The 144,179-nt window shown below is 42.2% G+C and overlaps 1 protein-coding gene across 2 annotated transcripts; it reads right to left on the reverse strand.

The window, feature by feature from the left end:
- Positions 1–13,254: 13,254 nt before the first annotated feature.
- On the reverse strand, positions 13,255–118,367 carry LOC134601042 (store-operated calcium entry regulator STIMATE-like). 2 transcript variants are annotated; one of them, XM_063445457.1, is made up of 8 exons: positions 118,151–118,366; positions 86,965–87,013; positions 81,734–81,829; positions 77,442–77,563; positions 29,179–29,291; positions 17,680–17,763; positions 16,785–16,910; positions 13,255–13,889 (listed from the first exon to the last, which is right to left on the reverse strand). In XM_063445457.1, the coding sequence occupies exons 1-8, from the start codon at positions 118,299–118,301 to the stop codon at positions 13,851–13,853; spliced, it is 780 nt and encodes a 259-aa protein (XP_063301527.1). In that variant the 5' UTR covers positions 118,302–118,366; the 3' UTR covers positions 13,255–13,850. The 2 variants fall into 2 exon arrangements, with proteins under 2 accessions (XP_063301527.1, XP_063301526.1); XM_063445456.1 differs by lacking the exon at positions 13,255–13,889 and having other exon boundaries at positions 16,296–16,910; positions 118,151–118,367.
- Positions 118,368–144,179: the final 25,812 nt, after the last annotated feature.

Here is a 144,179-nt window from a genome sequence, read left to right on the forward strand (position 1 = left end):
ATGGCCTATTTACAAAGGTTTCATTATAGAATTGTGGAAAAAATGCTGAAAAATATATAACATTTGACATTTATATTGGGTTGGGCACATACTAGAAAAGAAAATAACCCCAGCAGTAAAATAATTTGGTACTCACAAGCTGGAGGAGGAGGGTAGGAACAATACAAGTTGATCCAAGTTAGAATAAGGGCCAGAAGTAGAATTGTGGTTAAGTGGGTGTTTGTTCAGCATAATTTTGTGTAGTAGGTACCAATTAGTGTATTGAATATTGGAAAGTGTTATGAATAGTTTGTTTTATTGAGAGATCTAGAGAATTAATAAACGGTTGTCAGGTCTTACAAAAAAAAAATAAAAATATTGGGTAACCAGTCTTTATGATGAATTATTATGAAGTGTCTCCAGCTAATCCATTTGAAAAGTGTATTGTAATTTGGAACAAACTAAGGCAGTTACCTTTGGATTACTTTGAATCCAATGATGCACAATAGTTTTCCTTGCAACCACTACTAAGGATTCATTAGGAACTTACTGGTAGGGTGTCTGGGTAGATTGAAAATTCTGACAAGATGGGAAAGGAGATGTGCAAGGTTGTTGAGACAAAGGCTTTGTTGCAGGAATGCAAGGAAAAGAAGCACATAAGAGACTTAACACGGGTTCTCAATGAGCAAACAGTTTATTTTTTGTAGCTGGATACCAGTGTCATCAGCACAGACACATATCTGCAAAAAAGGGCTGAGAGCTCTCACTGTTAGCAGGTTAAAAGTGTTTATATATGACCGATGACGCAGCTAATACACAACAGAGATATGCAAGGGTTACTTCCATATTGTGGCAATTAATAACCAATTAGCAAGCGTTTAACTATTACTTTATTAATTTCCTACTTTACTACGAATGAACATTCTTAGCAATCCTGTATAGGTGTCCTGGCCCTGATCATGTACAGCTCTTGTCTTAAATATATGGCATATGGCTCTGAGACATTTCCGAGATAGTCTACCACAGCTTGAAGGGACTTCCAAAACCACTGAACATACTCACAAGGTCAGAAATGGTAGAATAGGCCTGCCCCCTCTGATCACATTTCAAACAATCAGAAGTGGACCTCCACTTACATTTGTGTTGTTTATCCAAGGCTAGGTAAACATGATGGAATCATGGCATCTCTTGATATGTTGAGGCTATTAATAGCTTTAAAGTAATGGACCATGTAGAACTTACAATGTTGAAAGATATTTTTAAAAAGATGGTTAACAGTATCACTTAAGCGAATATTTTTGAGAAGAATTGGTGGAATGCTTCACTATTCTAGTCTAATATACAAGTTGCGCATATGTAATGGCCAGCTACATTACAGATTGTAAAATCATTGAGCTTTATATTGAATTGTTTTGTGTAATGGGCCATTACCAATCAGTGTCTCCATCTTAACAGTAACCATAAAGACCATAGATGGACATCGGGCTCCATGTATCTGGTAATCTACTTACAGGTTGTAGTTGTGGAAATATTATATAATATTGAACAATACCACTCATAAAATGAAGATGAAGAAGCAGGTTGTGAACAAAGGCTTATTTGGTAAAAAAAAAAAAAAAAAAAAAACACCCAATGTAAATATTTCAGGTAAATATTAACCCTTGTCAAGGCTAGAACAAAAGTTGTTTTCTTCAATAAATAGTTGCCTGGTGCACAAAATATTACCTAAAAAGCTTATTAAAGGACCAGAAAAATACTAACATTTATTCATCATATATATGTTTTTTGTTTTCATTCTATTATTCTCTGTGACAGATTTGCCAGTAGGCCACTGCCTACAGGCACATGTCTACTAGGATTCTCCCACTGACTACCCAATGGAACAAATCATTTATGCAGTGGTTTATTGCATGGCATCTGAGACTGAGCCTCAGTGGACAGTGGAAGTGATGATACACTCAGGTAGAATAATAGGGGATGTTTCTTGTTCCTGTCTAGATAAGGCCAACAATTCTCTGTTGCCAATATCATAATTACGCTCAGCAGGAGACAACTTTCTAGAGAAGTACCCACATGGATGCAAAGGGGTATCCTGACTCTCCCTATGAGTGAGAACCGCCCCTACCCTAGTTTCAGAGGCATCAACCTCTAGTATGAAGGGTTTGCTGGTGTTGGGATGTATCAATATGTCAGCAGAAGCAAACCTTTGTTTGAGGATTTTAAAAGCTTCCCTAGCCTCTTTAAGCCATATCATACTGCTAGCCCCCCTTGCGTGTTATATTGGTGAGGGGGGCTATCACAGAAGAGAATCCTTTGATAAATCTCCTGTAATAATTGGCAAACCCAATAAACCTTTGAATGGCTTTTAGTCCATTGGGCAATGGCCAAGGTATAACAGCCTCTAGTTTATGAGGGTCCATCTGAAAACCAGAGGCAGAAATGTTATACCCTAAAAACTGTACTTCAGTCTGATCAAAGATCATCCAGATAGACTAGGACAAATGAATAAATATAGTCCCTGAGTACATCATTAATAAAGTCCTGGAACACGGCCAGAGCATTGCACAATACAAAGGGTATCATAAGGTACTCATGGTGCCCACTTCTAGTGTTAAAAGCCGTTTTTCACTCATGATTTTCCTTGATCCTTACCAAATTGTACGCCCTCCTGAGGTCAAGTTTGGTAAAGACTTTAGCACCCTGGAGTCTGTCAAACAACTCGTAAATGAGGGGAATGGGATAGGCATTTTTAATGGTGATTTTGTTTAATGCCCTGTAGTCAATGCATGGACGCAATTCACCATCTTTTTTACATACAAAAAAGAACCCTGCACTAGCAGGCGAGGATGATTTATGTATGTGGCCTTTACTTAGGGAGTCTTTGATGTACTCTTTCATTATTCTACTCTCCTGTGGAGATAAGACATATACTGCTCCCTTGGATGGCATAGCGCCGGGTAGCAGATTTATGGATCAGTCATATGATCTGTGAGAAGGTAGAATAATGCTCTGACTCTTACTGAATACCTCCTTAACCTCCCAGTATTGTATGGGAACTTCGGAGGCCTGAGGCGTAGTAGTAGGTAATGTAATGATGCCAACTCTTTTGGTAATGTGCAACATACATCTCTCAGTACAGTCCTTGCCCCATTCCAATATTTCTCCTTTTGCCCAGTCAAAAAGAGGATTGTGTTTAATAAGCCAAGGGAAGCCTAATATGATGGGGCAAGAAGGATAAGTAATTATTTGGAATGTTATGTCTTCCTTGTGTAAGGCACCAATGGAAATGTTAATGGGTAAGGTTTCGTAGGTAACTTAGGGTTGAGAGAGAGGTCTCCCATAAATAGCCTCAACGACCAGAGGTGATAATCTCTCCTTGATAGGTATAGCATTTTTTCTTTACAAAATGTACATCAATGAAGTTTCCTGCTGCACCTGCGTCCATCAGGGCTTTGCATGAAAAGTTCTTCCTGTTACATTTGACTGTAATATCAAGGAGGAATCTATTTTTGTTATTCCCAGAGGACATATCCATCACACCTAAGACCCTTAAGGTTCTTAGGTGCAGAAGTTTTCCAGAAGTATGGAACAAGCACTCCTTGTATCTCCTCTTCTACCGCAGTATAGGCATAGACCCTCTTTTCTCCTATATTGTCTTTCTGCCTCTGACAGTCTAGTGACCCCTAACGGTATAGGTTTGGGTTCGGACTGTACAGGGAGGTCAGGAACAATAGGTCGGGAAAAACGAGGTGCTAATGATATAGCCATGCATCTGGTTCTATTTCTGGTAGTTTCTCTGGTCCTAAGTCTATATCAATTTGCATGACAAATGTGATAAACTAATTTAATTTTTTAAGTAGATCTTTGGTTGCAGTCTCATCCAGAATTGCTTCGGATTATCCTTTTTAAAATGCAGATTAACCCACTATTAGTCCAGTCTACCTCAGAAGCCAAAGCGCGAAATTCTATGGCATAATCTGAGAAAGACCGGTTCCCTTGTCTGATATGCATTAGGGCAGAGGAGGCGTCATCCTCCCTGTCTAATGGTTTGAAACGTCGTCATCACCGTGGGCGGATGTGGGGCTATAATTTGGCGTGGAGTCCATCAACATGTTGCCGGAGTCAGGTACCCAGGCGCATGGTCGCTGAGCGCAGATACCGCAAGTTAAGGATGAATATGTTACAGAATTGGCTTATAGTCCCATTGTGGTGGTGGGAGAGGTGGGGAGACATTAATATTATGCACATTGCCTATGACATTATGGAATAGGAGGTACTATACCACCAAGTTTATCTTTATTAAAATTGGTACAGGGTACCCTTGTTTAGTTTATTAATTAGTTCCATACACAATCAATTAATAGTGCAGATTTCTCCTCAGAAATGTTTGAATGTGCATCAATAAGTGCCAGCTTTTAGGCAAATTGATTAATTATCTGTTTGAGAAGTATCCAAATTCGTTACTTTATATGGCAATAGGAACAGGCAGAGATTTGATCTGGGCTAGATGGCTGCATTGTGTGTGCTTTCTCTATTTAACCTGTGAAAATGAACCTTATTTAACCTCTGAATTGCATTTCTAGAGAAAATTTGTGCATTTAAAAAACTTTTCAAATCAAGGGTGTATTGGGACCTCAGTAAATATTACTGCTGGACATTATTTTAAAACCTAAGCTGTTGACATAGATTACCTAAAACATAGTATACAAATGCAGAAGACAAATTAAATGGAAGCAAAAACATTTTTGTATCGGCTCAAACTATATTGTACAACATTTATATCCATGATCACTTTAAAGGGACACTATAGTCACCAGAACAGCTACAGCTTATTGCATTTGTTCTGGTGAGTAGAATCATTCCTTTCAGGCTTTTTGCTGTAAACACAGTGTTTTCAGAGAAAATGCAGTGTGTATAGCTTTGTGATAACTCCACTGGCCACTGCTCGGATGGCTTCTAGAGGTGCTTCCTGGGGCAGTGCTGCACATTGTACAGTACTGCCATTAAGTGTCTCCACCCTCTGCATGCAGACACTGAACTTTCCTCATAGAAATGCATTGATTCAATCATTTCTATGAGGAGATGCGGATTGTCCAGGGCGGTGTTTGGCTTGTGCTGGCTCTGCCCCTGATCTGCCTCCTTGACAGTCTCAGCCAGCCCTATGGGAAAGCATTGTTATTGGCTCACAGAATCACTTCTGATGATGGCAGCAAACAACAGGCAGTTCAGGGGCAGAGCCTACAGACTGGAATACAAGTAGGATTTTACAACATTTAGGAGTAAAGGTTTGTGTTCCTGAACCTTTGGTGCTCTTTTAATCCCGCTTTATGGAAACTATTATAGAATAGAGTATGTGATGAACACAAGCAGGACATATATGACCCTATTTAACACTATTAACAAGTAATTGTTTACCTTCCCTTGTAAATTAAGAGTTGGTGAGAACAAAAATAAAAAGTAAAACTGTCATAAAAGGAAACTATCAGCTTGTGATTAAGAAACGTAGGAGAAAGTTAAAAAAAAGAAAACAGTGAGCATTGCTATGTTTACAAAAGTCAAGGTTTATTTTCCCATGAAGTAAAACACGTCCATGTCTACTGCAAGACAGAACAGAAACACAGAAGTTAAACAAATGAATGTTACCCAAATTTCTGCCAACAAGCTCAGTGATGCAAGGTGAATGATCTAAACCAATTTATCTTCATTGCTTTCTTCTTTTATTAAATTCTTCATAAAGGTCAGCAAATGGGAGAACAGATGATTAACAAAGTAAAAAACTAAACAAAACAAAAAACAACTAAAAACTAAAACATAAAATAAACATTGAAAACTTATTAAATGGGTTATTTCCTAGAAGTTAAGTAGAGAAAATATAAGAAAGAAAAAACAAGGGTACTTTTGATACAAAGGGCTTAATATTGAGAAACATTCTAGTAGTTTTCCGTGTGATTGTTCATTATTCAGCAACTGTTTTTAACTTCCTAAATATGCTCTGTTTTACTATAGTAAAGAGGAGAAATATGTCAAAAGGGCCTGCACTGCCATAAGGCGGATCAGGTGGCTATCTTAAGGTGCACCAGCCTAGGAGGTGCAACGTCAGGATAACCGGCAGGAGGGGATCTTCCAGTTTGCAGTTTTCTGTGAGACCGGGTAGAAGATACAGAAGATCTCTGCCACAGACCACCCAACATTTACACAACTTGGAGGCAAGAGACCCACAAAGGAATTAGGGGGTTGAAGGGGATGGAGGGGGGGGAGGAGAAAGTCACATACAAAGGGACTGGGGGGGAGAGGGAGGTGAAATTGACACATAAATGAGCTGAGTGCCTGCAAATTACACACAAATGGAGTAGGTGGGAGAAAGACAAATAAAGGGGTTGCAGGGAGAAAGCCTCACACAAAGGGTCCATGGGAGTAATATCCACAAAGGGGCTGGGAGGGGAATACAAGACACACAGAAGGGAGTTGAAAGAGACACAGAAAGGGGTGTAAGACACACAAAAGGGCAAATGGGGAGTGTAAGACACATAAAGGGGATTAGATACACTAAATGTGGTTAAGACATTCAAAAGAGGGGATAAGAAACACAAAAGGTACTACAGGTGGCAACATATTCAAAAGGGATACATAGGTAAAGATGCATTTTTTTGTGGGGGTGGGTGGCAAAGTGCATCTTTGCCTGTGTAGTTAAAAACCTTTGCTCTGGCCCTGCATGTGGAACAAATGCAAAATAATAAAGCATTCTATTATTTTTCAAATAGATTGAGGACATGTTTACAACTTTTTTTTGCAAATAGTTGCCGTAGTCAGACACAGTTAACAACAAATACAAAAAGAGAAGTCCTGCGCTTAGTCCCATTACTACTGGGCCAGCTGCAATGACTACAACACACATCAGCCCCATGTGTTCCCTATTAAGGGTTAATAAGTATAGGGGTGTATATAAAAAATACCCCTTTCTGTCTCATTAGAGATATCTTTGCCAGAAGCTCAAGGAAGCGGGCTGAAGGGTCAGTGTTAGGACCCGCTTAGGGGGGTCTGCCTTGACGTTGGCAGGCGGGCATTCCCTCCAATGGCCATTGGAGCAACTAAATGACCTCCATTTGTCTAAATATACATAGGGATTAAGGAGAATGCGCAAGTAACATTTTCTTTTCTTTTCTACAGTTAACAACAGCTGGTAGCACCTATAAATTACCACCAGTTTTCTGACATTCAGATAATTTTTGTAACCTATCGCCAATAACAGCTGCCGCTACAGGAAGCAACCACTTGCTTATTAGTAGCTTTTTGGTAAAGCTCAGAAACATTCACCATAGCATATGCACCTCCGTCTGTTCTAAATACACATACACATTCACTGACAGACACACACAGTCACTAACAGACACGCATACACTATCACTAACAAACAGACACACACACACTAAGTCAGTAACAGACACACACTCACAGACATGCATACACACTCACAAACAGACATGCATACACACTGACACTCACTGACACACACACACAAAATATTTTTTTTTAAACTTTTTTATTCAATCCCCCCAGCCTCCCTACATTTGGGAGTGCTTGGGTGGATTCTCGCTTTCCCTGGGGTCCAGTTGGGCTGCTGGGTGGGCTTCCGGTCACTGCAGTCGGCGAGGGGGCACGGATCCTCTTGTTCAGCTCCCTCACCCGCCACGTAGTGATGCCGGGGCCGGAGTGGCCTCATATTCCGGGTCCGGCATCACTGCGGTGCATGCAAGGGAGATGAACAGGAGGATCCGTGCTCTCTCGCCACCCATCAAGTGCCGCCGCTGCCAGCCTCCGTGGCCCTGAGGTGGCCAGCTGGCCAGCTCCTTGGGCCCCCTAGGACAAGAGGCTGGCAAGGTATTTGCCAGGGCAACTGGGGGGCTGCTTTTTTTGACGGCCCCCAGAAAGTGCCGACCAAGGCAAATGCCTTGTCAGCCTCACGGTAAATACACCCCTGGTGGCTACAAGTAAAAGGTTAGAAACGGCTGGTCTGTAAAATGTAGCAACTGTGCTGGAACCAGTCTTTTTGTTTCAATAGGATTGCATAGAGATTCATCAATCAATCTCTTTACACATGAACAGAGGCTGGGATAAAGTTTTTGTGGTTAGCGGTAGCCAGTAGTGGGTAGCATCAGGGTTGGAAGCCAGTCACTTAGCAGTGGTTAGTGGCTTCCATAAAAAAAATAACATAAGCCATTAGTCGCTTCTTTTAGCATGTTTGTGGCTTTTAGTAGTGCTAGTTGGTAACTCACTTGTTACTGGTTTTCTTGTTTTGCAGATGGGAACCAGCCACCGCTTACTAACAATAGCATGTTAATGAGTAGCAATTGTTTTTTAAAAAGCAGCGGTACAGTTGTTAGTGAGCACAAAATGTTATTCCAACCAAAAACCAGTACCTTTATAAACCACTGTTTTTGGGAACACTTACTGTGCAGGTGTGCCTACCCAAAAATGTATCTCTGTTTGGGCGCTGATGCTGAGCTCTTCCCCCATCGCTCCCCGATCTTCCTTTGTGTATATCTGTTAGTCATGTCCAATGCACTTGTCCAGCATTCCTAGGGATGTGGAAAACATAAGAAAGAAGAAGCAGGTAAACATGAAACTAAATTATAATTACCTGCTTTTTTTCAGCCTTCAGAATGAGTTAAATGTCTTAACGACCATGTGAAGTTCTATGCGGTTATGCAGTGCAGGATTTTGATGGCTTAGACCTGTGTGTCCAACTCGTCTAGTTATAAATACATGTATGTTAGTCCATCCATTGTACAGCACTGTGAAATGTGTTGGCACTTAATAAAAAAATAATAATCTTATGCTTTTAGTTGTGTGACCCTCCACAAGTTTGAAGCGCCTAGTCTTCTGCACACTATAGGTAGTGAGCCGGGTTGCTCTGACAGTGTGGAAATTAGTTATCTTTGTACTAAAATGTGTGCCATCCACCTCTGCATCTGGTTTGAGATATTGTGGTTTATAGTCTCGGTTTCCAACATTATAGAGAAGTAATTCGATCATTTGTTCTTGTTTTTTTACAAAAAAAAAAGTTAAATTTTAAATTACAAAGTTCTAGGGAGCATTTAAATGAAGCTAGAAATAAAACATGTCTTATGGAAAACGTATTTTGTAGATTGTATTCTTTCATATAAAGAACATGCCAAACACCATTACACCACACTGCACTGGTTAGTATGTCAGTAGCGCACTGGTGCCCGTTATACCTTTTTATAACGGTTTGACTTTTTACCTGGGGTCCACTGACTTATTTTTCCAGCTCCGCTACTGATGACAGAGCGCAAGAAGGTTAATCAACCATTAGCTGAGCTCAGTTTAAGGAACAGAAAGGCAACCAATGTGGTCAATATTTTATTTATTTAAATTGGTTAATTTTGACAATAGGCGTTATATCCCTCACTAATCCACCGGGGCGCCCCATAATATCGGGTTTGGGCTCATTGATATCACCCATATCCAAATGGGTAGATTTTCATTTGCAGAGATATGTACCACACTTGCCCTCATACTTAAAGGACACAGGACATGTGCTCACGATTGTCAAGGATATTGAATGGCGAGAACACTACTGCTGGCTGACCATTGATGTGGCAGCACTCTATTCGAACATCGACCACACCTTGGGTTTAGAAGCCATTTCATCATATCTAAGATCTGACCCTCTACTTCCAACCAACCAGTCTCACTATATCGTCAGGTTTACCGAGTTTATGTTAACTCACAATTATTTTGAATTTGATGATACGTTTTTTGTGCAAACCAGGGGTACCGCGATGGGGGCGAGTTTTGCTCCATCCTATGCCAACTTATTTATGGGTCACTGGGAACAGTCGATGATACTCAGTGATCTGTATTGGATGGAGCGACTCGCCCTCTATCGTAGGTTTATTGACGATATTCTTATTGTCTGGAGGGGTGAGTGGAATGAGGTGGAAGAGTTCATGTCTTATATTAACAACAACCGCTGGGGTCTTTCCTTTACATATAAGAAACATAAGTCTACTATAGATTTTTTGGACTTATCCCTCACGGGGTCTGAAGGGCGGATCACCACCAAAACATACCTGAAAAATGTAGACGTGAATGGTTATCTGCATGCCAATAGTGGCCATCATCCAACATGGATCCAAAATATTCCCATGGGGCAGTTTACCAGAATCAAGCGAAATTGCACACTAAGGTCGGATTATGAGAGAGAGTCGCTGAAGCTTTGCCAGCGATTTATAGAAAAATCCTATCCACCAAATAAGATTTTGAAGGCATATATGAGAGGACTTAGTTCCAATCAGATATTGGAGCCTGGGTCTCAAGGTCCGAGTCCTTCTGAACATGGAAGTCATACGAATGAGCATTATATCATTCTGGATTTACTTGAACATACTCAAGTCCCTAAGTTAAAAAGAGCAAAATATAATATCAGCACCAAAGAGGTTGGAAAAAGTTCCACACCAATATTCTCCACCACGTTCAATAAAGGCTTTGACGAGATCATTAATATTTTTTATACATACTGGCCCATTTTAACCAAAGACCCATGGTTATCATTCTGTATCTCGGAAACCCCAAAGGTTACTTTTAGAAAGGCCCCAAATTTAAAGAACATTCTGGCACCCTCTAAATTACATCACTCCAACGAAAAGAGCAAAGAAATAACAACCCACAAAGAGGGGATACCGAACAAAGGTTGTGGTCGCAATATATGTCTTACATGCAACTTTATCTGCGTTCAGAGCTCCACCTTTAGTCCATTCAATAACTCCGATGTTACTTTTCCAATTCTATCAGAAATCACTTGTAACACCTCATTTGTAGTGTATCTAATAACCTGCCCGTGTGGGCGGCAATATGTGGGTCAAACCACAAGACCCCTCAAATGTAGATTCCGGGAGCATAGAACAGCCATCATCCGCAATGATACCAGGTCTGCAGTAGCCCGTCATTTTTCAATTTTTCATGACAAAAACCCATCGGGAATACAGCTTATGGGGATAGCCCAGATCCCCCCTTACCAAGATGAGGCAAGGAGAAGAAGAGAACTGATTAAGTCAGAGTCAGTCTGGATCTTTAAGCTTAATACCATGACACCTAATGGTTTAAATGAAGAACTGGAACTCTTCTGATTTGTTCAGTTTTTCAAAGTTCTCTTTTGCCTTAAGGGGTATCTGTAGTGATATCTGGTTGAGGGTGGTGTGGTATGTTGAGTTCTGTTCGGGGCCTGTTATATCCCCATCTATCGCTTCATTATATAGATAGGTTTTTACCACTGATAGTGACTGTTCAACACTATTTGGTTCATTATTGATTTTATTTTGTTGTAATATGAGGATCAGGCATACTACTCTGCTTGATCTACACCTATATTTAGGTCTAGAATATTCAATAATTTCCCTATCTATAATGCCCAAGTGTATTATCCTTAGATTATATATATCTTTTTAATAATATTTTCTTTAGTTTGAATTTATTATCCATTAATACTATATCTGCCCCTTTAAATAGGGATGTGTCTGATTATTAAGTTTCTCTCGCGCCTCAAGGGGGATCTATATTGGTATCGGGTGGAGGGTGGTGTGGTCTGTGGAGTTCTGTTTGGGGCCTTTTACAGTTCCATCGATTGTTTCATTATATAGATATGTCTTTTGTCACTGATAGTTACAGTTTAAAATTACTTGGTTCATTATTTATTTTATTTTTTATACTATGACGATTAGGCATATCATTTTGCCTGATCTACATTTATATCCATGTCTAGAAGGTTTAATCATTCCCCTATCTACTATGCTTAAGTGTACCATTCTTAGACTATATATATTTTTTAAACAAAATTGTTTCCGTCTGAAATTATAATCTGTAAAAACTAAATCTGCCCCTTTAAATAGGGATGTGTCCGATTATTTGTGCAATGGGTATATATATATATTGTGTAGGGTTTTGCCCATTATTTTGTAGATTTATTTTTATTATTTATTTTTTTATATATATTTTCTAGTCTAACTGTTATTTAATATCAATTTATGTTTGAGTAATGTGTATGTTCATTTCCCATTCATATTTATTAATAGTACTTTGTGTTATCAAGTTCAATTGATTTAGAATTAATTGTTTGAGTGTAAGGGGTGGGTGTTTTCCTCCCTCACCTGTTTAATTACTCCAGCATCTTGGAGGTATTTAAATCAAATTATCTTGCAGCTATCCAGTCTTGAGAAAGTCCCGTGGGCGGGACGAAACGCGTAGACGTGACTGCATGTGTGGCTGGTTCCACCGGATCCTTTTCGGCTGCCTTTATTTGTTTTATTTATTTTTTAATTAATCATTTATTTTTTGTATATATTTTTCATTTTTGTTTCTCTTTGATTATCTGTTCTCTGTTTATTCATTTTCTCCTTACCACCCACTATTTTGGTTAAGGGAAGTGAGGGTCACTATACCTCCGGACACAGTGAAGCCGGGGACTGACGGCTATACATTCAAGGCTGCTCCACTTCTACTATACCGCGGTCTTTTGAGAAGACACCGACCGCGGTGTATATATATATATATATATATATAGTCATATTGTGAGTGACTCACCAGGTGCCTGTGTGAGTGGTCTGCTACAACGTTCACCGCGGTCTTTTTCGAAGATCCCGACCGCGGTGCATATCATCGTTCCTCGACGGACCCCTTTTGAAGTGGGTCGGATGCCGGCGGCATAGAATCCTCTTCAATACCCTTCCTCTTTTCTGGAGTTTTTTTTCCTCTATTACCTCGGTGGGGGGCCCACACCGAGGCAGGTACTTTTTATTATTGTTTATGCATTATAGTTTTATTTTTTATATATAGGTGTTTGTTTTTTTGGCAGCTGCTTTTGATACCGTATGTGATAATTCGTACTCTCTATACAGAGTTAGGTGACAGATTAGTATCTATATTACACTTTGTATTGTGTTACATATTCTATAAAGAAAGTTGATTGATACATTGTTCACCAAAGTGGATCCGTGCACACATTGTGACTTTTTACCTATTCAATGTTTTGTCTGATTTTTTAAAATAAATATATCTATTTATTGTATAAGTGTTAAATCACAGTAAATACAATAGTCATTTTTTTGACATATTCATTCTTGAGCGCACATACTTCTTTATACTTTTTTGAGCTACCACTCAATTTTAGACGCTTGTGTATGTATGTAGCTGCCAGTCCCAAATATTTGTTATTTAATACACCTGATATCTATCTTTTCTACAATAGGCGTTATAAACCTGCTTTGACTTGCATAATATTAATACATAAACATGTTTATATTAATCAAGTTATACGTGTGGTACTTTATTCGAGAAAAGACAAAACAAAAAACTTTCAATCACATCTGTATATTTTAAGGTGTTCCAAAATATAATAATTATTGGCAATGTTTTTACATTTTCATATTACTCTTTAGGCTTTTTTTCATATTGACCTCTTAACTCGGGCCACATTTTCAGTATCTTTGTATATAAAATAAAGTAAAAACAAGACATGGTAAAAAAAAAATATATATCAGTCTTGGTTCCTGAAGTGTAGCCTGATGTATAAATTGAAGTCCAAGTACTGCGGCTTGCTGTATGATGTTGCTTCATAGGCCCAACACTTTCCAAAAGACATTTAGAAGTTTTGCTTATGTTTATGTGATATCATTAATACACACAGTTTAAGACTGGCTGTGTTACACAACCTCATTATAAGTAATGATTGATACTATATGAAGCCATTCGTTGTTTAAAATGTCTTATTGCAGCAACAGGAAGCAATTTGTGTTGTGACCTCAGGATCCTTTGACATCAGCTATGCAGCTCTGTGTTTTCCTGATGAGATCACTTTAATAATGAACACGGTTACACCCTGGGCCAAGTAAAGCCTAAAATGGAAGAACAAATCATATTTAAAGAACCAGTGAGAATCATCTTCTTTAGATAAACTGCATAGACAAGGAGCCCTCTTCTTTATATATCAGAATATTACACATCTTACATTACAATTAGAGACATCATTACACATATGCTTGGATATTGCATGTAATAAAAGGTAACATTGTATTATGCACATGAAAATAAAAATTAAAGCGGAGGATAGGTGGTGGTGGTCTTAAATGCAGTACCTCTAAAATCTATTGCACACTGATATCATAAAGTACAGATGGATAAGGGCTTTTCAAATGGAAAGATACAGTACTAGTATCATTGTAACAATTGGACATTTTGTTTATTACCATGGAAACAATCTGCAAAACTTAATTCAAATCAGGAACTCTGAAACCACAAGAGGACCATTGTTTTATCAATGGAATAAGCAAAGCAACTTAACCAGAAAGGGAAAAAAAAAATAGCCAATTGCATAAGGTCAATTAGATCCTGATGATGAGGTCCAGTTTTCTGCAATGTGTTATGTATTCTGCCCCTGGGAACACAACTGAAAACATAGACAGATCAATGGGAACTCGGTTTGCAGTTCCTATTTTAAATGATATAAATGCATAATGACGACCACAATACATTTCTGGCACAATTTCAGAGAGGATACAAACATGACTAACCAGTAATATACAGTATCCAACAGGTATTTTTAAGGTGTTGTTGAAGGACAATGCATATTCATTATCTGCGGTTATTGTCCAACCACGATGGTGGCAGGTCAAATTTGTATTTATCGATACTCCTTAGACTGCAAGGTACTCCTAACCATTCAAAGTATTACAGAAGTAAAACCTTTGTGCTGTACCATCATATCCAAGAGATAATGCACCTGATGAAACATGGGTACACTGCAATTTTCCTAAGGCCTAGGATTTGAAATCAGTGCATGCTCATTAAGTCTCAGCTGCCGGCTGATGTTGGTGGAGGAGCAAAGGTGGACCCCTAGCCAGCGCAGAGGGAAATCAGCGCTAGGACAAGGTAAGTGACAGAAGGCATTAGTGATTGATGTGGGAAGGAAAATACATTTCCTGACAGTAAGCCATTGATATGGGCCCACAAACTCCATAGCTTAAATATGGTGAGTATCTGATGTGTGTGTGTCTGAGTGTGGGTGGAGATTTTATAAGAGAAAAATTACGTTTTAAAAATTGCGTGTGTGCATATATCAGTTTGTTATTTCCCTGGCTATCAACATCCGTTGTGCTTTTTCTTTGCAAACGTTATGAGCATTTACAGTTCTTATTCATGACTAGTGCTAGTTCTCATGAAGTTAGAATAAGTGGATTAGTATTGATGAAACTCCTTTAGATCAGAGGTGTGCTTGAGAAAGCAAACTGACAAAGTTTACAGTAAGTTTATAAACATTTTATTACATAATTGACTAACAGTTCTTGCTTTATTTTAGTTTGTATATGTCATAACCCCCTCACCTCCATACAGTGTGGCCGCATCCGATCGCTGCGGTCACGCTGTTAAAATAATAAATTACTTACCTGAATGAATCACCATCGTAGAGCGATCCCCGACCGGTGCGGCGCTATAATGAACACCGGCCACTGCGGTCCCACGAAGCAATATAGCCCCGCCTCTATGTCCTCAACAAAGATGGTGCGGACGTGCAAACGATGCGCACGCACGTTTTGAGGTCAAAGGATATTAACTAATCATAACCTTAGGAGGGTTATTTAAACTCAAAATAGCATTTGGTCAGTGCCCTGTCATGGTTTCCACTAGTTGGTTGTCAGAGAGTGCGTTCTGGTTCTAGTTCTTTTTGGTATTTGACTTTGGCTTGTATTTTGACTTTCCCTTATTTCTGGTATCCTTGACCTTTGGCTTGTTTCCTCGTTGTGTGTCTTTCTGTGTCCCTGACCTTGGCTAGTATTTTGACCATTCTTTATTACGTATTTATTAGTATGGCCAAGGTCCGGTATACGTTGTCCTTGTTCATTGTGTGTTACATAGTTCCGTGTGTTGGGTCATATAGTAATCGTGACAGTATATTTATGTAAAAATATTTGCTCTAAAAAGGTACATTAGAAGTGTGTAAAACAGGAGCCCTGGGCACTACAGGACATAATCATGTAAGCAGGTGCCTACTTTACCCAATAGGAAATCCAGCCATGCTGGTGCTCACAGATGCTTGCAATAAAGCCCTTCTCTCTCTCAATTTTCAGAGTTATCTGTAGCAAAGTGTTAAAGAGGCAGCTGTCCAGAAGGGCACTGACACTAAGCATTATAATTATTTATATTATTCCCTATTCAATATTGTAATTGGATGTTCAAGTTGGAAAAAAACACACTCATGAATGACTCACCAAGAAACAGATTGACCAGGAACAAACGTGGATAGAGTTATCTGCCTGTGCAAGATGTTGGGGGTGGAAACAAGTAAGACTGCACAGATAATTAACCATGCACCATGAACCATTTATTGCAGCAAAAAATATTGTCTATTGCCAGAATCGCTGAAATTATTGAACTGAGAAAAAAAAAAAACTATCAAAACTGCATTTAGTAAAGCAACATATTGCCAACCACTGAACATGCCATACAAATGTATAGGATGAGGAACTTTACCACTAGATCAGAGGTAGGCAACCTTCGGTATTCCTGATGTCGTGGACTACATCTCTCCAGACGCTTTGCCAGCATTATGGCTACAAGAGCATTATGGGAGATGTAGGAAAAATCTGGAGGGCTTAAGGTTGCCTAACACCGCACTAGACCATAGACATAACAGTCGTCCTATCGGGGGCTGAGCTTTGGAGATCCAAGCACAATATGTACAATATGCACAATTTAAAGTCAAGGTATATGCCCCAATCAGATTGTAATCTTACCTGTGCCTCTTCATCCGTTGGAGCTAGAGATGGCTCAGTAAACACGCTATTCTCCAGAGATTCATCAATTTCCACTCTTTTGTACTTTTTCATTATTAAGCTGTCCACAACCCAAAACATTATAGCCTATAAGTAAAACACAGTTATGATCATCACGTTAAACTTAATACTCCAGTTGGCACACAGCAGTATTAAACTATTTTAATAGTAATTTCATATTATGAAACCCTAAAACATCAATAAAATCTCTGAACAAGTAACAGTATATTTATATATAGATAGAGAGACATCCAGAATAACTTCTTTGGTTGCATGTGGCAGCTTTTCCCCATTAAGCACAGGCTTGCCAAAGACCATGGACAAGTAACAAGAACCTACAATGCTTTGGCAGCATTCCAATGAATACCTGTGGGATGTTGATAGGATATTCAGTCCTGGGTGGGTGTGGAACATATGCACACTCGCAGCCAGAGTGAGAATGAGTGGGCAGAACAATACTACACAATAATGGCTCAATATTCTATTCATGTGAAAACTCCATTATTGTATTGATTAGCTCCAGAGTAATACTTTCTTGTTAATTTGAGTTAAGTAGGATGATGTTTTGCTCTGCCCAGTCAGGTATTTTTTTTTCTTCTTACTTACTCTGTTCTCAGGGCCAAGAGACGGCAAAATGTAACAGATTGTTTGCAAGGGAGTTTGATTCATTCTAAGCATAGTAAACAGAACTATGATTTAACCCAATAAAACCCAGAGATTAATGGTAATTCGAAGTATATTCTAAAAATGGCATGATAGAGCTTTTATAGCAGTTGTGAGGACACTTTGTTAATGTACTGTTAGCACTGGAATCTAAATAAGGCCTTTAATTGGCGTCATCATGAGTCAGACTTACATTGACTATAAAAGGCACCACCAACATCACCAGGACGAGCTCCAACTGAGGATTTGGAATGTAGTTTAATATGATTTCCTGAAGCTGTACAGAAGCGGCAAAAAGAAGAAAGACATTGTACAAACAATCTTGTCAATGTAGACATTTCCCAGTCCATGGTACATAGGAGAGTTATTGTAATCCCCGTATAACAATACTATAATATGTTTTACAGCAAGGATAACACACATACATAGTAATATAATAGATTTTGCTGGAAAATGAACTGTAAAGTGAGACTAATGACCAGCAGGTACATTAACACATTGCATTTCCTTGCCTTAATAAAAAAATAAAAAAACATTCTTTAAGGTTTTTTCTTCCATACTTACAACAGGCTTATTCACAAAAGTTACAATTGCTGGGTTTTCAAAGTTAATTTAAAATGCAAAAGCAAAATAGCCAAATTAAAAACAGAAGTGACTTTTTAAATTAATGTTGCCTTCCCAGAATTTCTCACTATAGTAAATAACCCTGCTTGTAAATTCAGCACCCAAAAGGACTTGATAAAGAAGAGAAAACACTTTTATAGCAAATACCTCGAAATGTTTAAAATCTGTACGCATGAGTAGAACAAACACCACAAACGCCTTACCTTACTTGATGTGTGCAACATTTAACTACTCATTGTTAATTGATCATACCAATTAAAGGACAAATATGCACAACTACAAAATAAGAGAAAACAACAACATAAGTACACATTATTATTATTATTGGTTATTATTTATATAGCGCTATCTTATTCCGCAGCGCTTTACAATAAGAGGGGAATTTACCAAATGAGACAATAACAAAAAGAAACAGGAACAATAGGTAGCTGAGGACCCTGCTCAAACGAGCTTACAGTCTAAAGGAGGTGGAGTATAAAAAACACAATAGGAAGGGTATTGAGGGAGACAGCAAATAGACATGGTGGGAAATTAGCAGAACTGGAGGTGAGAGTGGAGTGTTGCCCTATAGGAGAGAGCGAGAGGAAGGTTTAAGAGATAGAAGTTACCCTTGGATGCCATAAGAGATGTGTTTTGAGGGACTTCTTAAAGGTTTAAAGACTAGGGGAGAGTCTGACAGGTGTAGGCAGGCTGTCCCAAAGGAAAGGAGACACCTGTGAGAAGTCTTGCAGGCGTGAATTTTCAGTAAGGGTGCGAGCAGCAGACAGGAGAAGGTCACCAGTAGAACGGAGAGACCGAGAGGTGGTTAGGGCTTTATAGGAAAGTGTTAGTATTTTAAATTGACACCTGTAGGGTACAGGAAGCCAGTGTAAAAATTGACAAGGGGTTGAGGTGAGAGGAGTGACAGGAGCGAAAGATCAGCCTGGCAGCAGCATTCATCTCAGATTGTAGGGGGCAGTACGGCTACTGGGGAGACCAATTAGGAGGGAATTACAGAAATTAATGCAAGAAATTACTAGAGCATGAACAAGCTGCTTGGCAGTATCTTGTGTAAGAAAGGGGACAGCAGGGGAGAGGTCAGGGGAGAGGAGGTATATTTGGGTGTTGTCATGGTACAGGTGGTAGGAATCCATTTGAATTTATGCGTTTGCCAAGAGAGACAGTATAGAGAGAGAACAAAAGGGGACCAAGAACTAAACCTTGAGGGACTCCAACTGAGACAGGATAAGGAGAGGAGTTGTCATTGGAAAAAAGAGACACTGAAGGAGTGTTGGGAGAGATAGGAGGAGAACCATGAGAGGGCTGTGTCACAGAGACCAAGAGATTGAAGAGTTAGTAGAAAGAGGCCATGATCAACAGTGTCAAAGGCAGCAGAAGAATTAGTATGGCCTTTGGATTTAGCTGTGATTATGTCATTTGTAATTTTAATAAGAGCAGTCTCAGTAGAGTGGAGCGGGCAAAATCCAGATTGCAGAGGATTGAGGAGGGAGTTGGAATTTAGGAAGTGAGTGATAAGAGTAAAGACAAGTCCTTCTAGTAGTTTTGAGGAAAAAGGAAGCAGGGATATGGGACGATAGTTGGAAGTGGAAGATGGGTTTAGGGATGGACTTTTGAGGATGGGTTCAACAGTAGCATGCTTAAGGGGAGAAGGGACAACACCAGATGAAAGAGACCAGTTTAGGATGTGTGTTAAGGATGGTACAAGACAAGGGGAAAGAGATCTGATAAGGTGGGAAGTTAGTGGATCAAACGGACAGGTGGTGGGATGAGAGGAGAGGAGAAGCAAAGCCACCTCCTGTTCTGTAGCTTGGGAGAAGGTACGGTTGATGTGTGGTTGCGAAAGGGAGGAGCAAAGGGGGAAGAATTCTTTCCTTAACTGTTCAATCTTGTCGGTAAAGTAGCATGCAAGGTTATCTGCCGAAAAGTCAGTTTGAAGGGAGGCTTGAGGTGGCCGAAGGAGAGAGTTGAAGAGACACCTGGGATTGTGTGAGCATGCACTAACAAGAGATGAAAAGTAGGATTGTTTAGCAAGGGTGATGGCTGTGCTATACGAAGACAAAATTAATTTAGAACAAAGGAAGTCTGACAAGGTGCGGGACTTCCTCCAGCAGCGTTCAGTTGAACGGGATCATCTCTGCAGGTGGCGTGTTGACTTAGTGTGCCACAGTTGGAGGTGCGCCCTCCTTGAGGTGCGTGCTTGGAGTGGGGCTGCAGCCTCAAGGCAGAGGTGAGGGTAACGTAATATGAGGAGATAGCCAGAGAGGGACAGTAGAGGGTAGGGATGGATGAGAGTTCAGAATGGATTCCAGTTGATAGCTGCTGGACATCAAGAGAATTCAAATTCCTCCTGAGTTGAGGGGGGTTAGGTTGAGGATATTGGGTATGGGGGCACTCAAGAACAAATGATAGGAGGTGGTGGTCTGATAGCGGAAATGGAGTATTACAGAGATTGGAGACTGAGCATGCATTTGAAAAAATAAGATCTAGGGTATTGCCAGCTACATGTGTGGGAGAATTAGCCCACTGTGATAGGCCAAAGGAGGAGGTAATTGAAATAAGTTTTGAGGCTACCAAGGACAAGGGTGGGTTTATGCTAATGTTGAAATCCTTGAGAATTAGGGATGTGATATTGCTTGAAAGGAAGTAAGGAAGCCAGGCAGCAAAATGGTCAAGGAAGAGACGAGAAGAGCCAGGGGGCCGATAAATAACTGCAATGTTTGCAGATATGGTTTGAATAAGCGAATTGAGTAATTTCAAAGGAGGAGAAAAAGAGGGAAGGGGGTGGGTAGAGGTTTGATGGAGCAATGGGGTGAAAGCAGAAACCCTACACCACCACCTTTATGGTCAGACTGTCTTGGGTTGTGCATAAACTGTAGACCACCATAGGATAATGAGGCAAGGGTAGCTGTGTCAGTCGGAGAGAGACAAGTTTCAGTTCAAGCAAGTAAGTTAAGGAAGCGTGAATAAGTAATGGATGTAAGTAGATTTAGTTATGTTGCACACAGAGCATGCATTCCGGAGGGCAGAATGGAAGGAGGGTTTAAAGGGAGAGTTACATGGGATAGATATAAGATTGGAGAGGTTTCTAAGGTGGACACAAGTTAGGTAGGTAGAGGTGGGACCAGTGTTTGGAGAGACATCACCAGCTGCCAGGAGCAGAAGCATAGAAAGTAAGAGAAGGTGGGAGTAGGATTTAAATGTTTTGGTTGAATGTCTGTATTTTGATGGTTTACAAGGAGTTGTAGGAGAAATGGTGTATAGGTACGAGTATAGTGTATGGGATGAGCAGAGAGAGGAGGGAAGTAAACCAGGAGCAATGAAGATGGTGTCAGTAGGGACAGGTAAGCAGAAAGGTAGAGAGATTTTATTAATGAGAGACATGAGGGTAAGACAGAAAAATAGTAGAGAGAACATAGTTAAGTAGTGTTTTATTATAGATAAGGAAATAATAAGGGCAGCTAGGACCATAGGAGAGCGTGGAATGACTGTTTTAACTGCCTTAAAGAAAATATCCATTGCAATTTCCATAAGTAAATTATACATCTATCACTTAGCAACATCATCATCATCATCATCATCATCATCATCATCACTTGGCTGCCAATAACCTTCAGCTTGTGATGTAATTGAAAACTATGTGAAGAGGAGAGTATTTTGTTGTTAACCTTGTGACATCAGGCTACAGAGCTCAATATTGTAAGATTAACAAGTAAATTACATGATTTTGCTATTTCATGACGAAAAGTCATGATTTTATGAAAGACACGGAGACGAGTATTGCTTAACCCTTTAAGCGTGAGCACCTAAGTAATCGGCACACTAATGGATGTTGGCCTGCTGGGTAGCTGTCAAATCCTTGGTGAGCCGAGGATATGGCCGATCTGTATGAATAAATCGTGCGATATGCCCGACCAGCTTCAAACAGCGAAGTCAGGAATAGGAGGATCGCAGTCACAGGTGCAGAAACGGGATCCAAGTTCCGAGCCAGGCACCAGCCAGTCCAAGTGCTCCAAGCGGTCCTATATGCTCGTCTAGTCCCGGGAGCCCATGCGTCAGCCAGGAGGCGTCGAGTTGCGTCCGAAACCCCTTGGATTTCCCAGGGACTCCCGAAATCCCGATGGGTCCAGGAGGAGGTTTGGCAGAGACAGCAGCAGTTTGGGCACGTCTACCGCCAGTTCCAGGAGTTGTGGGAAGCAGGATTGGGTCCCCCAGAATGGGGTTAGTAGGATCAGGTCGGTCATTTGGTGTCGAACTTGGAGCAGGACCCGAGGTATCATGGCAGACGGAGGAAAGGCGTAAATGAGAGAGCCAGTCCAGTCTTGTAGGAAGGCGTCCACTGCCTCTGCGGTTGGGTCCGGGCGCCAGCTGTAGAACCGGGGTAGTTGGGTATTGAGCCTGGACGTGAAGAGGTCGATGGCAAAAGGACCCCATATGGATAATATAGCGGAGAATACTCCCACATCCAATCTCCAATCGCTGTTGTCCGACAGATAGCGTGAACTCCAGTCTGCGTGAGTGTTGTGGAGCCCAGGGAGGTATTCTGCCTGGACCACTAGGTTCCTGTCCAAGCAATAGGCCCAGAAGTCCTTCGCCAAGCGGGCCAGGATTGCAGACTGAGTGCCACCCATGTGGTTGACATAGCGGACTGCTGAGATGTTGTCCATGCACAGGTGGATGCAAGAGCTGGCAGTCTCGTTCCCAAAACTCCGGATCGCGAATGAACCCGCTAGGAGTTCCAGAGCATTGATGTGGAGGTGGGATTCATCTGCCAACCAGTGACCCCCGATAGTCACCCCGTTGCAATGGGAACCCCAGCCGTGGAGACTGGCATCTGAGTCCACCGTGAACTCTGGTTGGGAGCCGAAGATGGCCTTGCCATTCCAAGCCGAGAGGTTGTGGATCCACCAGGTCAATTAGTCTCGAGTCTCCGAGTCCAGGGAGATCATGTCCGCATAGGACGCCCCCCCCCCCCCGCAAAGATGTGCGATCTTCAGGCGCTGGAGGGCACGATAATGGAGCGGGGCTGGAAACACCGCTTGGATTGATGCTGCCAGAAGGCCAATGATTCATGCCAGGTGGCGTAGAGATAGCTGGGTGCGTGTTAAAGCGCGGCGCAGCTCCTTGCAGATTGTCCGTATCTTGGAGGTAGGGAGGCTCAGTGACTCCACTTCGGAATCCACCGTGAAGCCTAGGAACTCCATGCGATGTGAAGGAGACAGGCATGGTTTTTCCCAGTTGAGGAGAAAACCCAGGTGGGAGAGGAGGTCCATTGTCCATTGGAGATGCTTCCGAAGGACTGAACGATCCTGTGCCATGATGAGGATGTCGTCCAAATAGACGATTAGCCGGACACCCCGACTGCGCAGCCAAGCCATGGCCGGGCGCATTAGTTTCGTGAAGTACCAAGGGGCTGATGACAGTCCGAAGGGGAGGCACGTGAAGCGCCAGGTGTCTCCCTTCCAGAGGAAACGTAACCGGTCCCTGGAAGACTCTGCCACTGGGACCGTCAGGTAGGCATCCTTCAAGTCCACTTTGCCATCCAGTCTCCCTGAAGGAGTAAGTCTCACAGGAGGTGGATGCCCTCCATTTTGAAGTGACGATAGCGCACCAGGGTGTTTAGGGCATGGAGATTGATAACAGGGAGCATTTCTCCGCCTTTCTTTTTGTAGCGGAGGCTTGATATTCCACAGGTTAACTCCACTATAGATCCCAGTGAGGCTCAGGAACAAGTATTATAGATCCATGGAGTAGTGATTCCAGCAGACAAAATAATCCAACAGCACTCCCAATAACTGGACAACACACAGCATTAGAAGCAGAACTGACTTTTAAACCACACAGTCTCCTTATAAAGCATTCTCCCATGCAAGGGAGGGATTCTCATTAATTAGGACAGTATCCGATAGTATAACCGTTACCTCCCACACATCTCCTCCCCTCAGTATGACACTTAATCCCATTACACATACTGTAGTTTCCCCCCAGTTCTGAATGTACCCTAAAACAAGTAGTTACAATAATCCTGAGGGTACCCCCTGGTAGCCCTGATCTGGGTGACTAACATATCCAAAAATCACCCAGATCGGTCCAGTGGTTCGGGAGTTAGGTGGAGGGTATAATTTGACCGACCGCACACTAGGTGGTATCCGAAAAGCGTTCCATAGGTTTTGGCCCTGCGGTCGGTCTTCGTTCGGGAGGTAAAATACACATTAAATACTGCCATCCACGGTTAATCTTGGATTCGTATGAATCCCCTTGTTCGGTACTTTGAAACTACCGAACGGGAGACTGATTAGCCTTCCCGTTCGTGAGTTACGGAGCTATGGAGGTCTCAGCGGTGTTCGGGTGATCGAGTGTCCGATTTGAGTTCCAGACACTCGATGACCAAACACCGCTGAAATGTTCGTGCTTAAGATGGCTGCCGCCACGTGTTCGTATCCCGAACAGCGGCCACCCAGATACCGCACTAAAGTACCAATTAACCTGCGGTTAGAGAAGTGTGAACGATTAATAAGGTACACACTTCTCTCTGAGGTGGTCTATTGGTTGGGTAGTTTACATTCGTATGGAGTACGGATAGAAACTACCGAACAATTATGTGAATCCCACATACATTTTAACCATAGGAACAAAAATAACACACGAATTGCAATAATAGTACAGTCTTTTAGGACAGCCCTGACACCATCTGTTACACTTTTCCACTAGGAAAATATTGCAGATCACCCCTGTGGAGGACACCGGGGCCAGCTCTATCGCCCCTTTTGCATGGAAGGCTGTTAGTTCTGCGTCTATCAAGGCGCGGTCGGTTGTAGAAAGCAAAATAGGGCGAGGCGGGGGTACGTGACATGGATTGTCGACCAGTTCGATGTGAAACCCCCAAACTGTGGTCAGAACCCAGACATCTGAGGTGATGGTTGACCAGGTGTGGAAAAAATAACGGAGTCTGCCCCCTACACACATATTGGAAGAAACATGAGGTAGATGTAAGCTTACCGTAAGGGCGTCTGGAACCGGGGTTCCCTCTGAAGCCTCTGGAGCGCCATGGCCTTCCACGAGAGGGGAAGAAAGGAGACTGCTGTCTCTTCTCCTGGTAGGGTGTTCACCTCGTCCCGATCCACGGGCATGGTAATTGGAGCGGCCGGACAGATGACCCCAGAATCTGCCGGCCCTGGTAGAGACCCGCCCCTGAAACACCCTCTTCATGGAGGATTGGGCTTTATCTAGGGCCGTGAATGCACCCACGAAGCACCCCAGGTCCTCCATAAAAGAGTCCCCAAATAAGAGGCCCTGGTCATCCTTGCCTGCCTCTGTGAGGGCGAGGTTGGCCAGTTTGGGTTCAATTTTGAACAGAATGGCTTTACGCCTTTCAATGGACAGGGAGGCGTTTACACTGCCCGCAATGCAGATAGCCCTCTGCACCCAACCACGGAGTTCCTCCGGGTTAACCTGCCGGTTCTTGGCTCTGGCGATTTCAGCCAGATCAAACAGTTTATCCAAAGGGCCAAATATGTCAAGATGTTTATCTTGGCACAATTTTAGTGCGGAATCTACACCCTTGCAGGGATTCCAACCCATTTTAGAGAGGAATTGGGTCATCTTAGGGTCCACTACAGGGGTCTCACAGACTTTGCTAGGCACCAATGGTCTTGGGCATTGTGCCGTAAGTTTATTACGCGCCGCCTTACTGAGGGGGCGTTGTACCCAGTTTTTAAGGTACCGTGCCACATGGTCCGCCGGGAGCCATTCCGCCAACCTCAGATGATGGAGAGCATCCGGGTCAAACATGGGTTCCCCGGATGGATCCATGAGGGTGGAGCCCGCAGTAGCGGGGGAGTCGCTCCTAGGGCCACTCGCAACCACCGCGGAGTGAGCAGGGCCAAAAGGGCCAGATTTCTGCCCACAAAATTCATAATCAGAGTCATCCACAGACTCAGCGTCAGCCTCCTCACTAGACCAGATTTCTGAGTCGGAGTCGCTCTCTTTTTGTGCTCTAACACATTTCCACTGCCGCGCCCGTTCTGCCTGGCGCAGAAAGGCTCTCTTGCATGACATAGGCATGCTGTCATGAGTGGCTATAGTCACACCAGTCATGTTGGTTCTGGAGGCAGGGAGATTTGAGTGCCTGGATTTGGCAGTAGCCTTTTTGGGTGCCTCCCCTATAGGATCAGTAGCCGGTTGCGCTAAGCGTGTCGGCGTGTCCGAACCTTCTGCGGCCAAAGGGCGTGCAAGTAAGGACTGTGATATGGTCTGGGAGAGGACAGAGGACATGGAGCCCATAGCAGCCACAATAGCGTCAGAGACTGAGCGCTGTAGAGCCAGGGACTTTGTCTCATCAGACAGGGGTATAGGGTCCCCAACAGAAGGAGGATCAGAATTGGAAAATGGGTTATCTAAACCCTGGGGCATGTCCATCTCCCTAGGGGAGGAGGGGCTGGCAGGCACTTTAGATCTGGGCATGGTAGTGCTGTGAGATATCCCCCAACAAAAAACTTAAACAGCAATATAACCAGTATGGGATAAAGCTAAATAGAGCAGAGGAGACTAGCAGGAGTTAATCACCCTAAACTAGTATGACCTAAGAGGGTATAGATAGGGAGCTCACCAGGGTCCAGACCGGCAGATGGGAGAGAACACACACAAAGTCAGAGAGACAGGAAGTCAGGAAATGGCCGCCGGCAATCTCGCGAGATTCGCGGCCAAAATACAGTCAATTCGTCAAGTGAAAACAGCCGAACGTTCGGCTAAAAATAGACTAATTTAATGGGATAAATAGATGAAAGTAATGAATAGGAAACAGGCGAATGCACTAAAAGTTTGAATGAAAATTAGCCGAACGCGGCAAAACAGACGAATGAAGCTAAGTGTAGAAAATACAGGTGAACGGCATGTGTTCATGAAGAATCTACAGAATTGGTTATAATTCTTACACGAAAACAGCCGAACAGGATGGAAAATAAGGCACAAAATGGCGCCAAATAAATGGAGAGAAGGAGAAGATGGAGCCAAAGGGTAGTGAGGAAAGCTATAATGAGATAAGTTAGTAGTCAAAGGAGGTAAGTGAGCATGGATAACACACAGAATAAAGCATAGGGAAGGTCTGGAACCCTGGGCTCAAAGGTAACCAACATAATATATAGTATAAAACAAGCATGTAATAAAACACAGAAACATTCCTTAATAACTGGATAAATGAAAGCAGACAGGAATTATCAACAAAAGGAGTAGTAGAAGTTCAAATAACAATAAATAACTCCTATAAACAACCAGAAATCAATAAGAGAATAGTAGTATGTATGAGAGAAAATTTGTCATGTACTTATCTTTGGTCGGAGGAGCAAAGAAAGAGGAAATGTGTGGGGACGTGCTGACTATTATACTGGGACTTGGTATGGGTGTGGCCTATCACTATGGTTACTATTTTTTCTGTCTTATTCTGTGCTGCTATTGGACAGTAAAGAAAGGGTTAAGCAATATGAGCCTCCGTGTCTTGACATAAAATCATGAGTTAAGCCCAGTTTTAAAGCAGTCCTGTCATGTTTTTTTCCTTTTGTTTTTCTTTCCTTTGACCCCTGTATCTTAATAATTATACTCACCTTTTGCAACCTCCCGCTACTTAGATTATTTTCTCTTACTAGTGCTAGATCTCAGTATCGGAGTACAAACATTTTAATCTCCTCTGTCCATGATATCTGCTGTTTTCCCTTTTGTTGGAATGATTCTACTGATAGATTATTGGTAAATGTGATTGGCAACTGAAATAAAAACTTGCTTAAGCTCTGCCCACTGTCAAGGTTTGTCAACCTTACCAATATACACAAGGAAATGTAGACCCTTCTTTTCCTTATGTATTTTATAACAAAATAGATTGCTAAGAAAAACATATATTTAAAATTTAAAAAAAAAATTGACACATGGAGGAAATAGAGTGAAACTTTTCAAACAGCTGGTCTCAGAGACCCTCTGATTAATAGTGTGGAGTTTTTCCAGTGCACGCGCACTGGCCTCCCAATGATTTCCTATGGGAAAGCATTGGATTGGCTGAGATCGTCGAGACTGAAGATGTCAGCCAAGAAGCGGAGTTTCCCCATAGAGACCAGTGCGCTGCGGTGTAGAATATAAGTAATTCTATCTCTTAAATGCTCACAGCCAAAAACAGGTGTAGCTTTAAAATCCTAAAGTGTTCATTTACAGGAATTTTGTAATTCTCAAAATATTGAATGACAGCTTCAGTAGATATATTCATTGCGCTGTTGAAACTAGCAGCAACTCATGTAGGGTAAAAGCTACACTTAAACCTGAAGACAATGTTCTCCACCGTGACCTTCGGAATTACGTGCAGCTGCCAAACCTCAAATGACACACAACATCCAAAAACGCTAAGTAATTTGCATTCAGGGGACGTGCACATCTTTAGTCACCTCTGTTTCCAGTGGAATAATTCATATTTTTTCTGGTGCAAAGGAGGTTTCTAATGCAAGTAGAAGTAAGTAGTGCAATAAGGAACACACAATGTCAATCTGTTTTCTAGGCCTGTACAAGCATCTGATCATCAGTCTCACTTTATCAAAACTCTTCAGTTGGATTATAAGAAGCAAAGAAAACACACAGTTTAGACTGAAATGTATTTTTCACATACCAAACTACCTTTCCTCCAGGAGTAGGTTAGGATAAACTGTACTTGTCTTCACGTGTAATTGTAGTGTGCTTATATAATGAGAACTTGAAAAATCACAATGGGTGCAATGAGTTGGACCACCAAAGATAACTAAATCATCAGCTTAATGCTAGTTTACATATTCTGACATGCCACCCTGAAGAAGGAATGCATTGCATACATTCTTACTGCTCACAGTGCATAGACACCAGCAATTATACACATCCTTTAGCAGATCAGGACATTAGAAGAAATGTATCCCGCTAAGTAAAAAAATGAATAAATAAAAACCATTTGTGTTTGCTTTAGTTTATATAATTTCTGTAAAATTAATATTAGCCTATTTACATACTTAAAGTAAATTACACTTGAAATATTTTTTTCAAAAACCTACTTTAAATAGATCTTTACCTTTGTCCAACCTGGAACAAGCAGGACAAGGCTTATTACAGTCTTCTCTATGACCATTATTACAAGATAAAGACCACACTGTCCAAGCCAAGCAGATGCCCGAGGGGGGTCCCCTAAAATAGAGAATATTTAGGGTTTACAATATATTCAATTGTATTACTTTTCACAAAGCATAGATGGATGCACAAACAAAATACACAACAAAACAACTTCTATTGAAATACATGTGGAAGAATAATAATAAAAAATAAAAAAAAGTGTTTTAAAATTGGAGCATTCCTTGCTATTAGTGACCCTTTCCGAATTGCCCCATATAGTTTCATCAGTTATATGAGAATTGTTGACCTTTAAAAATATCAGAAACTGAAAAAAAGTTTCCACACCTACTATTTAAGCCTGTATAACTTCCTTGATTAATTATTCACCATTTCTGGTTGACTGAATAAACCATTCAGCTCACATACAAAAAAAAATGACCTATATGCAATCATCTTGGAGGCTACAATTTGAAAACAATTTTAGATGTGTTCAGTGCGATTACTTTCCCATTTGTGGAGTTTTATTTTCCGTTTCAAATCTGCCAAAATCAAAACTTAACAGATATATGCAGATGTGTAATTTATTCTTGCCAAATATAGTTTAGCTTCCTTTGCGTCTTGTTTGCTATCTAGATATTATAGTTGCAATTCTACTATGCATCTTCAATTTTATTCATTGATCTCATTCAAAGGGAGTTAGAGAACTTAAATATATATTTAGAAATTCAACTCCGAGTTAGAATTTACAACAAATGGCGAGAACAACCCTAGGTGTAGCAGGGGGATAGTGGGGCTAAGAATTAAAAACATAAATTCCTGCTCAGGGCTCAAAATCTATACTGGTCTGAGAAGTACAGACTTTGCCAAGCACTATTGTACTGAGATTCAGTATGTATCAAGAAAAATATGGGAAGCACAGTCTTTGAAGCGCAGGAGTGACACTCAATAAAATCTTATGACAAAGTGGGTAAGAGTAACCAACTCTGTAGATAGAATATGTAAAGAATCAGGCACCCACTAGAGTGCCACAAATATTGCCACACCACGAGTCTCAAAACAGAAACTTGGTGGATTATTTGCTGGTTTCATAATTTCTGTGTCTTTCTGGGTTGCTGACCTAAACTAGATTGCAACCATGGTGGCAGTGGCGGAACTACTGCGGTTGCAGGGGTCGCAACTGCGACCAGGCCCATCACTACAGGAGGCCCAGCCGCCCTAGAGACCCCTATGACTGCGGGTCCCGCCGTCTATGTAATGTGGCCCCGGTCCGTGCATTGTAACTGCCGGGGGCCACATTGAAGGGGTCCATGCTGTTACGGCCACCCGATGCTGTATATTTCCAGGAGGCCTAGTCAGCACTTTCACAGCGTGACCGGGCCCCCTCTGATGATGTCAGATGCTGGGAGGAAGTGACTGGGAACTCTGATTCCCATAAGGCTGAGCCACTGGACCCCAGGGAAAGGTATGTGTGTCTGTATGAATCTCTAAATGTGTGTCTGTCTGTATGTGTGTATGTATGTCTATGTCTGCCTGTGTGTCTGTATGTATGTGTGTGTCTGACTGTATTTGTGTGTGTATGTACCTGTTTGCATGTGTGGGGGGAGGAGGGAACATTTGGGAGGGGGGCAGTTGACGTATGGGGGGAGGGTGGAGAGGGGTAAACTTACGGGGGGCCCCAGGGCAGTTTTTGCACCAGTGGCCCATGGTTTCTAGTTACGCCTCTGTTTGATGGCATTCTCATTATGCCCAACCACACTATGAGACCAGTAATATGTTTTGCTTATGATATCACCTTGCAAATGCTTTCTGATAAAGACCCTGTATTTGTGAATTGATTTTTGACTACAATTTGACATTTGATGCAAAATACAATGAATCAGTTAGAAAAAACAAAGTGTCTTACAAAAAACAGGTAAAGTCCATTTTAAAGTAGATTCCATTAAGCATATATAGATCGGACACTGTAGATACCAACGGCTTTGCTTCAATGAAGTAGTTATAATCTCTGCAGTCCACTGGCATCTTCCTTTAAATATTAAACCATTTTAAGGTTTTAATGCTACAAAAAAAGATTCCCCAGTATGACATTCTCTCTGTGTTGCACTTGACTACGGAGGAAGCAGAAGCCTGAGAAGCAATGGGCGGCTGTGATGGTCAGCTGACTGCTTTCAGCCTATCACAGGCACCAATTCCTGGTACTAACTGGTATGGCTATGGAAGATTGTAATCTCTGCCTTGGTCACACTTCTATTGGGGGCAGGCTGTGAGTGGACAGGGACTATCATCAAATGTTAAACTGCACAAAAATGGTCTAACAGTGAAAGGTGGGACAGCACCAGGGTACTGTTGGCACTATAACCAATTCAGTGAGATGTAATGGTTGTAGTTTCTACAGTGTCACTTTAATTAATCTTTAATTCCATAATCTTTATCTGTAAGCCAATGTCAAATTAGTCATCTTGAGAATTACCACTTGTGGGAACACATTTTAGATTTCATGCTCGTTGAGTAGGATCAGAAAGATCAGTATATTAGGGCATCACTCACATTTCATGTAAGCAGTTTAAGCATTATGAAGTGATAATTATACTAAATAGGATAATATTTTCTAACACACTTAACTAAACTAGGAGTGCTGTATTTCTCTAAAAGCTGACACTTTGCCATATATTATATATATATACCCCCCCCCCAAGTCATTTTAAATGTTCTACATATATTAACTATTAAAAATACATTTATTTTTCACCCTCTATGTTACTTCAATATTGAATATAAACTTATAATACGTAGCATCATTCTTGTAATGTTAGTTGAGTGCAACCTTCTCGGTTTCATACACAAATATATTTGTGAGTATTTGCGCATTATGGGATATTTATGGGATATTCCTCATGGATAGAACATTCAGCAAGCGGAGGTGCTCTATGCGTGTGGAGTGGTCCTTTAAGATTTGGAGGTTCCCTTTAAACTTAGATCTTTTCCTATAATGTTACTCAATGATCTAATACTATACACATGTGACACCCACAGTTATGGTGTGTGATGCATTAATTAGAACGTATCAGAAGAAATCAGTCAGAAACAGGACTTTGCTTTTGCAGCCATTATTACATTTTAAGGAAGCATGTGTTATTTAGTTCTTATACCTTAATACATAATTACTTTTAAAATGTGCTCTAAACAATAGCTGATGGGGAGGGAATTTCCTATTTTAAATTGCAGATGCAAGAATTTCAGTCACAATCAGGATATGTACCTAATTTGTGTTAAAGAATACAGTGTACCAGGGAACTAAATTATAATATAGATATTTATATATTTGTATTATTTTCATTGTTTATTTATTTTTTAACTTTAAGGGTATTTTGATAGAAAAGTTTAAAGGATTTGCTTATATGCATCCACTTTAAATTTACAGTTGCAATGTATATACTGAAATCCAGATTTGATGCAGGGAAGTGCCTATGATGTGGACAAGGATAGTTAATATGTGTTTCTGTATACGTGGGATACAATATAGAAACTAAAACAGAGCAGACCATCTGATAGTGGCACACATAGAAATTAGTAGACTTGCTGATTAATTTCAGGCGAACTGCAATTAGGACTTGATCTGATTGGGTAAGTAACTGAAATTTCGATTTCCAAGCCACCATTTGCCAGAATCTCGAAATAAATTGCACAAGCATGAACATGCTGGTTTCCATTTTTTATTCAGAATTCCTGGCACCAGAAAATGGGGAATGGAATGGACAAGAGGATCTATTTTGGTGAAGGGAAAAAAGCAGTTTAGTTTGCCATGAAGGCAGAAGGTCTGTCCAATCATGTAGGCTGAATCTATTGTCCAGTCAAGAGGTAGCAAACACATTTTTTTAAATGGATGATTGATCGTTTGTGGACAGGCACTAGATGTGATCAAGTGACAACTGACCAAAGAGTGATAAAAGAAGAAGCAATTGAAAAAAACAAATCTATACTTCCAAGCACGATTTTTCCCCAGACACTTTGACTGCAGCTACAGAGGCATAAAGACCAACAGTAACTGACCCTTGCTGTGCCTGTGCGGGAGATAACCTGGGTCATTGATTCTAATGTAAGACTAGGTTTAGCTTTCTTGAGTATCTAGCTAGCTACTGCCAGGGGCACTTGAAAAAGTTTACTTAGTTCAGTAAAAAAAAAAAAAAAAAAAAAAAAAGGTTTCTCTTGCCTAGCTAATTAGCTATTCTCATATTGCCACTCACACAAACTGAGTGGTAGAGATAGACTGTTTTATCGTTGTGTGACACTGTTTATAGTTAGTACAGAGTCACACTGTAAGTCACTGCAACTTAAGCAACTTGGAATCACCAATTTACAATTTGACAATTTAAGTTTGGCTTTTTTTGTTAAGTATCTGGAGAAAGAAAATCCCATTTTATTTATTTTACTTTTTATTTATTTTTCTTAATGGGTTGGGAGGGTGGTCAATTGCACACTGACTTTTTCCTTTATTTTGGAAAATCCCTTTATTTTGAATTTAAAATGATTCCTCACTAATACAAGACAGCAAAAGGAAAGAAATTGCAATACATTACTATAAAACTTCTCTCGCTTAGCATTTTATTTTAATCCAGATATACGTAATATCATCATTTTGGCAACTCAGAACTTGCATTGCAAAAATATTTAACCCATAAGGCCAGGCAATATTGCAGAATTATATGTCAGCATAGTCATAGTCACCATTTTTTGGTTATGGCTGCTTGAACTGCCTTTTCCAAATTGTTTCAGAGCCGCACAGTGTCAAGAACTTAAAAATTCTAAAGTCCCAATTTTTTTAAATGAATAAAATTATATATCTAGAAGCACTAGCAGTCACAATTTAATTGTGGCGAATAGAAAGTAATCCATGATGAGCATGCCATGAACCCTCCAGCCTTGCAGTAGTAAATAACTTGATCCTCGGATAATAGGGCTTCATATTTCCTGTACTAGTCTACTACACTATCATTAGTATTCCTTTTTTCGGTTGTCTGTCTATACACTTGTGGTCTAGCACATCTGAGAGAGAATACCCACTTCGCCCAGGACGTAAACATCCCTTGGGACTTGGGCTACAAGGTTTATTAAGACAGGAACGCATGTATTTAAAAGGAGCATTTTATTAAGTCTGTCATTCAGGATCCAGTATTAAATGAATAAAAGTATAAACTTCATTAATACAGAGAAAAAATTCACATACAATGTAAATAGGCCTTGCTTGAATTAGAATGAACTTTGATATTTAAACATATCTATTCAACCACTATACACTGAAAGAAGGAATCATCGGGAGTGCATTTCACAACAGAATCATCCGTCTGCAGAGACTAAATCACTTACAAATTAAATGGTGCAAACAGATTTCAAATGGAACTGCAATGCAGAACAAAGAGCCAAGAAATGGCTGGAAAATTACATCCAACTCAGTCATGACTCTATGTAATAAAATCATCATAGTCATTAAATAAAGACTATTTAATGCACAGTTACAGGAAACGTTACAGTAGAATATTCACTTATTTTGGATACTGTAGTCCTATATAGATTTGAAGAGGTATCAGGTTTGTACTTGGAAACTAGCAAAACCTAAACGTATGTTTACGGAATAAATACTTTGCTAACATTATTTAACCAAGGAGGATCACTTCATGTCAAGCTTTATCATCATTTTCTACCCTCGCTGTACAGTTGTTGGTGGAGAGTCAAGTCATACGAGTTCACAGTTTTTATTAATTTATCTTTCGTGTTTTTTTTGTTTTTTTTTAACTTTTGACATTTCTCATGCAGCTAACACTCCAAACTAATTGTACGTGTCAGTTCACACAAAATAAAGTAAAATATTATACATTATAATCATCTCAAAACTGAATTCCACACAGGTTCCTCTTAAAATATAAATTGAGATGCAATGTGGTGATCAGTCTGATAAACATCTGGCCAGTAGATCACTCAATAAAAATAAATGCACTCGGGGGCGTGGCTTGGACGCCGGACAGAATGGCGACGTGAACCAGGAGCTCCCTGCAGGCTCGGCACCATTACCCGCCTCACCAGCTCCAATCCGCACAACATAGGCAAAACAAACAAACCACAACAGGCTGCAGCGGCCGCCAACACCCCGAGGGGGTCTCAAGCGATGGGCATGCGCCAGTACCTCATGACCCAGGCAGACCATGCTTCCCAGGCCTCTAGTGACTCTGAATCCTCGGGCCTGTTCTGCCCGACCTCACCCCGCGGCAGACACCACGAACAGGTACAGCAAATACCCGACCCACCCCCATCCCAGCCAGACTGGGCATCTCTAATAAGCAACCTACCCACGGAAATCGACCTTAAAGAGGCAAATGCCGCCCTCCATAAATCTATTGCGGGGGAACTCCATGCCCTAAGGGAGGATATGCAGGGGATCCAACATAAATTGGCACAGTTGGAGGCAGACTGTGACCATGTCAAATCGGCGCAGAACGCCACCACGGGTATCATACAGCGGCAAGAAGTACAACTACGCCAAATGGCCCTCCACATGGAGGATCTAGACAACCGGGGGAGGCGGCAGAACCTCAGAATCAGGGGCCTACCTGAGGAATTAGACCAGACCACCCCAATACGCGACACCCTCACGGAAATCTTTAACACCCTTCTACAAAGGCCGAACACAGCACCTATCGAATTTGTTAGGGCACACAGGGCCCTCAGACCAAGAGGCCCGCCGGAGTCCCCTCCAAGAGATGTTGTGTGCTGCTTAATGCATTTTTAAGTGAAGGAAGACATCCTGAAAGGCCAGGGATAAAAGACAAATCCTCCACAATGGCGCTGAAATACAACTGTACCCGGACTTATCTCCAGCGACACTAGAATACCGCCGGGCCTTGCGCCCTCTCACACTTATATTACAGACCAACAAGATCAGGTATCGGTGGAGTTTCCCCACCGGAGTACAAATCACCACAAGCACTGGCACCTTCACAGTGAAGAACGACGGAGACCTAAGGGACATTGTACGGGAACTACAACTACCACATATACAAGTGTCATGGCCGGATCCGATGGCCTTCTACGCGTTCTCACCCAAGGTACACCGCCAGACGCAGCAGCCCACCAGGCACAGAAGAACGAGACAGCAGACCACGCGCCCTTCGGGCACCATGTAAAGGACCGTGCACTACCCGCCTACCATCCCAGGGACCCACCCGATACCAACTGTGGACTAGATAGACACTACCCTCTCCGACTTATGAGACCAGAGACACTGGACACACCTTGTTGACCCCTCTGAATCGCAAGTATACCTCCCATAGGGAGACACGACTAGTTACAATAGCGGAGAGGCACAATGGGGCGCAACGAAGGCACAGAGGCCCGACCCCGCAGAGCCCTGTAGCCTACCGGACTGATTATGAACTACTTGTAATAACACAAGGGGAGAGCGGAGGGGAATAGGGGTCACGCATAAATTGATCCTTCTACTTGTGACAAGGGGAACTGGGGGAAGCCCACCCCCCCCCCCCCCCCGGCGGGGCACCGGTTGAACAATTGAAGACAGGGGGAGGCAGCCGAAGCCGGGACACTTAGCCCAGTACCACTCATTAAGCAGCCACACACTACCTGGAACAGTGGGAGGGAGGCACAGGCACATTGGGGAACACTAAAGTGGGCACAACCAGAACGACAACAGCGAGGCCGATGACCCTGGGAAAGGAATACCTACACCTTGACCCCCACTAAGGGAGCCTTCGCATCTAGAAAGAGGTAGGGAACACAACTCGAAGGCACGAGGGACAGGCTGGCCAGCGGGAACCTGGGGAACTAAGGGATGGGGGCAGAATATGTACGGCCCTGAATTGTGATTGAGCGGTCAGTTAATTGTTTTAACCTGTTTTGATGTGAATCTAAATGTTAATGTTGTTGTTTATGCCTTACTACATCACTACAATCAAAAATGCCGTACACATAGACGAAACACACATGCCCGCTCTTGAGCCAACACACCCCGAGGCGGGGAAGACGAACACATTCCCACTGAGTCATCACCAAGGAGCTGAACAGGGATGACACGGGACCCGGCATACCACTGAGACACCAACTCTGACGCCCGGACACCCAACCAACGCCCAGTAGGCAAGACATCACCCAGAAGGTGAGCAACCCACGTGCATCACTGGTGGTGCCACGGACTGAGACTCCCCAACGTCTACACCTAGCGGTCACGAGACCGTGACGTTCCCACCGGAGGTCCCAGGAAACCTCCACGACTCCCACAGTACCCTAACCCCTCCACCCTACTCCACCTCACCCCTTGACACCCCAACCACACACTGACTACAGCACACGAGACACCTCGAGACCACCCACACCGCAGAGACTTAGGACACGGACACCCACACAGTACCTATCAATAGCGACCTGACCTGTCGACATGACGCTGACCCACACCGAACTGGCGAAGGCGCGCCTCCGTGACACGGTTCGAGAATACCTGACACAGCACCCGATACCGACCCTAGACGCTTACAGCGTATGCAGATGACCTTCTTTTTGTGGTGACCAACCCCGAAATCACCCTCCCGAACATTCAGAAAGACCTGCGGATATTCTGAGACATATCTAACCTGAAAATTAACTACAGTAAATCATACATTCTTAACGTTAGCGTCCCCACCACGCGCACGGACCCCCTGCAACGTAGTTTCCCCTTTCAATGGGCCAAACACAAAATTAGATACTTAGGAATCTGGCTGACCAAGCAGAGCAGAGACCTGTTTAGAGGCAATTTCACTGACATACTACAAACGTTCCAAAAAGACATGCGAGAATGGTCATACTCGCACATCTCATGGCTAGGGAGAGTTCAGGTCATAAAAATGAGCTTCCTCCCACGCCTGCTATACCTCCTCCAAGCCATTCCCATTGTAATTCCAGGCCCCTTCTTTAACTCACTCAGAAAAGAAATGACTAGATATGTATGGAATGGGGGGAGACCTAGGATGAAATTCTCCACATTGACGCGACTCAAGGACAAAGGGGGACTAGCCCTCCCAGACTTCCACCTGTACTACATAGCCACACACCTACAGAGAGTAATGGAATGGTCTAAGGACAGAGTGCACAAACTCTGGAAGACGGTGGAGGAGACAGAGGCAGGCAGACCGCTCTCAGGACTTCCCTGGGGCCGAGACGCGGCCGAATGGGGCGAAATTTCAATATATGCGAAACATACCCTGAGAGTGTGTAGGAGGGCCGCAAGGAAGGGGAACATGTCATCGTACCCCTCCCCCCTCCTGCCATTGACGCACAACAAGGACTTTCCCCCGGGACTAGACCCAAGAGCCCTTAAAGACATCCTCCCAGACACATCCCCACGCCTACACCACATCCTTCAAGGAGGGAAATGTAAAAAACTAACAGATATGTTAGGGGATACACCTGCGACCTTTATGCACCACTTTTGGTACGCCCAACTAACCAACTTTGTCCACACTCTGCCACAGGGACCGGCACTCACCAGAGACCGAACCACAATAGAGGTGGTCTGCTCACACCCAGACCCACTCCTGCATGGAGTGTCCTTCCTATACTCCATGCTACAATCAGAAATCCCATCTGAGACACCCCTTTTCATGGGAAAATGGGAGGCTGCCCTCGGCAACACGCTTACAGATGTGGAATGGGAATCCATCTGCTACCTCACACACCATTGCTCCACACATAGTAAAACACAGGAAACAGCCTACAAGCTGCTAACACACTGGTATAGGACACCACATCTCCTCCACCACGTAAATCCAGACCACCCCAGACTATGCTGGAGATGCGAACAAGAGGAAGGCACTATCAAACACATTTGGTGGGATTGCGCGATGATCAAACCATACTGGAAGAGGATACACAAAATGCTAGAGAAATTCACGGACACACCACCCCCCCTGGAACCGGCAGCAATGCTACTGCACCACACTTCAGTTCCCCACTCTAAGTACAAAAAATCCATGACCATTAGAAAACTTAATGTGGCCAAACGAGTGCTCCCCCAATTCTGGAAACAAACTGTGACACCCCCGCTCACGACCTGGTTCAGCCAAATGGAGGAACTCAGGACAATAGAGGAGCTGACCATGACGGCCAATACTACCTCAACGAACTACATGGACATATGGATGTACTGGATCCTAGAGACAGCAAAGGAGGGATTCCAACTGGAAATCAGAACCGACACTGACGAACACTACAACACAGACAGATAGGACTCAGAACACACACACTTCAGATGACAGAAGACGACTGACAGATGACTAACCCAGACCCCCCTCCCCCTCTTTCCCCCCCCGACTAACCCCCGTCTTCCTAACGACCCGAGTGATACAACTGCCCGAACCCACTCTACCGCACCCACCGCAACAAGGGATAGTCGAACCCTGAACGGAAACACACAAGGAACCACACGAACCCCCCCGATCTGTCGGGGATAACACCCCTATGACGCACTCGACGAACTAACACAATAACCCTAGACAAGCTCGTGTGTGACACGAATATAGACACAACCACCCATTCAGCAAGGGGGAGCCTCATACCCACAACACAGACGCACCCCTAAATAAACACATGACATACTAACAGTAACGGTGGGGAACACACATACCCAACAAGGGCAACAACGCACAACACAGGACAAAGGGCCCTATGAGATGCCCGACAATTGAAGTTAGAAGAGAGGCCTACGAGCCCCAACACACACACACAGTATGAACCACTATTACAATGTATGAACCGAATGATAGCTTGTGAACACCGAAACACAGGCGGATATAGCGAACGCACCGAGGTTATTGTATTTATAAATGGCACAGATAAAGGTGCTCACTCCATAAGCACCGACAAAGTATAAATTGTTATCTGACCTTGACTAAAGATGGTCACTGTGAATATGGGTCATCCCGCTTATAACATGTATAAAAACTTGTATTATATTTAGTACATAAAACCCGATACTGGGGACCTGCGAGTCCATCAACAATGTGGGCCTGCGAGCCCGAACTGACACTTTTTGCAATAACTCACCTTGGAGACCTGCGAGTCTCACTGTTTCCTGGCACTCGCACAACGAATAAATAAAAATTATATTCACGAAAAAAAAAAATGCACTCCGCATTCAACGTCTTAGTGGTGAAATGTAATTATCCATGAGTACATTTCACCACAGAGGGATTGAGTACAGAGTGAATGTATTATTTTTATTAAATGTGATGGGACTTCATGGCAAGTGCCCTTACTCTAACAACGCAATAACAAGCGCCTTCCAACAAATTGTACTTTGACCTGTGGATCCCAGCTAACTCTAACAGCCTAGAGCTGATCTCCATGATCCCTTTTCCTTGATTCTGAGAAAACAAACATTAAAAGAGGGATAATCTACAGAAACTGAGGAATCAAAGCTTCATGTTAATTAAGGTAAACTCTCTGTGTGAAACCATTTCTGTTCATATAAAAAACAAAAAACTTTCATCATCTGATACTTTTCATTCTCCCCCAAAGTTGCATTGGGAAAAGTACTCATAATAAAATAGGACTTGGGATGCTTCCATGAAAAGAAAAAAAAAAAAAAAGCCACAACATTTTTAGAAGAATCATTTTATCATTAAAATCTTCTATACCAGTGAGGCTGAACGTAGTGGATGAATCACCAATGGCCACTCAAAACATAACACATGGATGGAACAAATGTGGACTTTCTAGAACATTTTATAAAATTAGAAAAACAAAGAAAGGCATATGAATCAAACTAGTAATACAAAAAAAATCTATAAGTCTACATTACGTAATCAAAAGACTCAAGTCAAAGTTCTTAAACTTAAAAAAAAAAATTACCAAAAAATTTCAATTTCAAATTAACCAAGATGGAGCAGAATACACAAAAACAGTTACAAACATATTATGATGTGTCATGCTCTTTTCCCATCTGACATTACTGTCCTACACTTATGGTATTGTTGGTTTGAATTTTTTTTTATATAAATAAGGATTTTAAAAAAAATTAAAGGAGGAGGAAGAGGAGAAAAGACGAAGACGAAGAGTTCCAAAAAAATTAATAAAAAGTCCTTTGCAGCTGTCCTGGATGATTTTTCTACTTTGTCATGAGAGAAATTGTCAAGGTCTCTCTCAACAAGGGACAAAAGGACCAAATAATAAAGTAAAGCCTATTTAAAATGGATGCTCTTCTGGTCCACCAACATAGGAGTACATTATACATGATCAATTGTTTATTACATAAGGCAAATTAAAATCCACAATGGCAATATCTGAAAATAAACATTCCCCTATATTATGTGTTGCAAACCTCAAAGATTTGTTTATGTCTTGCACAGCTGAAAGAGTGCATAATTTGACCATGTGAGAAATTATTTCAAATACAAAAATGTGTTGAAATTATTCCTGGATTTACATATAGAATTAGACCACATTTGTAATCAGTTTAAACCAGATTTGACTTGACCAACTTTAAACACCACTTAATATTACACTATGTGCCATTTCACCTTTTAACCCCTTAAAACCCTCTATTTACTTACTTTAACCCCTTAAGGACACATGGCATGTGTGACATGTCATGATTCCCTTTTATTCCAGAAGTTTGGTCCTTAAGGGGTTAAGCTTATTTACTTGCCAACTCTCTATCCCCTCCTCCATCCCATGACAAGCAGGGTTTAACCTCCCCATAGGAAAGCACTGAATCAATGTTTTCCGATAACAAAAAAATCGGACGCTGGAGGTCCTCATGCAGAGCATGATGATCTCCAGCGTCAGATACCAGACCAAAGGTTCGCTTCAACTCAGTAAGCCCTCTAGGGCAGACTTAGAGCTGCAATGTAAACGATGCAAAATGGACACAGCACCCAGACCACTTCAATTAGCTGAAGTGTCCCTTTAATCTCTTTACAACAGGCCAGAGGCAGGTTAGCAGCAGCCGATAAGGAATATCAACAACATTGGAAACCAGTTTGAATTCAGTTTCTAAGTAGTGGTGCTCCCATAAACAATAATGGGCAGTCACCTTTAAGTAGCAGCAAACAGTGATTCCCTGTAACTACTTGTGAAATTTTGCAGTTGGAAAACAGTGACTACTTAACAATAAGATCCCATTAAAATACAAATAACCACATGAACATCATGCAACTGAGTGTTCCTACATAGACAAGATATGAATTAGAGTTGGCCAGAGGTGGCAGAGTCAAGAGTTAGAGAACAAGACTACCAGTCAACCATGGAGGTACAGTGCTAGTGGGTGTACAGGCACTGCGAATACGTGGAAATATGTAGGAAAAATATTAGCAGTTGTAAGTGGGACAGATTGAGGCTTCTGATGCTCATGTGGATTGCAGCACTCACAAACACATATCAGATCGGGTAATGCACACAATATAGCTGTAGACACTATAGTGTTGGATGTAGGTAAAGCTGAAGTCACGATTTTTTAATCAGTTGTAGCAATAAAGCCCTGTGCTGGCTAAAGGTTTCAGAAGCCTTTTTGGAAATTTGTTTGTGTAACTTCTACTGAAAGTATATTTGTCCACATTTATCAATGCAAAACATGCACTATTCTGGGATAAATACTCATCTCATAGTGTAGTTTATTGATTCCCATAGGGATTGTTTTTTATTTGGCAAGTAGACACAAAATACCATGTTTTTGCCATGATAAATATTGCCCTCGTAGGCATAAAAATGGTAGTTGAAGTGAGAAATGTAAACATAAAATAGCAGTACAAATTACTGCTTAGATTCATTAGACCCCTCAACCAAAGAATAACTACAGATAAATCCTCTTTAAAAAGACCCTATAGGCACCCAGACCACGTCATGTCATTGAAGTGGTCTGTGTGCAGTGCCCATGTCCCCTTAGCCCTGCAGCTGGAAACATTGGACTTTTAGAGAAACATTTACATTGTAGGGTTAAGATTACCCTAGTGGCTGTCTCCCAAACAGCCACTAGAGGTTCTTCCTGAGTTTCACAGAGATGACACTGGACAGTTGCATGAGAAAATCTAGCGCCTTCCAAATCTCCATAGGAAAGCAAGCAGTTTCGTATTCCTAACACTGGAGTGTTCCTTGAAGAAAAAAAAAATGAAAACACACAATATAAGACAAAACAAAAAGAAAAAAACACACCATAATTAAAAGGAGTAGACCCAAAACCTACTGACTGTTATAGGATAAATGTTTAATATTACCTGTACCCACCTGGGATGTTTATCAAATATATAATTCAAGAACAAGCAATCTTCCATAAATATATATGGCCACACAGTGCTCAGTGTAACATAACAGGTCGGTGGTGCCCAACAAAGTCCTGAAGAGACACCAGCATTGCAGATTTTAGGGGTTTACCAATTCATCTTTTCTGGGGTTACTGACAAAACTTGGAAAGTTAATATGCCAGGTTTTTCCATTGTACTAACATGTTCACTGAATTCTAGCCGGTATTTGTGAAAACTACAGATGCAAGCACAATGTAAACACTCTCAGATGTATGGCACATGCCTTAATGCTTTTCAACTAGGGTTAGGGGATCGATGCACATGGAATTCACTCCTAAAGCATTCGTTTCCATGAAGAATAGAGAGGCAAAAGCGTTTTACCATTATGATAATATTTGGAGTTTAATTTTTTAATATATCATTTTATTTTCCAAACTATCCTAAAAGTACATTACTAGTTTGGCTGTGTCAGAACGTGGGAAAAATCTGTAATGGCAATATTATTCACAGCCATAGCAACTGTGCTTACAGCATCCCACACATCCTCCCTAGAGAGAATTTGGAATTGTCTACACATCTGCTGCAATACACTGGATATAACTTCATGGTTTCTGGCATGAAAACATTGAAATCATTTAAAATACTTCTCATGAGCCAATGACTATTAAAGTTTATGCATTAAAGCACCTTGCTATAATAGTTAAATTGCAATAAGCCCCAAAATAACAGAAATAAATCAATGAGGCTCGACTGGTACAACAGAAAAAAAGAAAAGAATAAAAAAGTCAAACTAATAATGTTGCCCAAGTAAAGCACGATGCAATACTCACCATTGTCACATTTTGGTTTCAGATTGTTTAGAATAGGATTGTACAATTATTAGCTTTGAGGCCCTATATTATTATTTAATATTAGCGCCCCCACCCCAACAGGTGATGTCGGAAGAGGCAGAGCACTGATCCAGTCCTGAGGGACATTTGTGATGTTTCTTACAAAGAAGTCATGCTCTGAAACCATGTTAAAAAGGCAAAATGTCAGATAATCAATGGACTGGAGCAAAGGTTTTGGCTAGGAACTCAAGTGAAAATGTCGATGCCATAAAATGTGTCTTCTGCAAGAGATTGGAACATTGTATTCATGAATGTAGAAAGCTTATGAAAAGGACTGTCACAGAACGAATAAAGTTTGTGCAAAGGCCATTTCTGGTCTGATCATCATTCAAAGTGTGTCTATATGAAGACTGAGCTAATGAAGCAGAGGATTCCACAGTCATAACAGTCAAAGGAAAGGGAGAGTTTACATGAAAGCAAGACAGAAATGACTCAAACTGAAGAGACAACAAATGAGGCAACATCCAAAAGAGATATACGGGACATTATTAAAACCTTTAGCTCCATAATCACACCATGAAGTTATTGCATGTGCTCCTCTTGATACTAAAAGAGATTTTACCATCATCTTTTAGAAGATAGCTCAAGTTCTTGACACAAGGAAGGAGTCTATACCACTAAACATCTTGACTATGGTATCTAAGAACACATCTTAGGGGAAAGCAGTTTATTCAAGTAGGAAATTCGCTCTGCCAGTGACTTATTCACAAGAGTTCAACCCAGCGAGTAAAGCTCACATTCCTACACCCAAGACATCAAAGGCATGGCCTCATCTTGAGCACATATACAGGGAGATTGCTTCTGAATAAGCTTGTGACATTGAGCCTTTAACTGGCTACAATTGTCCTGAAGCTCTCTTTCCAAAAGAAGTTGTGTCTGATGAAGAAAACCAGCACTTTGATCCAAGGACAGATCTGAGCTGGAGAAATCGCTTTGAAGGACTGTGATGATGGCATTGGAGTAAGTCATTGCATCATAGTGAAAAAAGTAATGCCTCGTCTGCAGTCCTCTCTCAAACCTAAAAGTATAGTTTTGTGTGTCTGTAGAACAAATATCAACAAAATACTCCACTAGATACCAAATTGCTCGAATCTGAATTAATTGAAAGTGGATGAGTATAGTCATGTTTCTAAAACAGATGTTTGTATCTGTAGAAAAAAAAAAGTAGGCTTCGGACTCAAGGATTATGGGCATTACAAAGTGCCTTTGCCATTTAAAGGAGATAGGTCCATTCTGCTACATTGTGCTAGCAAAAAGCATTTAGAAGGCAAAAAAAACATTTAAAATTAGGTTTTTCTTCCAGCTGTCAGGCAATGCCTCAGTGTGCATTGACTGACGAGAGCAAAAAACACCTTCCACAGAAGGTCCTTCTGTTCTCCACCCGTAGCTATTACAGTGCAACGAAGTCAGCGTGCAGACATCATGGACAATATTTGTCCCGCTTGGGGATGCGTCCCAAGCAGGACAAATCAAAGAAGACTTTGGGAGGAGCACAGTTGGAGCAGAGGATTGATGGTACACAAAGAGTAATACCCACAAAGCAGGGCTGGAACAGAGGGAAAGTGAGTGAATCTTCATATTTTACATTACACCATGTATCTTTCTGACATACAGTGTATTCAATGTATATGGGAGCAATTTCATGTTGCATGTTTTGCATAAGTTATCATTTGCTACAGCAGTTATTGCATACAAAATCACTTATATATAAAGTACTATACCAAGTGATTCCATACTATTCTGCTTGTGCAAGATGTAAAGAGAAAGTTTTATGTTGTACTTATTTAATTCAAATGTTTATTTGTAATTCTCACACTATAGTTATTTGGATGGTGTTCATTAATGTGAGAGTTTCAACAAACTGCCAGTCATCAGAGAATATTTGTGCTTGTAATACTAAGTGTGGAGACTTTGCTGATGCAACTTGCTTCCATTCAATTACATTATTCTGTCAAGGTTGACAAAAGAACCACGGTACCGAAACACAACCTTCCTTGGACCTTGCTGGCTAAATAATTGGTTTCACTGAGGATTTCTACTGCATGGGCTCTTCATTTTCCACTACTATTATCTAAGGCAGGAACTCATTGCCTCTAGCACACAGGAATAGAGTGTGGGCACTTTTTACACTATTTATATTTTTTACTAAAGCAAAAACTATTCAATAGGCAGCTGACTACATAGTATGTCATATTACAATAAGTATTTCACAGATGGCCTTACGTTTTCTTTCAAACAACACTTATCCTCAGATAGCACACAGCTTGTCCCTTACAACTCGATCTATCACAGGACCTTTCAATCACAAATTCAAAAATAAGCTAACAGCATGGTGCTGGGAGCCAAAGACTCTAGACAGGTCCACCTGCTGAGCCCAGAATACAGAATTGTATCCATGGGTTACAGTTATTTCTCACACGATAAAAAAGATTCACAGCTAAAAATACTTCACCTTCAACAAAAAAAAAAAAGTTAAAAACAAAAACAAACAAACAAAAACAAAACTACAACAGAAAATGCTTTGAGGTTTGCAGTTAAATCATAAAACATAACATAAGTAAAAACAGCAAAACTGGAATATATATGAATATATGATTTGCTATCAGTGAAATAAACAAAATAAATAAGAGATGTCTCATCTCTCTATGGGCTCTTGTAAATCCATTGTGATGAGATTCTTATGGACAGGCATTATTTTTGGCCAGGAAGTGGCCAAATAGAAGAAAAACTATCACAACAAGAGGACATAGTCTTAAATTAGAGGGGCAAATGTTTAAAAATAATATCAGGAAGTATTACTTTACTGAGAGGGTATTGGATGCATGGAATGGTCTTCCAGCTGAAGTGGAAGAGGTTAACACAGTGAAGGAGTGTAAGCATGCGTGGGATAGGCATAAGGCTATCCTAACTATAAGATAAGGCCAGGGACTAATGAAAGTATTTAGTAAATTGGGCCAAATGGTTATCTGCCATCACATTCTATGTTTCGAAGTGCTAAATTCATGCCATCGCAAAGACTTCATGAAGAGGAAACGTATGTATGTTCATTTTGGCAATAAACAACAGTGCATGACAACGGCTGCTTAACCCCTTAACGCCGTTACGGCGTTCTATGCCGTCGCGGCTTTAAAGGGCTTTAAAGCCGTTGCGGCGGCATAGAACGCCGTAACGGCTTGCAGCCCCAGGAGCAGAGGTGTACTCACCTCCGCCGCGATCCTCTTCTGGGGGGCTGTCTGAGAGCCCAGGCAGCCCCCCTCCGGCAAATGAGGCCCCCGGAGGCCATGTGATCGCTCTCAAAGAGCGATCACATGACCCCCTATAGCTGGCTATGGATCTGCCAGCAGGGGGACTGTCTAAAATATTAGACAGTCCCCCTGCTGGTAGGTAGTGTAAAAAAAAAATATTAAAATGTTCTAAAATAAATTAAATGCCTTTTTATATATATATATATATATATATATATAATATGTACAAACTGCAAATGTCCCGCACTCAATGTACCGGTCTTGTGCTTGCCTCGGTGCTGCCTCAGCCTTCAATATATTCAAATAGAAAGAGTGCACTCAAAGGTCTTCTTAAGGATATAAACGATTTATTTTGCCAAATTTCAAAAGACATACAAGTCGACGTTTCAGTCCTCGTGGGACTTTTTTCAAGACAATGAAAGGCGGAAAAACAGTGATTTAAATATACATTACAGGTGATTTGATTGGAGAGTAGATTATATGAAAGAGAGGCTGTGCAAACGTGAAAGAGGTTATTCAACTTTGAAAATAGGGATTAACCCCTTGAGTGCCTAAAATAAAAAAAGGCCTAACGGTGATTGTGGTTACGGCCAAAAATCTAATAATCTGCGCTCGCAGACATATATTAAAATTCAAGGATAAGAAATAAGTAATACCCAGGCCACCTTAGAATGACTAAAAGTTTGAGGATCTATTTGAATATTTTAACAAATTTATTAAACTGTGTTATACAGTATTTTACGTTTGCTACATTTTTAACACTAACAAAAGGTGGCTGCGTATAAATTGGAATTCCCTATATCAATCGAAACATTGTAACAAAACTTCAAAGTATGTTTGAATGCCCCGCCGGGGTACTATGTATGTACTTAATTACATTACCGATTAACGGCCATACTGTCTATAGAGTATAACAGGAGCAACCAGCTAACATATTCTAGCTAAATAAAAATAATAATAATATATGGATACTATATGAATAATATGTAGTTGAAAAAAGTCTCATGAGTTAATCACCAGTTATGATTTTTCAATTACTGTGATCTTCGTTATCTTTTCGGGATGAAGCAGCTGAGTGGGTTGATTTCATTGAGTCCCCCCGGGGACAAAGTTCCTAATGTAAAGATCCAGAAGGCTTCTCTTTGAAGAAGTAGGACGTCTCTGTCACCCCCCCTGTTCGGGGCCGGAACATGTTCAATACCCATAAATTTCAGTGTGGGCAGTGTGTGCCCTATTTCCAAAAAATGTTTGGCTATGGGGGTGGTTGCTATGCCACTAGATAACGCCGTCCTGATAGTGGATCTGTGTCCCCTCATGCGCTCCCTGAGGTCATTAGACGTTTTGCCAATATACATCAGTCCACATGGGCAGATGATGCGATATATTACATGTGTAGTGGTACACGTGATCCTTTGCCTTATCTTGTATTCTTTACCTGATCGAGGGTGGTAAAACGTTTTGCCCGGGGTCATACTATTGCAAGCCATGCATTTAAGACAACGATAACAGCCTGGGCTTTGAACAGACTGATGCGTCATAGATATATCCGTGTGAACCAGGTAATCTCTCAGGTTCCTGTTTCTTCTATAACTAATCATAGGAGTATTTTGGAATATCGTCGGTAGTGTTTTGTCTTTTTTGAGAACCTCCCAGTTGTGTCTTATTTTCTGGGACATCTCTCCCGATAATGAATGGAACGTTTGGGGGAAGATCATTCTATTTTGGTTGTTTTTAATTTTAGGACCGTCTGTGTAATTTTTGAGTGCTTTTGAATATGCACACTCCAGCAGTTGTCTTGGGTATCCACGTTGTGAAAATTTTTCAAACATTTCTTGTACCTGGTTTGCTGCTTTTGTAGAATCAGAGTTGTTCCTCAGTATTCTCATAAATTGAGATACCGGTAAAGATTTTATAAGGTTGGGTGGGTGGTGACTGCTGGCGTGTAGTAGCGTATTGCGGTCAGTTTCCTTGGCAAATAAAGTATACCCCAGCTTGTTATTTTCTATGAAAATTCGAAGATCCAAGAAATCAATTTGTTGGTTGTTAATTTGATGGGTGAGTCTTACTGGTGAATCCAGTTGATTCAAAGACCCTATCATATCATGGAGGCTTTGTTCTTCACCTGTCCATATGATGAGCACGTCATCGATGTATCTCAGGTATTTCAGGATATGATGACCATATTTTTGAAGAATGTGTGTCTGTTCATATGCATGCATGTATGCATTAGCATACATGGGTGCCATAGGGGCACCCATCGATGTTCCGGATATTTGTATATAGAATGCTTTTTCAAATCGAAAATAATTAAGTGTAAGACATAGTTCCAATAATTCAAGTATATATTCAATCGGGGGCTCTATACGTTCTTGGTACTGTGTTAGTACTTGGCGCATCGCCTGGATTCCCTCCTCATGGGGAATTATGGTGTATAGACTGCTTACGTCTATGGCTGCTAAGTAGACTCCTTGTGGAGGGAGTTCTATAGAGTTTAAGGCTGCTATGACTTGCGCAGAGTCTTTGACATAGGTAGGTAGTGACATTACTGGTTTCTTAAATTTTGCGTCTAACCATTTCCCTATAGGTTCTAATAGTCCCCCGATCGCCGATACAATCGGACGTCCTGGTGGGCACTCCAGGTTTTTATGAACCTTAGGCACTGTGTATATGATCGGGCACCGAGGGTGGGTTTCAAACAAATATTCATATTCCGTGGTGGTGAGGAAACCTGCTTCTAAGCCCCTTTGCAGCGTCTGTTGGACAACTTTACTGAATTCGTTGGTGGGGTCTATTTGCGTATATTCATAGACTCTGGTATCCTTTAGTTGTTTAAGGATTTCCTCCTTATAGTCGTCATATTGTTGGACGACTATTGCGCCTCCCTTGTCCGCTGGACGTATGGTAATGGACATATCTTTAGCCAGGCTGTTTAAGGCTTCTCTTTCGTCTTTAGATAAATTCGGACGTCTTTGGTTCCGGGTAGTTGTAACCTTCATAGTATCAAATTTTAACATTTGTGAGAACGTTTTTAATGTAGGGTTTAGGTTGGAGGGGTCAAAGATGCTTCTCATTTTGAACTTTTCACTGTTCTCCTCACTTTGATGTTGTTGATTAGAATTTTTAAAGAAATCTGCTAAACGAAGTTTTCTATTAAATTGAAATTGCTCAATTTCCCATTGGAATTTATTAATATTAGCAGTCGGAACAAATGAAAGTCCTTTATTTAGAAGCATAATTTCTGTAGTGGTAAGGTTCCTGGTAGATAGATTGATGATAGGGTTAACTAGCGTCTCCTTGGCGGTCGTCCCCTGTGTCCAGTGCCTTTTCCCTTTCTGTCCCCTCCTGGTGTAATTTTGATGTTTGGGGGGCGCTCTGTGCCTTGGTGGTTCCCACTTGCGGTTTCTCTCACCAGGCCAAGTCCCGGTTCTAAAAAAGACGTATTATATGATGCTGTGGTATTAGAGTAAGCCCCCTGACTTTGCGAATCCTTATAATCAGAGTCAGAGGCCGACTCTCCCGAGGTAAAGTCGACAGTAGATGCAATTGGTTTTCTAATTCTAGGCTTGTAGGTTCTATATGCGGGTCTGGTGTTGTCCCCTGATAGCCACCTGTATACTCTGTGCTCTGAGTAATCAGCTTGTACTTTGGTGAGTTTTTCTCTTTTGAACCTAACCAAATCGTTTTTATATTGTTTCAGATCTTCTGTAAGTTTCTGAATCAATGTATCACAATTGGGTGCTGTTATTGTAGTTGTATGCAATACTTCATAATTTGAAATTTTAAATTTAGTGATTTTTAATTCACGACCTACCTCCTCGATCACCACCAGCATCAAGTCCAGGGAACACTTGTTTAATATACCAATCCACTTCCGACACACTTCAGGGTTATTCCTTCCAATAGTTGGAACGTTTTTAATCCGAAAACCTCTAGGGATTTTTTTCATGCGGTAATAGTCGGATAAGTAGGTGGCATGTAGTTCGAGATCAATTTGTCTTTGTTTAAGTTTAAGCAGATTTCTAATAACGTCCCGAGGTTCAGTAGATACTGGTAGGTCCGAGTCCGTTTGCGGCCACAAAATAGCTGCGGCTTCTGCTTCTGTGTATTGCAATACCTCTGCGTGGTCTGCATACGCTCCGGCTCTGGTCAGAAATTCCTCCATAGGTCAAATCCTTGAAAACGATGTGACTCTCCTGGGTCTGGTGCGTGGATTGAGCCCTGGCTTGACGGGCTCTCCGTAATCAATACAAACTGCAAATGTCCCGCACTCAATGTACCGGTCTTGTGCTTGCCTCGGTGCTGCCTCAGCCTTCAATATATTCAAATAGAAAGAGTGCACTCAAAGGTCTTCTTAAGGATATAAACGATTTATTTTGCCAAATTTCAAAAGACATACAAGTCGACGTTTCAGTCCTCGTGGGACTTTTTTCAAGACAATGAAAGGCGGAAAAACAGTGATTTAAATATACATTACAGGTGATTTGATTGGAGAGTAGATTATATGAAAGAGAGGCTGTGCAAACGTGAAAGAGGTTATTCAACTTTGAAAATAGGGATTAACCCCTCAAGGGGTTAATCCCTATTTTCAAAGTTGAATAACCTCTTTCACGTTTGCACAGCCTCTCTTTCATATAATCTACTCTCCAATCAAATCACCTGTAATGTATATTTAAATCACTGTTTTTTAGAACCGGGACTTGGCCTGGTGAGAAACCGCAACCGCAAGTGGGAACCGCAACCGCAAGTGGGAACCACCAAGGCACAGAGCGCCCCCCAAACATCAAAATTACACCAAACCCTCAAGGGGTTAATCCCTATTTTCAAAGTTGAATAACCTCTTTCACGTTTGCACAGCCTCTCTTTCATATAATCTACTCTCCAATCAAATCACCTGTAATGTATATTTAAATCACTGTTTTTCCGCCTTTCATTGTCTTGAAAAAAGTCCCACGAGGACTGAAACGTCGACTTGTATGTCTTTTGAAATTTGGCAAAATAAATCGTTTATATCCTTAAGAAGACCTTTGAGTGCACTCTTTCTATTTGAATATATTGAAGGCTGAGGCAGCACCGAGGCAAGCACAAGACCGGTACATTGAGTGCGGGACATTTGCAGTTTGTATTGATTACGGAGAGCCCGTCAAGCCAGGGCTCAATCCACGCACCAGACCCAGGAGAGTCACATCGTTTTCAAGGATTTGACCTATGGAGGAATTTCTGACCAGAGCCGGAGCGTATGCAGACCACGCAGAGGTATTGCAATACACAGAAGCAGAAGCCGCAGCTATTTTGTGGCCGCAAACGGACTCGGACCTACCAGTATCTACTGAACCTCGGGACGTTATTAGAAATCTGCTTAAACTTAAACAAAGACAAATTGATCTCGAACTACATGCCACCTACTTATCCGACTATTACCGCATGAAAAAAATCCCTAGAGGTTTTCGGATTAAAAACGTTCCAACTATTGGAAGGAATAACCCTGAAGTGTGTCGGAAGTGGATTGGTATATTAAACAAGTGTTCCCTGGACTTGATGCTGGTGGTGATCGAGGAGGTAGGTCGTGAATTAAAAATCACTAAATTTAAAATTTCAAATTATGAAGTATTGCATACAACTACAATAACAGCACCCAATTGTGATACATTGATTCAGAAACTTACAGAAGATCTGAAACAATATAAAAACGATTTGGTTAGGTTCAAAAGAGAAAAACTCACCAAAGTACAAGCTGATTACTCAGAGCACAGAGTATACAGGTGGCTATCAGGGGACAACACCAGACCCGCATATAGAACCTACAAGCCTAGAATTAGAAAACCAATTGCATCTACTGTCGACTTTACCTCGGGAGAGTCGGCCTCTGACTCTGATTATAAGGATTCGCAAAGTCAGGGGGCTTACTCTAATACCACAGCATCATATAATACGTCTTTTTTAGAACCGGGACTTGGCCTGGTGAGAGAAACCGCAAGTGGGAACCACCAAGGCACAGAGCGCCCCCCAAACATCAAAATTACACCAGGAGGGGACAGAAAGGGAAAAGGCACTGGACACAGGGGACGACCGCCAAGGAGACGCTAGTTAACCCTATCATCAATCTATCTACCAGGAACCTTACCACTACAGAAATTATGCTTCTAAATAAAGGACTTTCATTTGTTCCGACTGCTAATATTAATAAATTCCAATGGGAAATTGAGCAATTTCAATTTAATAGAAAACTTCGTTTAGCAGATTTCTTTAAAAATTCTAATCAACAACATCAAAGTGAGGAGAACAGTGAAAAGTTCAAAATGAGAAGCATCTTTGACCCCTCCAACCTAAACCCTACATTAAAAACGTTCTCACAAATGTTAAAATTTGATACTATGAAGGTTACAACTACCCGGAACCAAAGACGTCCGAATTTATCTAAAGACGAAAGAGAAGCCTTAAACAGCCTGGCTAAAGATATGTCCATTACCATACGTCCAGCGGACAAGGGAGGCGCAATAGTCGTCCAACAATATGACGACTATAAGGAGGAAATCCTTAAACAACTAAAGGATACCAGAGTCTATGAATATACGCAAATAGACCCCACCAACGAATTCAGTAAAGTTGTCCAACAGACGCTGCAAAGGGGCTTAGAAGCAGGTTTCCTCACCACCACGGAATATGAATATTTGTTTGAAACCCACCCTCGGTGCCCGATCATATACACAGTGCCTAAGGTTCATAAAAACCTGGAGTGCCCACCAGGACGTCCGATTGTATCGGCGATCGGGGGACTATTAGAACCTATAGGGAAATGGTTAGACGCAAAATTTAAGAAACCAGTAATGTCACTACCTACCTATGTCAAAGACTCTGCGCAAGTCATAGCAGCCTTAAACTCTATAGAACTCCCTCCACAAGGAGTCTACTTAGCAGCCATAGACGTAAGCAGTCTATACACCATAATTCCCCATGAGGAGGGAATCCAGGCGATGCGCCAAGTACTAACACAGTACCAAGAACGTATAGAGCCCCCGATTGAATATATACTTGAATTATTGGAACTATGTCTTACACTTAATTATTTTCGATTTGAAAAAGCATTCTATATACAAATATCCGGAACATCGATGGGTGCCCCTATGGCACCCATGTATGCTAATGCATACATGCATGCATATGAACAGACACACATTCTTCAAAAATATGGTCATCATATCCTGAAATACCTGAGATACATCGATGACGTGCTCATCATATGGACAGGTGAAGAACAAAGCCTCCATGATATGATAGGGTCTTTGAATCAACTGGATTCACCAGTAAGACTCACCCATCAAATTAACAACCAACAAATTGATTTCTTGGATCTTCGAATTTTCATAGAAAATAACAAGCTGGGGTATACTTTATTTGCCAAGGAAACTGACCGCAATACGCTACTACACGCCAGCAGTCACCACCCACCCAACCTTATAAAATCTTTACCGGTATCTCAATTTATGAGAATACTGAGGAACAACTCTGATTCTACAAAAGCAGCAAACCAGGTACAAGAAATGTTTGAAAAGTTTTCACAACGTGGATACCCAAGACAACTGCTGGAGTGTGCATATTCAAAAGCACTCAAAAATTACACCGACGGTCCTAAAATTAAAAACAACCAAAATAGAATGATCTTCCCCCAAACGTTCCATTCATTATCGGGAGAGATGTCCCAGAAAATAAGACACAACTGGGAGGTTCTCAAAAAAGACAAAACACTACCGACGATATTCCAAAATACTCCTATGATTAGTTATAGAAGAAACAGGAACCTGAGAGATTACCTGGTTCACACGGATATATCTATGACGCATCAGTCTGTTCAAAGCCCAGGCTGTTATCGTTGTCTTAAATGCATGGCTTGCAATAGTATGACCCCGGGCAAAACGTTTTACCACCCTCGATCAGGTAAAGAATACAAGATAAGGCAAAGGATCACGTGTACCACTACACATGTAATATATCGCATCATCTGCCCATGTGGACTGATGTATATTGGCAAAACGTCTAATGACCTCAGGGAGCGCATGAGGGGACACAGATCCACTATCAGGACGGCGTTATCTAGTGGCATAGCAACCACCCCCATAGCCAAACATTTTTTGGAAATGGGGCACACACTGCCCACACTGAAATTTATGGGTATTGAACATGTTCCGGCCCCGAACAGGGGGGGTGACAGAGACGTCCTACTTCTTCAAAGAGAAGCCTTCTGGATCTTTACATTAGGAACTTTGTCCCCGGGGGGACTCAATGAAATCAACCCACTCAGCTGCTTCATCCCGAAAAGATAACGAAGATCACAGTAATTGAAAAATCATAACTGGTGATTAACTCATGAGACTTTTTTCAACTACATATTATTCATATAGTATCCATATATTATTATTATTTTTATTTAGCTAGAATATGTTAGCTGGTTGCTCCTGTTATACTCTATAGACAGTATGGCCGTTAATCGGTAATGTAATTAAGTACATACATAGTACCCCGGCGGGGCATTCAAACATACTTTGAAGTTTTGTTACAATGTTTCGATTGATATAGGGAATTCCAATTTATACGCAGCCACCTTTTGTTAGTGTTAAAAATGTAGCAAACGTAAAATACTGTATAACACAGTTTAATAAATTTGTTAAAATATTCAAATAGATCCTCAAACTTTTAGTCATTCTAAGGTGGCCTGGGTATTACTTATTTCTTATCCTTGAATTTTAATATATGTCTGCGAGCGCAGATTATTAGATTTTTGGCCGTAACCACAATCACCGTTAGGCCTTTTTTTATTTTAGGCACTCAAGGGGTTAATCCCTATTTTCAAAGTTGAATAACCTCTTTCACGTTTGCACAGCCTCTCTTTCATATAATCTACTCTCCAATCAAATCACCTGTAATGTATATTTAAATCACTGTTTTTCCGCCTTTCATTGTCTTGAAAAAAGTCCCACGAGGACTGAAACGTCGACTTGTATGTCTTTTGAAATTTGGCAAAATAAATCGTTTATATCCTTAAGAAGACCTTTGAGTGCACTCTTTCTATTTGAATATATATAATATGTATATATATTATAAATATATAATATATATACATATTATATATATGTAACGTCATACGTAATGTATTTTAATATTAATATTAGTATATATATTAATATTAAAATACACTTAGAATGACGTTACATATATATAATATGTATATATATTATATATATAATAGATCTACATATATATATTATATATATATATATATATACGCATAATTACAATAATAAATAAATAAAATAATTAAATAAATAAAATATTGAAACAAAATATAAAATAAATTATATATTCATATGTAATTTCATTCTAACTGTATTTTGTTATTAATATATATATATATTGGAAACAGAATACACTTAGAATGACATTCTATATATATCTATCTATATATAAAATACAAATAACCGCAAATATATATATATATATAGAGATAAATACATATAATTACATAAAAGATTACATTAGTATACAGGTAGAATTTATATACCTATAAATGCATATATATTAAAATTCTACGTGTATATTTAAGTAATTTTTTAACATAATTATGTAATTTGATTAATTAAAATTTGATTGACATGCCTGACAACACAGGGAGAAAGTGTAGAGAATTTAATTTGCAAGCACTATATTAGACCCTGTAACTCTCCAAGACACCATAAAACCTGTACATGGGGGGTACTGTTTTACTCGGGAGACTTCGCTGAACTCAAATATTAGTGTTTAAAACTGGTAAATTGTATTACAACGATGATATTTTAAGTAAAAGTGACGTTTTTTGCATTTTTTACAAACAAACGGCACTTTTATGGACTATATTATTGTTGTAATATGTTTTACTGTTTTAAAACACTAATATTTGTGTTTAGTGAAATCTCCCGAGAATAACAGTACCCCCCATGTACAGGTTTTATGGTGTTTTGGAAAGTTAGAGAGTCACATATAAGGCTTGCATTTCATTTTTTTGACATTGAAATTTGCCAGATTAGTTATGTTGCCTTTGAGACCGTATGGTAGCCCAGGAATAAGAATTACCCCCATGATGGCATACCATTTGCAAAAGTAGACAACCCAAGGTATTGCAAATGGGGTATGTCCAGTCATTTTTAGTAGCCACTTAGTCACAAACACTGGCCAAATATTAGTTTTTTGCTTTTTTCACACAAAAACAAATATGAATGCTAACTTTGGCCAGTGTTTGTGACTAAGTGGCTACTAAAAAAAACTAAACATACCCCACGTTCAATACCTTGGGTTGTCTACTTTTTCAAATGGTATGCCATTATGGGGGTAATTCTCATTCCCGTCTCAAAGGTAACTTTACTAATCTGGCAAATTTCAATTTGAAAATGGAACGTTCTATATTTGACCCTGTAACTTTCCAAAACACCATAAAACCTGTTAATGGGGGGTACTGTTGTACTCGTGAGACATCGCTGATTAGAAATATGTGCATTTTGTTGCAGTAAAACCTAACAGTATTATGACATTTACAGCTAAAATGTGAGGCGGAACTACAAATTAAAAAAAAAAAAAAAAATTCTCACAGTTTTTTTTTATTTTATTCATAATAAATTGTTTCATATACAAATATTTTATATGAAATGAAAGCCCTGTTTCTCCTGAACAAAATGATATATAATAAGTGTGGGTGCATTTAATATGAAAGAGGGGAACTACGGGTGAACAGACATATAGCGCAAATTCCAGTTTTTGTTTACGTTTTGTTTTGATCAGAACGTGTACTATTGACTCCGTCCTGAAGGGGTTAAACCACCAGCTTCCATTGAGTGGCACAAGTGTTTTTTACATTTTTCTTCCTTGTAATAAAGGACATTTGATAATCAACTCTACTGAAGCCAAAGCAAGATTAGACATAAGGGGACATTAGGTCATAGCCAATCAAAGATTCCACAGGGTCTTAGACAAGCTATTGGTTTGGGGCTCCCTTTCATTCCTTATATAGTGACTGTGAATTGGGCCAAAGAAATTCATGGTCCCATGGTGCCAGTCTAACCCATAGGCCCTAAACGACTGTCTACGGTCACGTTTTTGTTAATCCTGCACTGCAAGGCTTCCAAGAGCCCCTGGGTAATACTGGATTTAGGTTAGTGGAAACAAAAAGTGCTTTTGGGAAGATATTTTGCTTTATATCGATCTCTAGTTTCTGCTGCATTTTCATTTATTTACAGAGTTTGCTTTGAAGGGAGGTTATTGCTTCTCGGTCTTTCTTCAATAAACATTATTCAAAGAAAGTGCTTTAGGGAAGAAAAGCAGGGGCAGTCTGGTAGTATATAAGTGTGTTTCTGGACATACCCATCACACCCCTTGTGCATGTCTTTGATTCACAATAATAGCTACTTTAACAATCATTGTTACTATTCGATATGTTATATATTTGAAAACAAAAATCTTTAATGGCATGTCTCCCCACTTCATCTCTGCATAAAAGTCTGGACATGAAGTTATAAGTGTTCTTAATTTTTTGAAAACGTAAAAACTGAAAATAGTGTAAAATAATGCAGAAAATAAGTCATCAGCAGCAAAACCTAAAACAGAACAAAGGGGACAATCACATTGCATTAGCATACCCAAGTCGATCCTGGGTGGGTGCACAGAGGCGGATCGGTGGGGTTACAGCACTAACTACAACTATAGACCTGGTAAAAGGTGCCAACCAATTCAAAGGGTTTTAATGAACAAATAAACATGAACGCATGGCAATTATATTCATGCTTGCCAGACAATTCAATGGATTGAAATTACTATATGTATACTTATAGTTAGAAAGGGGATCTTCAACAAGCCGCACCGTACAAGATATATATATATATATATATATATATATATATATATATATATATATATATATATATATATATATATATATATATATATATATATATATATATATATATATAACTGAAACTCTACAGTCTACTACATAAGGCATCATATAGGTCATCATAGAGAAAGTGTGGCATTTATAAAAGGATTAGATACACACACTGAACACAAGCACACATTCTATTTAAGTTTGTTACAAAATGCATATATCATGAGTAGTGGAAATAAAGTGCATCCTCCCACATTCTGAGATCATCATTGACCCATGGCAATTATAGAAATCCCATACAGACACAGCGCTTAAATAAGGCAGGTCACATTTAGTGCACTTTCACTCACTCAATTATTTTCCTTTAGACTTTAGTGAGTCAACCACAGTGTATTTTTTCAATTAAGTGTTTGACAGGAAACATTTTTTTTTTTCATAGAATACAATGCAAAGCAAAATAAACATAAATAAATAATCGAAAATCTCAGAATTCCCAGTATATGTAAATGGACAATCCGGGCACCATAACAACTTCATGTGAAGTTGTTATGGTGTCAGGAGATCCCCAATGCCTGCTTACCTTTAGGTTTAAACCATTAATGAACAGTTTAAACCCAAGGTTTTCAATCCAGCACCATTCAGCACTAACCCCAAACATCCGTTTGAGTCTGAGGTTCCATCAGGCATTGGACCAGAGAGCCGCTCTTCAGTAGCTCCCCATTTACTGGGAGCTACTGATCACATAGAATGGATATTTACACAATGAAATGTAAAGCACGTGTGCCACATATTTCATTTTTTATTTGTCTTAAATTGAATATATATCATCAACGTCAAGGAATTCTTAATCAGTTTGCTCTTAAAGAAATGTACTAAGACTTAAAATGTAATTTTAGTATATAAAGGTTATATTTCACTCATTAAGTTTCTGAATACAGTTTTCCTTAAAAAATAAATTTGGTTTAGGCTGTATATCCTAGTCAAATTATTTTCGGGGGGCAGGGTAGGGGACAGTGGCGTCTCTAGGATTCATTTTTAGGGGGGGCACAGGGTGGGCCAGGGACAAAAGTAGGGGGGCACATTCAACCCCGCCCTCGCCACAGTTTGACCCCGCCCCTGCTGCATGTTAAGCCCTGCCTCTGACACAACGTGTTGTTTTTTTATAATAGCTGGTGGAGGATTCATTATTTTCCACCAGAGATTATTAAAAAACAAACACATTTCCTTTGATAAAGTGCCATAGTTGCCAACATTTGAAAAAAAATTCCAAGGACATTTTGCAGCACAGCTATCAATTTCTGTCTGTGTATAATATCCCTGGACAGTCAGTGCTCTCTGTATTATACAGGGTTGTGTGTATAATAAATTGGGACAGTCAGTGCTCCCTGTATAGTTCTGCTCTCTGTATAATACAGGGTTGTGTGTATAATAAATTGGGACAGTCAGTGCTCCCCGTATAGTGCTGCCCTCTGTATAATACAGGTCTGTTTGTGTATAATATCCCAAGACAGAGAGCAGCACTATACAGGAACACTGACTATCCCAGGATATTATACACACACACACATCTGTATTATACAGAGAACAGCACTATAGTATTATACAGATAGCTGAGCATATACTCCATGTCCCAATCTCTAGACTACTAGTACCTGTCAACAGCAGCTCCTAGACGTGTGTAACAGGGCTAAAGTGTGCGGCAGCTCACACAGATGATTCAGTGGTAAAGCGCACTCGCTGGCAGAGCCAAACTGAGAATCCAAAGCAGCCCTGGAAAAAAATGTATGCCATTTCTACAAGTCAATATGTATATATTGTACTGTAAGCACACAAGCTAACTGACATGCGCAAATAGGCTTACTGACAGACAAAACTCTATGACTCACACACAAGCTTACTACAGACAAACTCACTTGTATAAACACAAGGCTCACTACAAAGAAGTTCAGGGACACACACAAGCTCACTAAAGACAAGATCACTGACACACACATGCTCACTAAATAGAAGCTCACTGACACACACAAGCAGTACCATCTTAACAGTGTTAAGGGCCCCCGGGCAATGAGTCCATACACACACACAGACTGCTGAGTCCATACACACACACAGACTGCTGAGTCCATACACACACACAGACTGCTGAGTCCATACACACACACAGACTGCTGAGTCCATACACACACAGACTGCTGAGTCCATACACACACAGACTGCTGAGTCCATACACATACAGACTGCTGAGTCCATACACATACAGACACACACACAGACTGCTGAGCCCATACACACACACACATTCTGCTGATTCCATTCACACACACACACACACACACACAGACTGCTGCTGAGTCCATACACACACAGACACACAGACTGCTGCTGAGTCCATACACACACAGACACAAATACTGCTGAGTCCACACACATACACACTGCTGAGTCCTTACACACACACACACACACACACACACACAGAGACTGCTGAGTCCATACACACAGACACACAGACTGCTGAGTCCATACACACGCAGAGACTGCTGAGTTCATACACACACACACAGACTGCTGAGTTCATACACACACACACACAGACTGCTGAGTCCATACACACACACAGACTGCTGAGTCCATACACACACAGACTGCTGAGTCCTAGATACAGACACACACAGACTGCTGAGTCCATACACACACACACACACACACACACAGACTGCTGAGTCCATACACACATACAGATTGCTGAGTCCATACACACAGACACACACACACACACACTGCTGAGTCCATACACACACACAGCTACACAGACTGCTGAGTCCATACACACACACAGACTGCTGAGTCCATACACACACACAGACTGCTGAGTTCATACACACACACACAGACTGCTGAGTTCATACACACACACACAGACTGCTGAGTTCATACACACACACAGACTGCTGAGTTCATACACACACACACAGACTGCTGAGTCCATATACACACACACACACACACACACACAAACACAAACACACACAGACCGCTGAGTCCATACACACACACACACACACACAGACTGCAGAGTCCTTGCACACACACACAGACTGCTGAGCAGGGCTGCCATCAGAAATTTTAGGACCCTGACACAGCTCAAGATCTGGGCCCCCGGGGCCAGCCCCGAGTCCGCCCACAAGGATGAAGTGTGTGTATAGTGGATGTAGAATGTGTGTCATGGATGCAGTGTGTATAGTGGATGTAGAATGTGTGTAGTGGATGTGGTATGTGTGTCATGGATGCAGTGTGTATAGTGGATGCAGATTGTATGTTTTGTGTAATGTATGTAATGCTTGTATGCATGCATTAGATGCAGAGTGTGTGTGTAGTGAATGTAGGTGTGTATAGTGAATTCAGAGTGTGTGTTTTTGTAGTGGATGTAGTGTGTATAGAGCATGTAGTATGTTTGTAGTGAATGTAGTGTGTTTGTAGTGAGTGCAAAGTGTGTTTAGTAAATGTAGTGTGTTTGTAGTGAGAGCAACGTGTGTATAGTAAATTCAGTGTGTGTGTGTGTAGTGCAAAGTGTGTTTAGTGAATGTAGTGTGTGTGTGTAGTGCAGAGCGTGTTTAGTAAATGTAGTGTGTAGTGAGTGAAACGTGTGTATAGTAAATGTAGTGTGTGTGTGTGTAGTGCAAAGTGTGTTTAGTGAATGTAGTGTAGTATTCCCCCCTCCCTGGTTCTTACCGTGGACAGGGAGGGGGGAGGTCGCATTCCCTGTTGGTCCAGTGGCATGGTGGAGGGAGCCAGCTGCAGTACATTGAAGAGGGGGCCCAGCAGCACACACTGTCTTCCTTTCCAGCTCCTGTCTGACTAACTCTCGCGAGACAGGCCTGTGTGCTGTGCGGAGCATGCCATAGTAACCCATGGCAACAGGGCGCAGGAAAGTTAGACAGAGAGCAGCTGGAAAGGAGGATAGAGTGTGCTGCTGGGCCCCCTCTTAATTGTACAGGTAGCAGGGGGATCTCTGTGCACATATATATAGCAAAAATCGCTATATATAGATTTAGATAGATTATATATATATATATATATATATAATCTATGTGTGTGCACATAATGAATGTGGGGCTCGGCCCCCCAGGACCGCCGGGCCCATGACAACCGTTATGGTTGTCATGCCCTGATGGCGGCCCTGAGTCCATACACACACACACACACACACACACAGACTGCTGAGTCCATACACACACAGACTGCTGAGTCCAGACACACACACACACAGACTGCTGAGTCCAGACACAGACACACACACAGACTGCTGAGTCCAGACACAGACACACACACAAGCTTCCTCACTAGCAGACAGACAGACACAGACACACACACACACCAAGCCTACCTGTTGCTGGGGGTCAGCCATCTTCTGGCCTTTGCAGCAGCAGCAGCATGGGCTGCTGCTTAACGGCAGGGGCGGGGCTTATTTTCGGGAGGCGGGGCTTCATTTGGGGGCGGGGCCTGTGCCGGGGAGCCTGTCAGTGCTCTCTCCGGCCATAGGCAGACCCCAGCACCGCTGTGTTTAGTGAATGGAGTGTTGGTAGTGAGTGCAGAGAGTGTATAGTGAATCTAGTGTAAGTATGTGCAGTGCAGAGTGTGTTTAGTGAATGTAGTGTGTGTGTGTGTGTGTAGTGCAGAGTGTTTAGTGAATGTAGTGTGTGTAGTGCAGTGTGTTTAGTGAATGTAGTGTGTGTAGTGCAGTGTGTTTAGTGAATGTAGTGTGTGTAGTGCAACGTGTGTATAGTGTATGCAGTGTGTGTGTGTAGTGCAAAGTGTGTTTAGTGAATGTAGTGTGTGTGTAGTGCAGAGTGTGTTTAGTGAATGTAGTGTTTGTAGTGAGTGCACAGTGTGTTTAGTGAATATAGTGTTAGTATGTGTAGTGCAGAGTGTGTTTAGTGAATGTAGTGTGTGTGTGTAGTGCAGAGTGTTTAGTGAATGTAGTGTGTGTAGTGCAGTGTGTTTAGGTAGTGTGTGTAGTGCAACGTGTGTATAGTGAATGCAGTGTGTGTGTGTAGTGCAGAGTGTGTTTAGTGAATGTAGTGTTTGTCGTGAGTGCAGAGAGTGTATAGTGAATGTAGTGTGAGTATGTGTAGTGCAGAGTGTGTTTAGTGAATGTAGTGTGTGTGTTTAGTGCAAAATGTGTATAGTGAATGTAGTGTGTGTAGCGCAAAGTGTGTTTAGTGAATGTAGTGTGTGTGTGTAGTGCAAAATGTGTATAGTGAATGTAGTGTGTGTGTGTGTGTGTAGAGCAAAGTGTGTTTAGTGAATGTAGTGTGTGTGTGTGTGTGTGTGTGTGTAGTGCAGAGTGTGTTTAGTAAATGTAGTGTTTGTAGTGAGTGCAGAGTGTGTTTAGTGAATGTAATGTGTGTGTAGTGCAGAGTGTGTTTAGTGAATGTAGTGTGTGTGTGTAGTGCAGAGTGTGTTTAGTGAATGTAGTGTGTGTGTGTGTAGTGCAGAGTGTGTGCTTGTAAGGATTCAGTGTGTGTGTAAAATAGGGGGGAGGGGAGTATTTTTTTTTTGTGTGTGTATATTTCAATTTTATTCCCCCCTCCCTGGTTCTTACCGTGGACAGGGAGGGGGGAGTTCGCATTCCCTGTTGGTCCAGTGGCATGGTGGAGGGAGCCAGCTGCGGTACATTGAAGAGGGGGCCCAGCAGCACACACTGTCTTCCTTTCCAGCTCCTGTCTGACTAACTCTCGCGAGACAGGCCTGTGTGCTGTGCGGAGCATGCCATAGTAACCCATGGCAACAGGGCGCAGGAAAGTTAGACAGAGAGCAGCTGGAAAGAAGGACAGAGTGTGCTGCTGGGCCCCCTCTTAATTGTACAGGTAGCAGGGGGATCTCTGTGCACATATATATAGCAAAAATCGCTATATATAGATTTAGATAGATTATATATATATATATATATATATATATAAATATGTGTGTGCACATAATGAATGTGGGGCTCGGCCCCCCAGGACCGCCGGGCCCATGACAACCGTTATGGTTGTCATGCCCTGATGGCGGCCCTGAGTCCATACACACACACACACACACGCACACAGACTGCTGAGTCCATACACAAACACACACACAAGCTTCCTCACTAGCAGACAGACAGACACAGACACACACACACACCAAGCCTACCTGTTGCTGGGGGTCAGCCATCTTCTGGCCTTTGCAGCAGCAGCAGCATGGGCTGCTGCTTAAGGGCGGGGGCGGGGCTTATTTTCGGGAGGCGGGGCTTAATTTGGGGCGGGGCCTGTGCCGGGGAGCCTGTCAGTGCTCTCTCCGGCCATAGGCAGACCCCAGCACCGCTCCAGCTCCTCTCTCCTGCATTCCCTCGGGCTGTTACAGCCCGAGGGAATATAATTTAAACCCATGGCCAGCAGGTTGCTGGCATTTAGGGGGGCCCAAGGGGGGGCACAGCATGATGTAGGGGGGGCCATGGCCCCCTCTGGCCCCCCCCCTAGCGACGCCACTGGTAGGGGACAGGAAAATGTTCTGTTTCTAGTAAAACTCAAGAGGAAGCAGGACTCTATGCCACCTCTTTATTAGGACTTGTAAGGCAGGGGATTTTTTTTTACACGGTTAGGAATAAGCTGATGCAAAAGTCAAACAATTTTTGCCACTGTGAATTAAAGAAACATTATCTGACACTGCCCATCATGCTACGCACATCAAGTTAACAGACATTGCCATGCAGAATCAGAGTGCTAGGTTGCCATGACACAAATTACAAATAAGTTATGCAAATTTGCTTTTCCTCTTTTTGACCCTCTTGTTTTTGCCCACATATACATAGGCCTAGATTTAAGATTTTTGGACAAGTTTTCAAATGATCAAAATTAGTTGGGAGAAAAAAAAACAAATCTAATTATTTATTTACAGAAGTTACCATTAAAGCCTAGAGGGATTTTTGTAGCAAGACTATTTGAAACTTTTTTTTGTTTGTTTGTTTGTTTTTGTAACAGAGTGTGATCATTTGAAAAGCTTATCAAAAATAAATCAATCAAGACCACAATAAAGGGAAGCAAAAACATATTTTTGGCTTAGAAAATAAAATAATGCCAATATTTCTGTACCATCTTCTTCACCTCGGAAAGGACATCTCGTTTCCTGAGACGGTGGTCACCATCACCAAGAGCTTAAAATGGACAATTCAATTAGGTATCTGAATGACTCCTACGTTTAAAGGACCACTATAGGCACCCAGACCACTTCAGCTTAATGAAGTGGTCTGGATGCCAGGTCCATCTAGGGTTAACCCTGCAGCTGTAAACATAGCAGTTTCAGAGAAACTGCTATGTTTACATTAGGGTTAATACAGCCTCTAGTGGCTGTCTCATTGACAGCTGCTAGAGGCACTTCTGTGCTTCTCACTGATTTTCACACTGAGAAGACGTTTGCTTCTATAGGAAAGCATTGAGAAATGCTTTCCTGTGGACTGATTGAATGCGCGCGCGGCTCTTGTCGCGCATTCAGCGGATGACGTCGGAAGAGGGAGGAGAGTCCCCAGCGCCGGGCTAAAGGGGGAGTGGAGGAGGAGGGAAACAAAAAAAAGGGGGGGGGGGTAAACTACTTACAATATGGGTTTATTTCACCTGTCTCTCGTGAGGATAGCCTCATCACTTAGGGTGACGCCCCCGTACTTGGAAGCTTCTCCTGTATTTGCCATTGCTTGTAGTACAGCTAGTTGTGAAATTTGAGTTGAGAAAATCGAGCCCAGCCCAGATGCCGGTCTTCTTCATCCTCTCACAGCGCCAGGTCTCTTAACCCCCATGCCTCTAGTTCCCAACCCAACATGTGTCATTTCATAGGAACATTTTGTCCCTTGACATTGTGGGTATAGAACTTTATGGTGGATCATTGTCACGATTACTGTGTGACCCAATATGCAAAACTATATCAACACAAACAACGTATACTGGACCTTAGAATGGCCGGACTTAACAAAAGAGAATGGTCAAAATTACAAGCCAAGGTTGGGGATACAGAATGAGACAATACGAATAAACTTGCCAAGGGTCAGGATACCAGAAGTAGGGAAAGTCAAAAATAAAAGCCAAAGTCAAAAACCAGAAATACAACACCAAGAACACACTCTCTGACAACCAACAAGTGGAAACCATGACAGGGCACTGAGAAAATGCATTACAGGGTTTAAATATGCTTCTCAGTGCTGTGATTAGTTATTACATGGCCTTTGCCCCCAACACGTGCGTGTGCGTCGATATTGACGTCGATATTGACATCTCACGCGCACACAGAAACATTTTTAATGTGGGCAGTGCGCCCTTTAACATTGAGAACGGGACCACAGTGGCCGGCAGCCCTTTGAATGTCGCACCAGCCGGGACCAGTCTTCACTGGGGATCGGGCGGCATTCCGCCGCGATCCAAGTAAGTTATTTTTTCCCTTTCTGGCATGACTGCCCTGCTCATGTGCGGCCGCGCCGATCAGGGACTTACTTTTATTATAAATATCAGCACGGTCACGTCAATCATAGCCCCTTGTGCTGTGACAATCATATACTTGTGTTCGCGGAATACTTGGATAATCGCTATGTTTTGTGGGGGCCACCACTTCTCCCAGCTCTATCGAGCAAAGTGGAGGAACCCTGTAGGGTGTCGGCAATGGCTCATCCATCCGTCACAACCCAGCATTTGAGCTAGGGAAACGAAAGACCTGTGTAGCTTTTAATGTGGCAGTTAGCAAGTAGATTGGGCCGCCCACCCGCCCTCAGGTACCATAACTAGTGAACAAAAACAGGAATGAAGGGACCAGGAGTTGGAAGGTCTCCTTGAAAGTATTCTCTATCGAAAGGACTATAACCATAGTCCAGGGGATATACAACAAGAAAGCCATAAATATGGCTAGGTGATGACCATAAGCGCCTTGGATTTGGAAGTGTATGGCTTCCTGTCATTGAGAGATCCACACCCAGATAGGTAGTTGAAAATGGTAGATGAAGGGATCCATGTCCCAGTGTTAGAGGAAAGAAAAGCAGGGTCTGCATTCGAGGACCATTAACATGTATGGTGAGTGAGACAATATCACAGTGCGAAAACAAAGCAAAAAAGAAAAGCAAGATAAACAAGAAAACATATAAACGTAGTATTTGATCAATCAATTGAACATGCCTATGGTCAACTGGTATATACAATAAGAAGAAAGGCAACCCCTGGTTTTGGTGCAGTAAGCAGGTGCATACCCGGTTGTCCCTATGGCACCCATAGCCCTAGTAACCATAATTTTGGGGTACAGAGACCACCCGCACCAAGGCCGATTACATAATACCCATATAGGGAAAGATGCCGCTCAATCAGGTGTCTCCATATGTTTACTTCAGAAGAAATCAGAGGGGCGGGTTTGTAAAACGGCGGCGGCTGGAAAACCAAATAGCCTTCAAGGCCTTGAAATCAACCACAGTATCATATACATCATACAGTCGTTTTCCCATTAATAAAATAAATGAATGACTAAAATATATATATATAAAAAAAAAACGTATTTTGTTTGTTTATTTTTTGAATTTTTTTATATTTCTCTTTTTTTTCCTCTCTTTTTTCGTCATTATTTTATTTGTTTATTTTTTGTGTGTTATTATTTTTTTGTTTTGGTAATTCTTATTTTGTTCCCCTATGTCACTTCCTGCCTCCCCTCTCAATGCATAACCATAACTATGTAGCACCCAAGAATTATGTCTGAAGGTCTACCAAACCTATTAACCCAAGGTATGACCATAAGCGGGTACACTAGCGGGAGAACAATGTTAAAGTGATCGGGTATATTACAAAACATCTCGTATGCAGGGACAAGAATACCGTATATACTCGAGTATAAGCCGAGTTTTTCAGCACATTTTTTGTGCTGAAAAACCCCAACTCGGCTTATACTCGAGTCAATGTCTGTATTATGGCAATTTACAAGCGAGCGCTTACCTCTCCTCCTCTCCTGCAGCTCCTGTCAGCTCCCTTCTCCTCCGCGCCGGTCCGTTCAGCACCTCTGTCAGCTCCCAGTGTAAGTCTCGCGAGAGCCGCGGGCAGGGCCGGCCTTAGGCAAATAGGCGCCCTGTGCGGAAAGTCTTCATGGCGCCCCCCCACCAAGTTGCCTGAATACAGTAACACACACAGGCACCAGGGACGTGTATATCGTGAGGCAAACAAGGCAAACAAGGCACTCCCCCCACCCCGAGGCTGGCAGCGGGCAAGCGAAGGAGCATACTCACCTGAGCTCTTCCTGCTCAGCTCCCTCTGCGCCGTTTAATGAAGCCGGGAGCCGGAATATGACGTCAGTCCGGCTCCTGGCATCACTAAGAGCCGCCTACTCAGTCTGTGCGCCCCCTGCCTGCCCGCCCAGTAGGCAAGCAGGCAAGAAAAAAGACTGCAGGCAAGAAATCCACTCCAGCTCTCCCATGGAGGCTGGGTGGATTTAAAATAAAATTAAAAAAATATTAGTTTGTGAGTGTTAGTGGAAATGTCTGTGTGTGTGTGTGTCTGTGAGTGTGTATGTCTAAGTGAATGTGTGTGTGTGTCTGTGAGTGAATGTGTGTGTGTGTGTGTGTCTGTAGGTGTCTGTAAGTGTGTGTGTGTGTGTCTGTGAGTGAATGTATGTGTCAGTCAGTGAGTGTGTATGTGTCAGTGAGTGAGTGTGTATGTGTCGGTCAGTGGGGGCGTGCGTCTTTCAGTGAGTGCATGCGTCTGTCAGTGAGAGTGTGCATCTGTCAGTGTGTGTCCAAGTAATAGTGTGTGTGTGTGTGTATGTCATTGTTTGTCAGTGTATATGAGAGTGTGTGTCTGTCAGTGAGTGTGCGTCTGTCAGTGAGTGAGCGTCTGTCAGTCAAAGTGTGGCCTTGACAGGAAGGGGTGGGGGAAATTTAAACTTGGTTACAGGCATGTACACACACACACACACACTCAGTTAAAGGCAGTCACACATACAGGCACAGGCACACACAATGGCACAGCTACAGCGACACACACAATTAGAGTCACACACAGACAGTCACACACACACACACACACAGACAGTCACACACACACACAGTTATACACACACACACAGGCAGTCACACACACACACAGGCAGTCACACACACACAGGCAGCCAATCACACACAGGCAGCCAATCACACACAGGCAGCCAATCACACACAGACAGTTACAGACAGACAGACAGTTACAAACAGACAGACACACACAGGCAGGCAGGCAGTCACACACAGGCAGTCACACACACAGGCAGTCACACACACACACACACACAGGCAGTCACACACACAGACAGGCAGTCTCACACACACACACAGACAGGTAGTCACACACAGACAGGCAGTCACACACACACACACAGACAGGTAGTCACACACAGACAGACAGTCACACACAGGCAGTCACACAGACAGACAGTCACACACACACACACAGGCAGTAACACACACACACAGACAGGCAGTCACACACACACACACAGTCACACAGCCACATGGGACATGTGGGGGGGCTATAGGGACACATGGGGGCTATAATGAGACACATGGGGCTGGGGAGGGGGCTACACATGGGGCTATAAGGACATATGAAGGGCTGGGAGGGGGTACAGGGACACATGGAGGGCTGGGGGGGCTATAGGGACACATGAAGGGCTGGAGGGGGGGTATAGGAGCATATGAAGGGCTGGGAGGGGGGAATAGTGGGACACATAGAGGGCTGGAAAAGAGGGCTAACAGGCAAACAGTCACACTTACCTCTATCCAGTGGATGCAGCTGGCTGATGGGAAAGCAGGGACTCCTTCCCTCTTCCTGTGCAGCAGGGGCTTCGGGAGGTATTAGCCCCGCCTCTGCCTCACGATAAGCCCCGCCCCCGCAGCTCGGTAAGCCCCGCCCCCGCTGCCGCAATTTTTTTTTTTTTTTTTTTTAATAGACCCTGACACCGGCCATGTGCGGGCTGTGTCGGCTGTCAGGGCGCCCCTTGCTCCATGGCGCCCTGTGCGGCCGCACAGCTCGCACACCCCTAAGGCCGGCCCTGGCCGCGGGGTCATAGTGCGGCTCTCGCGAGACTTACCGTGTTAGCTGACAGGGGAGCTGACCGGACACCGGCGCGGAGGAGGAGGGAGCTGCAGGAGAGGTAAGAGCTTCTCCATCAGCTTGTGAGCACTAGGTAGCCACGATTTAAGTCCTTTAAAATCACACACAATTTAATTCTCCTATTTCAGCATAGTTAACTCTTTACAGAATGATTTCATATATCAAGGAAACTGTAACTCAGAAATAACTGGAATGAAACAGATTATTTTTTTTCTATTGAAAAATACTTTTGGCTCTGTGGCTATGGTGGAGGCAGGTAGCGACCACCAGGGAATGAGAGCCCCCCTCCCTGCCATGTATCAAGCAGTGAAGGGGGACGGAAAAAATAATAATATATAAATAATAATAAAATAAAATAATAATTTAACAAAAATTGATTAAAATAATAAATAATACAAATGCCCACCCCCCACCAAGGCTCTGCAACACACACACACACTCACACTGCACTTATATACACTGCACTCATACACACACACACTGCATTCATACACACACACTGCATTCATTATATACACACACTGTAAATAAATATTAAATTAATATAATTTTTTTAGGATCTAATTTTATTTAGAAATTTACCAGTAGCTGCTGCATTTCCCACCCTAGTCTTATACTCGAGTCAATAAGTTTTCCCAGTTTTTTGGGGTAAAATAAGGGGCCTCGGCTTATATTCGGGTTGGCTTATACTCGAGTATATACGGTACTTGCTGTGACACATGATAGCAGGGAATATCAAAGTCACTGTTGTCTGTGTAGAGCTCTCAGCGCCGTCTTGGCCTTTTCCATTCTGGAGAGAGTCTTGGCAAACTTCCTGAAGGTCCAATCCCCAAGTAGGCTTAGTTCAAAGTTCTTGCACCATAATGATGGTTTGATAAGGCTCTACAGAGAACCTTAATGAAGATTGATCAGTTGATTCTGGAGTATTTTACATGGAAAAAACTTTCCAGATTACACACATTTTTGTGATTATGTACAAGTATGACATTTGTTAAATAACAAAAATGCTACTCTGCTATAAGTACTGATCTACTATCCATGATGTACTTGTTGATCACTTATACCTCCAGGTGTTCCTATTTAAGAGGGAAAGTCCCTATTTAAGGGCCCAAATCCTTTTTTTCTATCCTAATGTCGCTCTTTGCTAAGAGCTCCATATTGTTGGTTTATCGTAGTGTATAACAGACCGTCACAACAATAGTACTCACAGTAACGTGTCTTTAAAATGCAATAAATATGCTTAGTACTCAGTCAGTGGAAATAAGACACATTGTTCTTGTGCTAGATTACATTTTACATATTGTTATAAGTAACCTAAAATTTCTCCAAACAGCCCCACCCCTGCTCCAATTCCATTTACTGTTGCAAACAGAGGATATCCAATAACCTATTACCTTCTTTTTTCAGACCAAGAAACAACCATACTTTAGCTCAGATAATCCCAGCAGGGACCGATTTTTAAGTTATTCACTAAAGTGAGAATTGCTGGGAAATCAAAGAGTTTACAAATGCTGCCAAAACGTAGAAAAAAAAATTAAAGGTTACATTTGGCTTTTTTGGCCCGAAATTTTAAATTCACTTTTAATTCGTAGCAATTCCCACTTTAGTAAACAGTCCTGTTATGTCAAACTCCTCAAATCTCCTCTCTCTAGCTGCATGACCTGTACATGTTTTAGTCATATCTCGTAAGACTCTCTAACCTGTCGAGTGATAAAAGCCTAAAATAAATTCACCTATTCTATCATTAGAAGAATCACGACCACCATTCTACCCAGCATCAGAATTGCCAAGGAAGAACGCATTTGTACATGTTTATTCAGGGAGCTGAGCCATTCCCGAACATTGCAGAGCTCATGATTTATTGATGTAAGTATAAGTGATTTAGAGAAGCTAGTTTCAATAGTTAAAGTAATTTAAAAACACCATTTATGACAATATATACTACAATATATAAACTACATTTCTAAACAATGTAAATATTTTGGTTGTAGCAGTTCTAAAAATAATTTATGATTCAAAGCCTTACTTAGATACATAAGACAGTTTTACATTAATAAGCAGTTATGTTTGTGCCACATTCTGTCACTCTGTACAAAATGAAATGTGCCATTTCAGCTCCTGCAAGTCTTGAATGGTTTGTTTTCTATAGTTTATGTATTTAACCAAGACCTATTCCACTTGTTATAAACATTAATAAGTTACAAAGAAGCTCTACACTGCCCTCCAGTGTGAGACTTTGAGAATAATTTCACATACACACACATTATATAAAGATTTTTGTACTGAAGAGGACATTTTAATATAACTGAGCTTGAATTGAATGTATCCACTTTTATTCTTTACATGTACTGGCAGCTCTGCAGCCCTTGTTGACATACAGCAAATGGACACTAGACTCACCCAGATCACTTAATCTCAATAAAGTAGTCTGGGTGCAGTGTCCCTGTCCTCTTAATGCTGCAATGTGAGAAACTGCAATGTTTCCATTTCAGGGTTAAGACTGCCTCCAGTGGCTGTCAGTAAGACACAGGCAGAGTAAAACTTGTTCACGTGAACGCACGTGCAACATATGCGCATTAGGTCCCCAATTCTCCTCGATCACGGAAAAAGCTATGCCTACACAGTGATGAATCTGGGGAAGGAGAGTTGAGCAGCACCAAGGGAACCTCGTAACTGGAAACAATTAAATATTTTATTACATTTTTATTGCACCTGGGAGGGGAGGTGTGGGTGGGAAAGTACCTAAAAAGCGAAAAGGAGAGTGACACTATAGCATTAGGAATACGGATTTGTATTACGAACCCTGTAGTGTTACTTTAAAGTGGACAAATCTTACCTTTTTGAGCAATACTGGATTATATGGTTTTGTTTTTTTCTTTCTAAATGCTCCACAAACAAAAGACAGTACACTCATAACTTTACCAACAGTTTTGGTATACATACCATGGCTATCACCGTTATATATGAGGAAGTGCACACTCATTAAAGGGTTATTCTAACTCTTACAACTGTTTTTTTTTTTTTTTGTTGTTCTTATGAATAATGCCCTCCACACAGAGTTGACAGTTCTGGTTGGCCAAAGTCACGAGTGCACATTGCTTGATATGTGCAGTATTTCAAGCTAGATCCCTTCCTCCATGACCACTTTAAAAAGCAAAAGGTGTCTTGGTGTAACCCTTTAGTGGAGCTAAGGTTGAAAAGGGACTCTATGGGCCAACAACACAAGCAAGCTCCTTTATATGGCCTCCCAATTGGAAGCTCTGGATCACAGATATCACCAAAAGCATGTCAAAAATTGCCATTATGATCGTTGTTACCTCATTGGGCCATTTGCTGTCATATTGCATACCTAAAACAACATGTGTGTTCAGGTTCAGAACAGTTTTTAGGCCTCACAAAAATTATGACAGCAGTGTGAAGTAACCACCCATATTCATTTGAGACTTCGCAGGCGGAGTTTTTAAAAGGATACTGTAGAAACGCTTCTCTCTGGAAGCAAGCACAGTGGAAATTAGGGGCGGAGAGGGTGAATTTGTGAAGTCAATTACAACAAAGAAGTAGTATGATAAATTACTTATTGTCCTAACGATACTTATTAAAATACTTCACTTCATTTTCATTTTGTCTACACACACACACACACAGACACACACACTGCAATTTTGTGTCAAAGAATGGTGTTTTTAGTCTGTATCATGTTCTGTATGTTGGAGTTTAATATGGTGCGAGAATCAATGAGCTGGTTTATTGCTGCAAATTTGTGGTTGCATGGTCATTCAAGCACACGGAACAGGAGGGATATAGCCGGCCCACATAGTGGAGATCTTGCAGTCAGCCATAGCTTTCTGAACCATGCAGAAGAAACTGTGACCAATTAGTAAAACATCCCAGGGCTCCGGTGGGAATGATCTGGTTTCAGTCACAGGTTCTAACATACATTTAGTATTTGTTTCAGAGATTAATTTAAATTATTCATTACAGCAAATCTAAGGAGAAAAATAAAAACATATGTTCTCCAAAGAGTACTAAGGCCTTATTGTATAACAGATGATGATGATGTTATCACGGCAATAGTAAGTTCAAAAAACAACATAATATTATACAGTTTTGTCTACTGATTTTCCAACAATATACATGTATGACACACAAGTATCAACGGTATAAATATTTACTCTGGGAACTTACTGTTTATACAAGTGAGTACAAAACTATAGATACAAAAAAAATCACATTACATATATGTAGATCAAAAAGTACAGAAGTAACAATTACCAAAATCTGCATATTTACAGGGTTATTCACTAAAGATAGAACTGTCAAGAATTCAAAGTAAAGTTCAAATTTAAGGCCAAAGTAGCGTAGATGAAAGTATAGGTAACTTGGACAATGTTTCCAGTTTGGTAGTGTGTGGAACTGCACTCACTCTCATAAACCTGAGCCAGGGTGCTTGCTGAACCGGAATCAAACACCAGATTGCCAAAAATGTATAAAGTAATAGAGGTCCAGGCACTCCTTGGTTCAAGACAGGTACTTTATTAGGAACCACAACAGCAACGTTTCGACCCCAAAAGGGCTTTGTCAAGCTGATGCATACATCAATTTTACAATATATATAACAAACTTTAAACAATCACAACTATGAAATACACTTGTGAATCGGTATCCTAAGCAAGTAGTTTAACAGCTGAAAGTAGTATACTACTTATCAGCAGTACTTAATTACATTAATTAGAAAGAGAGTCTAATACTTAATTGCCAAAAACAAACAAGCTTTGAAAGATTTATTAATGTTTCCTTTTTGGTCTATTTTGGCCTTAAAATTCACCTTGAATTCCCAATAATTTTACTACAAAAATTACTATTACTACAACTGTATGCCATACACACTAGCGCTAGTCTTCTAGCTTTGGAAAACATGAGTTTATGTATAGACCTCTTACAAAATAGTACTTCGTTAGTGATGTCCCGAACAGTTCGCCAGGAACCATGCGGTCGCGAACACGCGCAACGTTCGGTCCGCCCCCTATTTGTCATCTGAGTAAACTTTGACCGTGTACCTCACAGTCAGCAGACACATTCCAGCCAATCAGCAGCAGACCCTCCCACCTCCATGACGATTAGGGGGCGGACCAAACATTGCGCGTGTTCGCGACCGTGAACACGCTATGTTCGCCGGCGAACGGTTCCCGGCGAACTGTTCGGGACATCACTAGACTTAGTACCTGTTGAGATATACTGCAACATTATTTGCTGTCTTTATTTTTTTCATACGGATTTCACGAATATCTCATGCCCATACATTACTGAGGAATACTTCCCCTGACAAGATTGTGATTGACTTCTTATACAAGGTTTTATTGGGACTTTTTTGCTGTATTTATCATGCATAGACTCTTTTGGACTTACTTTTAGGACTCCTGATTACTATTCATTATCTATATTTAGAATTATTTTTGTTTTTTTATCTTATATTTATTCTCTCTTATGTTGTGTCTTGTATATATGCTTGTATAGTTTGTAATCAGGTTTTTTTCACCTGTGGCGCTACCTCACCCTCCACTTTTGTTTTGCTTTACTTTACTTCCGTATTCTAACTGGCAATACCCACTGATAATATGTAGAATCACCATTTCAATGTATGATATAAGTGGAGAAATATAATGTATGACTGCATAATAATGTGTGAAGAATGCCCAGATTGTTGTTGCAAAAGAACAGAGAAAACATCCTTGTCCTGAAAGGGTTAAAATATATCATTCTCGAAGATATTTAAAGAACTGAAAGTTTGCTTACCATATTCTCCAAATACCAATAACGTCAACTGTCGCCTTTTTACTATTACTGCAACAATTTTTACACTAATCCAGATCACCAGCATCCCAAGGGTGGCATCCAGAAGGAAATTCATTAGATACCTGCACAAGCAAACAAACATTACTGAAAGTAAATAATTATTTGGATTAACCAGAATGTCATCCCTAATTATTGTTCCTGCCTATCTGAAAGTAACCAAGGACATAGACATGTATGCCTAGCCGGATTCATTTAAAAATGTGCTATCGTTGACTGCCATGATAATGTTTATTATGTACTACTTCATTGGCATATATCAGCTGTCATGGCGATGTAAGCATGTTTCTATATATCAGCACCACAAAATAAAGAATAAAAAAATAAAATAGGGGGGGGCGGAGCCTGACCACGAGCCGGAGCTGTCGCACCTCAGCAAAGCTCCCGACTGCAACCTGAAAAAGCACCCGACAAGGGGGGAATAAAACCATCGGGACTCTCCCCTACAACCTCCCATGCCGTTTGTGTGCCCGGCACGGGTTAATCGCCGGAAGCGCAGACCCGCGGCCTACAAGCCGGCTGCAGCCCTCGATTGGACGGCATTCCTCGACTGCCTCGATCAGCCAGAGGATTCAGTAGGGGAAGATCCCTATATAGCACCCTCACCCACTCGGGCAGAAATGGGCCGCCGGTCCCAGAAACCCCCACCGGAGACGGCTTCAGGGTCCAGGGATATCAGCACCATGCTGCAACAACACAGGCCGCCAGCCAAAATGGCGGGAGCAGCGGAGCAGGACACCATGAAGGTACTCAGGGGTCCCAGCCCACATGCCCAATCCCCAGAACAGGTACCTACAACAGGGGGAATCACTGATGGGTCTGCCCCAGTCACCCAGCGGGACTTCCAACACCTAATTGGGGAAATAAAAAACCTCCTGGCGACCAGCATAGCAGCCATTAAATCTGACGTGCAGGCTATAGATGTCAGGGTTCAGGCCACAGAGAACGATGTTGCCAACATCAAACAGGGACTGACAACCTTGCAGGACACAGTACTGGCACTCCAGAATCAACAGCAAGCACTCTCCCTCCACTATATCGCCCTCGACGACAGGACAAGGCGAAACCACATAAAAATAAGAGGAGTACCAGACGACGTCTCCTCAGACGAATTACCTCACTACTTGAGACGCCTCGTGGCCGCCATCCTGCCACCCACACAGGCCAAGAAATTTAACACGGATGGGATATACCGCCTGCCACCTTCGGGCAGGACAGCCCCAAGCTTGGCCCGGGACGTGATTGTCCGCTGTGCTGCCTCCCAAGACAAAAGAATCCTGATGACTGCTCTCCGGGGCAAGACGCCACTCACATTTGAAGGCGCACAGCTTAACGTCTACCAAGACCTCACCAGAGCCACGCTACAATGGCGCAGATCGCTGAACCAAGTCACCAGCACCCTCAGAGAAGCGGGGATAGAATACCACTGGAGGTCACCCAGATTCCTGGTGGTCACTAGACACGGAACTGTCCACAAACTCTGCACACTTGAGGAGTTCCCGACATTCTGCCACGCTTTGGGCATACCCGCACCCAACCAGGCCACAGACAAGCGACCTACTCCTGAGGCCTGACTCCAACAACAGAGACTTTACCACACATGTTCTACGTTGCACAGTTATAACTACACATAATCTGCTGGCCTTGAACCACTCCTAGCTTACCTCATCCCCCCCACTGACAAGAGGGAGCGACCGCTCCAAACCTACGTACCCCCCCCCCCCCCCGCAGGCCCCCTGGGCCCTGGGTATGCATAGAAGAAGGCCATAACTCAGAACCCGATAGGGTTACTACACACATACTATGGTTACTCACCCATTCTCCCGAGGCAATTCACACACTCACGATAACATACCATTGCAGGCCCACATTCTCTAGTACATGATTTCGTTTAAATGCTATTGTTCATGCCGTACTATGTTTTCATGATTATGTTTGATGTACCACATAGGGAGGGGAAATCCCCAAACCAGGTGTAATAATAAACAATAATAATAACCAAAAAATACGACCTGAGCACAGGCGAATGGCAGAGTATTATCTATAAAATAAGAATAAAAAACATAACATAGTGTGTACTGTATACTGAAAATCTGTAAATAATATGAGGATGGACTACCACTCACATTTACCAGAGCCGTACCAGGCTCTGTATAGCAGGCTCAAAGGTGCCAATTCAGGCTAACGAAACTCCAAGGCAGAAATATGAAGGATTCCGTAGTAAAAAAAGAATTTATTTGATGAATAAAAATATAAATATAAAATAACAGACTCCCGGTTACAAGGGGGTGGAACCCAAACAACAAATGTTATAAAATAAAGGTATCCACTTACCCCAAACAAAGTAAACCGTCGGAGTAAATATAAAGAACAAATAAAATACAATCAAATGATAAAAGGACAGCAGACGCGTTTCGGCTCGGTGGCCTTCTTCCAGTGCTGATTTTCGGATCCTCGTGGCTTGTTTAAATGCGCCCGGCATTGTAGATCACCTGTGCGTGTTTTTCTTCCGTATACGTCACTTCCGGTAATTGCGGACGATGTCATTTCCGGTATCGTCAGTTGGAACGCACGGTGGAACGCATGCAGCGTTCAGTAGTTTCCGGTCTCGGAAAAATTATATTTAAAAAAGAATTGATTATATATAAAAACAGAAATACATAAAAAACCTAAAAAAACCTTAATATAGCAAATGGAGATCCATAAAGGTGGCTCTTAAACTGTCATCTTTGTAAACTCTCAATATTAATTAACCACTTCAGTAAACAAAGCTTATGATGGAGCATACACATAAGTGGGGTGTAGAAGCCGGCCAAAAATAGGCCAAAAGGAATTATATATAAAAAAAGAGGGAATGGATAATGAAGAATATCTAAAATAAAAATATTACAAAAAATGAGAAAACTCAAAATCTAAATTTAAACCCTTAGGGAATAAGCAATCCATATCAAAAATCCATTTTGCTCTCCTTGTAACCGAGAGTCTGTTATTCTATATTTATATTTTTATTCATCAAATAAATTCTTTTTTTACTACGGAATCCTTCATATTTCTGCCTTGGAGTTTCGTTAGCCTGAATTGGCACCTTTGAGCCTGCTATACAGAGCCTGGTACGGCTCTGGTAAATGTGAGTGGTAGTCCATCCTCATATTATTTACAGATTTTCAGTATACAGTACACACTATGTTATGTTTTTTATTCTTATTTTATAGATAATACTCTGCCATTCGCCTGTGCTCAGGTCGTATTTTTTGGTTATTATTATTGTTTGTTATTATTATTGTTTATTATTACACCTGGTTTGGGGATTTCCCCTCCCTATGTGGTTTGTGATACACATCCTTTACTTATTTTCATTCTGATTTAGTGTCTGGGAAACACTGCTGTATCAAACCCTGTTTTACAACTCTCTCTGTTACATACTCGGAAGCGCCTACTCACTATCTTGTATTCTTTATTATGTTTGATGTACAGTTCAAATATTCTTGACCCGCAAGGGTATGAAAAAACAAAATTTCAATAAAAAGAGATTGACAAAAAAATAAAAAAATAAAATAATAATTATTTGGGTGTGCATTGTTTTGCGTTGAAACTAGTCATCATCATGACACAGTTAAAAGGTTCTAATCTCAAAGGGAAGCTATAGGCACCCAGACCGCTTCATCTCTTTGAAGTGGTCTGGGTCAAGTGTTCACCTTAACCCTGCAGTGTAAGGGTAACCCTACAAAATAAGAGTTTAGACATGCTTCCTGCAGTTTCATGGAGTTTAACTTCATGAAACGATGCTATATGTCCTCACGCTGTGGAGATCCCCATTGGAAAACATTGACTCAATGCTTTGCCATGGGGAAGGCCTAATGCGCGTGCATCGCTTGCGGTGCATGCACATTAGGTTTCCCCTTGCGCTGATGTCTGAGGAACCCTGGCGGTGGAGGTTTTCTTATACATGTATATGCCTGACATGCCAACAATGGCAAAGCAATGACTCTTTAGGCGTTCTTGTATATTGTGTTATGATAGAAGCCATGTCACTGTCCAAGTCATGTTACAGTCCACTAATCAATTACACAATGCAGACTAGATAAATTATAATGTAACAAATAAATACATTTCAAAAAGAAAAACAAACACAAAAAACACCCCTGCACCGGTAAAAAACAAAATATGCGTAATTAACACAGAATGGTATGAATGCAATTGAAAATACCAATGTGCTTATGTACTTAAATACTTACAAAGAACATGGATCTTCTTCGGTCAGCTCAGAAAGAAAAATGTTTGTAAAATGAATGAATAAAGCACCAATACCTTGCTTGGAAGTATCATAAAACCTGTAGTTTGAATCAAACAGAATTCCATTAGAGTTTCATTCATCTAAACCCTTAGACATTCGCAGATGAATTAAAAAAAAAAAAAAAAAAAAAAAAAGTATTTTTCCAGCATAACTTAAAAGTACACTTCAAGCACCATAAACCCCTATGTACATTGGAAAAATTAAGGTGAATGGAGGACCCTGTATTCCCTCATTCTGTTATCGCTGCACAGATTTCCAAAAATGGTTGCAGTTATGTATCTCCCAGAATCCCAATTTTAGAACATCAAACTATGACTCGAACTAGGAAACGAAAGCTTGGTTGCTTCATCTAAGTGTTGCTTCTAAGTGTGTGTGGTTGGAGATATTCTGGAGATAAACTGGAGGTGATCTGCGTTATTCAGGAAGATAAATTAAAAGTTAAGATTTGTTTGATTAAAATGATTTGCCTTATTGGAAGGGCAGACTTAGTTCAGTGTAATAGTTGCTATGCATTTGTTTCACGTTCCACTTTTTTGAAGGTTTGGTTGTTGTCTAATCTGTAGACAGTTCTCTATCTTGCGGCAGGAGATTGTATTTTTAAAGTCTGAGATTTGTAAATTATCTGGTAAACAAACTCAGGCTGGAACTGCTGCAAAGCCACTGCCGCAGAGACATACTAGGAATGGCAGATGGATCACTGTAGGATCTGGTAGACTTGGAGTTGTGGATAAAAGGCATATTGCACAGTCTGTTGCTCTACATAATTCATTTTCTGCACTTTCAGAGTGTAATGGTGTTGTGGAGAGAGGCACTGAGGCTAGTGGTGTTGTGGAGAGAGGCACGGAGGCTAGTGGTGTTGTGGAGAGAGGCACTGAGGCTAGTGGTGTTGTGGAGAGAGGCACTGAGGCTAGTGGTGTTGTGGAGAGAGGCACTGAGGCTAGTGATGTTGTGGAGAGAGGCTTGGAGACTATGGTGAGGCACAATAGAAAGCAGTTGTTGTTGGGGGATTCCATCATAAGAGGTGTGGAGATGGACAATGATGGTCTTGTGAGGTGTCTTCCCGGAGCTACTGCTCACAGAGACAGGAGACGTATCTGTAATATTGTTAAGCGAGCAAAGCAGGAAGGGGAATTGGATGTACTTGTCCATCTAGGGACAAATGACTTGGCTTGCAATGAGGTTTCAGAGGTTAAAGGGACACTGTAGGCACCCAGACCACTTCTGCTCATTGGAGTGGTCTGGGTGCCAACTCCCACTACTCTTAACCCTGCAAGTGTAATTATTGCAGTTTTTTATAAACTTCAATAATTACATTGCAGGGTTAACTCCACCTCTAGTGGCTGTCTATTAGACAGCCACTAGAGGTCACTTCCTAGGTTCTAGCAGTTCGTTGGAATTTTCCCACGCTGTGTAAAATGACAAAGAGAACTCTGATTGGTGGGCTTGGAATCTAACCAGAGTGTTCTGTGTCATTTTACACAGCGTGGGAAAGTTCTTTGGACAGTAGATCCTCCCCCCATTGTGATTTGTGGCCCCCACCCACCACGCAGGGGTGGGGGTGGGGGGAGGACAGTCGGTCCTCCCCCATTGTGATTTATGGCCCCCACCCACTGCGCAGGGGTGGGGTCGGGGGGGAGGACAGTAGGCCCCCATCCTCATTATTTTTATGGCCCCCACCCACCGCGCAGGGGTGGGGGCGGGGGGAGGACAGTAGATCCTCCCCCCATTGTGATTTGTGGCCCCCACCCACAGCGCAGGGGTGGGGGCGGGGGGAGGACAGTAGGTCCCCCCCAGTGTGTATCAGGGATCCTTAGGATAGGGGTCAATCCATATCTGCCAAGTGACACTATGTAGGGGGAACAGTCCCTATTCTGCTCTGTGTCAGTGTGTATCAGGGATCCTTAGGAAAGGTGTCAATCCATATCTGCCAAGTGACCCTATGTAGGGGGAACAGTCCCTATTCTGCTCTGTGTCAGTGTCTGGGGGGAGTATCTGCAGTAACACAGAGTGTCTGGAGGGAGTATCTGCAGTAACACAGAGTGTCTGGGGGGAGTATCTGCAGTAATGCAGAGTGTCTGGGGGGGAGTATCTGCAGTAATGCAGAGTGTCTGGGGGGAGTATCTGCAGTAATGCAGAGTGTCTGGGGGGAGTATCTGCAGTAATGCAGAGTGTCTGGGGGGAGTATCTGCAGTAATGCAGAGTGTCTGGGGGGAGTATCTGCAGTAATGCAGAGTGTCTGGGGGGAGTATCTGCAGTAATACAGAGTGTCTGGGGGGGAGTATCTGCAGTAATACAGAGTGTCTGGGGGGAGTATCTGCAGTAATACAGAGTGTCTGGGGGGAGTATCTGCAGTAATACAGAGTGTCTGGGGGGAGTATCTGCAGTAATACAGAGTGTCTGGGGGGAGTATCTGCAGTAATACAGAGTGTCTGGGGGGAGTATCTGCTTGTAACATTTATAAGCACTGAAAAAAAAATAAAAAAAAATTAGAAATTGAAAAAATAAAATAAAATGGTTGCAGCTTCCGAATGAATCTAAAATGCTGACTGTGAGGTACAGGGTCAAAGTTTACTCAATGATAAAGAATAGGGGGCGCCAGCGAACCGTTCGGGACATCACTAGTGGTGTACTAGCAAAACCATTAACAGATTTATTTAACCAATCATTGATAACAGGAGTAGTCCCAGAAGATTGGAAGTTGGCGAATGTTGTGCCCATTCACAAGAAAGGTAATAGGGAGGAGTCTGGCAACTATAGGCCAGTAAGCCTTACTTCAGTAGTGGTGAAAGTGATGGAAACCATGTTAAACTATAGGATTGTTGAACATCTAAAAACACATGGATTTCAAGATCAGAGACAACATGGGTTTACTTCAGGTAGATCATGCCAAACTAATCTTATTGATTTTTTTGATTGGGTAATTAAAATTATAGATCAGGGTGGTGCAGTAGACATTGCTTACCTAGATTTCAGTAAGGCTTTTGACACTGTTGCACATAGAAGGCTTATCAATAAACTGCAATATTTAAGTTTGGATTCCAATATTGTTGAATGGGTGAGGCAGTGGCTGAGTGACAGGCAACAAAGGGTTGTAGTCAATGGAGTATATTCGAATCTTGGGCTTGTCACCAGTGGGGTACCTCAGGGATCTGTACTTGGACCCATTCTCTTTAATATTTTTATTAGTGATATTGCAGAAGGTCTTGATGGTAAGGTATGTCTTTTTGCTGATGATACTAACATATGTAACAGGGTTGATGTTCCAGGAGGGATAAGCCAAATGGCAAATGATTTAGCTAAACTAGAAAAATGGTCAGAGTTGTGGCAACTGACATTTAATGTGGATAAGTGCATCTTGCATCTTGGACGTAAAAACCCAAGGGCAGAGTACAGAATATTTGATAGAGTCCTAACCTCAACATCTGAGGAAAGGGATTTAGGGGTGATTATTTCTGAGGACTTAAAAGTAGGCAGACAATGTAATAGAGCAGCAGGAAATGCTAGCAGAATGTTTGGTTGTATAGGGAGAGGTATTAGCAGTAGAAAGAGGGACCGTATCTTCAGAAGGATATTGATACCTTAGAGAGAGTTCAGAGAAGGGCTACTAAACTGGTTCATGGATTGCAGGATAAAACTTACCAGGAAAGGTTAAGGGATCTTAACATGTAAAGATTGGAGGAAAGACGAGACAGGGGGGATATGATAGAAACATTTAAATACATAAAGGGAATCAACACAGTAAAGGAGGAGACTATATTTAAAAGAAGAAAAACTACCACAACAAGAGAACATAGTCTTAAATTAGAGGGACAAAGGTTTAAAAATAATATCAGGAAGTATTACTTTACTGTAATTACTTTACTGAGAGGGTAGTGGATGCATGGAATAGCCTTCCAGCTGAAGTGGTAGAGGTTAACACAGTAAAGGAGTTTAAGCATGCGTAGGAAAGGCATAAGGCTATCCTAACTATAAGATAAGACCAGGGACTAATGAAAGTATTTAGAAAATTGGGCAGACTAGATGGGCCGAATGGTTCTTATCTGCCGTCACATTCTATGTTTCTATATTTCTATGAAAGCACAAAATAATGATAAAAGCATTTATTCTGGGAAAATATTGCTATTGAAGGGCTTTGGGGACATTAAACAAAGATCAAATGTTTAATTGTTAATGGTTGTTTCCAGACCCAGGGATGCCGTTATCCCCTAATACAGAGTCCATTATTTTGTATTTCTATTAATTTGTTGGGTTTTTTGTTTTTCCTTTTGTTTCTTGTATACTTAGAGATCTTTTGTTGCTGATGAGCAACACAAGAAAATAGCTGCATTGCAGTATGCATTATTTTTATGCTATAGTTGTGATAGATCTAACCAATAGAAGTAGTTTCTTTTGGTATCCCTACTTGGTTAATCAATTGATATGCTTTCTGTAGCATATGAATTATATATAATGTAGGATAACCATCTACATGTGCTGACAACCAGCATATAGAGATTGGTGTCCAGGAAAACAAACCTGTCAGCTCTATAAGAGTCAGCGGCAGTTAGGGGCTCTAAAAGTAACTAATGTATGGCTGGAAGGGTCATTATTTAATAAGTGGGGGGATATGCCACTGTCCCCTTTAGTCCCCACCCACAGGTGGGGGATATTTAATAATTATGCTACTGCCCCCCCCCCCCCGTCATGATACTTACCTGATCGATGTCACATGTTGGGTCCTCTTTGCAGGTCAAATTCTCATTTCGTTCTGTCTTCCCATAGCGATTCGGACGCTGCCTGCTCAAATAATCCGAATGCTCACACAACATCACTTCTGATTCTGAAGTGTCCATTTGGTTTATGTAACTTAGCAACATTATTCACGCGTCAAAGTGAAATTTTATTTAATTTTTTTACATTTCCACAGGCTTCAAATGTTTATTTTGTATAGGTTTCGTGCATGTGATAACATTTACTTGTGAAACAAATATTCAGTAAATGTAAAATGTTTCCATGCTGGCAAATGTAAATTGAGGAAATAATTTGCCAAAATTAAAAATAAAAAAATTACTTTAGAGACCTTAACCTAACTATGATTTGTATACTGCCCTCTAGATAGCTTAAAATATAAAATACAGGTTTTTGTCTAGGCAGGACAAACACGATTATTATAGTAATAACTAAGTTTCTCACCATATCCTCCATGGGCGTCTTTTATCTTTAGGCTCACTGCAGCGTTTCACTGAAAGCACACAACGGAAAGTAAACAAAGGTCAACCAAATTTAGAGAGAAAAGGCAAAGAAACTAACAAAAAACTAAAATTCTGCATACACATTATTTACAACTGTATAGATTACTACATACAAATATATATTTACAGATATCTTAAAAAAAGATACAGCTGTGTATCTATCAAATAATTAGCAACACATAGTAAAATATTGTTAAACATGTATAGAACAGTGCTACAATGGTAGCACTCACAGAGAAGAGGAGTTTTAAAAAACGCCTTAGGGTATCTCCCTCAATGTAGATGAGGGACCAGAACCCCCATTGTCCTTCCTTTCACCCAACCAGGATAAAATCTCAAGGTATTGGAAAAGGTTTATTGTTAAAAAAAATTAAGCAAAATTAAATTAAAAAAAAAGTTTGAGGTCCAACAAGCTTCATTAATCTTTTAGACTTCCTCAGCTATTACAATAAGTAAGAAAACAGAACACAATCATAAACCTGCAGCCTGCCCTTCATTGAACCACAAATAATTACATTCCCCCGCCCTCCCAACTCCTAAAGGGGGAGCAAATGAAAATTAAAAAGGAAATAAATTCATGGGATGGCTTTCACACATGTACTCAAACACACACACACACAACACAAATAAGGTTATTCACTAAAGCAAATTTCAATTTTAAAGATAAAGTAACCAAACAGGACACAATGCCTACACATTATGGCTTTTTTTTTTATCTTGAATTGAAATTTATTTGAACTCTGACTTTAGTAAATATTCCTGGCTCTCCATGCCTAGGGGTGCCCGGCACCCGTCAACACCGCATGGCTGCCCTGTCATTGGTGGGGGTCATCCTGGTCTACCCCTGGGAGGAATCCCTGATCCCGAAACACCAAGGGACATTTCCATAAGGAATGCTGCAACTCCTGGCGACCCTAACAAGATGGCGGAAGACACGTGGAGTCCTGACATCGTCACAACAAATCAAGATATCTTGTCCAAGCTAGACAGAATCTTGGACAACTTTTGGCAACGTCTAAAAAGCCGGATGCAGCAACCTAGCCCGCGAGAGTCAGCTGAACGCATACCTCAGAGGATCATTACCTGGCAACTGCAGCCCATGCCTTTGGCAGCAAACAAGGCCCCAAAATGGAGGAAGGGCAAGAAGCACCCATCGCGGTTACACAAGACAACACACAAACAGGCACTGAGGCTATTTAGGACCCTCAAACTGTCGGCGGTACCGGAGGAAACCCCACTCATGCTATATGGCTACGAGCGCTGGGCTACATTGGGGCTAGAAGATCGGACACTCTACCTTCTACTGCAGGACTCTGATAAGCTCCCGGTCGGCATAGGCTGATCTGGACTCCTAAGCTCTTGGCCATCCAACTTGACCATCAGCCCCCACTACATCTGTTGGGGTACCAACTGGACGCCATCTATAACTCATGCATTCTTATTCTTTATATTCTTTTGTTTTATTATTAATGTCCTCTTGTGGTATCTTTGATTAATTGCAAGCAGTAAACACTCACTCAACACACCTAGCTAAGGACCTCTTACGAAAACCTCTTTGTAATAATCTATGCTAATAGTTGCTTGTCTTTTACAAATTGTGCACTAATATCCAAGAATCCAGTGCATGTGTCCCTTTCTTACACCCTATTCCAAATTATTATGCAAATTCTATTTAAGTGTCACAAAGATTAAATATTTCGTTTTTCAGTTTAACTCACGGATGGCATTGTGTCTCATGGATCTTTTGATCACTGAAAACAATCTCGGATAATTAGATTGCCAGGTGAGCCCAATTTAAGGAAAAACTACTAAAGGAGGGTGTTCCACATTATTAAGCAGAGCACCATTTTCATGCAATATGGGAAAGAAAAAGGATCTCTCTGCTGCCGAAAAGAGTGAAATAGTTCAATGCATTGGACGAGGTATGAAAACATTAGATATTTCACGAAAACGTAAGCGTGATCATCGCACTATTAAGAGATTTGTGGCTGATTCAGAGCACAGACGGGTTCGTGCAGAAAAAGGCACATTTAGGAAGATTTCTACCATGTCCATGCATCGGACTAAGAGAGCAGCTGTTAAAATACCATTACATAGCAGCAAACAGATATTTGAAGCTGCTGGTGCCTCTGGAGTCCTCATCAAGGTATAGAGTCCTCCAGAGTCTTGTAACTGTGCATAAACCTTCTTTTCGGCAACCACTAACCAATGCTCACAAGCAGAAACGGCTGCATTGGGCAGAAAAATACACGAAGACTAATTTTCAAACAGTCCTGTTCACTGATGAGTGCCGTGCAGCTGGTGGGCCCCTTTAGGGTCCCCGAAGGTGTAAAGATGACCTCTGCAAAGTATGTAGAGTTTCTGACTGACCACTTTCTTCCATGGTACAGAAGGAAGAACTATGCTTTCTATAATAAAATCATCTTCATGCATGACAGTGCATCATCTCATGCTGCAAAGAATATCTCTGCATCAATGGCTGCTATGAGGATAAAAGGAGAGAAAGTCATGGTGTGGCCATCCTCCCCTGACCTCAATCCTATTGAGAACCTTTGGAGCATCCTCAAGCAAAAGATCTATGAGGGTGGGAGGCAGTTTACATCCAAACAGCAGCTCTGGGAGGCTATTCTGAGATCGTGCAAACAAATTCAAGCAGAAACTGTCCAAAAAGTCACAAGTTCAATGGATGCAAAACTTGTGTAGCTTCTATCAAATAAGGGGTCCTATGTTAAAATGTAACGTGACCTGTTAAAATGTTTAAAAAGCTAAAATGTTGTTATACGTTTGATTGAAATAGCTTTAGATTTCAGTAAATATGCTGCAAACACAACAAATGACAATTTTCAGTTCTTTACAACATATAAAGTGTTTTGAAACTTACTGTGCGTAATAATGTGGAACAGTGCATTGTAAGTTTTTTATGTTAAAAAAATACTGTTATCATAAGGAGGTTTGTTCAATAAAATTTGAATTGTACTCTTAATAGTTGATAACATGAGAATTATGCTGACTGTTATTTACATAAATTATTTAGGTAAATGAGAAAAATATAATTTGCATAATAATTTGGAACAGGGTGTATATTAACGATGAGACAAATTCCATGCATTGAGTTACTCTTGAGTTTTACACCTATGTCCTAAATCTTGTTAAAAATGAAAAAAAAAAAAAGACGCTTAGTTTAGCCTATAAAGAAAGTATCTACAGTAAAAGAAAAGTCTAGCCTGCCTACCCTCAATATAAAAAGTGCAGTTTTTCTTCTGTGCCATGACAATGTAACCATGTGTATCTACCTAAAATGCTCGTCTATGCTGTTGTGGCATATCAAGCCTGTTTGTATTATCTTGCACGATATAAATAAAGAATATAAAAAAATAAAAATACAAAAACAATACTCCGCTACACCCAGACTCCCCTCCACACACACTCACACACAACACTCAACCAGCACGCACAGGCACACTTAACCTTCCTAAACAACACTACACACATCACTCAGTTTCCTGTAACAGATTCAATACATACTATTCACACAACAGAGTATATGGCTTTAGGAGGGGGTCCCAATCTGGCATCTGACCTAGGTCCCTGGGTGAACCTAATTTGCTTATGAACCACACTTTTTCTGTGCCAGAAATAGAGTGAGAAGCTTCTGTTTAGGAGGTTCCATTAGGTCTTCTAAGAAGCACTAAGAAGTTTGTCACTAGCTTAACGCAATGAAGAGAGGTTCCAGCAGAAGAAACACAATACAGGCCCAAGGTAAGAAGTCTGATACTTACATTGGGGTTCACCGGCACCAAACCCACTAAAGTGTGTTGCAGTGGTTATGATCCAAGATCCTTGAAAGAGTTGTGTATGCAAGCATGGCCGGCCTTAGGCCTTTAGGCACCCGGTACAAAAAAAATTCACAGTGTGTTAAATGCGTGTATTGGTCATAGGTGATATTTTTGCTGGGTTTATTGGCTGTGTGTGATGGGTATTTAATTCAGATAAAAATATGCATTTAGGCCTGTGTGTGAATGCAGGTGTATATTTTTTCAGAGTTATGTGCACACAGTCCCACAGTCAGATGCACACAGTTATACATATACACTGTCAAATCCATCACATGCACAGTCACAGGCAGATAACATACACAGGATCAGGCAGAAACACACAGTTACAGGCAGATAAACACACTCATACACAATTACAGGCAGACAACCATACATACAGATGTTCAAACAGCTACTAGATGCATACTTGAAAAAACAGAATATTCAAGGATATAATCTTTCAATGTAGGGTAATAACTGCTTGATCCAAGGATAAATCTGACTGCCATTCCGGGGTCAAGAAGGAATTTTTTTCCTAGCTTGTTGCAAAATTGGAAGTGCTTCAAACTGGGTTTTTTTGCCTTCTTTTGGATCAACAGCAAAAAACATATGTGAGGAAGGCTGAACTTGATGGACGCAAGTCTCTTTTCAGCTATGTAACTATGTAACTATGTAACCACACACAGCCACACATACAGTCTTACACACACACACACACACAGGCAGACAATCACACAGTTACCTCTGTTCATTATGGAGGAGTGGAGGCAGTGCAGCTCCTGGAGACTGGGTGATGGGGAAGCAGCAGCAGTTACCTGGCACATTTAGCCACACCCCCGTTTGCAGTTTAGCTCTGCCCCTGCTGCACAGGAAGCCCCAGCCCGACGCAATATTGTGCTTTTTTTTTTTTTTTAGAATTCCAGCCGGCCATGTGTGATCCAAGGCGCCCTGTGCGGCCGCACAGCTTGCACACACCTAAGGCCGGCCCTGTAGACGAGATTGACAGACTTCCTCAAGTTCAGCTCTCTGCGAGACCTGCTTCAGTCTGGTTTCCACGCTTAGCACTGCGTGGAAACGGCACTGACCAAAGTATCCAATGATCTACTCACTGCAAAATCTCGTAGTCACTATATCCTAATTCTCCTTGACCTTTCTGTGGCTTTTGACACTGTTGATCATCAACAGCTTCTTGTCATCCTCTGCAATATCGGTCTACAAGATATTGCTTTCACCTGGTGGTGCTCCTCCTACCTCTCCCAGCGCTCTTTCAGTGTTTCTTTCTCTGGCTCTGCTTCTTCTCCCCAACTCCTCTCTCTTGGTGTCCCCCAAGGTTCAGTCCTTGGTCCCCTACTGTTCTCAAATCTATACAGCCTCCCTTGGTAAACTCATTAGCTCCTTTGGCTTTCAATATAATTTCTATGTGGATGACATGCAAATCTATCTGTCTTCTCCTAATCTCTCCCCGTCCCTCATGACTAGTGTCTATGACTGCCTCTCTCTTTTTTCTAACTTGATAGCTCCCCACTTCCTTAAACTCAACTTGACCAAAACTGAAATTCTTGTCCTTCCTCCTTCAAGTGTTGCTACTGCTGTGTCTCCCTCCCTCCCTCCAAGTCAACGGTGCTACAATCAGCTCCACCATGCAGGCTCACTGCCTAGGTGTTCTCTTTGACTCCGACCTCTCCTTCACGTCTCATGTTCAATCTATCCCCAAACCCTGCTGCTTCCATCTCAAAAACATTGCGCGCATCCAACCCAACTTAACGCCAAATGCGACCATGGGGCTGGTCCATTTCACTGTCCTTTCTTGCCTTGACTACTGCAATCCGCTTCTCAGTGGTCTTACGTGCTCCCAACTTGTGCCGTTACAGTCCATAATGAATGGGGCGGGGAGGCTCATCTTCCTATCCGCCCACACCTCCCATGCCTCACCCTTCTGTCAGTCCCTACATTGGCTTCCTATAAGATATAGAGCTCAATTTAAAATTCTGGTTCTTGCTTTTAAATCTCTACATAATGCGGCTCCCACCTATCTATCCTCCCTAATACACAAGTATGTACCGTCTAGGCCCTTACGCTCTGCTGAAGACTTACGTCTATCTTCTGTCCGTACTCCCACCTCTGATGCTCGCCTTCAAGACTTCTCCAGGGCTGCACTGTTCCTGTGGAGCTCACTTCCCTCCTCTGTTAGATGCTCACCCAGTCTCCACTCCTTCAAAAAAAATCATTAAAAACCCACTTCTTCATAAAAGCGTATTAAACTGTTAATAGCTCCCGACTGATTCTTCTCTTGCAACTGTCATTAGTCTAATACTATCCTTACCTTTTGTGTCACTTTACCCCACTCCCTCTAGCATGTAAACTCATTGAGCAGGGCCCTCAACCCCTCTGTTCCTGTGTGTCCAGATTTTCTGGTTACAACTACATGTTCATCCACCCACTGTAAAGCGCTGCGGAATTTGTTGGTGCTACATAACATAATAATAATAATAATAATAATAATGATGGAGTGTTCCTTTAAGCTATAGGGGGGCAGGTACGGGGACTCTGACTCCCAACAGTATCAACCAGCATAAGCCACCTTCCTACACCCAAAAGGTAGGAAACAGGAGGGTGGTTAAAAACGGGGTTTGTAGGTGGCTGTCCGTGTAGCAACGTATATGTATATTTGCATACATCTCCGTATTCAAACGTTAACACTACACCCAAATATACCCCTTCAATCAAACATTTTTTTTCCCATACAAGAAAACAAAGTAGCATTTTAAACGTACAGAGGGTCAAAGTCCAGTGTGTTTAAGGTTATGTATACATTGACACAAAAACAGATTAACATGGCTTTAGACTGTGAGCTAAAATTTGTTGCCTAGCTACTAGTTTAAAAATAGCAGTAGGGTCTTTACTTTTAGAACAAACAAGAAAACTGTAGCAGAGCTCTAGTCCTGACAAGGACTTTGATCATCGAATCCTTCACAAACTGGAACAAGGTGCTGAAAAGTAAATAGCTTTGTCCCCCAAGTAACTGGATGACACACAGATCTGGGAGTACAACTGAAGTTTTATTCGAGGACAAGCTCTTTTATAGCCAGAGCCCCAGCATGGGGTCTCCATACATGTACATTGTAAGCCCACCTGCGCATCTCCGTGTCTGGGAGATAATGGAGTAAAAGACTGGTAATTTAATCTTAATTTTAATTGTAATTTTATCTTTCCCACACAGAGAGCAAAACATTAACCATAATAAAAAACACCCCAAAACACACTGACACCCCACAGAAACCCCACATGTTCTATATCCCCAGATAGCTCTTGTCCGGGTACCCAAGTTGTCCAAATAGTGTTCGGATCCATACGAATTGTCCAATCGCCACTGGGGTAAAGTGTTGACTGGCCGCACGCGTGCATGAAGCCAAAAATAGTTCCAGGGTAACAAGTGGTCTGGGCCGGTCAAGTATCAGGTGTTCCTGTGGTTGAATAAAGGAGTGCTACCCCTTGCTCTTAGGTAGCAAATATTGTTCCCAGTCTATAGTACATTCCCTCCAATTAGCGCTCTCCTGGGTTGTCCACCAATGAGGCAAAATGATGGAACAGTGGACAGCGAAATAAGACAGGTAAGGAAGTCATACAAGCTATAAACTGGAGTGGATAAATTTTTGGTAATGAAAGACCAAAATCAGGGCAAGCAAAGAGCAGGAAAAGTCAAAACATGGGAATTAAAAGCATGTACAGTGGCAACAATACACAGAGGTAACGCGTGTTGCTGCGTGTAGGGAGGACCTTGGGGCTAGAGCCCTGAATTTGGTGGACTGTAGCCTCAAATGTTTTTGCTCTGACAGCCTCCACTGAGACACTGCTCTTCCTGCACACTATTCTAGGTTCAGTGTTGGCTTTGAGTAAAAGCAAGGTAAAGCTTGTAAAGTTGCACAGAGAGCAACTTTACTAGCTTTACCTTCCAATCTTGGATTGAACTAGCTCATTCTATATAAACATAAGGCAAGGTGAAACCACTACAATGGTTGGCAGGCCTTTTGAAGAACGTGGGATCAACAGCAGTACCTCCTCTACTACTACCAACCTTAAGCAGAGCAGGGGAGATGTGAAGGATAGTGTCAGTATTCAATAGGCACTGCTGGACTCATCATCCCAGAGAAGCTACTTCCAGACCACTTTTAAACATTTTGTTGGATTTCTTTCCAGGGCCATGTCAAAACTGCAGAATAATAAAAATCACCCGGCTTATTGCCCAGATTTATAAGGTGCTCTTACTAGCCAGGAAGACTTTCTTGCCTTGACAGCACACTGGTGGCAGCCCACGATGTCGGAGTTTGGTGGTAGTGTAGGAGGTCCAACCATATTGGAAACCTTGCTTGATCATTGCAGGAGGATTGCTGAGAATTTCCAATTTAGTGTCAAGGCTAGTCAACTCTTGAGGCAGGAACAATAAAAAAAATAAAAAAAAAAAAAATAAAGAGGTCTGCCCAGTCATTATCTTCAACAGGATGTTTGTACACAGTGGAACTTCACTTGACACACAATGGCACTTTTTTTTAGAATAGCAGAGGGCAATCCATAGTCTATCTTCCCACCACTCCATTAATATTGACTCTCCCCTGAAGTGTGAAGATTGGACAATAGGGCATCTAGTGTCCGCTGTTATTCCATTTAGGGAAGGGAAAAACTTTGAGCCACAGTAATGCCAGTTTATGAGAGGCCATCTCCTTATTTACCCACCTTAAAAAAAAAAAAATAATTGAATTATGGGACGAATTGCACTCCAAATATGAACCAGCTCATAATCCTCCACCGATTACTCCGGTGATTCGCAGCCTCTGGTTCATCCCGGGCATGAAACTGCAGCGCTTTCGAAATATAGAAGTGACAGGTATTTGGAGATTTTACCATCTCTGGACAGAAGGTTGTGTGATGCAGGCCTATATCATAAGCGACTAATTCCCTTTTATATGTACACCTTTGTGAAGAACCCTCAGTGTGAGAACCTCTTAAATACATTTCCAACTGGGAATCTAATCTAGGGGACAAGCTAGAGGAAGCTAATTGGGAGGAAATTTGGGAGATTGGCTTCTAAGGTATCGGTCTGCGTATTGTCCCAAGAACAAATGTTTAAAATCATATGACACGTCACTCCAGTTCTATTGCACAGGATGGGGAAGAACCCCACTGACCTCTGTTGGCGCCTGTTCGACCATAGGGAGACAAACATGTGGTGGGATTGCCCCAAGCTACATGGGTTCTGGAAGAAAGTGCATGATTTAGCTGTTGAAATGCTTCAAAGACCTATTAATTTTTCTCTCTAGTTGGATGGCGTTTCTTAAACAATCTCAAAAACTATTAAATGTAATTACTTGAGCAGCTTGCAGTGTTTTGGCTGTGGACAGACCCTCCTCCCTTTGGGGATGTACTCTTAAAAATAGAAGACAATGGTCTTATGGATAAATTAAATGGCAAGGTCAGACGATACGCAGCTTCTTTCTACAAAGTCCGGGATGCATGGAGAGACTAATGCTCTAGCCAAAGCAAGGTTTGGAACTGTAACCGCACTACAATGCACTGTACATGTCGATGAAACCTGTTCTTTTGCAGGTTTTGTATTTCGATTATTTGTTTGCATTGACTTGCATATTTATACCATGTCACTCATTTGTATGCTGTCCGATCTCCCCTAAAAAAAAATTAAAAAAAATGTTAACCCCTTTTTTTTCAAATGACTTTCATTGTAGTGGTTTTGACCTGCCTGGCCGAGTCTTGTGGTGCCTGCTACCTCCGCAAATTGGGAGAAGCCAATAGGGCACTGTTTTTTCCCCCACACTAAAGGACTGTCACTGAAGCTACAAACTATGAGTGGTAAAGCTTTATTCTTGTCATGGTGGAAGGGGTGAGTAGATGGTAAATTTCCACAGATTTTTACTTTAATTATTTTGAAGCATAGCATAGCATAGCATAGCATTATTAGCAGCTTAAGCTACAGATGTTTGGGAGGGAGAGTGCAACAAGCACAATCCAATATTAATGAGTGGTTTCCAATGAGTGACTGCATTGCAGGAGAACTCAGAAGGCACAATTAGAGATCTGAAGAAGCTCATCACAGCCTAATCAGGTACCCAATAAGACAAGATTATTTTAAACAAATGGTAAACCTTCTTCAAATACCACGTAAGATTAAATCATTATGGAATCCACTATGGTATTAAGCCAAAGTATACTGCCAATAGTTTGTCCTCCTCTGTGGAAAACCATATATTTCCCATCTTATGGAAGGAGTGGACTATGCTGGGCCACTTCCATCTTGCCCACTATTAAGACTTCAGCCCATTTTATTTGTTAACACGTGATTTATACAGAAATTCTTAATTTACGCTAAGCATTTTAAGTGCTACCCCTATTTGTGATCAATACAATTCTTACATTTTGTTAATAAGATACTATGGTTTTGTGGTTTAATATCAACATTTAAAGTAAAGAGTTACCTGTGCACTACCCAAATTCCCTATGCATATTTAGACAAATTGAGTTTTTTTTGTTTCCCTCCAATGGCCTTTAGATACAAACCCACCTGCAAGAGCAAACCTCTTAGGTGGATCCTACACTAACTTTTCACCTTGCTTACTTCAGCTTCAGGTAAAAAAATAAATAAAAAATCTGTAATGAGACAGAGAGGGGGGTATTTTACTAAACCCCTACATACTTATTAACCCTTAATAGGAAACACATGGGTTGGGGACAGCAACATTGTAACATGGCTCTGTGATACGAATGTAAAAACAAATACACAAAAATATATATATTTTTTTTTATACTGTACTTTTCAAAACAAACCTACGTTTCTATGAAAACATATGGAGTTTTTTTTGTGGCCCACACAAACAAACCTTTTTTAAGTGGCCTGTGCTAGTTTTTAAGTTTGACATGCTTGGATTACACGAAGGGACAGAAAAAACTAAGGCTGACCTTAATTCACAGATATATATATATACACACACACATTATTATATATTTATACATATTCCAAAGTCCAAATTGATATATGCAAATGACACACAACTGCAACTTTTCTATTTGCACTATAGGGAGTTTGATTGTGTTTGGTCTCATCACATTTTGTATATATAAAGTAAAAGTACATATATTAATTTTGTGATTTTTCCAGAAATGATCAGTTAATCCAGAATGAAGACATTGGCATGCAACATCACGTAAAACAAAATGTAGGGGAAAGATTGGTCATATTTCATTGTTTGATCATGCAAGGCCTGCCAAAGTCCTTTCACCATCTGCAATATTTACTAAGGAACAATCAATAAAACGAACGTGAAAAAAGGCATTCAACCTATAGAGAAAAACTTTAAACATTTGGGAATAAAGCACATTTATAGGATCATTATGGTTATCATAAAAGTCTAATTGCATATTGTGGCAGACCGCCTGAGTACCTCCACCAATTCACGCTTCCTAGTAATCCCTGAGTAGCATAAGCACTGCAGCCCCTAAGCCGCTGCAGCTTGGCTGGGGTCTTCCCTTCTCCACCCAACCAGGACCAAAGTCCTGGATCCAGCTCCCAGTGTGAAGACATCTCCTCCAGAGAGTATAGCAGGTATAGCCAGTATAGCTGTTCCCCCCCCCCCCCCCACCCCCCCCACCCCCCCCACCCCCCACACGAGCCGAGGATTAATACTGGGAAGTCATCTGTTTTATTCAAGGCCACACACGGCCTTTTATGCACAAGCCCATGCCTGAGAGATAATTGAATCAGGAACTGTACTAACTCAATTATCTCCAGGTACAGAAAACACCCCCCAAAATTACCCCAAAATACATAAAAAAATTAATTAAATAAAAACCGCAAACGTCATATCCCTGAAAAGCCCGATCTGGGTGACCAACATATCCAAAAATCCCCCAGATCTGTTCAGGGGTTCGGGTTTTCCATGGAAGCCACTTTTTGACCGATCGCACACGTGGCTTCTGCCCAAAATAGTTCCATGAGAAAAGTGGTAACGGTCGGTCAACTTTGGTAGCATAAAAACAAAAGAACTACTGAACATAGTCTATATTTGAACCATAGAGCTTGTTCAGTGTCCGATTTTAGTTCCATGAACTCGATTACCAAACACCACTGCCTGCGTTCATGCGAACAAGATGGCCACCACCTCGTGGTCGTTCATACGAATTGCGGCCACTCAGGCGAACAATTAGAACACTGAGGTGAGAATCGTTACCAGTTGTCAATAGGGCTTAACAAGCACACAGGTGGTCCATGGTTGTGCATCTGTTCAGTTCCCGAACAGTATAGGGAAATGGCACGAACAAAGTCTTTTAGCAGGGCCCATAGTCTTTGGGCAGGAAGCTAGCCAGCAGGCCCCTCCAGGAACACCTGGCAGAGGTACTTCTGCCACACATATATAAAAAAATAGATATTATATTGTATATTTCTCTGTGTGAAAGTATTTGATTAAGTTTTGCTTTACTTTTTTATTGGTTTTTGTTTGGGGTACAAAAAGGAAAAGGGGAGGGGGTAAAAAGACGTGTGGCTTTTGCCATCCACCAATCCAGCAGATATCAAGTACATTTTCTATTACAGTGTATGATGTAAACGTTAGTGATACACAGTAGATATGTAACAGCAAGTATTTCACCTTAGAAAAGAAAAAGTTACCTGCGCTCTCCTTAATCCCCATGTATATTTAGACAAGTGGAGATCATTTAGTTGCTCCAATGGCCATTGGAGGGAATGCCCGCCTGCCAACGTCAAGGCAGACCCCCCTAAGCGGGTCCTAACACTGACCCTTCAGCCTGCTTCCTTGAGCTTCTGGCAAAGATATCTCTAATGAGACAGAAAGGGGTATTTTTTATATACACCCCTATACTTATTAACCCTTAATAGGGAACACATGGGATGGGCAGCAGCATTGTAACCAGGCTGTGTGATACAAAGTAAATACAAATACAAAAAGAGAAGTCCTGCGCTCACTCCCATTACTACTGGGCCGGCAGCAAGGACTACAATACACATCAACCCCAATATATAGTAAAATCCAAAGAAAAGAAAAAGTTACCTGCGCTCTCTCCTTAATCCCTATGTATATTTAGACAAATGGAGGTCATTTAGTTGCTCCAATGGCCATTGGAGGGAATGCCCGCCTGCCAACGTCAAGGAAGACCCCCCCCCTAAGCGGGTCCTAACACTGACCCTTCAGCCTGCTTCCTTGAGCTTCTGGCAAATATATCTCTAATGAGACAGAGAGGGGTATTTTTTTTTATATACACCACTATATACTTATTAACCCTTAATAGGGAACACATGGGATAGGTGGCTGCATTGTAACCAGGCTGTGTGATACAAAGTAAATACAAATACAAAAAGAGAAGTCCTGCGCTCAGGTGTGAAAATTCTAACCACATGTTCTAAATGGAGTATTGGGGTGGTCCGGCATGCGGGGTTCCGCGCGCCAGAGTGCCCCTGCATGGTTGAAAATAAATTTGCATGATTTAGTGTAACAATTACAAAAAGGGGAAAAACTACAAAGGGGAAACACGCATTCCAGGGGAGCACATCCACAAATAGGAAAGGGCAATTCACAGTTAGGCAACGGTCCCGCCACACAGGTTGCCCCCACATATGCTCCAAACTCCAACGAGGAAGCCTGGACCTTCTTGCACGAGGCAGACCCCATCCAAGCTGCCGCAGACAACCAGGATCATCACAGGTAGCCAGCCCAGTTGAACGAGCGCCACATGCAGGGTCTGCGAGACACCGGAGCCACACTGACCTAGCACCAGTTGGTCATGGAGGCAGAAAAGACTGGGGGAACATTCGCCATTCGGGTAGAAAAGTGTTTTGTCGCAGAGTATGGAACGCAAAATCGGACACTCGACTGCGCTTACATCGCTGGAACTTCCTCCTCCATCGAAGTTCGGTAAAATATGTCAGAATGCAAAGGTGTTCAGTGGGAGCAAACTCCTGAACAAGAGATAAAGACTGACTATACACATGAACAGTTCTGTTCAGTATTTATATTGTATTTGGTACCCCCGAAAGAGACCAACCGCTCAACCCTATTTCATGGAACTCTTTTGGGCAGGCACATCGTGTGCGGTCGATCTAAACTTTTCCCCCGGTGGCATTTCGACTGTGTTCCTGGGATATGTTCAACGCTCAGATACATGCTAACCGGGATATAGCACTTGAGGGGGTAATCAATTGTTAAATATGTTTTTGGGTGTACTTAATATGTATGTCCTGGACCTGAGAGTTAATTATTTGCATATTTTACAGTAGTCTCATCTCAAGTCCAGTGGGGAATGCCCCTGGAATGTGTTACAGAAAACCCCTTGCATGGGGATTCACATAAAAGGTCATATGCGGTCCCCATTAAACCAGTTCCAGTTTACCCTCAACACAGAGCCTCATCTCGTGCTTGTAGGGAACAGCTATATCACCGCTTTTTGGGATTATCGCTTCTAGGATTATTGCAACTCTACTCACACTGGGGGAGAAGGGGGAAAGAACATCCCTGGCGGTCTCCTCGTGCGGAGGTGCTACCCGTGTGTGGCTCGTTTTGACACCGAAGAAATTTGATTTGTCCCCTTTCTCAGCCTGTCTGCGTTGCTTAGGCTGAGACATTGTGTTTGTGGCGTTTGTCACTTGTTTGGGTCACTGGTTTCACTGCGATAAGGCCTACCTTCCACGGAGCTTCAGCTACATGCGACCGCTCTCTGTGTTCCAGGACGTGTCCCAAAGTTTTGCTTTACTTTTAAAACAGATGATAATGTTATAGTTATGCTCTAAAATAATCTTACACATTCTTTACTTTACACATGATATCTGCACTTACAGTATCATTTATTCATATAGTAACAAGAAGAGCAGACTCTATAGATCGGCCAATTAGGTGACCTTCTAAGGCCTCACACTTGCTGGCATAACCACCCAACAAAGTCTGTCCCAGGGACACCGGTGGAAAGGGGAAAAAAAAAAAGGGCATGATTGTGTCACTGGATCTCCCAAAAAGGAGCAGACTTGCCCAGAGAGGGTGTGTGTGTCCACCCAAATTATTGGCAGATCAGTCTGGTGTGAACACACACCAGGCCAGTGGCGGATCCGGGGGGGGGAGGGGGGGGCAACGGGGCAATTGCCCCGCCCCCGAGAAAACCGACGGTCTCTCTCTCTTCTACCAGCACATGCAGGCGCTAGCAGGCAGGCACTATGCTGGCAGCCGGCAGGGGGAGGGAGAGGGAGGAGAGAGGAATCGGGAGCTCAGCCTGCAGCTCCTCTGGGTCCTCCTCTCGCGAGCTTGGAGCGTTGCAGTGGTTATCACGGCAACGCTCCAAATCTCGCGAGAGTGAACTCTAGCCATGGAGCACGGGCTAGAGTTCACTGTAACCACTGGGCCACCAGGGAATCCCACTGGGACCACCAAATGTCCCCCCTCTTCCTCAGTAAAGGTAAGAAGAGAGGGGGGGGACATAATTAATATATTTTAATTAAATAAAAAAAATTTAAAAGCATATTATAAAAAAAGCCCCCCCATGCCTAATAACACACTCTCACACCCTACACACACATTGCCCCTCCCCCCATACACACACACACACACACTGCCCCCCGTACACACATACACTGCACCCCTGACATACACGGCCGCCCTCACTCACACACTGTCCCCCTCACACACACACACTGCAACCTTCACACACACACTGTCCCCCTTACACATTGCACCACTCACACACACTACTGCTCCTATGCCCTATGACAGCCCCATTTCCCAGCAGACCTCAGGTAAGTTGTCAAACTGTTCTTAAACGGTTTGACTACTTACTCTGGGAGGGGTCCCGGCACTATTGGCACCATAACCACTACACTGAGCTGTAGTGGTTATTGTGTCTGGATTATTTATTTAAATAATCTACAAGTGCCCCTCCCGAGATCATGCTCTGGATCCGCCACTGCACCAGGCTGCCTGTCAATCATTTTGAAACCTGCAGGGTCCTAGAGCCCTCAACATAGCACAAATGCATCTAATGATGAACTCATACTATATTTGTTTGGAATCAATTGTTTGGGACACAAGGGGACTAATGCAGGCCAAAATCCCAAAATCGGGACTGTCGTGCTAAAAAACAGGAGTCATGCTTGCTTGGGCATTCACTCATGACCCACCTAGAGCCTTGCTGTCATTGTGAGCGCATCACCCAGGGCCTCTTATTTGGGTTTTACATAAAGCCTGGCAAACTCTATTAGATTATGTTAAATGGCATTAATACAAAAACAATTTAAAATGACAGTCATTTTATCATGACAGACTCACATGAACACTTAAAGACCACTTAAGAAATCACAGTGTTAGTTATACTAGTGATAAATTATATTTTTTAGATTTTGAAGCTTTAAAGTGACACTGTAGGCACTGGTCTGGGTGCAATGTCCCATGCACCTTAACCCTACAGTAATTACCTCTGAGGGTTAACTCCTCCTCTAGTGGTTGCTCATTATAATGTTGCTACCTACAAAATGTTAAACAAAAAGGTACAAGAATATGTGTAAACAAATTGCAAAGCAACATGCAACCTGAAGGTTAGGAAGTCTGCTTTGCAATTACCATTGCTATTACATGGTTGGTTATAGAACACGGATGCCTCCCTGTGGTTTTATACTGGAAAAGCATAGTAAGTGTAATTAAAGGGACACTATAGTCACCAGAACTACTGCATTAATGTGCTTTTTAATGTAAACACTGCCTTTTCAGAGAAAGGGCAGTGTTTACATTACTGTCTAGTAACATCCGTAGTAGCAGTCAGTCACTCAGCTGGCCACTACAGGTGCTTCCTGGGTCAGAGCTAGACAATTTGGGACACTGTAGGCAGTGTTGCGTTTTGCCATGCACAATAGCCTCCCAATGATTTCCTATGGGAAAGCATTGGATTGTCCAAGATCGTCAATTTCGATCATCATAGCCAAGGAGGTGAAGCAGGGGCAGGGCGAGCAATGATGAAAGCAAGGTGAGAAACTCACCTTTTATCTGGCTAATGCAAGCCCTGAGGCCTAAATATCATTATTAGAGTTATAGTATCAGGAATACATGCTTGTATTCCCTACACTATAGTGTTCGTTTAAAGAAATGTAAACTATAAAATATATTACAATTAAGGTTCCCTGAACTTTTGCAATTACCAAAACGGATTTCAATCACTACAGCACCAAAATTATACAAATAATTACAGTCCTTACATATAATTAGCATTGAAGGAATAAACTAAACAATCAACCTTGGTGTTTTTCATGTGTAGCCTTATTGTTTAACTCCCATTTTAGGAAGCTTGATTTGACTGCATCTGGCTATATATATATTTGGATATTTGTTCTATATTCAGTGCAGAAGCTTTCTACATTATCTCCTGACACCCATACTTAAAGGGTTACTCAAACTACCATGAACACTTCAGTGATTTGAAATGGTCATGGTGGTAGGAATATGTATATGCGGTGTTTTAGCTTAAAACTGCACATACTGAGTAATCTGCACTTTTCTGCCCGAGGCTCTTTACATCCCCAAAGCACATGACTTAGGTAGTCCAGAACTTTGTTCTGGCCTGCCCAATGTGAAGTAAGTGCATATTTTACATCTGTTGTCAGCACGCTGGTGTCAGATGTAAATAGCTTTTCTCTGGAAGGCACAGCAAGGGAAAGCTAGCTCTCCCCTCCGGCCTTCCACCATTGCCAAAATAGGGGGGTGGGGGGGGTTTGGTTTTTTTAAAACCTCCCTCTCCTCACCAGCCCTGGGCACTGAGCCAGCAAAACAGTCCAATCACAGGCTACTCCTTGGACCTTGTGCCGCATAATTTTGATTGCAACGGCAAAATATGAGTATTGGACAATAAAAGGGAAGCTAGTGTCCATTCTTATTCCATTTAGGGACATGACAAACTTCGAGCTACAGTAATGCCAGATTCACCCTTTGGTAAATCCACCTTATAAAATAATTAAATTATTCCTACTGCTACTCCTCTTTTATTTTTCTCCAATTGCCTTTTGCTGCAAGGATTTTACCCTGATGACTGCTACCTACAGGTGAAGCCGATAGGCCACTGTCCCTCCCCCTCTTCCCCCCCTACACTACAAACTGGATTTGTGGGAAGGCTTTATTCTTGGGAGACAAGGGGTTAAGGGTGAGGGTGAGTATGTGGTCAATTGCCCACTGACTTTTTCCTTTACTTTTAAGAAAACAAAATCTAGATATGTAATCTAATCTGACAACTTTGACAATAGGTACCATCTTTCCTGCTCGTTTCGCTGCCTGAATTGCCATTGCAAAATTTTTAGCAATGAAATTTGGCCAAAGAGAACAGTGCAATAAACTAATTCTGCCATTTTTTTTCTAGTGAAGTGGTTCAAAACAACCAGATTTTTCACACTGCAAAAGTGTAGCTGTAAGCAATGTTCAACTCATCCCAAATCAGAGTTATTTTAGAAATACATTTGCACTGTCTGTGCATTAGCTTTTTAGACATGCCTTAACTAGAAGATTGGGCCAAAATCTTCATAACCACACAAATTACATCCCAGCATCATATGTCCACTGTTTTCACTGTATTGGGTTCTTACCACATCTGATCACAAAAGCTGCATGACTGTAACTAAATAGTTCTCTGAAATAGGACATTTTGGGTGGCACCAATAACACTGTGCCAGTTTTTAATAAGAGAGACATTGACATGCATTTACTTTGAAGTTTAGAACTGCGTATTTAGCATGCATTTACAAATATAAAGCCTTATACTGTCTAAGTAGTTTGTAAAATAAATGGGATTGGATCCATGAAATGTGCTGTGACAAAAAAAGTACTGGTTTTATACATGTGATGGTAGATAAGTCACTTCTAATGCAAACCATTCAAAAAAGGAACATGCAAGACAGCTTTTACAAGATTTCACATTAAGAAAAAAATGACTGTAGAGTAAAACAAATCCAAATACACAGTTTAATCTTGGACATTTGCACTAATTTTGGGCACAAACCTGCACATTGCCATCAGGGAGCACAAGGTCAAGTGACTGACCCGCTTGAGCCCGACTTCAGTGGGCATAGCCCTCACGGCCTGCAGACGCACTCGAGGTGGGGGAGGCAAGTAAGCCCTGTTCCTTTCCCCCCTCCCCCTTTAGACCGGTGGGGGTTATCCCGGTCCCCACTGGCACATTCTTGGTGCACACTACCAGCACCTTGGCAAATCAAGCAACCCCAGGAGTCGGGGCCTAAGGCTTAAGATGGTCACCACACTGCAACCTGCAGCTATACTGAACCTCCCACAGCCTTCTCACTACGACTACTTGCTTCTTCAGTCCTTTAACAGGCTGTGTGCTAGGTTCTGGGCACACGCACACTTACCACTCTTTAAAACTAAGGCAAAGTCCTCTGGGCCTCATCTGAAGATCGTCGCCATGTGGCTGGATCCCACCTGCATAGCCAGCGCAAGACTTTGCGGAGATGGAGGCTTAAGTGTCCGCCAAGACCAACACAAACCTGCCGCACCCGGCAGAGGGGAGAAGGAGACCAGAGGTGCTACATGCTGGTAACACACCACCCGCTACGCCTCCCCACTGTGTCCCTATAAGGTGTCCTGGAGGGAGCTCACTCAGCAAGTGCCATCCACGCCATTGGAGGAACCCAGCCCAGCAGAGCCGAACACATGCATCATCATGGAGCCGGAATCCTGTACCTGGGATTGACCGATGCTGGCCTCGTGAGTCCCATCCACGACATAAAGGACTTTCACAACCCTTTGTTGCTAGCCTCCCACCTGTGGGCATCAGCTGAGCAATCCCTAACCCAGCTCTCTTATCCCAAACCGCACTTCATAATGTTCGCACGCATAGATTGTGACCATACCCAGTTGTTAAATTAACATCACTAGTTATGCTTTCCTACTAAACTAACATACCTATTAGGTCTATCTCTCTGCATAACCCAGTGGCGTACATACCGCGGTTGCAGGGGTCGCAGCTGCGACCGGGCCCATGACTTCAGGGGGCCCAGCCACCCCGCGGACCCCTGCGACCAGGTACGAGCCTTCATGTTTTACGGCTCAGGCCCACGCGGCAATCCGCCGGGGCCGTCATTCAAGGAGTCCATCAGGTAGCCCATGCTCTTAGGGCCACCCGATGGAGATGGATTCCAGGGGGCCCGGTCAGCGCTGGCCGCTTTAACAGCACAACCGGGCCCCCTGTGATGATATCAGACAGAGCTGGGAGAAAGTGACTGCCAGTAACTCCTCTCAGCTATCAGAGAGCCGCGCGGGAGTAAGGAGGAAGAAGAAGGGGGGCAGAGTGGGAACTCTGGCTCCCATCAGGCTGAGCCCCCACTGGACCCCAGGGAAAGTCACCCTCCTGCAAAAGGTAGGAAACAGGAAACATTTTGTATATGTGTGTGTCTCTGTATGTATGTGTGTCTGTATGTTTGTGTGTATGTGTCTGTGTATATGTATGTGTGTCGGGGGTGTGTTGGGGGGTGGGGGGGGAGCACATTTCAGTTTTGCACCGGGGCTCCATTGTGTGTATGCCACTGGCATAATCTTATATGATTTATTCTGTTTAAGCATGTTTATTTACCCCAAAAATTTTGCTGACCTTTCGATTGCCATGATACCATTTATCAAATGTCCTCATAAGCTTGTACCGGTTGTTGTGGCATCACAAGCCTGTTTGTTTCTACTCTAAGCACAGAAAAAAAAAAAAAAAAAATTATATATATATATATTATATATATATATATATATATATATATAAATCCCAAAACTATATTTAGTCAAACAACTTTAAAGAGCACAGATAAATGGGTGGACAACTTTAAAGAGCACAGATAAATAGCTCAATGCACACCCAAAAGGTGCATTTTTTTCCAATAATGGTGCTGTAAAAATGTGTGCAAAATACATGTTAATGGAACAAAGCACATTCAGGCAAAAAAAATAATAATAATAATAATATTAAATATTACAAGGCTAATAAAAATAATATATGGGTTTGGTCTCACCAAATGGCCACATTTCGTTCAAGCACACCACTACTACTACAGGTCAATTTGGCCCAATATTGGTGGGTTCTTCACTTATTTTAACATGGTATCTAGTCACATCTGGCCACTATGTATGTGGGGTTTTTTAGTGAAAAGGCAGTGTTTACATTGCTGTCTAGTAACCCCTCTAGTGACAGTCACTCAGGTGACCACTGGAGGTGCTAACTAGTCCAGAGCTACACAGTGTTATTTCTTACAATTTTCTAAACTATGCAATATTTGTAAGATGCTTTATGTGAGCATAATTAATTTTCATAATTTTAATTTTCTATGTAGTTTATTGGTTCGATTATATTTTGTGTTATTAACCATATGTGTAAAATAAATATTAGAGCTAGAATTAGTTACATGTTTTCACCATGTTGCTTGCACGAGCTAACCATGCTATTAATTACATGATTTTGCTATTACATGATGAAAAGTCATGGTTTTATTAAAGACACGGAGGCTCATATTGTATATCCCATTCTTTACTATCCACCAATAGCAGCAAAGGATACAAAAACAGTATGAAAAATATGGTATATATATATATAGTGATATAAGTCACTGCCATACAAAGTCCCAGTATAATAGACAGCACCTCCCCTAACTTTTCTTCCTTTGTTTATGGTGTGCGCATCTTCAAACACAAAAAAACAGGAATCGATGAATCAGTCCAACCGCACAATAACACTGCAGTCAAATCCAGTCGGAGTCCAACCAGGTAACAGTCCAACAAGCCGGAACAAATCCAAAGCAAGACTCCGCCAATTAGAAGATCCAGTTATAAGATGATCATTAGGAATCCATAGCATGAATCCAAATTAGGCTGTGAAAACATAAATAAAGAGGAGCCACACGGTTATATCGGTCCTTGCAACTTAGTGTAAACGTAAAGAATAAAAAGACCCTTCTCATCCAACAATTTTACATTCAAAACATACTGACCATCAGGGTTTAGTGCAATAATACCCCCAATTACCCTAATACTAACCTTATCCAACCACTAGCATAACAGGGAGGAAAAATGTGAATTAATTCAGAAGTTAACTAGGGTGGGACAATACTCGTCTCCGTGTCTTTAATAAAATCATGACTTTGCGTCATGTAATAGCAAAATCATGTAATTTTATAACAAGACACGGAGGCTCATAATGCAAGTTCAAAGCTAGTTGACAACCGCAGAAAAAACACGAGTCACTGGTTGTAAATAAAATACAAGTAGATTCCCGAGACCAGTCCGTCGTCCTCATCAGGTCCTCCAACCGTGCCCCTGAGGTAATCATCAACGAAGCCAAAGCAGAAGCCAAAGTGAAGACGAAGCCAGAGTGGTCTCCAAACACCAAAGTGTCGACTCCCGCCTGTTGTAATACCCACTTCAATTAACAAGCCAGGGTAGTACTCGTCACTAGGGAAAATGGAGGCCGAATGGAAAGAAAAAGATGAGGCATAGATGACGACCAATGCGGCCTGGTGCGGATGTCATATTTGCGTAAACATGCCACTGGACACAACACTGGAGCCGAAGGAAAAGCCGGATAAGATACCGATCTAATCAAAATCTTCATGCACCTGGATATATTAAAAGTCAATCTGTCGGGAGTGAAAATGTCAAAATCCAATGCACGTACGTCTGAAACCCTCTTACAGTATACCACCAGACAGAAGAGAGTGACCAATTTCACCAACAATTGGCGTAAGGACAGGAAGATACAATACTAGGAAAAATCATTCCCGACCAGCTGAAAATATTTAGGGGGGCTCTAAAATGTATAAAATGCAACTTACAAAGAACTAAACAAAACAAAAAAAATTCAAGTGTCCTCAATAATTTTTTGACTAATGAAGGATTTTTTAGATGTAATTGCTCCGTGACTTGTAGAAAGACAAAAACGACAGATACACAAAGTTTCAAATCAAACAATATGAATAAAAGTTATGAAATTAAAAACACAATCACTTGTATGAGTAAAAATGTGATATATTTATTAGAATGCCCCTGTGACTTACAATACGTAGGAAGAACTACAAGACCCTTGAAGAACATTGCAGAAACATAGAAAAGGGTTTTAAAAGCCATCTTGTATTACATAATAATGGCCCACATAACTTAAAATTCATGGGCATCACTAAATTGTCTCAAATTTGGGGTGGGTCTACTAGCTAGACACACTACACCCCAAGGGGCTTAACGCTTAATTTGATCTTTTTTAATTTTATACTGGATTCATTACTATTGATATATATTTTTTAATTTTATTACTGGTATAATCTTTTTCAAACCCTCTCCATGTTCACTATACCTATATACAATATTTCTTACTTTATTAATATGCATGTACTCTTTTTAACAATCACTTGTGAAAAGATTTATTTTAATATTGTTTTATATGCATTTATTGTTATATATTTTTTTTAACTGATGACTGGATGAGTATGTCTCCAGCTTTTATCAGATGTCAGTATTTATGTTGTCTTCAGTTTTATTACAAATGTAAAAGAGGAGATATAATGGGTATGCCAGAGTGATCCCAGTATTTCTCCTTTTCTACCTCCCTGTTATTACTTTTGGCAAAGCCAATACGTTTTGACTCCGAGTTGGACATTTAAAATATGATATGGGCCAAAATACATCACTTTTTAGTGACATAAACTACTCAGCATCTCGGCTAGTGTGCACAATGAAGTAATGGACTACACATCCCATCAACCACTGGGACTCGCAGCACGTCATTTCCGGGGGACTCAAGCGACCCCTGCGGAAGCAAGAAGTAAATGAACGCACCAAATCAGTATTAAGACTGCCCATAAAAGCCAGGCTGGCATCCAGATGGACTTATACTTCTGAAGAAGCCCAAACCCGGGCGAAACGCGTAAAGTAAGGGACTGGAAGCTTATTTTTAAAATATAGATTTTATTCTTTGAACCAGGTAAAGTTACTGCTTTTTTCCCCAACCCCTTTTTTTTGTTTTCTACTTTTTCCTGGTGCTACTGGATTCCTGCTTATTTTAATATCTTTTGGTGGGGATTATACCACCACATGTTTTCATCACCAGAGCAAGTTATTGCTCTGGAAATCGTAAGTAGGATACCTGCTTATCATATTACCAATTACACTGTACCATTTCATTTTATTCTGCATTTAGTATTTTTTTTCCCTCATATATACACTGTTGCTGAGAATTGGACACCTAACACAGCCACTATCCATATATCCTAAGACGGGGATTATACCATCCAGGCGTTATACGGCAGAGCTCTCAGTAGCTCTGTAAAGTGTGAGTTAGTCTTTTAACTGTTTTTACACCCATATGTGTGTTTAAACATTTATGTGACATATTGCACTATTATCTTTCTGTTTTTATCTCCTTTGAGGGTTATATACAATCGCCATAATATTGTATTGCCTATATGTATGTATATACTATTTTATTATATTCACTTTGAGCATCTTTTGGTGTGGTTTACCACCCTATTTTTCTTTCACGTAAGGACAGGTCCGCATTAGATGGCCACGAGTCAAACTGTGATAACAGGAGACATCCCAAGTGGAAGAATATTGTGGTCTTGGTGAGCGAGAGAGGCGGGAACCACGTAGAAGCTGGCATACTAAGGGGTGTTGTCCTGCCGGACAACCCTCGAAACCTTGAAGGACCAAGAAATGGCTGACCTATATTCAATGATTGTCCGGTACGCTCGGCCTGCTTCAAACATGGACATGAGGAATTGGAGAATTGCTGTTGGATCCATGGCCCTAGCCAAGTACCAGCTAGCCCAAGATCTCCAAGCAGACTAGGTCCAGCAGCCCATGCATCAACCAGGAGGCGTCTAGTTGCGTCAGAAACTCCCAGGATTTGCCAGGGTCCCCTGAAATCCGCCAAGCCATCAACAGAAGTGATCTTTCCAGGAGGAGAGGATGAGGACGTTCCGCTGGATCTTGAAGCAGGTCCGGACAGGCTGGCAACAACCTAGGAACATCTACAGCCATCTCAAGAAGTTGAGGGAACCACGACTGAGTCCCCCACTTGGTGGTGAGCCTGAAGCAGCACCCTGGGAAGCATGGCAAATGGAGGGAAAGCATAGAGAAGAGTTCTGTGCCAGTCCTGTAGGAAAGCATCAACCACCTCCGCGGCTGGTTCTGGATGCCACCTGGGCGTTGAGCAGTGAGGAAAACAGGTCGATGGCAAAGGGACGAGTGTAAAACACCTCCACATCTAATCTCCAATCGCTGCTGTCCGAGCGATAACGTGAGTTCCAATCCACCTGAATAGTGTACAGGCCCGGCAGGTATTCTGCCTGGACCACCAGATTCTGCATTAGACAAAACTCCCAGAAATCCATTGCCAAGTGAGCCACTAATGCCGATTGAGTGCCGCCCATGTGATTGACATAACAAGCTGCTGATATGTTGTCCATATTTATGCGAATGCTCAAGGAGTCTTCGTCCGAGTCCACGACGAAAAGAATTCCATGCGTCTGGATGGTGTCAGACAGGATTTCTCCCAGTTGATGAGAAAACCCAGCCGGGTCAATAAATTCACCGTCCATCGCAGATGCTGCTGGTGTAAGAAATTGATATGCCAAACTGCAATATTGTATATAACTTTCTGTGTATGTGACTGGTTTCACAAGTTGGGGTCATTTCCTAGATAACAGTGTGATGAGGAGCAAAGCTTTCAGTTGCATTTTACACCACCCAGCTAAAACAAAAGCTTACACCCCTCCAGTATTCCATGTATGTTATCAGGAGATGAGAGTAATAAACATCTAGGTGTAACCATGGAATTGTGTGTGTTTTCCCAAGCAGTCTAACCTACCCAGAAACCAACCCCAACTGGTCACTTCTTTCAGAACGTTAGAGTATTGCTGGAGGGAAGAGACCAAAGGGAAAGACTTGTGTAAACACAGAACTCTCTTGAGAAAGATGGCGGGATAAACCACTTTTGGGAGGGAAAAAGGGATTCTGGGACTTGTGGTTTATTACTCCAAGAATCAGTCTTTAAAAGGACAACATCCAAGGAAGTCTCTTCTCTCTCTCTCTCTCTCTCTCTCTTTGTCTCTTTGGAGAGGACAGCACAGCAGCGGGTGCCATGGTGAACTGAGAGAGGCTTTCCCAGATTACCCAAGATGAAGGCGCAAGGAGAAGACCTTCATTTAAATGTTTAAGTATTGCCCTTTTATTATGTAGCTTTTGATTATGTACTGGATATAATGTATAATGTGTAATGTGTATATCCTTTTAAAATCTAACAGTATCCTTAAATTAATATTTGCAATATATTTTATTATATAGATAGAAACATAGAATGTGACGGCAGATAAGAACCATTCGGCCCATCTAGTCTGCCCAATTTTCTAAATACTTTTATTAGTCTCTGGCCTTATCTTATAGTTAGGATAGCCTCATGCCTATCCCACGCATGCTTAAACTCCTTTACTGTGTTAACCTCTACCACTTCAGATGGAAGGCTATTCCATGCATCCACTACCCTCTCAGTAATACTTCCTGATATTTTTAAACCTTTGTCCCTCTAATGTAAGACTATGTCCTCTTGTTGTGGTAGGCTCCTCCTTTACTGTGTTGATTCCCTTTATGTATTTAAATGTTTCTATCATATCCCCCTTTGTGTTTGTGTCTTATTTGTCACACATTCCCTAAAAGAATATCCTTGTAAGAGGGTCATAATTTCTTACACCGGAGAATGGAGCGGTCCTGAGTCATGATCAGAATATCATCCATATAAAACAATGAGGTGTACGCCCACACTGTGGAGCCAGGCCATTGCAGGACATAGCAGCTTGGTGAAGCACCAAGGCGCCGAAGAGTGACCAAAATGGAAGATAGGTGAAGTGCCATATACATTTTCTCCAGCGGAAGAGCAGGAGGTCTCTTGAAGCCATGTTCACCGGCACTGATAGGTATAGAGGAGCCAACTCTATAGCCTCCCTGGCACGTAAGGCCGACAATTCCTCGATCAATCGGAGATCCCGAAGGGAAAAACAGATCGGTCAAGGGGAAGGGATGCAACAAGATGTCTGTCTGCCCCCTACACAAACAGGAGAAGAAACCTGTGGTAGAGTTAAGCTTACCGTAGGGCCATCAGCCACCAGAATGTCCTCTAAATCCCCTTGACCTCCATGGTCAACCACGGGATGGGTTCTTCGTCTGTAGCTGAAGCCTCTTCCCGGACCACGGGAAGAAAAGTAGCTATGGCTGGCCAGACGGCCCCTGAATCTGCCGGCCGTGGTAGAGATCTGGGCATGGAACAGCATGAATTGGACACGCTTTCAGGGGTGCCCTGAGATACGCCAGTCATATTGTTTCTGGAGGCAGATGGGGACACATGCCTAGATTTATAGCTAGCCTTTTTAGATGCGTTCCCAAGGGAATCCAACTCATGACGCGCAGCGTGCGTTGAAGGATTCATGGGCTCTGCTCCTGAGGGGCGCGCCAGTAAAGCTTGGGAAATAGTTTGTGACAAAGCCAAAGAGCACCTAGAGCACAATAATGGCGTTGGTCACAGACTTCTGGAGTGTCATGGACTGCACTTCCACCCTGCAGGGATCAGGGTCCCCTGCTGGGGGGTTGGAGGAGGGGAGCCAGCTGTAGATGTGGCCTCACCCAACAGTAGTGGGATATCCAACTCCCTGGGGGTAGGGAGGCAAACAGGCACCTTAAGCATGGTAAATAATTATGGCTCACAAATTTAAATACTGCAATGTAGGGTAATAGGAATGCTGTAAGGAATAAATAAAGTAATCAGTGAGGGTTAGTCACCCAAACTAGAACACCAGAAGGGACAGAATGGAGCTCACCAGGGCCCAGACCAGCAGCTAGAGACACAAGGCAGGCAGAGGCAGAAACAGGAAGGAAAACGCTGTGAAAAAAAAACGCAAGGAAAAACTCCCAACGTGGAAATTCATATTGCAAACAAGGTGCATTCGCTGTCAGGATTACGAATTGATCCCGCACGCAGAACTGTATCACACCTAGGACTAAGGATAACGTCTAACCAGACCTTAAAATGGCCGGACTTAACGTTTCCAAGAATAGTCAGGGATAGAGAATCAGACACATCGATGAGGAAATGCCAAAAGTCAAGGATACCAGAAATCAAGGAAGTCAATACAAAACCAAAGTCAAATACCAAAGAATCAAGATCAAGAATGCACTCTCGGATTACCATCAGGCAGAAACCATGACAGGGCAATGAGAGAATGTAAAAATAAGTTTAACTAACCCTCCTGTTATTTCAATTGGCTGTAATCGGCCTTTGACGCAAAACGTGCGCACGCGACGTCATGCGCACACCGACGTTATTCTCAACGTGGACAGTCATAGGGCTATAAGGTGGCATACATCTGCAGCAGCCGGCGTCCCTAGACATGCTGGGATTATCAGGTATCTGGGCGCACAGCTGAAAATAGGCACAACTATTCCTGTCAGGACAGTAAACACCATTAAACACTTTATCATAGGCGGATAAATTCATTACATTTGCGTGCCAAAAGCATCTGGTAAGACAATTCATGAAATGGCAGTGAAAAACACCTAACAGTTGGGTATGGAAAAAATGCAAAACATTGTTTGAAAGTCAAAATACAATAGGAGATAAACGAACAGGCGTTGGCATCCGAACGTCCTGCACCAAAACACAACAAAATGGCGCCAAAAGCAGGCCCGGGACCGAAAGGGAAAAAACAGACCAAGCCACAGATCAAGGAGGAAAAAGGAATCAAAAAAAGGGGATACACCACCCCAAGCGAGGAAAGGGAAGAAAGCCCCCCTGCTGGTCTGGGACCCTGAGCACAGAACCAACAAACACACAATAAACAGGTATAGTAAACAGTTCTAGAAGATTAACCCAAAGTCTAATTTAAACTAAAATCCCCAAACATACAATTAGAAATGCACCAAAGTAGTACAACTAAATCTCAAGAGACAAATAGATGATACTTAACTGACTAAGGAGCATCAAAGAAAGATTAAGAGTTAGAGGAGGTAATGTCTACTAGGACTTGGAATGGGAGTGGCTTATATCATTATGTTTACCATATTTTTCTTACTGTTTTTGTATCCTTTGCTGCAATTGATGGGCAGTAAAGAAAGAGATATGCAATATGAGCCTCCGTGTCTTGTTATAAAATTAAGGATTGTCAATATTTGATTGGTAATTATTAATGATATTGCCCTAGACTCCCTTTTATTGTGCGTTATCATAAAACCTTTGTTCTGAATAATAAACAAACAATTAGACATTTTCCTGAACTGACTCCCATATAATGTTTTCTAATGGATTCTGCTGAGGTTTGATGTCAGGCTTGGCCCCCGTGTTCACTATTTTCTTACATTTTGAAAAAGTAGTTACCTGGAGAAACGAGTTTCCCATAGAGAGAACAACAATTCCCAATAAACTAAATGAATTCCTAGACAATAGAGTACGGAAATCAGTACATCTGAAGACACTGACCTCGGTGTTTCTTCAGCCTTAAAGAAACACTATATAGTCAGGAACTCAAATATGTATTCCTGACACCATATGGTTTAATTGTATAGGTGACTGTTCCCCCTCAGATTGCAATAAAACTGTGATTTTACTCACCTTTTCTCCAATGGCAGTCTTACCATGGTTGGCTCTGCCAATTTTGATTACCTACGACAATTCCAAAAGGGTGTTGCGCATGTATCTCTATTGGTAACTTCAGCGCCTCCGTGCAGAGCGTGGAGACGCTGAATACCATTGTTGAAACTGAATTTTCTCAGGTCCACATTAAACCAAAAAACAAACATTTTATAGTTATGGTTCAGTCAGGGATATCCTGCAAGTTTATTTTAAGCACCAGCGCACTACTGAAAACTACCGCCTGTATAACCTGCTGTGGCCTAATGTTGAAGTGCGTTTCCACAATGGCACATACTATCTCGGGCCATTGCTGGACATGATGAACAGGGCAGTCGCAATTAGGACTAGGTCAGGTAGTTTAGGTAGAGACGGGTATAGGGAGGTTGTTTACCTAAATATTATTGGGGGAGGGAGAAAAAAAAATAATTTGATTGGCCAGAATTCATCTAGCTCATGAAGCACTGTAGTTATATAAACAGCAGAACTTTTGGTAGGCTAAATATTTTCCCTCAGTTTACCAGAGCAAGCATCCCACCTACCCAATAATCTATGGCAGGCTTGAGGTCAAGGGTTAAGGTCTCTAATTTTGTGGGAGGACAGAGGCACAATGATAATCTGACTCTCAGGCTTGTCTTTAAAGTTATTTTAAAAGGTATATTCAATAATCAGTAATAATTGTATTGGCATGGTTATGTGCAATGCCTCAAACCATCTAAATGAAAGCTACGGCAATTATATCCATTTACAGTTTGGGGGTTTTATTATGTATGTCTTTATAGTATTGCTATATTAAGTTAATTATTGACCATGCATTGTAAATGTAATCCTTTCCGTAATTTCAAACCACATTTACTATAGTGATCTTAACTTTAGGAGCAAATACATCTCTTTAGAATACTTCCCCTCTACCAATATATATATTAGATGCTGGAGGTCACTGGTTTCCATGAGGATTACTTTACAACAAGTCTACACAGCACTTTACATGTTATTTATTTTGTATTCATTACAAATGTTTTTAATTGAATAAACAGCAAGTTATATGGACCACATAGCAATACAGGCTAACATAAGAGAGTGGAATAAAATATGTAACTATGTACAGTTAGATTTATTTTATTATTAAACGGTGGAATCTAATCAAATGGAATTAGGGTTTAGAAATTGTATGAATATAGTAAAAATAAGCCCAAATTAGCCATTATGGCATCAAGTTTGCAACTGGCTGTTTAATGAACATAACGAAATATTCTGCTCATTTAAATACTCCGTTATATCCAAAATTAGCAAGTGATGTAATTTCTCTCAGCCATATTTTATACAGCTATAATATAACCAATTGTTCCTTCAGACAAATATATGTTCAACGATATAATAATAAACAATTACATATATAATATAGCTCAAGTATAGAAGACTGTCCATAGTGTTTACACATCACTCTGTCCTGACATATCCCTTGCAGACACATCTTAACACATAAGAACATAAAGCCGAGCAATGAGTTCGTTCCTCTGTATTGTATAGATAGAATGTCTGAGAAAGCGATTGGCAGCAAAGTGTCACATGCTGATACAATGTGTATTTGTCCAGGCAGTTTCCCCCATGAAAGTTACTCACACATTAAAGTGCTGAACGCTCCCACGGCCAGCACCGCTTGTATGAGGACCCCGAATCGATCCAGGAGAGCCCCATTGTCACAGCCCTGAGGGGCAGAGCTGTCTATCTCGCTCCTATTGGCCACAAGCAGGAGGGTTCTCCAGCTCTCCATGTTTGATGGATCAGAGTCAGCAGTTCGATATCCTGCAAATCGGAAAGGGGGCAGAGTCCTCCACAGGCTGTACTCTCCTGTAAACAAATGCAAGGGGTGAGAAGAGAGGAGTCTGCTACTAACTTCTCATTAAATCCACTTCCACATCTTCTACATTCAGTCAACAACTCCATCATCTAGTCCTTATCTTCTCCAGGTGAAGCATCCAGCCGTTATAGCTCCATACTCTACACTCCAGACAGTTATTGGATTTTTTTTAATTTGCTTTTTTGCACTACATTGTTACAATTTTACATGCATTTAATTTGTTAAGAACATCCTCTGATATGGAAGAACTATAACTCCCATGATGCTCCGCCAGCAAAGCAACGTGGGCGTTTTAGTTCTGTAACAGCTAGGGACCCACCTGTTTTCCCACACTCCTGCCTTTTAAGTAATTCATATCACATCCAACCCCAATAATGTATAAATATATCCATAAATTGTAATGTATAAATATATCCATAAATCAATAGAAATATGAATGCAATGCTACCTATATAGAAATTAAATACAGGCATATTTGGATATGAATTTAGAGCAGCTAAGCAGAACTGTACAAATTGTGGAATAGGAAATGCAAAACTGCTTTGGGGTTTATTCACTAAACAATGAAATGTATTGAACTGAAAAACAAAGCAAATAAAGCTGATTTGAAAAACATACTCAGTATAGTATTGTGTTGACTTGGTTATCTTGGTCTGAATTTTTCCAGTTATCAGTTTATTACAGTTTATCTTTTAAACAAGACTTCTCTGTAAAGTGAACAACTTTTTTTTAGTAAATTCCTGCTCTAGTTAATCCTATGAGCTGCTAATAAAAATAAAAAAGCTGAATTGGTCTGAATCTACTGTAAAATCCAATCATAGCAGTCAGACATTACTGAGACCAGAGCGAGATCTTAAGCAGCCAGATTAGTAGCAAAGTGGGTCAGATTGTTGGTCTACAGCCAATAAAAGTTTCCAGATTTCTACTAGAGGTGTTCACAAATGATCTTCAGCTGGAACGAACTAATTAAATTCCTTTTAATCTACACCCAAACAAATCAATCCAGCCTGGATTTACCTGTGGAGCCTTATTCATTGAATTTGTGCTCAATTCTAATATCTACTTTTCTATCTGGTGGAGTCATATAAATGCATTTGCAAAGCTGGCAAGTTTGAATCGCTTCTTTAATTAGGAACTTTTGTTGTGGCAAATAAGAAAATAAAGTTATTTGGTATAGTGTTGTGTTTTTTTTTTATTTATTTATTTGAGTGATTATTTTTATTTAAAGGGACACTGTTGGGACCCAGACCACTTCAGCTCATTGAAGTGGTCTGGGTACAGTGTCCCTATCAGCTTAACCCTGTAATGTAAATTGTAGTTATTGAGAAACTGTAATAATTACATTGCAGGTTTAACTGCACCTCTAGTGGCTGACTTCCAGATAGCCACCAGAGGCGCTACAGGGTCTTTAGGTGACTTTTGATTGCCTAAGTGAAGCTGGACGTCTGCATGAAAACATCCAGCGTCGGCTAAAACCCCAAAGGAAAGGTTTGATTCAGATGCCTACTACAGGAGTAGTCCCAGAAGATTGGAAGTTGGCCAATGTTGTGCCCATTCACAAGAAAGGGAATAGGGAGGAGTGGGGCAACTATAGGCTAGAAAGCCTTACTTCAGTAGTGGGGAAAGTGATGGAAACCATGTTAAAGGATAGGATTGCTGAACATCTAAAAACACATGGATTTCAAGATCAGAGACCACATGGGTTTACTTCAGGGAGATCATGCCAAACTAATCTTATTGATTTTTTTGATTGGGTAACTAAAATTATAGATCAGGGTGGTGCAGTAGACATTGCTTACCTAGATTTCAGTAAGGCTTTTGACACTGTTGCACATAGAAGGCTTATCAATAAACTGCAATATTTAAGTTTGGATTCCAATATTGTTGAATGGGTAAGGCAGTGGCTGAGTGACAGGCAACAGAGCGTTGTAGTCAATGGAGTATATTCAAAGCTTGGGCTTGTCACCAGTGGGATACCTCAGGGATCTGTACTTTGACCCATTATCTTTAATATTTTTATTAGTGATATTGCAGAAGGTCTTGATGGTAAGGTATGTCTTTTTGCTGATGATACTAAGATATGTAACAGGGTTGATGTTCCAGGAGGGATAAGCCAAATGGCTAATGATTTAGGTAAACTAGAAAAATGGTCAGAGTTGTGGCAACTGACATTTAATGTGGATAAGTGCAAGATAATGCATCTTGGACGTAAAAACCCAAGGGCAGAGTACAGAATATTTGATAGAGTCCTAACCTTAACATCTGAGGGAAGAGATTTAGGGGTGATTATTTCTGATGACTTAAAGGTAGGTAGGCAATGTAATAGAGCATCAGGAAATGATAGCAGAATGTTTGGTTGTATAGGGAGAGGTATTAGCAGTAGAAAGAAGGAAGTGCTCATACCATTGTACAGAACACTGGTGAGACCTCACTTGGAGTATTGTACGCAGTACTGGAGACAGTATCTTCAGAAGGATATTGATACCTTAGAGAGAGTTCAGAGAAGGGCTACTAAACTGGTTCATGGATTGCAGGATAAAACTTACCAGGAAAGGTTAAAGGATCTTAACATGTATAGCTTGAAGGAAAGACGAGACAGGGGGGATGATAGAAACATTTAAATACATAAAGGGAATCAACACAGTAAAGGAGGAGACTATATTTAAAAGAAGAAAAACTACCACAACAAGAGGACATATTCTTAAATTAGAGGGACAAAGGTTTAAAAATAATATCAGGAAGTATTACTTTACTGAGAGGGTAGTGGATGCATGGAATAGCCTTCCAGCTGAAGTGGTAGAGGTTAACACAGTAAAGGAGTTTATTCATGCGTGGGATAGGCATAAGGCTATCCTAACTATAAGATAAGGCCACGGACTAATGAAAGTATTTAGAAAATTGGGCAGACTAGATGGACCGAATGGTTCTTATCTGCCTTCACATTCTATGTTTCTATGTTCTATTTATTTGAAAGAGAATAATTTTTTTTTTTTACCATTGGTTTCAAACTTAACAGAAGGTTTTGCTATTTCATGAGGCTCTGCTTAATTTCTTTTTTAATCCTATCTAATCCTCAAAGATGAGGCCAACTGCACTATATAAGAAGTTCTTTGAAGATTGTATCTTATTTAATTTTTACATTCAATATGTGTATGGTTTTTCCACTATCCGAGAATCACCTGTGACTCACCTGAGGCCTCCATGCATACAAGGAGGTTGGGATCCCCACTATCGAACTGCCACATATGGCTTCTCTAGCTTTCCACTAATGTCACCATTCTGCTTCTATTTTATAATATAATTGTAATCGGACTCATGTTGGCTATGTATGTTGCACATTATTCTTTAATAATTGTAAATAAAGTCAAAACAAGAATCTGAAACTATTTCTGAGTCAGTTGTGTCAATACACCAAAACAAACTTCCTCATGGCTATACTGTCAGTTATTCCTTAACACAGGGCTGCCCCACAGGTAGAACCCCAGAAGTTGTGGAACTACAACTCCCATGATGCTTTGCATGCCTTTAGAATACATTTATAATGACAAAGCATCATGGGAGTTGTAATTCTACAACATCTGGGGATCTACCTGTTAGGCAGCCCTGTGCTTAACACCAGATGGACAAAATCTGTTGAAAATTACTGAATTCCAACTGCAATGGCATTCCTCATATTTACTAAAGCCAAATACGGTCAGATTTTACTTGGCCGAGCAAATCTGCAGTAATCGGGCGGATGCATCTGGTATCTGAATTAATATGATTCTTCTAAGGATTCACAAAGCACTCATTAAATACAGAACTGAATACTGAATGCATCCAGTAAGATGTGCATTTGCAAGTTAACACTCACTTGCTTCTTTGTGAGCTGATGCTTGGAAGCACTATTTGTCCACTGCCTGCACAAGCAGCCAGCAGTCAAATAGTTAAAAAGCCTCAGTGCTGCAAGAGATCATTAAGCGGCGGCTGGACAGTATTTACTAGCCGGCTGCCAAGTAAAGAGTAAAAAAAAAAAAAGACAGAAGAAGTCAACCATTTTACTATATGATTAATAAAAGGGAGATTAAAGCCTCCCTTATGTCCTCACCTGACATATTGCCAGTGCGGGCATAGTCCACCCATGCCACCGCTTGTGGGTATTATGTGGGGGACTTTAAATTAAATAGTGGGGGATAGACTTATCACCTTCTGCTGAAACCTGTGGCCATTGGGGTGGGGGGAGGTTAATACAGTTTTTTTTACAAGCAAGGTGGACAGTCTTATGTCCTCTCCCTGACTCCTACCAAAGTCTACTATTTTTAATATACCACCCCAAACCCCGCCTGCTAGCGATGGATGGGAAGGGGCTTTATTAATACTATATGGGCAGACCTCATTTAATTTTAAGAATTCATATATAATAATATACCTAATGTGCCCCATCATTTAGATGCAGGGGGCTCTATTAATAAAATATATATGGGGAGACCTAAAATCCCACTTCCAATCTTTCACCCATAGGCCCAGGGTAGGAGTTTTGTTAATGATAATCGTAAGGGAGACAATGGCATGCAGCGAAACCCAGATCCAATTCAGACACATTCTGAGTCTTGTATGCATTGTTGAATAGCATTAACAGTGTCTAGTCATTACATTCTAAATGGCTATGTAAGTAGCCGAATGGTTTTGCCCCGTTCGGTTCGGGGCCATTTTAAACTTTAGTGAATAACCACATGTGTTTCCATAACACCTTTTTGTGTGTCTCTTTCTCCCCTTCCCCAGACCATATATTAGTCTCTTTCTCCCTTTCACCAGCTTTTCTGTGTGTCTCTTTCAACCCAGCCCCTTTTGTGTGTCTTTCTCCCCTTCCCCAGCACCTCTAGGTGTCTCTTTCTCCCTTACCGCAGCTCCTCTGTTTGTCTCTTTTTCTCCTTCACCTCTATGTGCCTCTTTATCCCCTAGCCCCTTTTGTGTATCTTTTTCTCCCCCAGCCCCTTTTGTGTGTCTCTTTCTGTCCTTCCCTAACCCCTCTGTGTGTCTTTCTCCCTTTCCCAACTTCTCTGTGTCTCTTTCTCCCTTTCCCCAGCTCCTCTGTGTATCTCTTTTTTGCCATCCATCTGTGTGTCTCTTTTCCCTTCAAACCCTTTTGTGTGTCTCGTTCTTCCCCCCTAGCCTCTTTTTGTGTGGGGCTCTTTCTGCCTTTCGCCAACATCTCTGTGTTTCTTTCTCCCTTTCCCCAGTTCCTCTGCGTGTATTTTTTTCCCCTTCCCCGTGGGTCTCTTCATCCCCCCTGCTCCTCTGTATATCTATTTCTCCCCTTCTCCAGTCCCTTTGTAGTCTCTTTCCAACCTCTCCCCTCCTGTGCCTGCTCACATCCTTCCATGCAGCATAGGTGGGGATCTTCTATATCCTCTACCTGTGTGACAAACACCCTGTGGTCTGGTCATTTGCCATGAGCTCCTGGAGGAGTCTGCTAGCCAGCCTCCTGCCCCAGAATTATGGCCCATACAAAATATTCTGCAAACTACGATGTTCGTGTGATTTAGGATTATGTTGTTCGGGAACTGAACAGCCGCATGAACCAGAGACCACCCGGGAGCTTGTTAAGCCCAATTGACACCTTATTACTGGTTCCACCACAGTGTTCTAATTGTTCATCTGGGTGGCCGCATTTCGTATGAACGATCACGAGGTGGCGTCCATCTTGTTAAGCCCAATTGACACCTTGTTACTAGTTCCACAGCAGTGTTCTAATTGTTCATCTGGGTGGCCGCATTTCGTATGAACAATCACGAGGTGGCGGTCATCTTGTTCCCGCAAACGCAGGCAGCAGTGTTTGGGCATCAATCTCCTGGAACTAAAATCGGACACTGAAACTTCTGAACACAGCTGGACTTCCATCATTGCCTGCGTTTGGTTCTATACGACTTAAAAGGGCACTGTTCAGGGGAAACATACCCACAAACAAGGTGAACAAGCTCCAGGGTAGAACTATGGATTCCGTTTAGTAGTTTGTTCTACTACCGAACTTGACTGACCGTTAGCACTAATTTCATGGAACTTAGATAAATGAGTTAATAATCCGGACTCAATTATCTTTCAGGCACAGAGGAGGAGTTTGTAACTTGTAACTAGTGCCCTCTCGGGTCCAGGAGAGGGATTATCAGTGTCAGCGGCATGCTTAACTGTGGGAGTGTCAGCGGCGTGCTTAACTGTGTCTGAAATTGTATAAAACCAGGCCATCTGGCCAGATTAAAACATTCCAGCGTCTACTCCCAGAACTATGTGTCGTATGGTTAATGGCAGGGGAAAGGGCTCATCACTAATTACTGTTCCAGTGTGGAGGATTCAACGGGGAAAGTCCTTGTAAGGACTAGAGCTCTGAGGACTGAGTATCGTCCAGTGCCTGGGGGTGGATAGAGCGAGTTCCCCATTCGGCTCCAGGAGGGAGCGGTTCCAGGACCCTAGTCAAGCCACGGCCACTGTGGGCAGAACTGCTGCGGTTTGTCCCCTGTTCCAGCTAGGAAGCTGTCCTTGGCGGAGGTACCCAGCCAGGGGTACAGGGAGCTCCGTTACAACCAGGTCTTTCAGGAAGTGCTTACTGAGAGCAACAAACAGCCATGCTACACAAAGTGACTGGCAGCAGGGGGAGTGCTGTGCTTTCTATGTTTCTTTCCTGCCTGTCACCCCAAAAAAGTCACCCGCCGGGCCACTGCGCTCTAAGGAGGAAGCCTGTGCAGCCTTATGGTTGAGCGGGCCCCAAGTAAGCATGGTTTAATTTGTAATGGGAACATTGATTCCTGATAATGATCTGCACAGCTGTATTGAGAACAAAATCTAACATGCCACGGACAGTAGCTGTATGTCGATATATATGCAGTGGTGGAACTATTGCGGTCGCAGGGGTTGCAGTTGCGACTATGTAACGCCGGGGCTGCATGTTCAGGGGCCCATCTGGTGGTCCATTCTGTTAAGGCCATCTGATGGCAATAAGGGGGCCCTGTCTGTGCTGCAGCGTTTTAACAGCGCGACCAGGTCCTCTTTGATGATGTCAGACAATGGGACGAAGTGACTGCCCCGGTCACTTCCTCCAGCTATCTTATAGAGCTGCGTGGGAGGAAGAGGAGCAGAGGAGTCAGAGTTCCCACACCCTGAGCCACCAATGGAACCAGGGAAAGTCACCCTCCTGCACCTAAATGGTAGGAAACAGGAGGGTGACTAAAACAGTTTGCATGTGTGTGTGTGTTTGTATGTATGTGTGTGTGTTTGTGCGTGTGTGTCTGTGTGTATTTGTGTTTGTATGTGTGTGTGTTTGTGTGTGTATCTGTTTGTCTGCATGTGTGGGGTAGACTCTTGAGGGGGGGGGGGGGGGGGGGAAAGTAGGACTAAACCACTGCATGAACTTAACATTTAACATAAAGATCTATGATTATATGAATAATCATATTATAATAGTCATAATCACATTATACACTTAAAAAATTTGATATATTTTTATTGTTTATCAGTAAATATAATGATGCGCTTGTGCTATACTTTTTGGGGACAGTTAGCTGATGTCCCCAAAAGTGTCACACCAGGGAACAAAGTTAATACAGGACCCGAAAATCGCCACTGTCCCACCAAAATCAGGATGGTTGGGAGGCATAATATAAATGAAAACTGCATATCTAATCTATATCAAATTTAAGAAAAGAGGTGCTACTCTATAAAGTGCTACATTTATGATAGATTAAAAACAACAGTATACAGCACACAAATATGAATTTAAATAGCTTGCTGCAAGAGAGAAGATAGTGTATGAATGACTTGATATTAGACACTACATCAAAGGTAGCAACTACGATGGTTTAATAAGCAGTAGAAGCTAAAGTTAGTTTAAACACTTCCCGACAGTAAACTGACATTTTTTGTCATGTTTGTCCTAGCGTTAGGGACGCATGACAGAAACTTTCCATCAATTACTAAAGTTAACCCCAGATGGGGCCAACGCGAGGCAGACCGGGAGCACGGGATGTCAGAGCGAGCACATATGCTGCAGGAACTCCCGATTCGCCTCCCTGCTCTTCCGCAGTCAAGTGAGAAGTGCAGGGAGACGGATCAGCACTGATCTTCTCCCTGTGTATTTTTTTTTTAAAAAGTTAAAGCTCACCCCCCTTTCACCCATCTTCTTTAAAATTAACCCCTTCACTGCCATTTGATCACTGACTAGAGTAATTATTTTAACCCTCAGGGGTTAAATTTATTTTATTAATTTAAATTAAATATTTTACAATTATATATTTTGCTAGCTGGGGTGGGTGGGAGTTATGGGAAATCTGAGAATTTGCTGTTAATGCTGCTTACTGCTTGTTATTTAACGGTAAAAAAAATGTAAAAAAGGTTTTAAGAAAGTTTTAAAAAGTTAACAAAATGTAATAAGTAAAAAAAGTTTAAAAACATGTTTTAAAGAGTAAAAAAAAGAAAAAAAAGTACAAAAAAAAAACATTTAAAAATGCTCATTTCCACTACACCTGGAACAAAATAGCAGTTCAAAATATACCTTTTGAAATACCCCAGGGTGTATTCTTTGAAAAATGGTATGCGTTTGTGGGGCAGTTTGAATAACCAACCAGCTGAACTACTCCAAAATGGAACATAGACACAGCGTAAAACTTCAAAGTTAGAAAAAAACTTAAAGGCTGCGTCTCAAATGTGCTTCTTCAACATCCACATCCACATATACCTGGAATGGTTGTGTCTCAAATGTGCCCCTTCAATGTCCACATATACCTGGCAACGTATATTTTTACTAGATACACAGAAACAACCTTGCATCCCTTACACACACACTCAGAAACATACAATGCATTCCTTACAAACAAACACACATTGTATCCCCTATACACACACACTACATCGCTTATACACACACACTACATCCCTTACACAAATTGGTATCCCTATGCACTACATTACATCCTCTACAATAACACATAACATCCCCTACACACACACTCCACTCCCTGTGAGAGAACCCATGGGTGGGCCTTGCAGGCATACTCACGGTCAGGCCCTGGGGGCCCAGACCTTAAACTGTGTAAGTGGCTCCAAAAAATGGAGCTGCTTCCTGTATGTTAATTGTTGTGAGCACTATTACAAACAATCTCCAGAGAGCCTCTTCTACAGTCTACAGCCTGAGCCCATTATCATACTTTTGTCCTTATCTGGTGGTAAGTAGGCAATCCAATATATTATTAGTGGCACTAATCTCTAATTTACCTCACATTAAAGGGACACTATAGTCACCAGAAGCACTACAGCTTAATGTAGTGGTTCTGGTGTCTATAGCCTGTCCCTGCAGGCTTTTTAATGTAAACACACAGACTTTTCAGATAAAACACACTGTGTGCAGCACTGGCGTTGGCCCACATGGCAGAGCATATGGGCGGGGCATTGTGATGTCACATGGTGAGCAGGACATATGGGGGGGAGGCGGCAAATTTGTTTTTGCCTAGGGCGGCAAAAATCCTTTGCACAGGCCCTGTATGGGGTTCTGTGCAGGGATAGCACACACCAGCTTTACAAAATACACATTACAAAAACCTTGTTATGTGTATATAGAGAAATAATAGAAAAAAACATAATTTTACTCCATGACTGCTGACCCGAACCAAAACTCCCACCACCCGTTGCCCAATAAATACACAACACCTTTTGTATGGGTAAGGGCAACGGCCACAGCTTTATTAACAGAATTCACATAAATCACCAGCGTCCACAACCTGTCAGCTGGGGGATTACCAACAGACAGCTCTATCAAATGAATCCCACGAGTCCGATGCAGCCTGCCCCCGCCATCAGCTCTCAGCAGGCTGCGACTCCCCAAGCCGCTTGGACACTTTCCTCCGAACCTCTTCGCTGGCCAGGACTACCGCCACCGCGGTTCCTCCGTACCTACTCCCCTGGAAGGAACCGCGCCCCCCCGCAGCCAGCGCCTCCTCAATACCCGCCTGAAGACCCGTATTCAGGATATCCAACCCTATGAGGGAGAGGTGTACCCCACCCTTCCGCATCAGGTTGGAATTGTCCCCTTCCAGCTCCCTGTGCCTAATGACAAAACCGCCCATCCGGCGGAAAACTTACCAATGACCACGTTTAGCTTGCGCCTACTACGCTCAACACCCTTGGCATGAGGCAGCGAACACCAACACGACCTGGACACTATGTCCGACCAAATAAGGGTCAAATCGGGGAAAAGAGCCATACACCTAGCCAGATCGTGTCTAATTGCATGCAGGAGGTCCACTGACCTACTGCGCCCTAGGTCATTTCCCCCTGCATGAATCACCAGAGTCACTGGCCCCGACACGTACCTCCGAAGGGATACGCATTCAGCATACAGCTGCTGCCACAACATACCCCTAATACCCCTCCACCTTACCCTGGCCATCTCATAGGAAACACCCAAATTTCTCCCGTAGGGTCGCTCCTCAGCTGGCCGCGCTGCCCAATATACGTATGAATGTCCCAGTATCCAAATGCAGCGGGGCCGAGGACCTACGGAGAAAATGCATTATAGTAAATGAGGTCTGACATAGGACCTGTAGCGCTGTGAACCCCATCTACCCAAGCGCTGGATCGCTGCGTCCGAGAAACCCCACAAACTAGCCTGGGTGGCCGCCCCTATACGGAAAGAATGAGCAGAGTAATGACGAGGATCCACCCCGCATGCAACCAAGGCAGCACGGAACCTGGCTGAGAATTGATAACGTGTGAGGGGGGACCCATCCCTATGAACCAAAAAGGAGAGACACCCCATCGGCCTAATCTGCAAATAGTCTGAGAAAAGACGGACTGGACAGAACCTGCCGCCCGTAGCCCCGATACGTACCCATGAACCCCTACCTACCTGGTCCGTCTTGGAACGACTTATGAAAGCATCTACATAGTCCTCGGACCACCGGATATCCGACAGCAGCAGAGGCCCAACCGACCTACGGTTGCGAGCAACCAACTCGCCCACCCTAAAAGCTCCAAAAAAACAAAATGAAAATGCAACCCGAAATAATGAGGCTTCGTAGTCTGAGAAGCAAACTGCCCCCAGAGCCGCATGAATCCGTCCCAGCAAGTCGGCAGACACCGGGCGGCAACGGTCTGGGACCCTCCGAAGTCTCCAACCCCGGATAACTCGCTGAATTCCGAACCACCGAGAAACGTCTTGCCAACCCATAAACCTGCACAGAAAGGACAGGGCGGTTAATGCCTTCTCGGCCGCAGAGCAAGACTTACCCTGCGCAAACATCGACTCCAACATTATTAGAGTCGCCTCCAATCGCCCGGACTCCGACCCCAGCACCAGGCTCTGCGAAAATGAGGACAGCCACGTCCGCCAGACTGCTTGATATGCCTTCCAGGAAGAGTCAGCTAAGGAGTCCGACACCAAGCCTCTCAATCCTCCAAATCGATCTCCCATAAGGAAACCGGGCATCGGATACCCACTGCCTCCGCGGCTGGAGCCGACTCCCGAAAACGGTCCCACTGAAACCGAGAAAGAGAGTCAGCTACCGCGTTATGAACGCCCGGAACATGATAAGCTTTAATCCAAACATTAAACTTTAATGAAAGAAGTACCAACCGTTGCAGTAGCGCAAGAACTGGAGGGGAACTGGCGGTTGAACGGTTAATCACATGGACAACACTCATGTTGTCTGTGTGAAAAACCACTGTCCTGTTGCCTAGATCCTCCCCCCAGAGCTCCAAAGAGACCACGATGGGAAACAGCTCTAAAAACGTCAGGTTGCGCATAACACCCAAGGCCAGCCAGTGTGCCGGCCATGCCTCTGCGCACCACTTACCCTGAAAGTATGCCCCAAACCCCACGGAGCTGGACGCGTCCGTGAAAAGGTTCAACTCTGCGTTAGACGCCGCCTCCAGCAACCAACAGGAGCGCCCATTGTATCGCTCCAAAAAGGAGCTCCACACCTGGAGGTCCGCGCGCAGACGCCTCGTGACTCGGATAAAATGAAAAGGCTCCCGAACCCCTACCGTGGACCGAGAAAGGCGCCTGCAGAACGCACGTCCCATGGGAAGAACTCGGCACGCGAAGGCCAAGTGCCCCAGGAGCACCTGCATTTGTCGCAACTGAACCTTCCTCGCCCCACGAACCAGGTCAATCAGCCTCAAGAGGACCGACAACTTTTCATCTGGCAGCCGGAAAACCATTCCGACAGAGTCTATCTCAATCCCTAAAAACGACAGGACCTGAACCGGGCCCACCGTCTTAGCCTCCGCGACGGGGACCCCGAAGTATCCCATAACTGCCCTAAATGTGTTTAAAAGCCGCTCACACTCACCCGAACCCGGAGGGCCAACGAGAAATAGAACAACCCATGGGTAAACACATGTCGTAGTAAAAAAACCCTTGAAAAAAACAGCCTAATAGGTGAAAACAGGAGGGGTGAACCGGCAAAAGACAGAAAGCTGATGCTATGTCGGACTTTGCCAACAAAGCACCGTGACCGGCCCGACGAACCAACTCCAAAGCCCTGTCAAACGATGCATATCGCACGCGACAAATGTCCTTGCCAATGGCATCATTTACCGACTCACCCGACGGATAGGACAGGAACCTGGGTCCTTTTTGGGAACCAAGCCCAGAGGGGAATCCCATAAGTTAGGAAAGGGAGGTGCAATAAATGGGCCAGCTTTGCGACCCGCCTGCACCTCAACCTGCAATTTTTCTTGTAAAATATCTTCCTTGCCCTTAACCGAGCGGAGATTGTCCGCAAACTGAGGCGAGGAAGAGGGAACAAAGGGGATCCAGAAACCTACCTGAAACCCGTCAAACAATGTCTGCGCATCGCGACCCCTATGATACTGGGCGAGCCACGGGCGCATCCTTAGGGCGTCCACCGGCGTCCTCTCCCCTAGGTATGTCGTCTCGAGATGGACCCTGGCTTCCCCTTCCTGAAGCAGCGCACAGCTGGGTGAGCTCCCCCGCAGTGTGCACATTCATGGCAGAACCTACAGGAGCTGAACCAGCGGCAGTGGCTCTTGTTAAAGAGCCAACACACGCCTTTTCTTTGCCCCGCAGAGGAGCCAAAGGTCCCTCCGGCAGGCCCGGGAAAGGGGGATGGTCTACTGGGAGTCATAATTAACAGCCAGAGACTGCCATCCTGAACGCCGAAATCCATACCCGGGCACACCGCCAATTTTTGTCGGAATTGCTGGTCATAGCGATACCAGCATTGCCCGCCATAGATTTTATATGCTCCCCAAATTAGGTCCAAGTACCCAAACAGGGCAGAAGCCTTATCTGGGAAACGGCGCACCAGGATACTGGCAAATAGGTTAAACCCTTGCAACCAATTGCCAAAGGTTCTGGGTATCTGCTTACCTTTTTCCGCCTCGGGAACCTCCCCACGGCGCGGTCTGTCCACGGAATCCTTGTCAGGAGAGACCAAGGACAGCAGATCCACATACTCACCTCTACCAATTTTTTCTTGCGTGTCCATAGGGACATGCAAACCTAACGGTGCAAGATCACATCCCACCGAACCCGCACGAAAAGCCCCAGAAGGCTGACCCCTAGGGGTTTGGGAACCTCAGCCTGCCCTGGGAATCCCTGTACCTGAAACTCCCTATTATCCTGTCCAGTAAGATGTGAAGGGAAACTGGCCACTAGGGTCCTAAGCAGGCGCAAACACTCACTAGATTGATCTTGGGCCCCAGTCCCTGGCACGCCAGCGCAATGCAACCACTCACCGGACCGCTGGGGAACTGCTGGCACCGAAACCTCCTCTTCTTCAGAAGCAGAATCCGACCAAGACCTTCTGGGGACATCTGCAGCAGGACCTGAGCTGTGCTCCAGGTGAAATTTGCCAAAACCGTCTGCCTCAAGGTGATGGGGGTTGCTCCCGGCTGTCTGTGCGCTCCTGCTGTCTCCTCTCCTCCCTGCCGACCGCCCTCTGCATCCGGCGCCCTGGGAACTACGTGTTCTGGACAGGGCGCCGACGTTACATGTCATTTCCGGGTTCTGTGCGCCGCCGGGGCGCGTCACTTCCGTTTGCGCCCGATGATGACGTCCGGCGCCTTGACGCACGCCGACGCTGACACTCACTTCCGGTGACCTCTCTCTTCCCGCCGTTGGGACCGGAAGAGACGGCGGGCTACGAGATCTTCCCGCCACGCCGCCATCTTGTCCACCAACGATGATGGCCTCCACCGATCTCCGTCCACCTCTCACCGGGGAAGACCTTGCGGTGCCGATCCGCTCACCCCGCTGGCGACATCTTCGTCTGAATACCGGACTGGGGGACAGGCGCGTAGGAGGCTTGGAACGCAGTCCCTGAAGCAGCAGCAGGAGCCGGGTGGTTATCCACCCCAGCTAACACCTCCTCCAACGCACCGGAGCCATGGGATTCAAGGTACGCCTGCAATAAGGCTACCACATCATCCTTGGAAACAGCTGCAGCCATTCTCCCGATGCCAGATGAGGGAAAGGTAAGTAAATAGAATTGACTAAATTAATATTCAAAATTCCTGTAATTTTTTTGTTAAAATTCCTGTAATTTTTTTGTTTTGAAACAGTCCCAGGGGAAGCTAGTAGCACTACACCTCTGCCCGGGGAACTGGTGAGTACCCTCCCATTTTTCCCCATCTTAATGCCCCCCATGTGCCACAATGTAACCCCTATGACCCAACCCCTTATCCCTGCCAGCAGTCATGTCCTCCCTTCCTTAAAGGACCACTCTAGGCACCCAGACCACTTCAGCTTAATGAAGTGGTCTGGGTGCCAGGTCCAGCTAGGGTTAACTAATTGTTTTATAAACATAGCAGTTTCGGAGAAACTGCTATGTTTATCAATTAGTTAAGCCTTCCCCTATTTCCTCTAGTGGCTGTCTCACTGACAGCCGCTAGAGGCGCTTGTGTGATTCTCACTGTGAAAATCACAGTGAGAGCACGCAAGCGTCCATAGGAAAGCATTATGAATGCTTTCCTATGTGACCGGCTGAATGCGCGCGCAGCTCTTGCCGCGCGTGCGCATTCAGCCGACGGGGAGAGCGGATCGGAGGAGGAGAGCAGGAGGAGAGCTCTCCGCCCAGCGCTGGAAAAAGGTAAGATTTAACCCCTTTCCCCTTTCCAGAGCCGGGCGGGAGGGGGTCCCTGAGGGTGGGGGCACCCTCAGGGCACTCTAGTGCCAGGAAAACGAGTATGCTTTCCTGGCACTAGAGTGGTCCTTTAAGATTTCCAGGGAGGTACTATATTTAACAGAGATTTGTAGTGAAATGGCTACCTAAAAAGTGTCAAAATAACCTTGGGTAATTAGTCTGTTATGTCTACTTTATATAAATATATACTTTTGTGTGGCAAATTTGTTTTCTGTGATGGCTACTAAACCTACAAGACAACCATACCAACTTCTAAAATTGTTTCACATTGAAATTTTATTTTAGTCCTTGTGACCTGTAACTTTCAAAATAAGCTGAAATCATATACATATAATGTGCTCTATAAATCAAGACACATAAATTAATTTATTTTGAATAACTTTTCCTAAGCTGGACATATTATGCACATGCAATTATTGCAAAAACTGTGAAAAATTTTATTTTTTTGTTTTTTGTTCTTTTTACCCATTTTTGGCATTCTTTTTATAATTATTGAGAATTTATCTTTGTATATGTGATATTGAATTAGATCCCTTTTTGCCCTCTAAAAAACGATGTATAATATGTGTCGGTGCAATAAATGACAGAGATGCAAATTACGTTTAACCCCTTAAGGACACATGACATGTGTGACATGTAATGATTCCCTTTTATTCCAGAAGTTTGGTCCTTAAGGGGTTAAACACAAACAGCAAAAAAAGCGAAAATGGCTTGTGTCCTTAAAGGACCACTATAGTGCCAGGAAAACATACTCGTTTTCCTGGCACTATAGTGCCCTGAGGGTGCCCCCATCCTCAGGGCCCCCCTTCCGCCGGGTGCTAGAGTGAGGTAGGGGTTAAAATCTTACCTTTTTCCAGCGCCAGGCGCGCATTCAGCCAGTCTATGGACGGCAGCGTCTTCTCACTGTGAAAGTCAATGAGACAGCCACTAAAGGCTGGATTAACCCTAAAGTAAACATAGCAGTTTCTCTGAAACTGCTATGTTTACAGCAGAAAGGGTTAATCCTAGAGGGACCTGGCACCCAGACCACTTAATTGAGCTAAAGTGGTCTGGGTGCCTATAGTGGTCCTTTAAGGGTAAGACAAGCTTTTGAAGCGGTGTCCTAAAGGGGTTAAAAAAAGAACATTGTACATGTGTAAATTAATTTTACTAGTCCCTGTGGAATATAGGCCCTAAAGTGCTCCTATATTAGGATTTTGCTTACAACATAAGACATTAGTTTTGGACAAAGACAGTCAATTTTTACTGCAGGAATGTAAACGGTTATTGGCAGCATCTAAAAAAAAAGAAACAGACTCAATATGAAGTAATTATACTACATTTTCCATTTGCACTCATGTAAACTTTCAATGTTTTATCACAGAACCATTGTTATTCTGTGATATCATAAAATGCATGTTCAATTGATTTTAACTATACATACATTTTACCAGCAGACTGGTGCTGATTAAATGATAAAGTCTGCTCTCTTTACTACAAAATGGTTTTGTAGTACAAAATGGTTTTGTTGACTTGCAGGGTTATTCATTAACCCCTTAAGGACCAAACGTCTGGAATAAAAGGGAATCATGACATGTCACACATGTCACGTGTCCTTAAGGGGTTAAACCACACTAAGGTAGATAACTACATTTTTTAATGAGCTGTCAAACCAATTAGTTAGTTCCCAAAATAAATTCCAATGTTTCTAATTTGAAGAATGAAGCATAAACATACCTCCCAACATTGGAAGATATAAGATTGCTATGGGTGGGCAGACCTGAGAAAGGTCATCACCAGTGACTTGACTTTCGTCATGAAGATGCCGAAAATAGGTGAGCCTGCCTGTAAAAAAATGAAGCATGTCTGGAAAAGGGGTAAGGCGGGCCAGCCCACTGCAGGATTAATTAGGCCTGTCTGGCCAGCACCTAATCTGCAGGACCTTGTAGAGAGATAGCACAGGGCGAGTACGTCTAATGATGTGCTTGTACTGTGCTACCTGAGGACAGAACTAAATCAGGATGGCAGGACAAGATCAGAAAATCAATACTGCCCAACCTAAAATTTAGACTGTCACGCAAAATTCAAGACTGTTGGGGGGGCTGCATAAAATAATCACTTGAGCATTAAAAAAACAATGTTAATGACTTTAAGGGATGTTTTTGTGGTATCCATTTTATTTATGAACACAATATTTTAGGGTATTGGTTAGTATAGTGTATCTAATTTCTATTCTTCTTCTCTTAGTTGTTGAATTTGGTAAGGATGCAGTGGTTCCATTAAAGCGTTCATAACTGTTCTTCAAACAGATTGCGATGCTGACACCTACGTGTTTAACGCACTATATAGGGCCCTTTATCAATATTCTGGTGATGTCAGGGCTTGGTTGGGAAGAGGTGCTGACTACAGCAGAAACCACCATAAGTAGTAGCTCAATATGCAAATAAACCACAGTCTACAACATTGAAAAAACTAATTAAAACAAGTGTATTAGTTACAGAAAAACAAATGAATAACACAAATGCAAAAAAGAGAACAGGACAACTAATCTGAGGAAATGGGTGTTCTGGGACTCTGGTTTTCTGGACACGGAGCAAGGCTGCTGGCCTTCTGAATGCAGAGAGCAGGGTCTCTGAACTTCAGGACAAAGAAAGCAGAGCCTCCAGGAGCAGGACACCAAGAGCAGGGTCTCCAGGACCAGGACACATGGCTTCTCCAGAAGTAGGGGACAGGTAAAAAGGCCTCCAGGAGCAGGACACCAGGACGAAGGACTCCAGGAGCAGGACGCATGGAGCAAGGTCTCCAGGAGCAGGACACATGGAGCAAGGCCTCCAGGAGCAGGATACAGAGAGAAAACGTAGTGGATCCAATTAACTGGCATTGAAAAATGGGTAAGGCCAGACTAAATAGGGAGAACTTACGGTAGGGTCAACTGAGTCAGATCTATTCAGTCTGGGTGCAACAGCCAAGAACAGCACCACAGCAAGGTAGTGGCACTGTGAGGTACTGCACCAGACTGAAGCAATAAAAATGGAGGGTTCTTGATCTTCAATATGTTAATAGCATGACTCGGCCACCTTGGAGGCCAGCCCATGAAGCACACAGGGCACAATAACAAACTCACTAATACATCAGACTTGCTTCGAGGACGTGCCCTTGAATGGGATATATCACCCAAGAAAGAGCACTCGACAAGTGACTAATTGCCACCCTATTAGACAAGCACACAATACCTCTCTGGATGTCTCTTCCTAATTGACCCCCCCGTTCTCTACTCGAGTACACCCTCCAACGGATGGAACACAAACCTACACAGACATTGAAAATTGATTGACAAGGGAAACATAAGCTAAACCTAACGCATGAAAACCTACAACCCATTGTCTAATTTCCAACTCATGCGATTGTAATATAATGTCTGAAAGAGTACCCTGCGTTGGTACTAACGCAAATGGAAAGCACTCTTACACCCCATCCCCACCCTCCCCATTCTCTCTTCTGTACCCCTATCCCCAATATACTTGTATTTACGGAAAAGCTATAAATAAAGAATTATTAAAAATAAAATAATAATGTTAATAGCTCATTTTATCATTAATATTTATTTTATCAGTTCTACTCACAACAGAGACTCTGCTCCTGTTGAAAAGTGTGATTGTTTAATATATAATCTTTCCGGTATGGTAAGGCATAGTACCTGGTTTTAATAATTTATTAAACCTCAATCGTTTATTTTTTCATGAGAATTATTACTATAAAAAAATCTACATAATAAACTTTTAAGTATTTTTTTAATTAAAATAATTGCATATAAACATAAATTCTAGTTTGATAATACCATGTATATATGCAAATGCAACATTAAAATTCCTAAGAACACATTTAACATTTTCAATTTAAAAATATTTTTTTATTTTGGGCAGTTTTTAATCATGACATATAAGAGACATAAGTGATTAGTAAAAGTGATATTTACATACTGGAGTTTGAAATCTATCATGGTTACAAGACCTAATATTTTAGCAGAAACTATTTAGATTGTAAAAGGTGGGATTGTGACAGATCAGGAAGAGCCTGGATGCTTTCTCTATCAGCTATCGAGACTGTGAAATCCAGAGCGGTATAATTTATTATATGCACATAACATAATGCTAATATTGTAGTTGCAAGGTTGAGAATCAGAGTTTGAATGTTGCAGTAATGCGAGTCTAGTAAATAAAAGAAAAATGCTAAGCACAAAGTTAAACAAAGAATTCATTGATACTGAGTGGGAGGACCAGAAGATGACAGCTTAATAAAAAGAGAACATGAACTGAAAAAGAAAGATTATTGGAAACTAGCATATTGTGAAAACTAGCATATTCTGAAAGAAGCAACATTTTCCTAACAAATTTATGAAGCACTTTTTTTTCTTTAAAGGGACTGCAAAGTTACCCAGACTACTTCATCTTAATGAAATGGTCTAAGCGTAATGGCCCTGTACTGCAATGTAAAACATTTTTTTGTTTGTTTGTGTTTTATATAAACTGCTGCATTAAAGGGTTACTCTAACCACCATGACCACTTCAGTGATTTGTGCAGTGTTTCTGCTTGAAAGACTGCATATGCAGAGTCATTTTTAATTGTGTTGTTGGTGGCTAGTTGCAATTCTATAAATTTTGTGCATATTTTACATCTGTCATTAGTGCACACTGCATACTGACAACACACATAAAAATCTTCTCCTTACAGGCAGAGTACCTACAAGGGGAAAATAGCTCTACCCTCCCTCGCACCCTGTGGACAGGGCCGGATTAACATAGGGGCTGATGGAGCTGAAGCTCCAGGCCCAAGCCCATGGAATAGGCCCATTGATTTAAAAAAAAAAATCACACTACTCTTAGGGTTGCTAGGTATTTCTCGGGTATTTCTTATGGTTGCCAGGTATTTCTCAGAAGTATTTCTCAGGTATTTAAGGCTGCCTAGCCGGTGCCGGTATTGCAGCCTCAGTATAAATAGAGATTATTCTGCAATACCAGCGCCGGCAATACCAGAGAAGCAGGGATAAGAAGTTATAGCATCTCCCTCCCTGCCTCTCTCTACTCACTGATCCGGGGGGAGCACCTCTGCACAGAGAGTCCAGACAGCAGCTTTGAGCCTGCAGATACAGCCAAAGCTCAGGTAAGTGAGGGATGGAGGGAAAGGCTGCATGGAGACATGGGGACACAGACACTAGTGGACACTAGGAGACACTAGGGGACACTGTGAGACATAGGGGCACTGATATACTAGGGGACACTGAGACACTAGGGGAAACTAGAGGACATACAGACAATTGGGAACACTGAGACACTAGGGTGCAGTGGGAGACCTGGGGACACAGACACTAGGGGAAACTGTGAGAGATGGGGACAGTGAGAGACATTGGGACACTGGGAGACATAGGGACACTGGGGAACATGGGGACTCTGAGACACTAGGGGCACAGTGTCCCCATGTCTCCCAGTGGCCCCTAGTCTCTCAGTGTCCCCATGTCTCCCAGTGTCCCTGGTGCCTCCCAAGGTCCCCATGTCTCCCAGTGTCCCTGGTGTCTCTCAATGTCCCCATGTCTCCCAGTGTCCCTGGTGTCTCTCAGTGTCTCCATGTATCTCAGTGTCCCCATGTCTCTTCAAGTGTCCCCTAGTGTCTCACAGTGTCCCAATGTCTCTAAGTTTCCCCTAGTGTCCTAGTGACATGGGGACACTGGGAGACATGGGGACACAGACTCGAAGGGACACTGGGAGACATGGGGATACAAATACTAGGGAACACTGGGCAACATGGGAACAATAGGGGACACAGAGACATGGGGACACTGGGAGACACAGGGAGACATGGGGACACTGGTCGACTTTGAGACCTGGGAGACATGGGGCACTCCCAGTGCCCCCATGTATTACAGCCAGTGTCCCTAGTATCTCAGTATCCCCATGTCTCCCAGTGTCCCTGGTGTCTCTCAGTGTCTGTAGTGTGCCAGTGTCCTTAGTGCCTCAGTGTTTCCTAGTCTCCCAGTGTCTCAGTGTCCCAATGGTCTCCCAGTAACCCAATGGTCTCCCATGTCTCCCAGTATCTCAGTGTCCCCTACTATAAAAGAAAAAATCGCAGGCACTCTCCCAGTAACCCAATGGTCTCCCAGTGTTCCCTAGTACCTCAGTGTCTCCATGTCACCCAGTGTCCCAATGTCTCGTATTGTCCCCTAGTGTCCTAGTGACATGGGGACACTGGGAGACATAAGGACACAGACACTTAGGGACTGGGAGACATGGGGACATAGACATGCCCCCTTTTTGTGTTCGCCCCTTTCGGCAGTTCTGGTTTTGTGATTTGCGTCAGTGGCCCACCCTTTTACCCCATCCATAGACTTCCTGCTTTACTGGACACTGCTGCTAGGAGGTATGGATTTATTGAAAGATCAAAGCATGAGATTAGCATAGGGTATGTGTTTTCTCATAGCTGCATCCTATGAGTTTCCCTCCAGCACCATCTCCATGAGATACATGACGCTTTGGAGGTAGGACTGTTTTACTGTTTTTGCTCAATAAGATTTTGTAATTAGGCCCATCATAATTGTTAGCACCAAGCCCACTGAGCTCTTAATCTGGCCCTCCCTTGGCTAACTGAATAGTGTTTTTCCCTTTAAAGAGAAGTGCCCTACACATTTTTTTAAGAACTTCTGAGAGTTCTTAAAACTGTTTCATGCTTTTTTAATGTATGACTAATTTTATTTTAAAGGGACACTATTGTCACCAGAATAATTACAGTTTATTAAGTGTTCTTGCATAGCAAGACCACTTACTGTTATCTCACATATATATTATTATTATTATTATAGCCAAATTTACCACCCTAACTCCTCCCACAGTTTTTACACTACATAGACAGTAATATACTGAAACGTGCGGATTGTTCCCGATTGGTGTGCTATTACTTTGTGGAACGTTTCGCCAAATGGTTCTCGAAAACTTGAGTGAAGAAACTTGAAACTTGAGTGAAGTTTCAATGAATGTCAATGGAAGGCGTGAATTGCAAACAAATGGTCATATTGTGAAAACTATCAGGACTATGGATTAGCCGTGGACATTTTTAGTGGCAGCAGGGATAACTGATATAAGATTTGTGTAGGTGGGCTTGAAAATGAAGGAGTGGTGGCAGTTTAGAAATCATGTCCTGATTTTTCAGCTTTTGCCAGCTCCCACTCTAGTTTTGAACATTTTGCCATTCATTCCTATGGGACCAATTTTGCCACAAGAACGAGGATATTTCGAGAACCATTTGGCGAAACGTTCCACAAAGTAATAGCACACCAATCGGGAACAATCCGCACGTTTCAGTATATTACTGTCTATGTAGTGTAAAAACTGTGGGAGGAGTTAGGGTGGTAAATTTGGCTATAATAATAATAATAATATATATGTGAGATAACAGTAAGTGGTTTTGCTATGCAAGAACACTTAATAATTACAGCCAATTCTATTACCCCAATTCTATGGGGAAGCATTGTGATTGGCTTTGAACACCACATCTGATAAAGCTAGCCAAGCAGGCAGATAAGGGACAGAGCTAGCAGCAGCAGATTGGAATACAAGAAAGATTTTACTATATTAAGGAGGGAAAGGGGGACTAGATGGTGTTTTTAACACTATAGAGTCAGGAATACATGTTTTTGTTTCTGATTCTATAATATTCCTTTAAGTTTTGCCTTAACTTGGGCTCTATGAATCTCAGTAAGCCTTTCTGGCTTCAAGACTATTCAATTTGTGTTGTCTGTCGTCATCAACATCAGATGTCGCCTCCATCTCCTCATAGTACTTGAGCCTCTGAGGGGAAAACCATGAGCCTCTGGTCAAAACATGTTTGCTATTATTTTAATTTGTTTTTACCCTTTGGGTATTGCTATACTATTACATTCATTGTTTTATATAGGTAAGCCACCTGGTAATTACCGTATTTATCGGTGTATAACACGCACTTTTTCTCCCTGAAAATAGGGAGAAAATCATGGGTGCGTGTTATACGCCGATATCCCACATTTACTTACCTGTCTTGAAGCGTGGGCCGGCTTCACAGCGCGCACCGCGGAACTGGAACTTAAATTTCAGGTTCCGGTTTCCGGCGGGACTGAAAGGAAGTGTGCACACAATTGTGTGCACACTTCCTTTCAGTCCCGCCGGTACTGGAACTTAAATTTCAGGTTCCGGTTTCCGGCGGGACTGAAAGGAAGTGTGCACACTATTGTGTGCACACTTCCTTTCAATCCCGCCGGAAACCGGAACCTGAAATTTAAGTTCCAGTTCCGCGGTGCGCGCTGTGAAGCCGGCCCACGCTTCAAGACAGGTAAGTAAATATGGGACAGAGGGAAAGTGCACTAGGGGACACTATGGGAGGGGGACACACACACTATGGGGGGTGGAGAATAGTATGGGAGGGGGGAAGAATACTATGGAAAGGGGGGGATACTATGGGAGGGGTGGAGAATACTATGGGAGGGGGGGAAGAATACTATGGAAAGGGGGGACACTATGGGAGGGGGTGGAGAATACTATGGGAGGGGGGGGAGAATACTATGGGAGGGGGGAGAGAATACTATGGGAGGGGGGAGATTACTATGGAAAGGGGGGGAACACTATGGGATGAGGGGGGGAATACTATGGGAGGGGTGGAAATTTCCTGGAATTTCCTTCTGGAAATGAGGTGCGTGTTATACGCCGGGGCGTGTTATACGCCGATAAATACGGTATATTGTTTTTATGTTCTATATAATTTAAATAAGTAATCCTTTTTCTGGTCCTATTTGGAGTCCTTTGTCCTGCTGCTTGACGGATATCCTGTAGTCCAGTGGTTCCCAAAGTGTGTGCTGCGGTGCCCTGGGGCACTGCGACGTGCACACAGGGGTGCTGTGGAATATATCCCCGGTGCTATGATTATAGCACCGGGGAAACATTACTGCTTAACAGGGACACGGTTGAGTGCCGTGGTCCTTTAAGACTGCGACCGGGCCCCTGTAATGTCGGTCGGCTTGAGAGTGTGTGTGTGTCTATGTGTGTGTATGTGTGTGTGTGAGTGTTTGTATGTGTATGAGTGTGAGTGTTTGTATGTGTATGCGTGTGAGTGTTTGTATGTGTATGAGTGTGTGTGTGTGTGTATATATATATATATATATATGTCAGTGTGCTTCTGTGTCTGTGTGCGCGCACACATCTGTCAGGGTGTGTGTTTGTGTGTTTTATGCCAATGTGTATCTGTGTCATGGTGTGGGCATGTATCAATGTTTGTGTGTGTCAGGGTGCATGTGTGTATATGTCAGTGTGTATCTATGTGTGTGTATGTGTCGGTGTCTATATGAATTTGTGTGTGTGTGTCGGTGTATTTGTATGCATCTGTGTGTTAATGTGCATGAATATCGGTGTAAGTATGTGTGTATGTAGGTGCTACATCCAAGCAGTCTAACACCAACACAACATACAAGCACACTCCTGCAATAACAAAAAAATACAATAACTAGAAAAGCTACAATTTCTGGGGAAATTGTGTGAAGTGTTCTTGCCTCCACCAGTAGTCTACAACTGGAGTGGGCAGAGTAACTGTTATTATTTATTTATATAGCATATTTAATTGCAACGTTGTTGCCCAAAGTGCTTCACAGTTACATTAAAACATACAGTTATAAAAACATTAGCAGGTGTACAAAAGGCACTGTCTATGACATCACTTGCTGCTGCAGCCTGGCACAGGTCAGAGTATTTTGGCGGTTGCCATCTTCAAACGGTCATATTTTAAAAACTATACATCCTACAGCGAAGAGCTTTATATTGTGAGAATCACAAGACCCAGACCTACATTTTGATGCAAATGTCTCTGAAGTATTACAAATGAAGGCACAGTCGCAGTTTTGAAATTGCCCTTCAAGTTTGAGCTGGCTTGAGTGACGTTTCAATGAATGTCAATGGAAGGTGTTCGTTGCAAACAAATGGTCATATCGTGTAAAAACTATTAGGACTATGGCTTAGCTGTGGACATTTTTAGTGGCAGCAGGGATAGCTGAACATTTTGATATAAGATTTGTGTGGATGGGCTTGAAAATGAGGGAGTGGTGGCAGTTTAGAAATCATGTCCTGATTTTTCAGCTTTTGCCAGCTCCCACTCTAGTTTTGAACATTTTGCCATTCATTCCTATGGGACCAATTTCGCCACAAGAACGAGGATATTCCGTGAACCATTCGGCGAAATGTTCCACAAAGTAATAGCACACCAATCGGGAACAATCCGCACGTTTCGGAATATTACTGTCTATGTAGTGTAAAAACTGTGGGAGGAGTTAGGGTGGTAAATTTGGCTATAATAATAATAATAATATATATGTGAGATAACAGTAAGTGGTCTTGCTATGCAAGAACACTTAACTATATACAAGCACCCCTTCAAACACCAACACTGTACATTATTACACTATAGTGCCAGTAAATGCGGCAGCGCTGTACAGATATACTACCTAGAAATTTTGACTTAGGGTGCTTTGGAAAAATACTGAAATATTAAGGGTGCCTTGAACGTAAAAAGTTTGGGAACCAGTGCTGTAGCCTATATTGGCACCTTGAAGCCTTTTATACAGAGCCTGGTATGGCTCTGATTCATGTGAGTATGATTAAATCCATTCCAACTTCAC

This window comes from Pelobates fuscus, chromosome 3 (genome assembly GCF_036172605.1).
Source record: "Pelobates fuscus isolate aPelFus1 chromosome 3, aPelFus1.pri, whole genome shotgun sequence".
NCBI classification, from domain to species: Eukaryota; Metazoa; Chordata; class Amphibia; order Anura; family Pelobatidae; genus Pelobates; species Pelobates fuscus.

Coding starts and splice junctions, on each gene's coding strand:
- LOC134601042 (XM_063445456.1), bottom strand. CDS start 118,301: ATGGAGAGCTGGAGAACCCTCCTGCTTGTGGCCAATAGGAGCGAGATA. Junction 87,014..118,150: donor AGCGTTCAGCACTTTAATGT/GTGAGTAACTTT, acceptor GTGTGCTTTCAG/TGAAACGCTGCAGTGAGCCT. Junction 17,764..29,178: donor TTGTTCCAGGTTGGACAAAG/GTAAAGATCTAT, acceptor GCTTCTGTACAG/CTTCAGGAAATCATATTAAA.